Source organism: Oncorhynchus nerka, linkage group LG23, assembly GCF_034236695.1.
Source record: "Oncorhynchus nerka isolate Pitt River linkage group LG23, Oner_Uvic_2.0, whole genome shotgun sequence".
Classification (NCBI taxonomy): Eukaryota; Metazoa; Chordata; class Actinopteri; order Salmoniformes; family Salmonidae; genus Oncorhynchus; species Oncorhynchus nerka.
Window position 1 is genome coordinate 51,637,426 of NC_088418.1, and position 116,737 is coordinate 51,754,162.

At 45.0% G+C, this 116,737-nt stretch overlaps 3 protein-coding genes across 13 annotated transcripts; 1 reads left to right on the forward strand and 2 right to left on the reverse strand.

Annotated features, from left to right (window-relative positions):
* Positions 1-12,467: 12,467 nt before the first annotated feature.
* Positions 12,468-75,232, reverse strand: LOC115107015 (scm-like with four MBT domains protein 2). Of its 6 annotated transcripts, none has more exons than XM_029630337.2 (22): positions 75,129-75,232; positions 70,066-70,245; positions 66,950-67,044; positions 63,027-63,267; positions 51,999-52,019; positions 41,351-41,439; positions 37,607-37,850; positions 35,541-35,638; positions 33,835-33,936; positions 23,762-23,992; positions 22,850-22,976; positions 22,647-22,760; positions 22,516-22,558; positions 21,780-21,847; positions 18,981-19,120; positions 17,331-17,440; positions 17,024-17,199; positions 16,887-16,931; positions 16,583-16,743; positions 15,774-16,043; positions 15,446-15,574; positions 12,468-15,225 (listed from the first exon to the last, which is right to left on the reverse strand). In XM_029630337.2, exons 2-22 carry the CDS (start codon positions 70,154-70,156, stop codon positions 15,085-15,087), a joined length of 2,736 nt encoding a protein of 911 aa, XP_029486197.2. In that variant the 5' UTR covers positions 70,157-70,245; positions 75,129-75,232; the 3' UTR covers positions 12,468-15,084. The 6 variants fall into 6 exon arrangements, with proteins under 6 accessions (XP_029486197.2, XP_029486196.2, XP_029486198.2 ...); XM_029630336.2 differs by having other exon boundaries at positions 70,066-70,250; XM_029630338.2 differs by lacking the exon at positions 51,999-52,019 and having other exon boundaries at positions 70,066-70,250.
* Positions 75,233-78,963: 3,731 nt separating this feature from the next.
* Positions 78,964-96,217, forward strand: LOC115107018 (store-operated calcium entry regulator STIMATE-like). Of its 3 annotated transcripts, none has more exons than XM_029630346.2 (8): positions 78,964-79,424; positions 80,904-80,952; positions 81,150-81,245; positions 81,587-81,708; positions 82,734-82,846; positions 83,639-83,722; positions 89,582-89,704; positions 95,304-96,217. In XM_029630346.2, the coding sequence occupies exons 1-8, from the start codon at positions 79,247-79,249 to the stop codon at positions 95,418-95,420; spliced, it is 882 nt and encodes a 293-aa protein (XP_029486206.1). In that variant the 5' UTR covers positions 78,964-79,246; the 3' UTR covers positions 95,421-96,217. The 3 variants fall into 3 exon arrangements, with proteins under 3 accessions (XP_029486206.1, XP_064864293.1, XP_064864294.1); XM_065008221.1 differs by lacking the exon at positions 95,304-96,217 and adding an exon at positions 94,319-95,296; XM_065008222.1 differs by lacking the exons at positions 89,582-89,704; positions 95,304-96,217 and adding an exon at positions 84,381-84,672.
* Positions 89,811-111,000, reverse strand: LOC115107017 (inter-alpha-trypsin inhibitor heavy chain H5-like). Of its 4 annotated transcripts, XR_010460738.1 has the most exons (15): positions 110,631-111,000; positions 110,477-110,521; positions 109,712-109,875; positions 108,993-109,103; positions 107,684-107,958; positions 105,942-106,111; positions 105,422-105,538; positions 103,912-104,083; positions 103,302-103,614; positions 101,654-102,336; positions 101,450-101,503; positions 99,163-99,279; positions 98,668-99,045; positions 98,183-98,525; positions 89,811-91,284 (listed from the first exon to the last, which is right to left on the reverse strand). XR_010460738.1 is itself a non-coding variant. In XM_029630343.2 (14 exons), the coding sequence occupies exons 1-14, from the start codon at positions 110,751-110,753 to the stop codon at positions 98,245-98,247; spliced, it is 3,000 nt and encodes a 999-aa protein (XP_029486203.2). In that variant the 5' UTR covers positions 110,754-111,000; the 3' UTR covers positions 97,535-98,244. The 4 variants fall into 4 exon arrangements, 3 of the variants coding, with proteins under 3 accessions (XP_029486203.2, XP_029486202.2, XP_029486205.2); XM_029630343.2 differs by lacking the exon at positions 89,811-91,284 and having other exon boundaries at positions 97,535-98,525; positions 107,684-107,955; XM_029630342.2 differs by lacking the exon at positions 89,811-91,284 and having other exon boundaries at positions 97,535-98,525; positions 110,631-110,999.
* Positions 111,001-116,737: the final 5,737 nt, after the last annotated feature.

Here is a 116,737-nt window from a genome sequence, read left to right on the forward strand (position 1 = left end):
ACTTACTTTCAGTAAAAGTCAAAAGTTTTGACACACCTACTCATTAAAGGGGTTTTCTTTATTTGTACTATTTTCTACATTGTAGAATAATAGTGAAGACATCAAAACTATGAAATCACAAAGTAACCAAAAAAGTGTAATCAATATATATTTTGCCACCCTTTCCCTTGATGACAGCTTTGCACACTCTTGACATTCTCTCAACCAACTTCATGAGGAATGCTTTATCCAACAGTCTTAAAGGAGTTCTCACATATGCTGATCACTTGTTGGCTGCTTTTCCTTCACTCTGCGGTCCAACTCTTCCCAAACCATCTCAATTGGGTTGAGGTTGGGTGTTTGTGGAGGCCAGGTCATCTGAGGCAGCACTCCATCACTCTCCTTGGTAAAATAGCCCTTACACAGCCTGGAGGTGTGTTTTGGGTCATTGTACTGTTGAAAAACAAATGATAGTCCCACTAAGCACAAACCAGAAGGGATGGCAAATCGCTGCAGAATGCTGTGGTAGCCATGCTGGTTAACATCACACCTCCTCCTCTGTCCTTCACGGTGGGAACCACACATGCGGAGATTGTTCGTACCCTTATTCTACTCCTCCTATGTTCCTCTGGTGATGTAGAGGTGAATCCAGGCCCTGCAGTGCCTAGCTCCACTCCAATTCCCCAGGCGCTCTCTTTTGATGACTTCTGTAACCCGTAATAGCCTTGGTTTCATGCATGTTAACATTAGAAGCCTCCTCCCTAAGTTTGTTTTATTCACTGCTTTAGCACACTCTGCCAACCCGGATGTCCTAGCCGTGTCTGAATCCTGGCTTAGGAAGACCACCAAAACTCTTAAATCTCCATCCCTAACTACAACATTTTCAGACAAGATAGACCGGCCAAAGGGGGCGGTGTTGCAATCTACTGCAGAGATAGCCTGCAGAGTTTTGTCCTACTTTCCAGGTCTGTACCCAAACAATTTGAACTTCTACTTTTAAAAATCCACCTCTCTAAAAACAAGTCTCTCACCATTGCTATAGACCACCCTCTGCCCCCAGCTGCGCTCTGGACACCATATGTGAACTGATTGCACCCCATCTATCTTCAGAGCTCGTGCTGCTAGGTGACCTAAACTGGAACATGCTTAACTTCTCTAGGATAGGGGGCAACATTTGGAATTTTGGATGAAAAGCATGCCCAAATTCAACTGCCTGCTACCCAACCCCCGAGGATAATATATGCATACTATTAGTAGATGTGGATAGAAAACACTCTGAAGTTTCAAAAACTGTTTGAATCATGTCTGTGAGTATAACAGAACTTATGTAGTAGGCGAAACCCAGAGGACAAACCATTCAGATCTTTTTTTGAGGTCACTCTCTTTTCAATGAGCTTTCATTGGGAATTCAGATTTCTAAGGGACTTGCTTGTAGTTCCTACCGCTTCCACTGGATGCCACCAGTCTTTAGAAATTGGTTGAGGTTATTCCTTTGTGTAATGAAGAAGTACGGCCATCTTGAACGAGGGTCACTTCATGTGTACTGTTTGATAGAGCCGTGTGACCAGAAAGGTAGCGTCAGTTTGTTTTCTTCCTGTATTGAACACAGATCATCCCGTCTTCAATTTTATAAATTATTTACTTTAAAAAATACCTAAAGTTCTATTACAAAAGTAGTTTGAAATGTTTTGGCAAAGTTTACAGGTAACTTTTGAGATATTTTGTAGTCACGTTGCGTAAGTTGGAACCGGTGTTTTTCTGGATCAAACGCGCCAAATAAATGGACATTTTGGATATATATGGACGGAATTAATCGAACAAAGGGGCCATTTGTGATGTTTATGGGACATATTGGAGTGCCAACAGAAGAAGCTCGTCAAAGGTAAGGCATGATTTATATTTTTATTTCTGTGTTTTGTGTCGCGCCTGCAGGGTTGAAATATGTTTTCTCTCTTTTGTTTACTAAGATGCTATCCTCAGATAACGGCATCGTTTGCTTTCGCCGAAAAGCCTTTTTGAAATCTGACATGTTGGCTGGATTCACAACACGTGTAGCTTTAATTTGGTATCTTACATGTGTCATTTCATGAAAGTTTGATTTTTATAGGAATTTATTTGAATTTGGCACTCTGCATTTTCTCTGGCTTTTGGCCAAGTGGGACACTACCGTCCCACATATCCCAGAGAGGGTTAACACCCCAGCTATCCTCCAATCTAAGCCTGATGCCCTCAATCTCACACAAACTATCAATGAACCTACCAGGTGCCACCCCAAAGCCGTAAACACGGGCACCCTCATAGATATCATCCTAACCAACTTGCCCTCTAAATACACCTCTGCTGTTTTCAACCAAGATCTCAGCGATCACTGCCTCATTGCCTGCATCTGTAATGGGTCAGCAGTCAAGCGACCTCCACTCATCACTGTCAAACACTCCCTGAAACACTTCAGCGAGCAGGCCTTTCTAATCGACCTGGCCCGGGTATCCTGGAAGGATATTGACCTCATCCCGTCAGTAGAGGATGCCTGTTTATTTTTTTTCAATGCCTTCCTCACCATCTTAAATGAGCATGCCCCATTCAAGAAATTTAGAACCAGGAACAGATATAGCCCTTGGTTCTCTCCAGACCTGACTGCCCTTAACCAACACAAAAACATCATATGGCCTTCTGCATTAGCATCGAACAGCCCCTGTGATATGCAACTTTTCAGGGAAGTTAGAAATCAATATACACAGGCAGTTAGAAAAGCCAAGGCTAGTTTTTCAAGCAGAAATTTGCTTCCTGCAACACAAACTGAAAAAAGTTCTGGGACACCGTAATGTCCATGGAGAATAAGAACACCTCCTTCCAGCTGCGCACTGCACTGAGGATAGGAAACTCGGTCACCACCGATAAATCCACTATAATTGAGAAATTCAATAATCATTTTTCTATGGCTTGCCATGCTTTCCACCTGGCTACCCCTACCCCGGTCAACAGCACTATACCCCCCACAGCAACTCGCCCAAGCCTTCCACATTTCTCCTTCTCCCATCCAGTCAGCTGATGTTCTGAAAGAGCTGCAAAATCTGGACCCCTACAAATCAGCTGGGCTAGACAATCTGGACCCTTTCTTTCTAAAAAATGTCTGCCGAAATTGTTGCAACCCCGATTACTAGCCTGTTCAAACTCTCTTTCGTGTCATCTGAGATTCCCAAAGATTGGAAAGCAGCTGCGGTCATCCCCCTCTTCAAAGGGGGGGACACTCTTGACCCAAACTGCTACAGACCTATATCTACCCTACCCTGCCTTTCTAAGGTCTTCGAAAGCCAAGTCAACAAACAGATTACCGACCATTTCGAATCCCACTGCACCTTCTCCGCTATGCAATCTGGTTTCAGAGCTGGTCATGGGTGCACCTCAGCCACGCTCAAGGTCCTAAATGATATCTTAACCACCATTGATAAGAAACAATACTGTGCTGCCGTATTCATTGACCTGGCCAAGGCTTTCGACTCTGTCAATCACCACATCCTCATCGGTAGACTCGATAGCCTTGATTTCTCAAATGATTGCCTCGCCTGGTTCACCAACTACTTCTCTGATAGAGTTCAATGTGTCAAATCAGAGGGCCTGTTTTCCGGGCCTCTGGCAGTCCCTATGGGGGTGACACAGGGTTCAATTCTTGGGGCGACTCTCTTCTCTGTATACATCAATGATGTCGCTCTTGCTGCTGGTGAGTCTCTGATCCACCTCTACGCAGACGACAACATCCTGTATACTTCTGGCCCTTATTTGGACACTGTGTTAACAACCCTCCAGACGAGCTTCAATGCCATACAACTCTCCTTCCGTGGCCTCCAACTGCTCTTACATACAAGTAAAACCAAATGCATGCTCTTCAACCGATCGCTGCCTGCACCTGCCCGCCCATCCATCATCACTACTCTGGACGGTTCGGACTTAGAATATGTGGCCAACTACAAATACCTAGGTGTTTGGTTAGACTGTAAACTCTCCTTCCAGACTCACATCAAACATCTCCAATCCAAAGTTAAATCTTGAATTGGCTTCCTATTTCGCAACAAAGCATCCTTCACTCATGACAATCCTACCGATCCTCGACTTCGGCGATGTCATTTACAAAATAGCCTCCAATACCCTACTCAATAAATTGGATGCAGTCTATCACAGTGCCATCCGTTTTGTCACCAAAGCCCCATATACTACCCACCACTGTGACCTGTATGCTCTCGTTGGCTGGCCCTCGCTTCAAACTCGTCGCCAAACCCACTGGCTCCAGGTCATCTGCAAGACCCTGCTAGGTAAAGTCCCCCCTTATCTCAGCTCGCTGGTCACCATAGCAGCACCAACCTGTAGCACGCGCTCCAGCAGGTATATCTCTCTGGTCACCCCCAAAACCAATTCTTCCTTTGGCCGCCTCTCCTTCCAGTACTCTGCTGCCAATGACTGGAACAAACTACAAAAATATCTGAAACTGGAAACACGTATCTCCTTCACTAGCTTTAAGCACCAGCTGTCAGAGCAGCTTACAGATTAATGCACCTGTACATAGCCCATCTATAATTTAGCCCAAACAACTACCTCTTCCCCTACTGTATTTATTTATTTATTTTGCTCCTTTGCACCCCATTATTTCTACTTTGCACATTCTTCCACTGCAAATCTACCATTCCAGTGTTTTACTTGCTATATTGTATTTACTTCGCCACCATGGCCTTTTTTTGCCTTTACCTCCCTTATCTCACCTCATTTGCTCACATAGTATATAGACTTATTTTTCTATTGTATTATTGACCGTATGTTTGTTTTACTCAATCTGTAACTCTGTGTTGTATGTGTCGAACTGCTTTGCTTTATCTTGGCCAGGTCGCAATTGTAAAAGAGAACTTGTTCTCAACTTGCCTACCTGGTTAAAAAAGGTGAAATAAAAAATTGCTCGTGTTTCTTGCAAGTCTCTTCTTATTATTGGTGTCATTTAGTTGTGTTTTTTGTTGTTGCAGCAATTCAACCAAGGTCTGATTCACACAGTCTCCTATGAATAGTTGATGTTGAGATGTGTCTGTTACTTGACATCTGTGAAGCATTTATTTGGGCTGCAATCTGAGGTGCAGGTAACTCTAATGAACTTAACCTCTGCAGCAGAAGTAACTGATTTTTGCGACTGCACTTGAAGTAACAAAGTTGTTGGAATTTTCCGCATTGACTGACCTTCATGTCTTAGAGTAATGATGGACTGCCATTTCTCTTTGCTTTTACGAGCTGTTCTTACCATAATATGGATTTGGTCTTTTACCTTGTCATAACACAACTGATTGGCTCAAACGCATTAACTTCTTTGGGATAGGGGGCAGCATTTTCACTTTTGGATGAATAGCGTGCCCAGAGTGAACTGCCTCCTACTCAGTCCCAGATGCTAATATATGCATATTATTGTATTGGATAGAAAACCCTCTGAAGTTTCTAAAACTGTTTGAAGGATGTCTGTGAGTATAACAGATCTCATATGGCAGGCAAAAACCTGAGAAAAAATCCAAACAGGAAGTGGGAAATCTGAGGTTTGTAGTTTTTGAACTCAGCCCTATCGAATACACAGTGGGCTATGGGTCAAGATGCACTTGCTAAGGCTTCCACTGGATGTCAACCGTCTTTAGAAACTTGAATGAGGCTTCTATTGTGATTGGGACCGGATGAGAGCTCTTTGAGGCAGTGGTCTGGCACAGTGTCACAGCCTTATGACGCGCGGTCACGAGAGAGTTCGCTCTCGTTCCATGGCTTTTCTACAGACAATCGAATTCTCCGGTTGGAACATTATTGAACTTTTATGATAAAAACATCCTAAAGATTGATTCTATACTTAGTTTGTCAAGTTTCTTCGACCTGTAATATAACTTTTTGAACGTTTCGTCCGATTGGACGAGATCGCGCTTTTGGATTTGTTTACCAAACGCCCTAACAAAAGAAGCTACTGGACATACAGTAAATGAACATAAATGATGGACATTATCGAACAAAACAAGCATTTTTTGTGGAACTGTGATTCCTGGGAGTGCATCCTGATGAAGATCATCAAAGGTAAGTGAATATTTATAATGCTATTTATGAATAATGTTGACTACCCAACATGACGGATATTTCTCTGGCTGGTTTGGGCTCTGAGTGCCGTTCTCAGATTATGATTTTCCGTAAAGTGTTTTTGAAATCTGACACAGCGGTTGCATTAAGGAGAAGTGTATCTAAAGTTCCATGCAGGACACTAGAATTTTCATCAACATTTATAATGAGTATTTCTGTGAATTCATGTGGCCCTCTGCACAATCACCGCATGTTTTAGAACTACTGAACGTAACGCACCAATGTCAAATGAGATTTTTTTATATAAATATGCACTTTATCGAACATAACATACATGTATTGTGTAACATGAAGTCCTATGAGTGTCATCTGATGAAGATCATCAAAGGTTAGCGATTCATTTTATCTCTATTTGTGTTTTTTGTGACTCCTCTCTTTGGCTGGAAAATGGCTGGGTTTTTCTGCGAGTTGATGGTGACCTAACGTAATCGTTTGTGGAGCTTTCACTGTAAAGCATTTTTTAAATCAGACACTGTGGCTGGATTAACGACAATTTAATCTTTAAAATGGTGCCTAATACTTGTATGTTTGAGAAATTTGATGTATGAGATTTCTGTTGATCTGGATTTGGCGCCCTGCAATTTCATTGGCTGTTGGCAAGGGGTTCCGCTCGTGGAACCGGGTCCTAGGTTAAGAAGGAAATGAACTTTTAACAAGGCACACCTGTTAATTGAAATGCATTCCAGGTGACTACCTCATGAAGCTAGTTTATAGAACGCCAAGATTGTGCAAAGCTGTCATCAAGGCAAAGGGTGGCTACTTTGAAGAATCTCAAATATAAAATAGATTTTGATTTGTTTAACACTGGTGGCTACATGATTCCATATGTTATTTCATAGTTTTGATGTCTTCACTATTATTCTACAGTGTAGAAAATAGTCCAAATAAAGCAGAACTCTGGAATGTGTAGGTGTGTCCAAACCTTTGACTGGTACTGTATGTCCTGTACGTACGCACCGACACACACAGAAATGGAGCATGATAATTAGAACATGTCTTACGTTAACCATCTGGGTTGATCACTCCAATAAGATACAATACTGATCAGCATGAGAGGGAAATGGGTTCAAAATGGAGCATGGGAGAGGGGGATGAGAGTAGAGTAGAGGAAGAGAGGAGAAAAGAAGAGTAGACACTCTGTAATGTCCTGTCATCTCTCAGCCTTGCAGGATTTACATTTCACTGACGCAGCGTGAAGCCTTAGTGATCACCATGAACACTATGACCTTAGAGAGACGGACAAAAAAAACTTCAACAGACCCCCTCCATCTCACATTAGGCCAACTACTAACAGATAGTCCTCTTAGGGAGGTTTTAACAGACCAGACAATAACATCCCTTTACCAGAACAACAGGGAATAAATCCCACTCATAGATCTGAAATGGCACCCGTTTCCCCAATGTAGTGCACTACTTTATAATGCACTACCCATGGCTCCGGTAAAAAGTGGGGAATAGGGTGCCATTTCGGTGGCACCCATAGTCTTGAATTGGATCTCTGTGACAGGTAGTTAAAGAGAGTACCCAATAGCTGAAGCTGACCTCCAAGTGGAGCTGTAGTTTAGTTGTGTTCATTACTTGTAGCTTTAGCTAGCTGTCCTATATGTCGTGCAGATATAAGATCTGCTTACTCTTCCTGGTTCTGCCTGTATGAAGAGTTTGCCCTCCACTGTCCTTCTCCACTGGGTTCCATTGTACTGAGTTTGAAGCCTCCTTGACCTCTCTCTGTGTATGATTTGGTTCGAACTCACCTTCAGTCTTATTGTTAGAGCTGAGGAAAGATGTGTTTGATATTTATCATAATGGAGTGATGTATTTTTTGCCTCAAGAGGCTCACGACTCGTCTCTTTTTTTCTCTGCTTGCTTTGCTTGGCTGGTTGGCAGTCAGTGGCGCATTAATACATGATAAAGGAAATCAAAGGCTTACCGACAGCCTGATTGGATACAACATCTTGAAGAAACAGTACACGTAGACAGTGCATATCATTTGAGAATATTATTCTTTTAAAAATAATTTTCTACCATTTTAATGCATTCTATTTGGTATGAAAGCCTAAAGACAAGCAGTGAAATTCAAATCCAACTGATGGCTTTTTGCTATTTGCCTCCCCCCCCCACACCTACACACACACACACACACACACACACACACACACACACACACACACACACACACACACACACACACACACACACACCTCCCTCCCCTTCTAACACACTCCTGTTGTGTTTCACTGCTAATTATTTTTCAAAGGAGCAATTTATTTCCATTTTTTAAATTTTATCCATTCCCCCAAAGATAACATCAGTGAATTCATTATCTTTGAGAGAGAGATGAGGGGGTCCAGAAAAAGATTCATATTGTATCTCTCCATCTCTCTCTTTTCTCTGTCTGTTTTTCCCATTTCAGATGCATCCTTTGTAAAGGCATATGGAAATGGGAGAGGAGCAGATGGTGATATGGTCCCACGGGCAGTACAGATGACTTATGAATAATGAAGAATAGAGAGGAAATTGTTTGGCTGGTTACACAGAGGTGTGATGCTATAGATACACAGTCGTTCCACACAGATAAACCTTAATCAATAGTGAATCATTCCTGAATGATGATGCACCCACAGCGCCACTTCATATCTGTCTGCTTGAACTACTTGTTTATCAAATGGCTTCGTGGCAGACAATTAACGGAAGACAAGGTTCATTTGAATTACGCTGTTTTTGATCAACTACCGTAATGTACAAAGTATATTCCCTTTGGAAAAGTCCTTTACTTCAGCTCCTTTATTGGGAGTGTGTATTTTTACTAAATAATACGTTTTTCAATAAAACAAATTAAATTCTATTTGTTTATTATCATGCGCCGAATTCAACCGGTGTAGACTTTACTGTGAAATGCTTACTTACAAGCCCTTCCCAACGATGCAGAGTTTAGATGTTGGTACATTGCTTCGAGCACTTGCTTCTATTCAGCCACAAGAGCATTAGAGAGGTCGGGCACTGATGTTGGGCAATTACGCCTGGCTCGCAGTCGGCATTCCAATTCATCCCAAAGGCGTTAGATGGAGCTGAGGTCAAGGCACTGTGCAGGCCAGTCAAGTTCTTCCACACCAATCTCGACAAACCATTTCTGCATGGACCTCGCTTTGTGCATGGGGGCATTGTCATGCTAAAACAGGAAAGGGTCTTCCCCAAACTGTTGCCACAAAGTTGGAAGCACAGGATCATCTAGAATGTTATTGTATGATGTAGCGTTAAGATTTCCCTTCACTGGAACTAAGGGCCCTAGCCGAACCATAAAAAACAGCCCAGATCATTATTCCTCCTCCACCAAATTTTACAGCTGGAACTATGCATTGGGGCAGGTAGTGTTCTCTTGGCATCCGCCAAACCCAGATTCGTCCGTCGGATTGCCAGACGGTAAAGCGTGATTCATCCCTCCAGAGAACGCGTTTCCACTACTCCAGAGTTCAATGGTGGCGAGTTTTACACCATTCCAGCTGAAGCTTGGCATTGCGCATGGTGATCTTAAGCTTGTGTGAGGCTGCTTGGCCATGGAAACCCATTTCATGAAGCTCTCGACTAACATTGCTTGTGCTGACGTTGCTTCCAGAGGCAGATTGGAACTCTGTGGTGAGTGTTGCAACCAAGGACAGACGATTAGTAAGCGCCATGCGCTTCAGCACTCGGTGGTCCAGTTCTGTGTGCTTGTCTGGCCTAGTCTGGATCCTAGACGTTTCCACTTCACAATAACAGCACTTACAATAGACAGGGGCATCTTTAGCAGGGCAGAAATTCTACGGACTGACTTGTTGGAAAGATTGCATCTATGACAGTGCGACGTTGAAAGTCACTGAGCTCTTCAGTAACTTCCAATGTTTGTCTATGGAGATTGCATAACTGTTCTCGATCTTATACACCTGTCAACAACTGGTGTGACTGAAATATCTGAATCCACTCATTTAAAGGGGTATCCTGATACTTTGGTTTATATAGTGTATATACATAAAGGCAGGGTAAAGTGACCAGGCATCAGGATAGATAATAATAAGAGTAAAATAGAGAACAGAGTAGCAGCAGCAAATGATGTGTAAAACGGTGTGTGCGAGTGTGTAATGTGTATGTATGTACAGTTGAAGTCGGAAGTTTACATACACCTTAGCCAAATACATTTAAACTTAGTTTATCACAATTCCTGACATTTTATCCTAGTAAAAATTCCCTGTCTTAGGTCAGTTAGGATCAACAATTTATTTTAAGGATGTGAAATGTCAGAATAATACTAGAGAGAATGATTTATTTCAGCGTTTATTTCTTTCATCACATTCCCAGTGGGTCAGAAGTTTACATACAATTGTTTAACTTGGGTCAAACGTTTCGCGTAGCCTTCCACAAGCTTCCCACAATAAGTTGGGTGAATTTTAGCAGAGCTGGTGTAACTGAGTCAGGTTTGTAGGCCTCTTTGCTCGCACACACTTTTTCAGTTCTGCCCACAGATTTTCTGTGGGCTTTGTGATGGCCACTCTAAAACCTTGACTTTGTTGTCCTTAAGCCATTTTGCTACAACTTTGGAAGTATGCTTGGGGTCATTGTCCATTTGGAAGACCCATGTGTGACCAAGCTTTAACTTCCTGACTGATGTCTTGAGATGTTGCTTCAATATATCCACATAATTCTCTTTCCTCATGATGCCATCTATTTTGTGAAGTGCACCAGTCCCTCTTGCAGCAAAGCACCCCCACAACATGATGCTTCCACCCCCGTGCTTCACGGTTGGGATGGTGTTCTTCGACTTGCAAGCCTCCCACTTTTCCTCCAAACATAACGATTATGGCCAAACAGTTCTATTTATGTTTCATCAGACCAGAGGACATTTCTCCAAAAAGTACAATATTTGTCTCTGTTTAGTTGCAAATCGTGGTCTGGCTTGTTTATGGCGGTTTTGGAGCAGTGGCTTCTTCCTTGCTGATTGGCCTTTCAGGTGATGTCGATATAGGACTTGTTTTACTGTGGATATAGATACCTTTGTACCCGTTTCCTCCAGCATCTTCACAAGGTCCTTTGCTGTTGTTCTGGGATTGATTTGCACTTTTCGCACCAAAGTACGTTCATCTCTAGGAGACAGAATGTGTCTCCTTCCAGAGCGGTATGACGGCTGCGTGGTCCCTAGGTGTTTATACTTGCGTACTATTGTTTGTACAGATGAACGTGGTACCTTCAGGCTTTGGAAATTGCTCCCAAGGATGAACCAGACTTGTGGAGGTCTACAATTTTTTTCTGAGGTCTTGGCTGATTTCTTTTGATTTTCCCATGAAGTCAAGCAAAGAGGCACTGAGTTTGAAGGTAGGTCTTGAAATACATCAACAGGTACACCTGCAATTGACTTAAATGATGTCAATTAGCCTATCAGAAGCATCTAAAGCAATGACATAACTTTCTGGAAGGTTCCAAGCTGTTTAAAGGCACAGTCAACTTAGTCTGTAAACTTCTGACCCACTGGAATTGTGATACTGTGAATTATAAGTGAAATAATCTGTCTGTAAACAATTGTTGGAATAATTAATTGCGTCATGCACAAAGTAGATGTCCTAACTTACTTGCCAAAACTATAGTTTGTTAACAAGACATTTGTGGAGTGGTTGAAAAACAAATTTGAATGACTCCAACCAAATTGTGTGTAAACTTCCGACTTCAACTGTATGTATGTGTATTTGTATTGTGTCGGTCTGCACACGCGCGTGTGTGGTCGTTTATGTGTTTGGGTTTTGTGTGCGAGTGTCAATGTGGTGTATGTGAATATTAACCAAGACAATTACTGAAAACGGTATAGCCTAATCATTTTCTAACTTGATTGTCGTCTCTCTGTCCTTATCTTTCTCTCTGAACGACTAGACCAGTGCTGTCGTGACCCAGATATAGGCCTGCTGCAATGGGAGTGCTGTAGTGCGAGAGCACAGAGAGCTGGTTAACCACAAACACACATGGTTAACTCTTCTTCCTCTACGTGCTCTGTTTCCCAGGCCTGTACAGTCTATCATAGCGGAGTCCTGACACACAGTACTACTTCTCTATATGAATGGAGTTATGTAGGTCTTACCAGGATCCACTAATCTGGGATCATATCCAATCACAACCCTCCATCTTAAGTGACAGGCCTCTCAACACTTGCCCCCAAAAATGAAGGAAATACAAGACACGGTAAGCATTGAAGCCTTATAGACGATATGACAAAATATTGTAGTCGTCTGCGGTTGCCAGCTCTTACTCTTAATATTGGACTATTGTGTTAACAAAATATGTACTATTACATTCAATGTTTGAATACATTAAAAACATCGACTGACTTCAGAGGATTGTCTTGTACATGAGATATTTTTTTTATTAAACAGCTTTTAAAAAATGTTTAACCAGTTAAATGGTTGTTTACTCCTCGGCAATCAAAATGTATCCAGTTTGTTTTCAGATACAGCTGGGAAAAGGGAAAAAAAATCATGCAAAACAGAGGGTAGAAATTGTGTTGCCAAGCAACCATTTTAGGTAGCAGTTGATTAAAACACTTTTCAGACTGGCTCAATGGAAAGTGTCAGAGTTGGTGTATGTGCTATTAAATGAATTCAACTGTGCAGTAACAGAGAACTGGTGAAGCACGACCCGTCTTGCTGCTGTGAAACACTCTCATCTGAATATGTACTGTCTGTATTCAATTCAATGTATATTACATTAAGAACATGTTACAGTCTTGGAAATACAACAGGCTATTAGTCACTGCCTGCATGAAGAAACACAATGAAATCCAAATCGGTAATGGAATGGTTATGACTACCTACGTAGTTCATTCAGGCCTACCCGCCTGTGAGTTTATACGTGGTTTTAAAAAACACTTTGATGAATTCTTCATCTCTATAAAAACTAGAAAACAAAACGTCATTACAAAATCAGTAGAAATGTATTTTCTTATCAACACTTATCAAAAATATCTGCACCGGGTTTTGCATAGATGGATACAACGTATTTGACTGTTTACATGATTGTGAAAGCAACTTCTTAAAAAGTGAAAAGGGTAAAAAGCTAATTCAGGACTTTGGTCACATTGTAGATACTAGCAACAGACCATCTGTTGATAAGCAACTGACCGTCTGTTGATAAGCAACTGACCGTCTGTTGATAAGCAACAGGCCGTCTGTTGATAAGCAACAGGCCGTCTGTTGATAAGCAACAGGCCGTCTGTTGATAAGCAACAGACCGCCTGTTGATAAGCAACAGACCGCCTGTTGATAAGCAACAGACCGCCTGTTGATAAGCAACTGACCGTCTGTTGATAAGCAACTGACCGTCTGTTGATAAGCAACTGACCGTCTGTTGATAAGCAACTGACCGTCTGTTGATAAGCAACTGACCGTCTGTTGATAAGCAACTGACCGTCTGTTGATAAGCAACTGCTTGCTAAGGTTACGGTTAGGGTAAGGTTTAGAATAAGGGTTAGGTTACGGTTAGGGTAAGGTTTAGAATAAGGGTTAGGGTTAGGTTAGGGTAAGGTTTAGAATAAGGGTTAGGTTACGGTTAGGGTAAGGTTTAGAATAAGGGTTAGGTTACGGTTAGGGTACGGTTTAGAATAAGGGTTAGGTTATGGTTAGGGTAAGGTTTAGAATAAGGGTTAGGTTACGGTTAGGGTACGGTTTAGAATAAGGGTTAGGTTATGGTTAGGGTAAGGTTTAGAATAAGGGTTAGGTTACGGTTAGGGTAAGGTTTAGAATAAGGGTTAGGTTACGGTTAGGGTACGGTTTAGAATAAGGGTTAGGTTACGGTTTAGAATAAGTGTTAGGGTTAGGGTACGGTTTAGAATAAGGGTTAGGTTACGGTTAGGGTACGGTTTAGAATAAGGGTTAGGTTACGGTTTAGAATAAGTGTTAGGGTTAGGGTACGGTTTAGAATAAGGGTTAGGTTACGGTTAGGGTAAGGTTTAGAATAAGGGTTAGTAGTTAGTTGAAATGTTACTGATAGCCCGTAGAGCATCTACAGATGGACTATCCAAATAAAGTGTAACCAGGATTTTTTACAAACTTAATGAGAAAATGCAACGGACCTAATATTTCCCTATGCACACAAGAAAACACGGATGATTTAATAACAGGACTAAATTACTATTGACTGGAATAACTCATGAACTTCCTTAAATACATATTTGAACCCAAAGACTTGGACATGTCAATAGCCTATCAACTCTCTCTATATATATTTTTCTTACATCCAAATTAGATTTGACATCTATTCAATAAGGAATACAATAAATATTGCAAATATATTGTAGGTTACTAACCGATTTTCGTTAATTAAATATATTAAGCTAATTTACTTAAATATAACAGAGGGAAAACATTGAACAAATAATTAATAACATTTGTTCATAAGTTAAACGCTGCCAGAGCCATTAGTCTCAAACAGCATGTAAAAAAAAAAAAAACGATTTTCCGAGAAAATAATCCTCGATTTCAAAATGTTCCAAGAAAATAATCCTCAATTTCGATCAGTTTCTTCACAGATCTGTATTCCATATGGATTGACTCATATGTATCGTACTCAACCATTCACAGTTGACTGATCCTTCCACACAATACTATGGAAATCTGAACCTTCCAATCCATCTCTGCCTGTTGTCGCAGATGACGTCCTGAGCTCCGTACGTGGGAAGCTCCTCTTCTACTTCCTCTGAAGTCACTTCCTTCTCTATGTGACATCAGTAATCCACGGAAAAGTGGCTGGGTAATCCATGTCCAGAATTGAGGAATTCCTAAGCGACAGCATTACCAGTTTTCCCACTTTCCTCCCAGCCTTCCATACCAGGTAATCCCAGACTTGGCATTAAGCGAAATCATCTCTCCTCCTCTTCCTCGGATGAAGGTGTACTGGGCGTGGTGTCTCCAGACAGCCTGTGCTCTACAGGGTAAAAGGTGCCAGGTGAGATGCCCAGGATCAGTTGGCGTACTGGGCATAGAAGGCCACCTTGACCCTCTCTATCTGGTGACACAGCTTGATGGCTGGACCCAGCTTCAGCTCCATACACTCCTGGACGGTGGGCAGGGTCAGCAACAACAACGCCTGGCCATCTATGTCCTGCAGAGACAATAAGGACAGAGATACAGAGAATATGGTCAGAGAGACAGAGACAGAGAATCAGGACAGAGAGACAGAGATAGAGAATAAGGACAGAGAGACAGAGGAAAGGATGACGATGTCAATGATAATGTGAAGAGAGAGTCTGTACCTCAAACGAGAAAGTGTGTTGAATTGGGGACGTGTGTGTCTGCATGCATTTCAGAGTGTGTGTGTGTACCTGCTCCTGGAAGATGTTGGCGAGAGCAGCACAGTCGGTGGAGGTGATGAAGGTGACCACGTCTTCTACGGACCACTCCAGAGGGTTCCTCTCCAACACCAGCCGGCACTCCGCCTCACTACACTCCACCTGGAGGGCCACAGGACACAAAGATTCATCTCCATACAGGACCTTTATTGACTGGATATGACAGCCGGACGCCATTTACTGACCATATCTGGGCCACCCGGCCACCAGGGAGCCAAAGAACCTGTCAAATACTTAATCACATCTGCATTAATGTGGGTCTGTGTATGTGTGTGTCTCTGCGTGTAGCATTTGCTCTCACCTGCATCTCCTGTCTCTTGGGTGGGTGGTACTTGTTCCCCTGGTTATATGACAGGGACCGAGTGCTCCGCCTGCTTTCAGGACCCTCACGGCTGCCCGAAGCTATGCCGGTATGGGTGGCCCTGCGTAGCGTCACGGTGCGCCGCGGCCGGCTGTTAGCCACATCCTCTGTGGAGGTGGCTATGTGGTCCTCGCGTGGCTCAGAGCTGGTGCCTTCTTCACTGCCCGACTGCAACATAAGATCATCTTCATCCTCGTCTTCATCACTGTCCTGTAGGGAGTTATAGGGTCCATTTTAGTGCAGTGACAATCAAGTCCATTATATAATAGAGAAAGACACACGAAGAGAGAGAGAAAGAGACGAGAGAAGAGACACACGAAGAGAGAGAGAAAGAGAAAGAGACACACGGAGACACAGAGAGAGAGAGACAGAGAAAAAGAGACAGAGAGAAAGCGAGAAAGACACCGACAGAAAGAGAGAAAGCGAGAGAGACACACAGACAGAAAGAGAGACAGAGAGAAAGAGAGAAAGAGAGACAGAGAGAAAGAGAGACAAGACACGGAGAGAAAGAGAGAGACACACAAAGGGAGAGAGAAAGAGACAAAGCGAGAAAGAGAGACATGGAGAGAAAAAGACGGAGAGATAGAGACACGAAGAGAGAAAGAGACAACCACAGAGAGAGCGAGAAAGAAAGAAAGAAAACGAAAAAGAGAGGGGGACGGGAACACAGCCTTCACTCTTACACACAAGAGAAAGAGACACGGAGAGAGCAACAGACAGACCGACATAGATGGAGAGCTCTGTCAGACCTGTGGTGACCCTGCAGGAGTGTAGTCCACTGCAGACGAACGCCGTTTCTTCTGGACAAAGATGGCCTTCCTCTTCTTCCTGCGTCGTGTGGGTTTGGCCTCCAGACTCTCCTCTCCTCCAAACGGCTTAGACAGCTTCTTCTTCTTACCGTAGTAATACGCTGGGGACACAACACTCAACACAGTTCATATGGGCTCAATTCTGATGCAGGTTAGCTATTCATGTAAAAGGAGGTTTAATCAAACAAATGGCTGTGTGTATTTTCGTGTGTGTGTGTTTTTTGTGACAGACACACAAACTCACACTTGTAGAAAATTACTGTATTTGTTCGCGCACGCACACACCAACCTACAAACATATATGAAGTTGATCTTAGTTCCCATCAACAGAAACCCACACATGAACACACAAGTAGAGTAACCACACACACATACGCTCACTATATTTGGTCTTGGTCTGCATGGAGCAGCTCTCAGGACACTGGCCTGTGACTTGGACGGGGCTGAAGAGGTTGGGACAGCACTGCAGCTTCACACACACTCTACGACAGAAGTCTGGGATCTGCTCTGCCAGACGCACGATCCGCATGGACGATCGATACGTCTTCCCTTTGTATCTAAGGAGCGGAGAGAAACCGTGTCAGCTCGGGCCAATGGTATTGTTCATACCGGACCTTACACTCAGGATTTTCACCAGGAGTCTAATGGTCGCTCCAATCCTGGTCGAGCTCCTCCAGGTGGGACTCACTTGGCTTTGAGGGTCTCCTCGTGGCAGTCCCAGTGCTGCAAATCCACATCCTGTAGTTCCCTCAGGACACGCCCAGGCTTGTAGGCCGCATTGATTAGCATGCTAAGCACCTGCACGGGGACACACAGGAGAACACACTTTCTTCAAGACATGGTCATTTTTTTCTCCCTAGTTGTGAAGTGAACGTGACACAAAAACTAGAGAACTACTAAAACCAGTAGAACACAAACACACTCAAGTCAACACACATTCACACACTCACACTAGGGGTTATCTAGGGAAATTAAAGGCTGTTTTTGCTGAGTTTACTGTGTGTGTGTGTGTGTGTGTGTGTGTGTGTGTGTGTGTGTGTAAACAGAAATTACTGACAGTTCAAATTAAACCGAAGCTGAGAGACTGCAGGTGGTTAACAAGACATTCCCCCCCCCTCCCCCTTTAATCAGGCATATGCCGCTCTACCTCCTCCAGAGTCTGTTGTTAGTTTTCTGATCCCATAGGACTCTGGTCAACAGTAGTGGGAATAGATTTGGATGCAACCAGTATTTATTTTTATTTCACCTTTATTTAACCAGGTAGGCTAGTTGAGAACAAGTTCTCATTTGCAACTGCGACCTGGCCAAGATAAAGCATAGCAGTGTGAACAGACAACACAGAGTTACACATGGAGTAAACAATTAACAAGTCAATAACACAGTAGAAAAAAAGGGGGAGTCTATATACAATGTGTGCAAAAGGCATGAGGTGGTAAGCGAATAATTATAATTTTGCAGATTAACACTGGAGTGATAAATGATCAGATGGTCATGTACAGGTAGAGATATTGGTGTGCAAAAGAGCAGAAAAGTAAATAAATAAAAACAGTATGGGGATGAGGTAGGTGAAAATGGGTGGGCTATTTACCAATAGACTATGTACAGCTGCAGCGATCGGTTAGCTGCTCAGATAGCTGATGTTTGAAGTTGGTGAGGGAGATAAAAGTCTCCAACTTCAGCGATTTTTGCAATTCGTTCCAGTCACAGGCAGCAGAGTACTGGAACGAAAGGCGGCCAAATGAGGTGTTGGCTTTAGGGATGATCAGTGAGATACACCTGCTGGAGCGCGTGCTACGGGTGGGTGTTGCCATCGTGACCAGTGAACTGAGATAAGGCGGAGCTTTACCTAGCATGGACTTGTAGATGACTTGGAGCCAGTGGGTCTGGCGACGAATATGTAGCGAGGGCCAGCCGACTAGAGCATACAAGTCGCAGTGGTGGGTGGTATAAGGTGCTTTAGTGACAAAACGGATGGCACTGTGATAGACTGCATCCAGTTTGCTGAGTAGAGTGTTGGAAGCCATTTTGTAGATGACATCGCCGAAGTCGAGGATCGGTAGGATAGTCAGTTTTACTAGGGTAAGCTTGGCGGCGTGAGTGAAGGAGGCTTTGTTGCGGAATAGAAAGCCGACTCTTGATTTGATTTTCGATTGGAGATGTTTGATATGAGTCTGGAAGGAGAGTTTGCAGTCTAGCCAGACACCTAGGTACTTATAGATGTCCACATATTCAAGGTCGGAACCATCCAGGGTGGTGATGCTAGTCGGGCATGCGGGTGCAGGCAGCGATCGGTTGAAAAGCATGCATTTGGTATGTATGTTGATGTTCCTCTACCTACCTCTTTGAGGACCAGAGTGCATTTCCCCGGCCCTACAGCCTGTGGCAGCTCAGCGATGCGCCCCTTGTTCAGGTAAGGGCCAGAGAAACAGTGGTGGTTCACGTAGATCCTGGAACAACAGTATCTCCCATTGGCTGAGCCTGGGGAGGAGAGAGAGAAGCATCATGGGACATCAGACAATCATCCAATGACAGACAGGTATAAGAATTTCAGGCAGCCTATCAAGTTCAAACTGTTGATAGACTATATAGAAGTCCAATTAGTTTAGACAGGCAGCCCAATTGTGATATTTTTTCTTACTAATTTGCCTTTTGACCGATCAGATCAGCCCTGAAAAAGATCAGACAAATGAGTGGAAAAAACATCAGAATTGGGCTGCCTGTGTAAAAGTAGCCCAACACTTTTTATTTTATTTATTTATTTCACCTTTATTTAACCAGGTAAGCAAGTTGAGAACAAGTTCTCATTTACAATTGCGACCTGGCCAAGATAAAGCAAAGCAGTTCGACACATACAACGACACAGAGTTACACATGGAGTAAAACAAACATACAGTCAATAATACAGTAAAAAAAACAAGTCTATATACAATGTGAGCAAATTAGGTGAGAAGGGAGGTAAAGGCAAAAAAGGCCATGGTGGCAAAGTAAATACAATATAGCAAGTAAAACACTGGAATGGTAGTTTTGCAATGGAAGAATGTGCAAAGTAGAAATAAAAATAATGGGGTGCAAAGGAGCAAAATAAATAAATAAATTAAATACAGTTGGGAAAGAGGTAGTTGTTTGGGCTAAATTATAGGTGGGCTATGTACAGGTGCAGTAATCTGTAAGATGCTCTGACAGTTGGTGCTTAAAGCTAGTGAGGGAGATAAGTGTTTCCAATTTAAGAGATTTTTGTAGTTCGTTCCAGTCATTGGCAGCAGAGAACTGGAAGGAGAGGCGGCCAAAGAAAGAATTGGTTTTGGGGGTGACTAGAGAGATATACCTGCTGGAGCGTGTGCTACAGGTGGGAGATGCTATGGTGACCAGCGAGCTGAGATAAGGGGGACTTTACCTAGCAGGGTCTTGTAGATGACATGGAGCCAGTGGGTTTGGCGACGAGTATGAAGCGAGGGCCAGCCAACGAGAGCGTACAGGTCGCAATGGTGGGTAGTATATGGGGCTTTGGTGACAAAACGGATTGCACTGTGATAGACTGCATCCAATTTGTTGAGTAGGGTATTGGAGGCTATTTTGTAAATGACATCGCCAAAGTCGAGGATTGGTAGGATGGTCAATTTTACAAGGGTATGTTTGGCAGCATGAGTGAAGGATGCTTTGTTGCGAAATAGGAAGCCAATTCTAGATTTAACTTTGGATTGGAGATGTTTGATATGGGTCTGGAAGGAGAGTTTACAGTCTAACCAGACACCTAAGTATTTGTAGTTGTCCACGTATTCTAAGTCAGAGCCGTCCAGAGTAGTGATGTTGGACAGGCGGGTAGGTGCAGGTAGCGATCGGTTGAAGAGCATGCATTTAGTTTTACTTGTATTTAAGAGCAATTGGAGGCCACGGAAGGAGAGTTGTATGGCATTGAAGCTTGCCTGGAGGGTTGTTAACACAGTGTCCAAATAAGGGCCAGAAGTATACAGGATGTTGTCGTCTGCGTAGAGGTGGATCAGAGACTCACCAGCAGCAAGAGCGACCTCATTGATGTATACAGAGAAGAGAGTCGGTCCAAGAATTGAACCCTGTGGCACCCCCATAGAGACTGCCAGAGGTCCGGACAGCAGACCCTCCGATTTGACACACTGAACTCTATCAGAGAAGTAGTTGGTGAACCAGGCGAGGCAATCATTTGAGAAACCAAGGCTGTCGAGTCTGCCGATGAGGATGTGGTGGTTGACAGAGTCGAAAGCCTTGGCCAGATCAATGAATACGGCTGCACAGTAATGTTTCTTATCGATGGCGGTTAAGATATCGTTTAGGACCTTGAGCGTGGCTGAGGTGCACCCATGACCAGCTCTGAAACCAGATTGCATAGCAGAGAAGGTATGGTGAGATTCGAAATGGTCGGTAATCTGTTTGTTGACTTGGCTTTCGAAGACCTTAGAAAGGCATGGTAGGATAGATATAGGTCTGTAGCAGTTTGGGTCAAGAGTGTCCCCCCCTTTGAAGAGGGGGATGACCCAAACTGATGTGATGACCGCACTTACATTATGTATGACTTGTTCTAAAACTCCACTGGCTTGTTAACGAGGCTTGTATTCAAGGTGTGCTGTACATAATGTAGTGTGGTACCACGCCTCAGTTTACACTTTGTTACTCATACAACTGGAATTACACAGCTCCGGTTGAATAGTAATTAGACAAATTATAAATATGCATCAGCAAGTGACTTTTTTTACAGAACTTAGAAGGGCATGAGTCTCTCATGGACACAATACTGATGTACCTCCCCCCCGCACACACACACACACACTAAATAAACAGAACATTGGCTGTGTAAAATGTTGAGAGGAGTGCTAACAGAAGTGTAATATTGATTAATATGTAGAAGCTTGTTCGAACTCAACACTTTTCTGAGACAAGCTGTGAGGTACCAACCGTGATTGTGAAGAGCAACTGTTAGACAGACGAATGTTGTTTGTTCATAAATATGAATCTGCTTTGAAACAGGTGTGACACACACACACACACACTCTCTCTCTCTCTCTCTACAGGGCTTTTCCATGCTAATCATGATCATCATTAACTCTCATTTTCATTAATAGCTGTACATAAATCATCTCATATTTTAATTATGAATATTGTTTACCTGTGTCCATGGCAACGGGCTCGCAGAGGTCGAGAGGGATTGTCTCCACGGGTTGCGGCGGAGCCAACCTACAGACGGAATATCAATCAACCCATGAGCCAATCAATCAATCGAGTGAACAGCAAAGTCGTCCAATCAAAGACACAGCTATTTAAGACCCTGTCAGATTTAGCTGAGTGTGATATATGTCCTTCCCCTAACACAACTGAACAACAACGGAAAACAATGAGGGCTATTGATGAATGAGTCCCTTGGGTGAGAGATATGGTAAAAGAGGTTAGACGAGAGAGGTTGACAAAGTGTTACTGAAAGCCTCATATGTCGTCTCTGAACGACCACTACCCTGATCCTTCAGACCTGCGTTTCCCAGCCGCGACTGAAACATTTGTCAATAATAAATCTGTCCTCTGAAAATAAAATGGCAATTTCCAAGTGAACAGCTAGCTACTGTTCCGGGGAGGGGGATGTGGTTTGAGAGAGAGGGGCCTCGAGGCTTTTAAGGGTATGCACTTAAGTGTGTTCTCCATCTAGGAGGTTGTATTGTAAAGTATAGGCTATACATTTCTGTGGCTGCTGACATGGCTTGGCAATGCATTGATTTGTTTTTTGAGTGGAATAGCAATCTGTGTGATGGAACTGTTAAAGTGCTGGATGGGGCTTTTAAAAAAGGGAATGGAACAGTGAGGGTTTAAAATTGGAGTGGTTCTCTGTAGTTTTGGAGCATCAGCGAACTTACTGCTTCTCTGGCTGGACGACGGCTATCTTCTTCTGCTGCTGGCCTGCAATCAACACAAAATAATAGGGTTTTCACTGTGTGTGTGTGTGTGTGTGTGTGTGTGTGAGAGAGAAAGATACGGGGATACTTACAGACAGGCTTCAGTGGTGGAGTCAAGAGGTAAGCATTGGTCTCACACCATCCTACAGGAAATATGTCCATGGACTCCACATCCACAATACATTCAGGGACAGACTTAGGCAGGCCTGGAGAGGGACAAAAGAGCATGGGGTAAGAAAGCTGTCCACACACACACACACGCGCACACACACACACACACACACACAGGACTCACCTTCCAGTCTGAGCCACAGCAGGCGACCCCTGACCTGTGTGATCTGAGCCACACACACCTCTGTGGGCCTGACAGGGTTAACGGCCTCCAGCCACATGTCTTTAGCGAAGCCTCGGCTCTGCCACGCCTACACACACACAAAATGGGATAAACACACACACACACACAAAAATGGGATAAACACACACACACACACACAAAATGGGATAAACACACACACACACAAAATGGGATAAACACACACACACACACACACACACACACAAAATGGGATAAACACACACACACACACACACACACACACAATGGGATAAACAGTAGACATAACAATGGATCCTTCTGCACAAAAGACTTAAGCCACACACATTCTCCTTGGTCTCGTTTGGTTGAGAGGGAATGTCTGTTGTTTATGAATAATCGTTAATTTAAAGGTGCAATACACAGATATCGCTCCGCCATTTCATGGTTGCTAAAATTCTAATAGTTCACCTAATTTCATTTTGTGACAAAAACAAGCAGTCATAGTGTAGAGAATCATTGTACCATGTTAACTGCTGTGAAATATATTTTCCATCACCAAAAATATTGTATTTTTAGCTGTTTGAATTTTTAGCTGGTGTATTTAACACAAGTGCACATAGAACAGACCCACTGCTTCTTAGACTGGCTTTCAATGATAACGACAGATCTATGACTGACATTTCTATGTGAATTTGGTCGGGTCTCCCAAAAGATGACAGAATGTAACTTTAAGGGGGGTGGGCACAGGGATGACAAGAGGGAGGAAGAGAGGGGTGAGGAGAGGCATGGAGAGAAGGATGAGGACATTGGGGAGAAGAGGCATGGAGAGAGGGAAGGAGAGAGAAGGATGAGGCGAGGAATTGAAGGAGGAAGGAAGAGAAAGTATCTTACGTCAGGGAAGCATGCGTCGGGGGCGGCCTCAGTCCAACTCTGTTTCAGGTAGTCCGCCCAATCAAAGTCCTGGCTCTGGTAGCCCCTGGGCCGCTCTAGACCAATCCCGTTCTTCAGACACCACTGGACGGGGAGGATGCCCGGCGACTCAGAATGGCACACCAGGGACAGGGGTGTGGCCTCTGGAGTGAGGTCATCCACTGTGACCTGGAAGTAGTGCTCATTGTAGACCTACAGAGAGACAGAATGATGGGTGCGATATTACCATGGCTGCATTAACACATAGAAACACTTAAGGGTATGACTAGGTTTGATACTGTTTGGTGGGGTGGTGGGGTATGATACTGTTTGGTGGGGTTTGATACTGTTTGGTGGGGTGTGATACTGTTTGGTGGGGTTTGGCACTGTTTGGTGGGGTTTGGCACTGTTTGGTGGGGTGTGGTACTGTTTGGTGGGGTGTGGTACTGTTTGGTGGGGTGTGATACTGTTTGGTGGGGTGTGATACTGTTTGGTGGGGTGTGATACTGTTTGGTGGGGGTGATACTGTTTGGTGGGGTGTGATACTGTTTGGTGGGGTTTGGTACTGTTTGGTAGGGTGGTGGGGTGGTGGGGTGTGATACTGTTTGGTGGGGTGTGATACTGTTTGGTGGGGTGTGATACTGTTTGGTAGGGTGGTGGGGTGGTGGGGTGTGATACTGTTTGGTGGGGTGTGATACTGTTTGGTGGGGTGTGATACTGTTTGGTGGGGTGTGATACTGTTTGGTGGGGTGTGACTGTTTGGTAGGGTGGTGGGGTGGTGGGGTGTGATACTGTTTGGTGGGGTGTGATACTGTTTGGTGGGGTTTGGTACTGTTTGATAGGGTGGTGGGGTGGTGGGGTGTGATACTGTTTGGTGGGGTGTGATACTGTTTGGTGGGGTGGTGGGGTGGAATACTGTTTGGTGGGGTGTGATACTGTTTGGTGGGGTTTGGTACTGTTTGGTAGGGTGGTGGGGTGTGATACTGTTTGGTGGGGTGTGATGGTGGGGTGGGGTGGAATACTGTTTGGTGGGGTGTGATACTGTTTGGTGGGGTTTGGTACTGTTTGGTAGGGTGGGATACTGTTTGGTGGGGTTTGGTACTGTTTGGTAGGGTGGTGGGGTGTGATACTGTTTGGTGGGGTGGTGGGGTATGATACTGTTTGGTAGGGTGGTGGGGTTTGATACTGTTTGGTGGGGTGTGATACTGTTTGGTGGGGTTTGGTACTGTTTGGTGGGGTTTGGTACTGTTTGGTGGGGTTTGGTACTGTTTGGTAGGGTGGTGGGGTGGTGGGGTGTGATACTGTTTGGTGGGGTGTGATACTGTTTGGTGGGGTGGTGGGGTGTGATACTGTTTGGTGGGGTGTGATACTGTTTGGTGGGGTGTGATACTGTTTGGTGGGGTGTGATACTGTTTGGTAGGGTGGTGGGGTGGTGGGGTGTGATACTGTTTGGTGGGGTTTGGTACTGTTTGGTAGGTTGGTGGGGTGTGATACTGTTTGGTGGGGTGGTGGGGTGTGATACTGTTTGGTGGGGTTTGGTACTGTTTGGTAGGGTGGTGGGGTGTGATACTGTTTGGTGGGGTGTGATACTGTTTGGTGGGGTGGTGGGGTATGATACTGTTTGGTGGGGTGTGATACTGTTTGGTGTGGTGTGATACTGTTTGGTGGGGTGGTGGGGTGGAATACTGTTTGGTGGGGTGTGATACTGTTTGGTGGGGTTTGGTACTGTTTGGTAGGGTGGGATACTGTTTGGTGGGATGTGATACTGTTTGGTGGGGTGGTGGGGTATGATACTGTTTGGTAGGGTGGTGGGGTTTGATACTGTTTGGTGGGGTGTGATACTGTTTGGTGGGGTTTGGTACTGTTTGGTGGGGTTTGGTACTGTTTGGTAGGGTGGTGGGGTGGTGGGGTGTGATACTGTTTGGTGGGGTGTGATACTGTTTGGTGGGGTGGTGGGGTTTGGTACTGTTTGGTGGGGTTTGGTACTGTTTGGTGGGGTTTGGTACTGTTTGGTAGGGTGGTGGGGTGGTGGGGTGTGATACTGTTTGGTAGGGTGGTGGGGTGGTGTGGTGTGATACTGTTTGGTGGGGTGTGATACCGTTTGGTGGGGTGGTGGGGTGTGATACTGTTTGGTGGGGTGTGATACTGTTTGGTGGGGTGTGATACTGTTTGGTAGGGTGGTGGGGTGTGATACTGTTTGGTGGAGTGGTGGGGTGTGATACTGTTTGGTGGGGTTTGGTACTGTTTGGTAGGGTGGTGGGGTGGTGGGGTGTGATACTGTTTGGTGGGGTGGTGGGGTGTGATACTGTTTGGTGGGGTTTGGTACTGTTTGGTAGGGTGGTGGGGTGTGATACTGTTTGGTGGGGTGTGATACTGTTTGGTGGGGTGGTGGGGTATGATACTGTTTGGTGGGGTGTGATACTGTTTGGTGGGGTGTGATACTGTTTGGTGGGGTGTGATACTGTTTGGTGGGGTTTGATACTGTTTGGTGGGGTGTGATACTGTTTGGTGGGGTGTGATACTGTTTGGTGGGGTGTGATACTGTTTGGTGGGGTGTGATACTGTTTGGTGGGGTGTGATACTGTTTGGTAGGGTGGTGGGGTGGTGGGGTGTGATACTGTTTGGTGGGGTGTGATACTGTTTGGTGGGGTGTGATACTGTTTGGTAGGGTGGTGGGGTGTGATACTGTTTGGTGGGGTGTGATACTGTTTGGTGGGGTGTGATACTGTTTGGTGGGGTGTGATACTGTTTGGTGGGGTGTGATACTGTTTGGTAGGGTGGTGGGGTGGTGTGGTGTGATACTGTTTGGTGGGGTGTGATACCGTTTGGTGGTGGTGGTGGGGTGTGATACTGTTTGGTGGGGTGTGATACTGTTTGGTGGGGTGTGATACTGTTTGGTAGGGTGGTGGGGTGTGATACTGTTTGGTGGAGTGGTGGGGTGTGATACTGTTTGGTGGGGTTTGGTACTGTTTGGTAGGGTGGTGGGGTGGTGGGGTGTGATACTGTTTGGTGGGGTGGTGGGGTGTGATACTGTTTGGTGGGGTTTGGTACTGTTTGGTAGGGTGGTGGGGTGTGATACTGTTTGGTGGGGTGTGATACTGTTTGGTGGGGTGGTGGGGTGTGATACTGTTTGGTGGGGTGTGATACTGTTTGGTGGGGTGTGATACTGTTTGGTGGGGTGTGATACTGTTTGGTGGGGTTTGATACTGTTTGGTGGGGTGTGATACTGTTTGGTGGGGTGTGATACTGTTTGGTGGGGTGTGATACTGTTTGGTGGGGTGTGATACTGTTTGGTGGGGTGTGATACTGTTTGGTAGGGTGGTGGGGTGGTGGGGTGATACTGTTTGGTGGGGTGTGATACTGTTTGGTGGGGTTTGGTACTGTTTGGTGGGGTTTGGTACTGTTTGGTAGGGTGGTGGGGTGTGATACTGTTTGGTGGGGTGTGATACTGTTTGGTGGGGTGGTGGGGTGGAATACTGTTTGGTGGGGTGTGATACTGTTTGGTGGGGTTTGGTACTGTTTGGTGGGGTGGTGGGGTGTGATACTGTTTGGTGGGGTGGTGGGGTGGAATACTGTTTGGTGGGGTGTGATACTGTTTGGTGGGGTTTGGTACTGTTTGGTAGGGTGGGATACTGTTTGGTGGGGTGGGATACTGTTTGGTGGGGTGGTGGGGTATGATACTGTTTGGTAGGGTGGTGGGGTTTGATACTGTTTGGTGGGGTGTGATACTGTTTGGTGGGGTTTGGTACTGTTTGGTGGGGTTTGGTACTGTTTGGTGGGGTGGTGGGGTGTGATACTGTTTGGTGGGGTGTGATACTGTTTGGTGGGGTTTGGTACTGTTTGGTAGGGTGGTAGGGTGGTGGGGTGGTGGGGTGTGATACTGTTTGGTGGAGTGGTGGGGTGTGATACTGTTTGGTGGGGTTTGGTACTGTTTGGTAGGGTGGTGGGGTGGTGGGGTGTGATACTGTTTGGTGGGGTGGTGGGGTGTGATACTGTTTGGTGGGGTGTGATACTGTTTGGTGGGGTGTGATACTGTTTGGTGGGGTGTGATACTGTTTGGTAGGGTGGTGGGGTGTGATACTGTTTGGTGGGGTGTGATACTGTTTGGTGGGGTGTGATACTGTTTGGTGGGGTGTGATACTGTTTGGTGGGGTGTGATACTGTTTGGTAGGGTGGTGGGGTGGTGGGGTGTGATACTGTTTGGTGGGGTGTGATACTGTTTGGTGGGGTTTGGTACTGTTTGATAGGGTGGTGGGGTGGTGGGGTGTGATACTGTTTGGTGGGGTGTGATACTGTTTGGTGGGGTGGTGGGGTGGAATACTGTTTGGTGGGGTGTGATACTGTTTGGTGGGGTTTGGTACTGTTTGGTAGGGTGGTGGGGTGTGATACTGTTTGGTGGGGTGTGATACTGTTTGGTGGGGTGGTGGGGTGGAATACTGTTTGGTGGGGTGTGATACTGTTTGGTGGGGTTTGGTACTGTTTGGTAGGGTGGGATACTGTTTGGTGGGGTTTGGTACTGTTTGGTAGGGTGGTGGGGTGTGATACTGTTTGGTGGGGTGGTGGGGTATGATACTGTTTGGTAGGGTGGTGGGGTTTGATACTGTTTGGTGGGGTGTGATACTGTTTGGTGGGGTTTGGTACTGTTTGGTGGGGTTTGGTACTGTTTGGTAGGGTGGTGGGGTTTGTGATACTGTTTGGTGGGGTGTGATGTTTGGTGGGGTGGTGGGGTGTGATACTGTTTGGTGGGGTGTGATACTGTTTGGTGGGGTGGTGATACTGTTTGGTGGGGTGTGATACTGTTTGGTAGGGTGTGATGGGGTTTGGTGGGGTGTGATACTGTTTGGTGGGGTTTGTGATACTGTTTGGTGGGGTTTGGTACTGTTTGGTAGGGTGGTGGGGTGTGATACTGTTTGGTGGGGTGGTGGGGTGATACTGTTTGGTGGGGTTTGGTACTGTTTGGTAGGGTGGAATACTGTTTGGTGGGGTGTGATACTGTTTGGTGGGGTTTGGGGTACTGTTTGGTGGGGTGTGATGTTTGGTGTGGTGATACTGTTTGGTGGGGTGGTGGGGTGGAATACTGTTTGGTGGGGTGTGATACTGTTTGGTGGGGTTTGGTACTGTTTGGTAGGGTGGGATACTGTTTGGTGGGGTGGGATACTGTTTGGTGGGGTGGTGGGGTATGATACTGTTTGGTAGGGTGGTGGGGTTTGATACTGTTTGGTGGGGTGTGATACTGTTTGGTGGGGTTTGGGGTTTGGTGGGGTTTGGTACTGTTTGGTGGGGGTGGGGTGGTGGGGTGTGATACTGTTTGGTGGGGTGTGATACTGTTTGGGGGTGGTGGGGTTTGGTTTGGTGGGGTTTGGTACTGTTTGGTGGGGTTTGGTACTGTTTGGTAGGGTGGTGGGGTGGTGGGGTGTGATACTGTTTGGTGGGTGGTGGGGTGGTGTGGTGTGATACTGTTTGGTGGGGTTGATACTGTTTGGTGGGTGGTGGGGTGGGGTTTGGTGGGGTGTGATACTGTTTGGTGGGGTGTGACTGTTTGGTAGGGTGGTGGGGTGTGATACTGTTTGGTGGGGTGTGATACTGTTTGGTGGGGTTTGGTACTGTGTGATTGTTTGGGGTGGTGGGGTGTGATACTGTTTGGTGGGGTGGTGGGGTGTGATACTGTTTGGTGGGGTTGATACTGTTTGGTAGGGGTGGGGTGTGATACTGTTTGGTGGGGTGTGATACTGTTTGGTGGGGTGTGATGATACTGTTTGGTAGGGTGATACTGTTTGGTGGGGTGTGGTGGGGGGTGATACTGTTTGGTGGGGTGTGATACTGTTTGGTGGGGTGTGATACTGTTTGGTGGGGTGTGATACTGTTTGGTGGGGTGTGATACTGTTTGGTGGGGTGTGATACTGTTTGGTGGGGGTGGTGGGGGGTGGAATACTGTTTGGTGGGGTGTGATACTGTTTGGTGGGGTTTTGGTACTGTTTGGTAGGGTGGTGGGGTGTGATACTGTTTGGTGGGGTGTGATACTGTTTGGTGGGGTGGTGGGGTGGAATACTGTTTGGTGGGGTGTGATACTGTTTGGTGGGGTTTGGTACTGTTTGGTGGGGTGGGATACTGTTTGGTGGGGTGGTGGGGTGGAATACTGTTTGGTTTGATACTGTTTGGTGGGGTTGGTAGTTTGGTAGGGTGGGATACTGTTTGGTGGGGTGTGATACTGTTTGGTGGGGTGGTGGGGTATGATACTGTTTGGTAGGGTGGTGGGGTTTGATACTGTTTGGTGGGGTGTGATACTGTTTGGTGGGGTTTGGTACTGTTTGGTGGGGTTTGGTACTGTTTGGTGGGGTTTGGTACTGTTTGGTGGGGTGTGGTTTGGTGGGGTTTGGTACTGTTTGGTAGGGTGGTAGGGTGGTGGGGTGGTGGGGTGTGATACTGTTTGGTGGGGGTGGGGTGTGATACTGTTTGGTGGGGTTTGGTACTGTTTGGTAGGGTGGTGGGGTGGGTGGGGTGTGATACTGTTTGGTGGGGTGTGATACTGTTTGGTGGGGTGGTGGGGTGTGATACTGTTTGGTGGGGTTTGGTACTGTTTGGTAGGGTGGTGGGGTGTGATACTGTTTGGTGGGGTGGTGGGGTGTGATACTGTTTGGTGGGGTTTGATACTGTTTGGTAGGGTATGATACTGTTTGGTGGGGTGTGATACTGTTTTGGTGGGGTGTGATACTGTTTGGTGGGGTTTGATACTGTTTGGTGGGGATACTGTTTGTGGGGTATGATACTGTTTGGTGGGGTGTGATACTGTTTGGTGGGGTGATACTGTTTGGTGGGGTATGATACTGTTTGGTGGGGTGTGATACTGTTTGGTGGGGTGGATACTGTTTGGTGGGGTATGATACTGTTTGGTGGGGTGATACTGTGGTGGGGTATGATACTGTTTGGTGGGGTGTGACTGTTTGGTGGGGTGTGATACTGTTTGGTGGGGTTTGATACTGTTTGGTGAGGTGTGATACTGTTTGGTGGGGTGTGATACTGTTTGGTGGGGTGTGATACTGTTTGGTGGGGTGTGATACTGTTTGGTGGGATGTGATACTGTTTGGTGGGGTGGTGGGGTGTGATACTGTTTGGTAGGGTGGTGGGGTTTGATACTGTTTGGTGGGGTGTGATACTGTTTGGTGGGGTTTGATACTGTTTGGTAGGGTTTGTGGTGGGGTGGTTTGGGGTGTGATACTGTTTGGTGGGGTGTGATACTGTTTGGTGGGGTGGTGGGGTTTGGTACTGTTTGGTGGGGTTTGTTTGTACTGTTTGTTTGGTGGGGTTTGATACTGTTTGGTAGGGTGGTGGGGTGGTGGGGTGTGATACTGTTTGGTAGGGTGGTGGGGGGTGGTGTTTGGTGTTTGATACTGTTTGGTGGGGTGTGATACTGTTTGGTGGGGGTGGTGGGGTGTGATACTGTTTGGTGGGGTGTGATACTGTTTGGTGGGGTGGTGGGGTGTGATACTGTTTGGTGGGGTGGTGGGGTGTGATACTGTTTGGTGGGGTTTGGTACTGTTTGGTAGGGTGGTGGGGTGGTGGGGTGTGATACTGTTTGGTGGGGTGGTGGGGTGTGATACTGTTTGGTGGGGTTTGGTGGGGGTGGTGATACTGTTTGGTGGGGTTTGGTACTGTTTGGTAGGGTTTGGTACTGTGGTGGGTGTGATACTGTTTGGTGGGGTGTGATACTGTTTGGTGGGGTGGTGGGGTATGATACTGTTTGGTGGGGTGTGATACTGTTTGGTGTGGTGTGATACTGTTTGGTGGGGTGGTGGGGTGGAATACTGTTTGGTGGGGTGTGATACTGTTTGGTGGGGTTTGGTACTGTTTGGTAGGGTATACTGTTTGGTGGGAATACTGTTTGGTGGGATGTGATACTGTTTGGTGGGGTGGTGGGGTATGATACTGTTTGGTAGGGTGGTGGGGTTTGATACTGTTTGGTGGGGTGTGATACTGTTTGGTGGGGTTTGGTACTGTTTGGTGGGGTTTGGTACTGTTTGGTGGTGGTGGGGTGGTGGGGTGTGATACTGTTTGGTGGGGTGTGATACTGTTTGGTGGGGTGGTGGGGTTTGGTACTGTTTGGTGGGGTTTGGTACTGTTTGGTGGGGTTTGGTACTGTTTGGTAGGGTGGTGGGGTGGTGGGGTGTGATACTGTTTGGTAGGGTGGTGGGGTGGTGTGGTGTGATACTGTTTGGTGGGGTGTGATACTGTTTGGTGGGGTGGTGGGGTGTGATACTGTTTGGTGGGGTGTGATACTGTTTGGTAGGGTAGGTGGTGGGGTGTGATACTGTTTGGTGGAGTGGTGGGGTGTGATACTGTTTGGTGGGGTTTGGTACTGTTTGGTAGGGTGGTGGGGTGGTGGGGTGTGATACTGTTTGGTGGGGTGGTGGGGTGTGATACTGTTTGGTGGGGTTTGGTACTGTTTGGTAGGGTGGTGGGGTGTGATACTGTTTGGTGGGGTGTGATACTGTTTGGTGGGGTGGTGGGGTATGATACTGTTTGGTGGGGTGTGATACTGTTTGGTGGGGTGTGATACTGTTTGGTGGGGTTTGATACTGTTTGGTGGGGTGTGATACTGTTTGGTGGGGTGTGATACTGTTTGGTGGGGTGTGATACTGTTTGGTGGGGTGTGATACTGTTTGGTGGGGTGTGATACTGTTTGGTAGGGTGGTGGGGTGGTGGGGTGTGATACTGTTTGGTGGGGTGTGATACTGTTTGGTGGGGTTTGGTACTGTTTGGTGGGGTTTGGTACTGTTTGGTAGGGTGGTGGGGTGTGATACTGTTTGGTGGGGTGTGATACTGTTTGGTGGGGTGGTGGGGTGGAATACTGTTTGGTGGGGTGTGATACTGTTTGGTGGGGTTTGGTACTGTTTGGTGGGGTGGTGGGGTGTGATACTGTTTGGTGGGGTGGTGGGGTGGAATACTGTTTGGTGGGGTGTGATACTGTTTGGTGGGGTTTGGTACTGTTTGGTAGGGTGGGATACTGTTTGGTGGGGTGGGATACTGTTTGGTGGGGTGGTGGGGTATGATACTGTTTGGTAGGGTGGTGGGGTTTGATACTGTTTGGTGGGGTGTGATACTGTTTGGTGGGGTTTGGTACTGTTTGGTGGGGTTTGGTACTGTTTGGTGGGGTGGTGGGGTGGTGGGGTGTGATACTGTTTGGTGGGGTGTGATACTGTTTGGTGGGGTTTGGTACTGTTTGGTAGGGTGGTAGGGTGGTGGGGTGGTGGGGTGTGATACTGTTTGGTGGAGTGGTGGGGTGTGATACTGTTTGGTGGGGTTTGGTACTGTTTGGTAGGGTGGTGGGGTGGTGGGGTGTGATACTGTTTGGTGGGGTGTGATACTGTTTGGTGGGGTGGTGGGGTGTGATACTGTTTGGTGGGGTTTGGTACTGTTTGGTAGGGTGGTGGGGTGTGATACTGTTTGGTGGGGTGTGATACTGTTTGGTGGGGTATGATACTGTTTGGTGGGGTGTGATACTGTTTTGGTGGGGTGTGATACTGTTTGGTGGGGTTTGATACTGTTTGGTGAGGTGTGATACTGTTTGGTGGGGTGTGATACTGTTTGGTGGGGTGTGATACTGTTTGGTGGGGTGTGATACTGTTTGGTGTGGTGTGATACTGTTTGGTGGGGTTTGATACTGTTTGGTGGGGTTTGATACTGTTTGGTGGGGTGTGATACTGTTTGGTGGGGTTTGATACTGTTTGGTGGGGTGTGATACTGTTTGGTGGGGTGTGATACTGTTTGGTGGGGTTTGATACTGTTTGGTGGGGTTTGATACTGTTTGGTGGGGTTTGATACTGTTTGGTGGGGTGTGATACTGTTTGGTGGGGTGTGATACTGTTTGGTGGGGTGTGATACTGTTTGGTGGGGTGTGATACTGTTTGGTGGGGTGTGATACTGTTTGGTGGGGTGTGATACTGTTTGGTGGGGTTTGATACTGTTTGGTGGGGTGTGATACTGTTTGGTGGGGTGTGATACTGTTTGGTGGGGTTAGATAGAGTTGGCTAACGTTTGAAATGGCCAGGTAGGCCCACCTGTGTGACAGATACAGGGCAGATGTGGAACGGTTCCGACGGCGACACCATCTCCAGCTTCATCCCCGTCCTGAAGGAGTGCTTGGTCAAGTCTGCATGGTCCTGAAATAACCGGGTCACCGTGGAAAACACACACGTTTTTTAATGGTCACTGCAAACAGGCTTTGTTAACAAACACTAAGCAGTGGGACTAGGCTATACAATTAAAATGTTATTACTTTGATATTACTGACTCGTCTGCTCAACCGCCCAAATATGCTCGGAGTTAGAACAAATAATAGCTATGTGAGTCTGACTAATTGTCTGTGACAGGTGTGTTTGACCTATAGGGACAGATAGAGCTAGCTAGCGTGGCCCTTTGAAACCCAATGACACCGAGGCCATCAGACAGGTCCCGTCAGATCACTGTCGTCTGTACGACAGGTACACACCCAGACTTAGGGGCGTGGGAAAGACAGCAGCTTATCACTACACACACACACACACCATAAACCCACACACAATAAACGCACCCACACACAGGTAGGAGCGGAGGTGTCGGAGCTACGTAACGTAATCATTTTACGTTGACATTTTAGTGATTTAGCAGACACTCTTGTCTGGAGTGACTTGGTACATCCATCTGAAGATAGCTCTGAGACAACCACATACCACTCTTGTCCGTAGTGACTTGGTACATCCATCTGAAGATAGCTCTGAGACAACCACATATCACTCTTGTCCGTAGTGACTTGGTACATCCATCTGAAGATAGCTCTGAGACAACCACATACCACTCTTGTCCGTAGTGACTTGGTACATCCATCTGAAGATAGCTCTGAGACAACCACATATCACTCTTGTCCGTAGTGACTTGGTACATCCATCTGAAGATAGCTCTGAGACAACCACATACCACTCTTGTCCGTAGTGACTTGGTACATCCATCTGAAGATAGCTCTGAGACAACCACATACCACTCTTGTCCGTAGTGACTTGGTACATCCATCTGAAGATAGCTCTGAGACAACCACATATCACTCTTGTCCGTAGTGACTTGGTACATCCATCTGAAGATAGCTCTGAGACAACCACATACCACTCTTGTCCGTAGTGACTTGGTACATCCATCTGAAGATAGCTCTGAGACAACCACATACCACTCTTGTCCGTAGTGACTTGGTACATCCATCTGAAGATAGCTCTGAGACAACCACATTACCACTCTTGTCCGTAGTGACTTGGTACATCCATCTGAAGATAGCTCGGTGAGACAACCACATATCACAATCGTAGCAAGTACATTTTCCCTCGACAAAGTAGCTATTCACAAAGTCAGTGCTTTTGTTTACAAAGGGATTTTATACATGATACTCTTTAGTATCATACATTTTTTTGTTCTTGATTTTTTTCGAGAAGATTGGCGAAGTCTTGACATTAGTGGGAAGCTTGTCCTACCATTGGGTATCCAGGACAGAGAAGAGTGGGTGGAGTGGAATCTTATGACATGATTCTGTTAAATGACTGATCGGAACTTGACTACATTGATTAAGTGAGTATTTGATTCGTATAACAGTTACACCATCTGCCCCACATGGCCTGATAAGCACACGCAGTAAGAATGGTCACGGGAACTGACAAACCTGCACAAGAGTACACATTAAGATGGTTGCGTGTAGAAGCACTTCCTGTGTCACAGGGCTACTTCCTGTGTGGCTGACCCTCACCTTAAACACCTCCAGGGGCAGTGGGTTCTGCTGGGCCTCGCTCCGCACCGCCTCCAGGGCCTCCTGCCACTCGAGGGCGCTCTTCAGGCCGCGCAACTCTGAGACGAGAGAGGGAGACGACAGTCAGAATATGACTGAAACTCAGCATCAAATGAAAGACCTTACAAATCTCTCTCAACTGTTTATTTAAAGGGAAATATTCAGCAATGTCTCACAAAACTAGCTTTAAACTTCCTTCAAACTGCATGCAGACATAAACATGGTGCCCATGGGATCATCTGACTGGGTTAGTAGAGAGGGCTTCAGCAAAACTCTCCCAGTGTTTTCCAAATGTTTTTAAGTTGTTTTAAAAAAAAATCAGATGTCATTTAAATGAATACATCTTACAACAACATGACCCTCCCCTTCCCTTCTTTCTCTACAAACTGGCTCACCTGGAACTACATCTGAGACTGGAGACAATCATGTGGATTTCTATCGATCATTTGGAGAGGAGATTTGTAAAGTTTTGTGGAGTTGTACATTTTCTATGTTATAACAGTGGACCAGTGTATGTATGTCTGAAGGAACATGTTTCTATGTGTCATTGCAAGTGTGAGTGTGTTGCTATGATTGTGACATTGTGTGTGTTATGTTCTGTGGAAAGGTGTTTTTAGTCATCAGTTCTGTAGAAGTTGAAACTGAAAGATCTACATCTTGAATATGAACTGAAGCCAGCATGTTGAGTCATTCAGAGAGAGACACATAGAAAGAGGCAGGGACACAGAGACAGACACAGAGACACAGAGAGAGACAAAGAGACACAGAGAGAGACAAAGAGACACAGAGAGAGACAAAGAGACACAGAGCGAGAGCGAGAGAGAGAGAGAGAGGACACAGAGAGGGACAGAGAGACACAGACAGACACAGAGAGAGACACAGACACAGAGAGAGAGACACAGAGAGAGGGAGAGACACAGAGAGACACAGGGAGCCAGAGAGAGACACGGGGAGACAGAGAGAGACACGGGGAGACAGAGAGAGACACAAGGAGACAGAGAGAGACACAAGGAGACAGAGAGAGACACGGGAGACAGAGAGAGACAGACAGACACGGGAGACAGAGAGAGACACAGGAGACAGAGAGAGAGAGACAGACAGACACTGGAGACAGAGAGAGACACGGGAGACAGAGAGAGACAGAGAGACACAGGAGACAGAGAGAGACACAGGAGACAGAGAGAGACACAGACAGACAGACAGACACAGAGAGACAGAGAGAGACAGACAGACAGACAGACAGACAGACAGACAGACAGGGAGACAGAGAGAGACAGACAGACAGACAGACAGACAGACAGACAGACACGGGAGACACGGGAGACAGAGAGAGACAAGGGAGACAGACACAGGGAGAGAGAGAGAGAGAGAGAGGAGAGAGACACAGAGAGAGAGACATGGAGACAGACAGACAGAGAGAGACAGAAACAGAGAGACAGAAACAGAGAGACAGAAACAGAAAGACAGAAAGACAGATACACAGACAGACGGCAGACATACAGAGACAGAAACAGATAGACAGACAGAGAGAGGGAGAGAGACAGTCAAAGAGACAGACAAAGACAGAGACAGACAAAGACAGAGAGAGAGAGACACGGAAACAGAGAGAGACACAGAGAGAGACAAAGAGAGACAGACAGTGAAAGATAGAGACAGACAGAGAGAGACAGACAGAGACAGACAGAGAGACTTGATAAGGTGGTTTATGATATTGAACAGAGAGAAGGGAAACTCCCAGCTGCTCTGAATGGTGTAAAACAGTCATAAAAACGTTGACACACGATAGATGATTATGTGTGGGTGTAACATTGATCCTCACGACATCAAGGTTACCATTTGATCCTAATCTATGTCTCTCATTGGATATGATTCATAACTAACCCGTAATAATCCGTAAATCCAATAGAGTTGGAGAGTCCTTGAAAGTTGCAGGTTTTTGTTTCACCCCACCACTAAAACTACCACTACCACTACCGCAGCTGAATGTGACCCAGAGCCCCTCCCTTCATGTAGCTATGACCCCTTACCTGCTGGGGGTTCCAGTGACAGGCGGTTCTCCTGAGCCCAGCCCAGTGGGCGGAGCCTCACGTCGAGGTAGAACAGCCAGGTGTCGTGGGCGTCGTCTTGGAGACCTACATGGCGTAGGCGGAGCCTCCCACCAATGTTATGGGCGACGCGGGCAGCCCAGTAGAGGTAGGGGTCAGTGAGGTCCCGTACCTCCATCACCGAACCCTCCACAATCAGATCCACTGTGTTCTTCCCCCTCAGAGCCTGAAGAGAAGGATGGGAAGAGGGAGAGGAAGAGGAGAGAGATGGAGAGGGAGGGAAAAAGGGAATTGATGGAAAGTATTCAAATCTGTGTGTACAGTGCCTTCAGAAACCCCTTGACTTCATCTACATTTTATTATGTTGTAGCCTAAATTTAAAATGGATGGTGTCCCCCAGGGCTCAGTTCTAGGCCCACCCTCTTCTTTCTATACACCAAGGCACTGGGCTCTGAAATATCCTCACATGGTCTCTCTTATCACGGCTATGCAGATGACACTCAGCTACTTTTCACCTTCCCCTCTTCTGACACTCAGATGGCGACACCTATCTCTGCGTGCCTGGCAGATATCTTAGCTTGGATGTCGGCCCAACACCTCAAGCTCAACAAGACGGAGCTGCTCTTCCTACCGGGAAAGGCCTGCCGGTTGAAAGACGTCTCCATCACGGTTTACAACTCCACAGTGTCGCCCTCCCAGAGTGCAAAGAACCTTGCCGTGACCCTGGACAATACCCTGTCGTTCTCTGCAAACATCAAAACAATGACCCGCTCCTGCAGGTTCATGCTCTACAACATAGAGTACGACCCTACCACACGCAGGGAGCTGTGCAGGTCCTAATCCAGGCACTTGTCATCTCCCGTCTGGTTAACTGCAACTTCCCAAGCTCTCCCATGTCATCCCGTTCCTTCACACACTCCACAGGCTTCAGGTCGAAGCTAGCGTCGACTACAAGACCATGGTGGTTACCTACGGAGCAGCAAGAGGAACTACCCCTCCCTACCTTCAGGCTATGCTCAAATCCTACACCCCAACCAGAGCACTCTGTTCTGCCACCTCTGGTCTCTTGGCAGTCCCACCCATACGGGAGGGTAGCTCCCACTCAACCCAGTCCAAGCTCTTCCAGAGCCAGCATCCCCCTAAATTTAGGACAGCAGAATCCCTGCCCATATCCAAAAGCACCTGAAAGCCTACCTCTTCAAAGAGCATGTTAATCGGCTTCATCAATAAGTGCATCGATGACGTCATTCCCACATTGACTGTACATACATATCCCAACCAGAAACCATGGATTACAGGCAACATCCGCATCGAGCTAAAGGCTCGAGTGGAAGACAAATCCGGACCCTTATAAGAAATCGACGCTATGCCCTCAGATGAACCATCAAAGAAGCAAAGCGTCAATATAGGATTAAGATTGAATCCTACTATACCGGCTCTGACGCTCGTTGGATGTGGCAGGGCTTGAAAACTATTACGGACTACAAAGGGAAACCCGGACGTGTCCAGTGACGCTAGCCTGCCAGATGAGCTAAATGCCTTTTGTGCTCACTTCAGGGCAAGCAACACTGACGTATGCACGAGAGCACCATCTGTTCTGGATGACTGTGTGATAATGCTCTCGGTAGCTGATGTGAACAAAACCTTTAAACAGGTCCAATTCGGAGATCCACAGATGACGCAATATCAGTCGCACTCCACTATCTCACCTGAACAAAGGGAACACCAATGTGAGAATGATGTTCATTGACACCAGCTCAGTGTTCAACACCATAGTGCCCATGAAGCTCATCACTAAGCTAAGGACTCTGGGACGAAACACCTCCCTCTGCAACTGGATCCTGATGGGCCGCCCCCAGGTGGTAAGGGTAGGTAATGACACATCCGCCACACTGATCCTCAACACTGAGGCCACAGTCCCCTCATGTAGTCCCTGTTCACTCATGACTGCACGGCCAGGCACGACTCCAACACCATCATTAAGTTTGCTGATGACACAACAATGGTAGGCCTGATCACCGACAACGACGAGACGGCCTATAGGGAGGATATCAGAGAGCTGGCAAGGTGGTGCCAGGACAACAACCTCTCCCTCAATGTGAGCAAGACTAATAAGCTGATCGTGGACTACAGGAAAAGGCGGGCCGAAAAGGCCCCCATTAACATCGACAAGGCTGTAGTGGAGCAGGTCGAGAGTTTCAAGTTCCTTGGTGTCCACTTCACCAACAAACTATCATGGTCCAAACATACCAAGACAGTCGTGAAGAGAGCATGACAAAACCTTTTCCCCTTCAGGAGACTGAAAAGATTTGGCATGGTTCCCAGATAATCAAAAGGTTCAACAGCTGCACCATCGAGAGCATCCTGACCGGTTGCATCACCGCCTGCTCGGGATCTGACCGTAAGTCATTACAGAGGGTAGTGCGAACGGCCCAGTACATCACCGGGGCCAAACTTCCTGCCATCCAGGACCTATTTAATAGGTGGTGTCAGAGGAAAGCTCATAATTGTCAGAGACTCTAGTCACAGCTTCTACCCCCAAGCCATAAGACTGCTGAACAATTCATAAAATCGCCACCGGACAATTTACATTGACACCCCCCCCCCCCCCTTTTGTACACTGCTGCTACTCACTGTTTATTATCTGTGCACTTCAACCCACCTACATGTACAGATTACCTCAACTAGTACCCCTGCACACTAACTTGGTACCGGTGCCCCCTGTATATAGCCTCGTTATTGTTATTCTTATTGTGTTTCTTTTTATTATTCTTTTTTTACTTTAGTCTACTTAGTAAATATTTTCTTAACTCTTCTTGAACTGCACTGTAGGTTAAGGGCTTGTAAGTAAGCACTTCACGGTAAAGTCTACACTTGTTGTATTCAACGCATGTGGCAAATAAAGTTTGGTTTGATTTTTAAAATCCACCATCTTTTAGGATAAAAATAAATGGAACAGAGCTAAGCACAGGCCAAATCCTAGAGGGAAACCTGGTTCAGTCTGCTTTCCCACAGACACTGGAGACAAACTCACCTTTCAGCAGGACAAAAAATTAAAACACTAGGTCAAATATACACCGGAGTGTCTTACCAAGACGGCATTGAATGTTCCTGAGTTGCCTAGTTACAGTTTTGTCTTAAATATGCTTGAAAATCTATGGCAAGACTTGAAAGTGGCTGTCTAGCAATGATCAACAACCAACTTGACAGAGCTTGAAGAATTTTGAAAAGAATAATGTGCAAATTTGGTCAAATCCAGGTGTGCAAAGCTCTTAGAGATTTACCCACTCACAGTGGTAATCGCTGCCAAAGGTGATTCTAACATGTATTGACTCGTGTGAATACTTATGTGAATGAGATATTTCTGTATTTCATTTTCAATACATTTGCTAACATTTCTGAAATCCTATTTTCCCTTCGTCATTGTGGGGGTATCGTGTGTAGATGGTTGAGAACAAATATAAATGTAATCCATTTTTGAATTCAGGCTGTAAGGCAACACAAAACGGAATAAGTCAAGAGGTGTTAATTCTTTGACGGCACGGAACTGGTATTATCTGGGGTGAAACTTCAGCTTGACATACAGAGCTCAACAGATTAGCTAAAGCTCTAAATGGGTTGATGGTTAATACACGGGTGTCACCTACGCATACACAGTCTCATTATCTCTCTCCCTCAATCTCTCCGTCTCGTTCTCCGTCACACACCCACCGAGACAGTACTCACCCCTTCCAGTAGGTTTGCTGGTGCGGTCCGTGAGCCAGTCAAGTCCTGGATGAGAAAATCTGTCCAGTCACTGTACTTCTCCTTGATGGCTACGAGACAGAACAGAGGGAGAGATAGACGGTCAAAAATACTGTACTGAGCAAGCGAAACCATACATGACAATGCATTTACATATATTTGCACCAGGCTAAGCAGTGAACAACAGTGGAAATCAGTTAGATACAGAGCACTACAGTATAGAGCAGTCCACATACGCAGGTGTTTAGAGAGATACAATGGGAGCATGGTAGAAAAAGGCAGGCATGAATGAACACACACACACACACACACACATATCACCCTTTCCAGAGCCATTTAAACGGTTAGTTCCTGCTCATTTGCATAGGACATGTTTGTTTACTCCACTTTCTGTTTCCCACAGTGCAACAGTAGTGATGTTTAATTCATGGTGCATTGTGGGTCTTGATTTTACTTTGACTCCACACTGACTAGTGACTTCCCAAAGACAGGCAGAAACTGCTTCTCCGATAGAAATCCCCGAACACACTTGTAGGCGATGTCATGGTGACACTGGCTAGCTAAGATCACGCATAGAAACACTCCATCAGGTTTAACAGTCGTCTCGCACCGAACTGAGCATGTGCGGGCCGTCAAATCAAAAGACACTCCTTTGATATAAAGTTGATATTGACACAAATGTTCAATGTTTCAGTTTGTCACTTTCACACGGTAATATGTTCAACTACTTAAGAAATTGGCTCGAATCGAGGTTGTGCCTTTAGATTTCAAGAAAATGAACAACTAAGGCGGGGGTGTCAAACTCAAACAGCGCAAAGGGCCATACTGAAAAAAAACTGCTTGACTTGTAGTGCAAGTATACAGTTGGTATGGAAGCGGGCCAAAATTAATTTACATTCCAAGTCATTACGCAGGTGTTTGACACACAATTTTTCAATTCTCCCATTGACTTATCAAACCCCAAAAACCGGCCTGGTCTGCTTGGTCGGTTTCGCAATTGTTTCCGGAAGTTTTGTGATGTTTAGAAGCTCTGTGGTTTAGAAACTCTGTGGTTCTAGTAAGTCACACACACACACACACACACACACACACCTCTCACTCAAAACTAGAGTAATCTATTTTTAAGTGATGAGTTATCCACCCCTCTCCAAAGACATCTAATGCTCTAGGTTTACAGTCACCAATTGGACGCAAAGATTCGGAGAATATCTGACTAATCGCGGAAAGGTGACACGAGTCACAGTAGAACGACTAGTGGCCAGTAGCCCAGATCATGGAGTATTACGCCGCTAGATGTTAATAAGCCACGCCACATTTAGAAAACAAATAGAATCATTCATTCCTATGGGAGAGAACAGAGGTATTTTCCCCTCATTTTATATTCTCTCATTGGCATATTCTTCTGAAGCCAGATTTAGAGAAACAGTCAATTCATTTTCCTACAAACAAATCACTGTCTCGGGACATGACCGATCCTTTTTCCATACATGGTGCAAATAATGTCCTTCTGCCCCAGTGCATCTCTCCGCACCACCCCTGGTTAATAATAGTGTTTTTTCCACACACACACACTGCTCCTGTTGATCTCCGGTGTGCAGAAATAGATCAACTATTTTTACAGATCCTGCTAGATTAGTCATCAAGCCATTTAGAATAGGCCACAGTGCAGAATGCAGGCTGCTGCTTCGGCATCTGAACTTCTGCCCATCCCCCTCTCTCTCTCTCCCTCTCTTTTCTACCTCCTCGGCCCCCTCCGGTCCAGAATGTAGTTACAGTACTAGTTTGCATGTAAATTATATATTTTTTCCTTTGTCTTGCCCATCCTCCAGGCGATAGACACGGAGGCAAATTCTGACTTCCACAAAACAATAACTGCATAATTTACTTAGAAAAGGGGAGAGGGGGTTCTCTTCAACCTCTCCTCTCCTCTCCTCTCCTCTCCTCTCCTCTCCTCTCCTCTCCTCTCCTCTCTGCTACACTGGGAGACATCCAAACAAATATCCAACATACCAAAAAAATATCTGATTTGCATATCCAACAACAAGCCATTGTGTAAACAGACAGTGAAGGCTAATTCAAAAGCGTATTTAAGATAATCAAAGCGATTACTAAAAGAACAAGTCTGGCCTGTATCATGGCAGGGAGGGATGTTTTCATCTGTGATCACAGCAGTACAGCAGATTCTAATCAGGGCTAATGGGACCAAATTAGACGATTTATTCTCAGTCTCACACAGTGAATAATATCTAGTGAGTAGTATTACAGTGGCATAGTAAACCACACAGATACAATACCTATCTACCAAGTCTTCTGGGGGTTAGACTGAATTAATAGTATAACCACAGACCCTAGATCAGGATGTAATATATACCAGTAACAATCTAGTAATCTACTGCTAGTAAATACCCCATTGTTTAACCAGGTGGGTTGGCGACAACAAACTACCTTTTAGAAAAATGATCAAAATACTCAAAGTAGAAAGACAAAAATCAACAGCAGAGATACAGGTGAACATTATTTATAGTCAGAACTGTAGCTCAATAGTCACTGAATGACAGCCAACAGGATAGACAGACACCTCTCTGTTGTGATAGGCTAAATCACGTGTAGGCGTTTTACGACGAGGGAGACGCGCTAGCTAGTTAATGTAAAGCCATGTTGATGAGAAGTCAGGAGTGAATAAGAGACCGCCATGGAATATGAATGAACTCAGATGTGTTTACAGTAAGTGCGGTGAATTTACTTCCCCAGGACGTAAGGTGTTAAGAGTGTGTGTGAGAAGTGTGTGTAGGTGGGGGGGGGTTTGTAAATGGCAGCAATAATGACATGCATGGCTAAACTTAATATCACCTGGGCTAGGTAGAGAACAAGACTGGCCCACACTAAATACATACAGCACTAGTTACATAATCATTATGAAAAGGAACTCAAGCAAATGAGATTGGAGATGGGACTACACCCATCCACACTACACTACACACCAGGTAAATACAAAGCGGTTGCAAATCAGGTGGTGGAGATGGGGAGGATGGGTCATTTGGCTATCAAATCAGTCCTGGGCTGCTCTTTCTGACTGCCTAGTGTTAGTTAGTTGGCTTGTCTTTGACCAGGGTGATGCGTGTGTAGTCCTTCCTGCCAACTAAGGATTCATTCCTGCACTATTAAGGACAGAGGCAGGTCAAGAGTGTTCACACACACACACACACACAGAGAGAGAGAGCTGTGAAGTAGGCCTGAGCCCCATCTCAGCGCCTCCTCTCTAGCAGGTCCTGGCAGGAAGGAGTGAGTGTGGTGAATGCATTATGCAAATGACCTCTGTGGGGTTCTGAGAGCAGCGCTGTTATCACATGACTAAACTTGTGATTCCTTCAAAGCTCCTGACACACACAAACTTTGTGCGAATTTTGAAAAAATGTCAAGCGTAACAATATTTTGTTGGAACCACTACTCTGTTTATAATCTATGCATAGTTACTTTAATTCTACCTACATGTACATATTACTTCAATTAGCTCGACTAATGTGCACATTGACTCTGTACCGGTACCCCCTGTATATAGCCTCACTATTGTTATTTTTTTACTGCTGCTCTTTAACTATTTGTTACATTTATTTTTTACTTATCTGTTTTACTTAACACTTATTTTTATTAAAACTGCATTGTTGGTTAAGGGCTTGTAAGTAAGTATTTCACTGTAAGGTCTACACCTGTTGTATTCGGGGCATGTGACAAATCAAATTCGATTTGATATGAAACAAGACCGGCTGAAGCCCCACCCTGTCACTCAACAGTGAGGCAGCACACGGACAGTTTCTCCACGCTGTGACTGTTTCCTTCAGCATGTCACTCAACAGTGAGGCAGCACACGGACAGTTTCTCCACGCTGTGACTGTTTCCCTCAGCATGTCACTCAACAGGGAGGCAGCACACGGACAGTTTCTCCACACTGTGACTGTTTCCCTCAGCATGTCACTCAACAGGGAAGCAGCACACGGACAGTTTCTCCACGCTGTGACTGTTTCCCTCAGCATGTCACTCAACAGTGAGGCAGCACACGGACAGTTTCTCCACGCTGTGACTGTTTCCTTCAGCATGTCACTCAACAGTGAGGCAGCACACGGACAGTTTCTCCACGCTGTGACTGTTTCCCTCAGCATGTCACTCAACAGGGAGGCAGCACACGGACAGTTTCTCCACGCTGTGACTGTTTCCCTCAGCATGTCACTCAACAGGGAAGCAGCACACGGACAGTTTCTCCACACTGTGACTGTTTCCCTCAGCATGTCACTCAACAGGGAAGCAGCACACGGACAGTTTCTCCACACTGTGACTGTTTCCCTCAGCATGTCACTCAACAGTGAGGCAGCACACGGACAGTTTCTCCACGCTGTGACTGTTTCCCTCAGCATGTCACTCAACAGGGAGGCAGCACACGGACAGTTTCTCCACGCTGTGACTGTTTCCCTCAGCATGTCACTCAACAGGGAAGCAGCACACGGACAGTTTCTCCACACTGTGACTGTTTCCCTCAGCATGTCACTCAACAGTGAGGCAGCACACGGACAGTTTCTCCACACTGACTGTTTCCTTCAGCATGTCACTCAACAGTGAGGCAGCACACGGACAGTTTCTCCACGCTGTGACTGTTTCCCTCAGCATGTCACTCAACAGGGAAGCAGCACACGGACAGTTTCTCCACACTGTGACTGTTTCCCTCAGCATGTCACTCAACAGTGAGGCAGCACACGGACAGTTTCTCCACACTGTGACTGTTTCCCTCAGCATGTCACTCAACAGGGAAGCAGCACACGGACAGTTTCTCCACACTGTGACTGTTTCCCTCAGCATGTCACTCAACAGTGAGGCAGCACACGGACAGTTTCTCCACGCTGTGACTGTTTCCCTCAGCATGTCACTCAACAGGGAGGCAGCACACGGACAGTTTCTCCACGCTGTGACTGTTTCCCTCAGCATGTCACTCAACAGGGAAGCAGCACACGGACAGTTTCTCCACACTGTGACTGTTTCCCTCAGCATGTCACTCAACAGTGAGGCAGCACACGGACAGTTTCTCCACACTGACTGTTTCCTTCAGCATGTCACTCAACAGTGAGGCAGCACACGGACAGTTTCTCCACGCTGTGACTGTTTCCCTCAGCATGTCACTCAACAGGGAAGCAGCACACGGACAGTTTCTCCACACTGTGACTGTTTCCCTCAGCATGTCACTCAACAGTGAGGCAGCACACGGACAGTTTCTCCACACTGTGACTGTTTCCTTCAGCATGTCACTCAACAGTGAGGCAGCACACGGACAGTTTCTCCACGCTGTGACTGTTTCCTTCAGCATGTCACTCAACAGTGAGGCAGCACACGGACAGTTTCTCCACACTGTGACTGTTTCCTTCAGCATGTCACTCAACAGTGAGGCAGCACACGGACAGTTTCTCCACACTGTGACTGTTTCCCTCAGCATGTCACTCAACAGGGAGGCAGCACACGGACAGTTTCTCCACGCTGTGACTGTTTCCTTCAGCATGTCACTCAACAGGGAGGCAGCACACGGACAGTTTCTCCACACTGTGACTGTTTCCCTCAGCATGTCACTCAACAGGGAGGCAGCACACGGACAGTTTCTCCACGCTGTGACTGTTTCCCTCAGCATGTCACTCAACAGGGAGGCAGCACACGGACAGTTTCTCCACACTGTGACTGTTTCCCTCAGCATGTCACTCAACAGGGAGGCAGCACACGGACAGTTTCTCCACACTGTGACTGTTTCCCTCACCCTGTCACTCAACAGTGAGGCAGCACACGGACAGTTTCTCCACGCTGTGACTGTTTCCCTCAGCATGTCACTCAACAGGGAGGCAGCACACGGACAGTTTCTCCACACTGTGACTGTTTCCCTCAGCATGTCACTCAACAGTGAGGCAGCACACGGACAGTTTCTCCACACTGTGACTGTTTCCTTCAGCATGTCACTCAACAGGGAGGCAGCACACGGACAGTTTCTCCACACTGTGACTGTTTCCCTCACCCTGTCACTCAACAGTGAGGCAGCACACGGACAGTTTCTCCACGCTGTGACTGTTTCCCTCAGCATGTCACTCAACAGGGAGGCAGCACACGGACAGTTTCTCCACACTGTGACTGTTTCCTTCAGCATGTCACTCAACAGATTTTTCCAAAACAACAACGATGCCGCTTTCCACATAGCTTCTAAATATGAATCCCCATGTCGTTTTCTCTATTGTCGTAATAGTTTGTGAATCTTGCTCTTTGCAAAACGCCAGTTAGTCTGAAGGAAACTCATCGCTAATGTTACCTTTACTTAGAATGCACTAGCTAGGGCAAAGCAAACACATGCTGAAACATGAGGTGAAGGAGGAGGATGAATGGCACGACAACAAGACTCAGGATCTCGTCACGGTATCTCTGTGCATTCAAATTGCCATAATGCCATCGATAAAATGTCCGCAGCTTCTGCATTCCTATACCATAATACTATATACCATAATACTATATACCACAACCATACCGCCCCCATGGTGCACTGTGTTCACAACGTTGACATCAGCAAACCGCTCGCCCAGTTGAAACCAGTGGCCATCAAAGGTGAGCATTTGCCGACTGAAGTAGGTTACGACACCAAACTGCAGTCAGGTCAAGACCCTGGTGTGGAGGACGAGCACGCAGATTAGCTTCCCGAGACAGTTTCTGACCGTTTGTGCAGAAATTCTTTGGTTTGCGCAAACCCACAGTTTCATCAGCTGTCTGGGTGGCTGGTCTTAGACAATCCGGCAGGTGAAGAAGCCGGATGGGGAGGTCCTGGGCTGGCATGGTTATACCTGGTCTGCGGTTGTGAGACCGGTTGGACGCGCTGCCAATTTCTGCAAAATGAAGGTGGAGTCGGCTCATAGTAGAGAAATGAACATTAGATTCTCTGGCAACAGCTCTGGTGGAAATTATTGCAATCAGCATGCCAAATGCACACTCCCTCAACTTGAGACATCTGTGACATTGTGTTGTGTGCAAATTTAAGAGTAGTGCTTCTAACTTTAAGTTAGGCGCACCAGTGCTACCAATTAAAAATATAAATGTAGAGCCCCGCATGCACACACACACACACACACACACACGTAATTCTGGTGAATTCTGAGAATGTGTTGTAGAATGTGCCGAGCAGGCAGAGTGTCAGCCGTGTCTAGACAAGCTAAGATCCTAGGCTGAGACACCTGCTGTCTAGTGGAAGACTGTCAGAGAGTTTAATTCTGGTAATACACACTAGTGGAAATGGAAGGTGATAGGCACATCCTGAACTTGAGAATACCGGTGCTAGGATAAAAAACAATAATGGGTCATTCTTGAATTGTGGTAGTAAATGCTGTTGCTTGAGTTTGGCACCATTTAAAATTGATTTAACATGACAAATACACGTTTTATTTAACTGCTATTTATTAAGAAAACACATTCAGTAGCCACTCCATTCACAAAAATGGTTCGCTCCTACAGACAGTGAGTCACGTGGATGTGGCTTGCTATATAAAGCAGGCAGACAGGCATCCATTTACTGTTGGATTGAACGTTAGAATGGGAATAACTAGTGACCTAAGCGACTGAGCGTGGTATGATCATCTGTACCAGAAGCACTGGTTCTAGGTTCTCAGAAACAGCCGGCCTCCTGGGCTTTTCACGCACGACTTTGGTGTGACAAACCAAAAACATCCAGCAGTCCTGTGGGCATCAGCTCGCTGATGAGAGAGGTCGATGGAGAACAGCAAGAATGGTGCAAGCTAACAGGTGGGCCACAAACAGGCTTTAATAGAAAATGACTCAAGTAAAAGTGAAAGTCATCCAGTAAAATCCTACTTGAGTAAAAGTCTAAGTATTTGGTTTTAATTATACTTATGTTTCAAAAGTAAATGTAATTGCAAAATATATACTAGGTAAAAGTAGAAATTATTTCAAATTCCTTGTATTAAGCAAACCAGACAGCACCATTTTCTTTTTTCTTTTACAGATGACACTCAGACATCATTTACAAACGAAGCATGTATAGGGAGTCCGCCAGATAAGAGGCAGTAGGGATGACCAAGGATGTGCTCTTGAATTAGACCAATTTTCATGTCCTGCTAAGCATTCAAAAGTACTTTTGGGTGTCAGGGAAAATGTATTGAGAAAAAAGTACATCATTTTCTTTAGAAATGTAGTAATGGAAAAGTTGTCAAAAATATAAATAAAGTACATATACTAAAAAAGTAGTACTTTAAAGTATTTTTACTTAAGTACTTTACACCACTGACACACACACATACACACGTTCCAAAGTTATATTCTGAACTCTGCCCCACTCCCCAGTTAAAACAGAGCCTATAAACAACAGCGAGACTGACAACCACAGAATGTGTGTACATAGGTCCTTTATACTGAAACACATCTATTTGTATGCATTGTAGATACTACTGGGGGCTAGCAAATTCACTTGTCCCACTGGTGATGTGCAGAGGTGTAGAGACATGGTTTGGAGATAGATAGATAAGCCTATTATTTTGAACAATGAACAAATGTATTAAATATATTGTGTAGATCAACAAATACAAAGAAGGCCATTAAAATACCTTATTTTTTAAAACTAGTATAATGTATGTCCATCAGTTTAATGTCATTGGTGTTACCACCTTTAAAATCATTGATTACAAGGACCTTGAGCATTCTCTCCAGTGGCAACCTGTTATCGGGGACGGGTCTATATATTTTTTTAGGTATTAGCATATCACCCCCTGTTAGAATGTCATACATTTGAGGATTCCATTAATATGCCATACAACTCTCCTTCCGTGGCCTCCAACTGCTCTTAAATACAAGTAAAACTAAATGCATGCTCTTCAACCGATCGCTGCCTGCACCTGCCTGCCCATCTAGCATCACTACTCTGGACGGTTCTGACTTAGAATATGTGGACAACTACAAATACCTAGGTGTCTGGTTAAGACTGTAAACTCTCCTTCCAGACTCACATCAAACATCTCCAATCCAAAGTTAAATCTTCCTATTTCGCAAGAAAGCATCCTTCAATCATGCTGCCAAACATACCCTCGTAAAACTGACCGATCCTCGACTTCGGTGATGTCATTTACAAAATAGCCTCCAATACCCTACTCAATAAATTGGATGCAGTCTATTACAGTGCCATCCGTTTTGTCACCAAAGCCCCATATACTACCCACCACTGCGACCTGTACACTCTCGTTGGCTGGCCCTCGCTTCATACTCGTCGCCAAACCCACTGGCTCCAGGTCATCTACAAGACCCTGATATGTAAAGTCCCCCCTTATCTCAGCTCGCTGGTCACCATAACAGCACCCACCTGTAGCACACGCTCCAGCAGGTATATCTCTCTGGTCACCCCCAAAACCAATTCTTCCTTTGGCCGCCTCTCCTTCCAGTTCTCTGCTGCCAATGACTGGAACGGACTACGAAAATCTCTGAAACTGGAAACACTCATCTCCCTCACTAGCTTTAAGCACCAGCTGTCAGAGCAGCTCACAGATTAATGCACCTGTACATAGCCCATCTATAATTGACCCCAAACAACTACCTCTTCCCCTACTGTATTTATTGATTTATTTTGCTCCTTTGCACCCCATTATTTTTATTTCTACTTTGCACATTCTTCCACTGCAAATCTACCATTCCAGTGTTTTACTTGCTATATTGTATTCACTTCGCCACCATGGCCTTTTTTTGCCTTCACCTCCCTTATCTCACCTCATTTGCTCGCATCGTATATAGACTTATTTCTACTGTATTATTGACTGTATGTTTGTTTTACTCCATGTGTAACTCTGTGTTGTTGTATGTGTCAAACTGCTTTGCTTTATCTTGGCCAGGTCACAATTGTAAATGAGAACTTGTTCTCAACTAGCCTACCTGGATAAATAAAGGTGAAATACATTTTTTACAAAAATAATAATTTGGTGTGTCTAAATACAGTGTCACTTGATGTTAGTCAATGTATGTGAAAGGAAATAACATGAGTAAAATGATTAATCACTGTAAAGTATTTTTAAAGTATTGGCGACCTTAGATTTGAGAATTTGCGGACTCCATTTCCTAATGGACCTAAAAGTTATATTTGATGTTACCAAAATGCCATGCCCAAATGCCACTGTAATTCAAGAACCCCCCTAGTACAGATAGAAGTGTGCTGGCCTCACTTCTATCATCTATCCCTCCAAAATAATAGGTGGGGGAGAGGTGAGAAATGGGGAAATACAGGGGGGCATGCAGAAAGACGGGGGTGGGGGGAATAACAATCAAACAAACTCTGAGGCAACTTCCTGTAAGCTGACAAGGAGGAGGAAAAGGAAGCACACATGCAATGCTGAGAAGGTTAGTGATATGCAGAATCCTTGGGACGTCCCAACCCTAAACCCAACCCCTAACCTACCCTGAACCTAACCATAACCAAAACCCTAGCTAACCCCAACAACTGTTTTAAACGTCAACTTCAATGGGGTGACGTCAGAGTTGGATGCCCCAAGGATCCCATTTAGACTTTTCCTTGCTGAGAAGAACTAGCAGGCAGGCAGGCGAGATCGTCAGGAAGACTGATAGGGCTGCTTACCTTTTCTTAGGTAAACGTTATCTGAGAAACAAAAAGAAATAAAGGCAACTGTAAAATAGAAACACACACACACACGTTGCTTGGCGTGATGCAAGAGGCTTGATGACAAAAAACAATGAAGGGGAGAATCACTGTTATTTGATCAATTATCATATCAAGCAGAAAATATTTGATTTGATTTATTTTACCTTTATTTAACTAGGCAAGTCAGTTAAGAACAAATTCTTATTTTCAATGACGGCCTAGGAACAGTGGGTTAACTGCATGTTCAGGTGCAGAAGAACGGATTTGTACCTTGTCAGCTCTGGGATTTGAACATGCAACCTTTCGTTTAGTAGTCCAACACTCTAACCACTAGGCTACCCTGCCGCCCCATGAAGAGAAAAGGTTGCCTTCCACTCCCCCCTGTTCCTGTTCTGCAAATACATGAGGTCTACCAGCCCTATTCACTGAGCCGCATACAGTAGCTAGTAAACACACACACTCACACCAATAGTCTGTCCACCTCTCATGCAAACCCTTATTATAGACAAGTGTTATTATATAACCCATAAACGTAAAATCTCTTTGAGTCAAATCGAAACGAGAGTGTGTGCGTCCCATGGTGTGTGTCAACTACCCAGTCCCTTGGGTGTCATCTAGCACACTAAACACGCATGGTTATTTCATTGCCATTCAGTCCCCTCAACCCATCAGCTCTCTGCCAACACGGAGACCCCCTATGTGTCTCTTGTGGCCACTCACGCTCCAGTGTGTGTGTTAAAAGGTCAATTAAAGCTACAGAAAAATCACATTATATCTCCCACTGCTGCAGTTTCTATAGGTCTATTATATATATTTTTATACTGTCCTATTTTTACCCCACAGTGAGATTTGCCACCGGGTAAAGATTGCGGTGTGAAAAAAGGTCAGGTAGAAGCAAATTCAGCATAAATAAATCAAAACTCTGTTATGGAGGGTGAGTCATGTGGATGAGATGATCCGGTGTGAACGGCCTATAAAAGGAGGATCGGATGATAAATAATATGCAGGATTTCTTTTTGACAAGCTTTGGAAATGGGTGAAACAGAAGGATCAGGGGGTGGAAGGGAGAACGTCAGGTTAGCTAGAGCACTAGAGGTGGAGAAAGGGTGACTTTCAGTGTTTACCGTGGCTAATATCACATGAGGTTCTATTGAGTGTCTGTGTGTGTGTTTGCGTGTGTTGAACAAACTAAACAAGCTAAATAAACAATCACTTTATGAGCAAACATCGTGTTCATCCGAGTCCACCTTGAATTAAAGTTGCTAAATGTATTTGGGTGTCAGTTGTCTGTTTGACTAAACAGAGCAGTCAAGAGTTGTGTGTTCGCTGACAACGCAGAATGAGCTCACACTCTTATTGACTCACATGGGCTGGCCCAGGGCAGGGTAGAGTGTCATAACAGGCTGAGACTGTGTGTGTGTGTCTTGGGATAGGGTGCACTGTGTCTGTGTGATCAGGTTTAATTGGGGTATCTAAAAGCTACAGGTGTTGTATTATACTGTAAGGTCAGGTACAGTCCAGCTACAGGTGTTGCATTATACCAGAAGGTCAGGTAAAGTCCACTACAGGTGTTGTATTATACTAGGAGGCCAGGTAAAGTCAAGCTACAGGTGTTGCATTATACTAGGAGGCCAGGTAAAGTCAAGCTACAGGTGTTGTATTAAACTAGGAGGTCAGGTAAAGTCCAACTACAGGTGTTGTATTAAACTAGGAGTTCAGGTAAAGTCCAGCTACAGGTGTTGTATTATACAAGGAGGTCAGGTAAAGTCCAGCTACAGGTGTTGCATTATACTAGGAGGTCAGGTAAAGTCCAGCTACAGATGTTGTATTATACTAGGAGGTCAGGTAAAGTCCACTACAGGTGTTGTATTATACTAGGAGGTCAGGTAAAGTCCACTACAGGTGTTATATTATACTAGGAGGTCAGGTAAAGTCCAGCTACAGGTGTTTTATTATACTAGGAGGTCAGGTAAAGTCCAGCTACAGGTGTTTTATTATACTAGGAGGTCAGGTAAAGTCCACTACAGGTGTTGTATTATACTAGGAGGTCAGGTAAAGTCCACTACAGGTGTTGTATTATACTAGGAGGTCAGGTAAAGTACAGCTACAGGTGTTGTATTATACTAGGAGGTCAGGTAAAGTCCACTACAGGTGTTGTATTATACTAGGAGGCCATGTAGAGTCCTCTACAGGTGTTGTATTATACTAGGAGGTCAGGTAAAGTCCAGCGACAGGTGTTGTATTATACTAGGAGGTCAGGTAAAGTCCACTACAGGTGTTGTATTATACTAGGAGGCCAGGTAAAGTCCAGCTACAGATGTTGTATTATACTAGGAGGCCATGTAGAGTCCTCTACAGGTGTTGTATTATACTAGGAGGCCAGGTAAAGTCCACTACAGGTGTTGTATTATACTAGGAGGTCAGGTAAAGTCCACTACAGGTGTTGCATTATACCAGAAGGTCAGGTAAAGTCCACTACAGGCGTTGTATTATACTAGAAGGCCAGGTATAGTCAAGCTACAGGTGTTGTATTATACTAGGAGGTCAGGTAAAGTCCAGCTACAGGTGTTGTATTATACTAGGAGGCCAGGTAAAGTCCAGCTACAGGTGTTTTATTATACTAGGAGGTCAGGTAAAGTCCAGCTACAGGTGTTTTATTATACTAGGAGGTCAGGTAAAGTCCACTACAGGTGTTGTATTATACTAGGAGGTCAGGTAAAGTCCACTACAGGTGTTGTATTATACTAGGAGGTCAGGTAAAGAACAGCTACAGGTGTTGCAATATACTAGGAGGCCAGGTAAAGTCCACTAAAGGTGTTGTATTATACTAGGAGGTCAGGTAAAGTCCACTACAGGTGTTGTATTATACTAGGAGGTCAGGTAAAGTCCACTACAGGTGTTGTATTATACTAGGAGGCCATGTAGAGTCCTCTACAGGTGTTGTATTATACTAGGAGGTCAGGTAAAGTCCAGCGACAGGTGTTGTATTATACTAGGAGGTCAGGTAAAGTCCACTACAGGTGTTATATTATACTAGGAGGTCAGGTAAAGTCCAGCGACAAGTGCTGCATTATACTAGGTCAGGTAAAGTACAGCTACAGGTGTTGCATTATACTAGGAGGCCAGGTAAAGTCCACCACAGGTGTTGTATTATACTAGGAGGCCATGTAGAGTCCTCTACAGGTGTTGTATTATACTAGGAGGCCAGGTAAAGTCCACTACAGGTGTTGTATTATACTAGGAGGTCAGGTAAAGTCCACTACAGGTGTTGCATTATACCAGAAGGTCAGGTAAAGTCCACTACAGGTGTTGTATTATACTAGGAGGTCAGGTAAAGTCCACTACAGGTGTTGTATTATACTAGGAGGTCAGGTAAAGTACAGCTACAGGTGTTGCAATATACTAGGAGGCCAGGTAAAGTCCACTACAGGTGTTGTATTATACTAGGAGGTCAGGTAAAGTCCACTACAGGTGTTGTATTATACTAGGAGGCCATGTAGAGTCCTCTACAGGTGTTGTATTATACTAGGAGGTCAGGTAAAGTCCAGCTACAGATCTTGTATTATACTAGGAGGCCATGTAGAGTCCTCTACAGGTGTTGTATTATACTAGGAGGCCATGTAGAGTCCTCTACAGGTGTTGTATTATACAAGGAGGCCAGGCAAAGTCCACTACATGTATTGTATTATACTAGGAGGTCAGGTAAAGTCCACTACAGGTGTTATATTATACTAGGAGGTCAGGTAAAGTCCAGCGACAAGTGCTACATTATACTAGGTCAGGTAAAGTACAGCTACAGGTGTTGCATTATACTAGGAGGCCAGGTAAAGTCCACCACAGGTGTTGTATTATACTAGGAGGTCAGGTAAAGTCCAGCTACAGGTGTTGTATTACACTGGGAGGTCAGGTAAAGTCCACCACAGGTGTTGTATTATACTAGGAGGTCAGGTAAAGTCCAGCTGCAGGTGTTGCATTATACTAGGAGGTCAAGTAAAGTCCACCACAGGTGTTGTATTATACTAGGAGGTCAGGTAAAGTCCAGCTACAGATGTTGTATTATACTAGGAGGTCAAGTAAAGTCCACCACAGGTGTTGTATTATACTAGGAGGTCAGGTAAAGTCCACTACAGGTGTTGTATTATACAAGGAGGCCAGGCAAAGTCCACTACATGTGTTGTATTATACTAGGAGGCCAGGTACAGTCCACTACATGTGTTGTATTATACTAGTAGGCCAGGTAAAGTCCACTACAGGTGTTGTAATATACTAGGAGTTCAGGTAGAGTCCAGCTACAGGTGTTGTATTATACTAGGAGGCCAGATAAAGTCCAGCTACAGGTGTCGTATTAGACTAGGAGGCCAGGAAAATTCCAGCTACAGGTGTTGTATTATACTAGAAGGTCAGCTACAGGTGTTGCATTATTCTAGGAAGCCAGGTACTAGCAACCGGAAGGTTGCAAGCTCAAACCCCTGACAAGGTACAAATCTGTCGTTCTGCCCTTGAACAGGCAGTTAACCCACTGTTCCTAGGCCGTCATTGAAAATAAGAATTTGTTCTTATCTGACTTGCCTAGATAAATAAAGGTGAAAAAAATACTAGGAGGTCAGGTAAAGTCCAGCTACAGGTGTTGTATTATACTAGGAGGTCAGGTAAAGTCCAGCTACAGGTGTTGTATTATACTAGGAGGTCAGGTAAAGTCCAGCGACAAGTGTTGTATTATACTAGGAGGTCAGGTAAAGTCCAGCGACAAGTGTTGTATTATACTAGGAGGTCAGGTAAAGTCCAGCGACAAGTGTTGTATTATACTAGGTCAGGTAAAGTACAGCTACAGTTGTTGTATTATACTAGGAGGTCAGGTAAAGTCCAGCTACAGGTGATGCATTACACTAGGTCAGGTAAAGTCCAGTTTTGGGTGTTGTATTATACTAGGAGGCCAGGTAAAGTCCAGTTTTGGGTGTTGTATTATACTAGGAGGCCAGGTAAAGTCCAGCTATGGGTGTTGTATTATACTAGCAGGTCAGGTAAAGTCCACTACAGGTGTTGTATTATACTAGGAGGTCAGGTAAAGTCCAGCTACAGGTGATGCATTACACTAGGAGGTCAGGTAAAGTCCAGTTTTGGGTGTTGTATTATACTAGGAGGCCAGGTAAAGTCCAGCTATGGGTGTTGTATTATACTAGCAGGTCAGGTAAAGTCCACTACAGGTGTTGTATTATACTAGGAGGTCAGGTAAAGTCCACTACAGGTGTTATATTATACTAGGAGGCCAGGTAAAGTCCAGCAACAGGTGTTGTATTAAACTAGGAGGTCATGTAAAGTCCAGCTACAGGAGTTGTATTATACTAGGAGGTCAGGTAAAGTCCAGCTACAGGTGTTGCATTATACTAGGAGGTCAGGTAAAGTCCAGCGACAAGTGTTGTATTATACTAGGTCAGGTAAAGTACAGCTACAGTTGTTGTATTATACTAGGAGGTCAGGTAAAGTCCACTACAGGTGTTGTATTATACTAGGAGGTCAAGTAAAGTCCATCTACAGGTGTTGCATTATACAAGAAGGTCAGGTAAAGTCCAGCGACAGATGTTGTATTATACTAGGAGTTCAGGTAAAGTCCAGCGACAGGTGTTGTATTATACTAGGAGGTCAGGTAAAGTCCAGCTACAGGTGTTTTATTATACTAGGAGGTCAGGTAAAGTACAGCTACAGGTGTTGCATTATACTAGGAAGCCAGTTATAGTCAAGCTACAGGTGTTGTATTATACTAGGAGGTCAGGTAAAGTCCAGCTACAGGTGTTGTATTATACTAGGAGGTCAGGTAAAGTCCACTACAGGTGTTGTTTTATACTAGGAGGTCAGGTAAAGTCCAGCTACAGGTGTTGTATTATACTAGGAGGTCAGGTAAAGTCCAGCTACAGGTGTTTTATTATACTAGGAGGTCAGGTAAAGTCCACTACAGGTGTTGTATTATACTAGGAGGTCAGGTAAAGTCCACTATAGGTGTTGTATTATACTAGGAGGTCAGGTAAATTCCAGCGACAGGTGTTTTATTACACTGGGAGGTCAGGTAAAGTCCAGCGAGAGGTGTTGTATTATACTAGGAGGTCAGGTAAAGTCCAGCGACAGGTGTTGTATTATACTAGGAGGTCAGGTAAAGTCCAGCTACAGGTGTTGCATTATAAAAGGAGGCCAGGTAAAGTCCAGCTACAGGTGTTGTATTATACTAGGAGGTCAGGTAAAGTCCACTACAGGTGTTGTATTATACTAGAAGGTCAGGTAAAGTCCACTACAGGTGTTGTATTATACTAGGAGGTCAGGTAAAGTCCACCACAGGTGTTGTATTGTACTAAGAGGTCAGGTAAAGTCCAGCTACAGGTGTTGTATTATACTAGGAGGTCAGGTAAAGTCCAGCGACAGGTGTTGTATTAAACTAGGAGGTCAGGTAAAGTACAGCTACAGGTGTTGTATTATACTTAGAGGTCAGATAAAGTCCAGCTACGGGTGTTGTATTACACTGGGAGGTCAGGTAAAGTCCAGCGACAGGTGTTGTATTATACTAGGAGGTCAGGTAAAGTCCACTACAGTTGTTGTATTATACTAGGAGGTCAGGTAAAGTAAAGCTACAGTTGTTGTATTATACTAGGAGGCCAGGTAAAGTCCAGCTACAGGTGTTGCATTATACTAGGAGGTCAGCTAAAGTCCAGCGACAGGTGTTGTATTAAACCAGGAGGTCAGGTAAAGCCCACTACAGGTGTTGTATTAAACCAGGAGGTCAGGTAAAGTCCACTACAGGTGTTGTATTATACTAGGAGGTCAGGTAAAGTACAGCTACAGATGTTGTATTAAACTAGGAGGTCAGGTAAAGTCCTCTACAGGTGTTGTATTATACTAGGAGGTCAAGTAAAGTCCAGCGACAGGTGTTGTATTAAACTAGGAGGTCAGGTAAAGTCCAGCTACGGGTGTTGTATTATACTAGGAGGTCAGGTAAAGTCCAGCTACAGGTGTTGTATTATACTAGGAGGTCAGGTAAAGTCCAGCGACAAGTGTTGTATTATACTAGGAGGTCAGGTAAAGTCCAGCGACAAGTGTTGTATTATACTAGGTCAGGTAAAGTACAGCTACAGTTGTTGTATTATACTAGGAGGTCAGGTAAAGTCCAGCTACAGGTGATGCATTACACTAGGAGGTCAGGTAAAGTCCAGTTTTGGGTGTTGTATTATACTAGGAGGCCAGGTAAAGTCCAGCTATGGGTGTTGTATTATACTAGCAGGTCAGGTAAAGTCCACTACAGGTGTTGTATTATACTAGGAGGTCAGGTAAAGTCCACTACAGTTGTTGTATTATACTAGGAGGTCAGGTAAAGTAAAGCTACAGTTGTTGTATTATACTAGGAGGCCAGGTAAAGTCCAGCGACAGGTGTTGTATTATACTAGGAGGTCAGGTAAAGTCCAGCGACAGGTGTTGTATTATACTAGGAGGTCAGGTAAAGTCCAGCTACAGGTGTTGCATTATAAAAGGAGGCCAGGTAAAGTCCAGCTACAGGTGTTGTATTATACTAGGAGGTCAGGTAAAGTCCACTACAGGTGTTGTATTATACTAGAAGGTCAGGTAAAGTCCACTACAGGTGTTGTATTATACTAGGAGGTCAGGTAAAGTCCACCACAGGTGTTGTATTGTACTAAGAGGTCAGGTAAAGTCCAGCTACAGGTGTTGTATTATACTAGGAGGTCAGGTAAAGTCCAGCGACAGGTGTTGTATTAAACTAGGAGGTCAGGTAAAGTACAGCTACAGGTGTTGTATTATACTTAGAGGTCAGATAAAGTCCAGCTACGGGTGTTGTATTACACTGGGAGGTCAGGTAAAGTCCAGCGACAGGTGTTGTATTATACTAGGAGGTCAGGTAAAGTCCACTACAGTTGTTGTATTATACTAGGAGGTCAGGTAAAGTAAAGCTACAGTTGTTGTATTATACTAGGAGGCCAGGTAAAGTCCAGCTACAGGTGTTGCATTATACTAGGAGGTCAGCTAAAGTCCAGCGACAGGTGTTGTATTAAACCAGGAGGTCAGGTAAAGCCCACTACAGGTGTTGTATTAAACCAGGAGGTCAGGTAAAGTCCACTACAGGTGTTGTATTATACTAGGAGGTCAGGTAAAGTACAGCTACAGATGTTGTATTAAACTAGGAGGTCAGGTAAAGTCCTCTACAGGTGTTGTATTATACTAGGAGGTCAAGTAAAGTCCAGCGACAGGTGTTGTATTAAACTAGGAGGTCAGGTAAAGTCCAGCTACGGGTGTTGTATTATACTAGGAGGTCAGGTAAAGTCCAGCTACAGGTGTTGTATTATACTAGGAGGTCAGGTAAAGTCCAGCGACAAGTGTTGTATTATACTAGGAGGTCAGGTAAAGTCCAGCGACAAGTGTTGTATTATACTAGGTCAGGTAAAGTACAGCTACAGTTGTTGTATTATACTAGGAGGTCAGGTAAAGTCCAGCTACAGGTGATGCATTACACTAGGAGGTCAGGTAAAGTCCAGTTTTGGGTGTTGTATTATACTAGGAGGCCAGGTAAAGTCCAGCTATGGGTGTTGTATTATACTAGCAGGTCAGGTAAAGTCCAGCTACAGGTGTTGCATTATAAAAGGAGGCCAGGTAAAGTCCAGCTACAGGTGTTGTATTATACTAGGAGGTCAGGTAAAGTCCACTACAGGTGTTGTATTATACTAGAAGGTCAGGTAAAGTCCACTACAGGTGTTGTATTATACTAGGAGGTCAGGTAAAGTCCACCACAGGTGTTGTATTATACTAGTAGGTAAAGTCCAGCTAAGATTATACTAGGTCAGGTAAAGTCCAGCTACAGGTGTTGTATTATACTAGGAGGTCAGGTAAAGTCCAGCGACAGGTGTTGTATTAAACTAGGAGGTCAGGTAAAGTACAGCTACAGGTGTTGTATTATACTTAGAGGTCAGATAAAGTCCAGCTACGGGTGTTGTATTATACTAGAAGGTCAGGTAAAGTCCACTACAGGTGTTGTATTATACTAGGAGGTCAGGTAAAGTCCAGTTTTGGGTGTTGTATTATACTAGGAGGCCAGGTAAAGTCCAGCTATGGGTGTTGTATTATACTAGCAGGTCAGGTAAAGTCCACTACAGGTGTTGTATTATACTAGGAGGTCAGGTAAAGTCCACTACAGTTGTTGTATTATACTAGGAGGTCAGGTAAAGTAAAGCTACAGTTGTTGTATTATACTAGGAGGCCAGGTAAAGTCCAGCGACAGGTGTTGTATTATACTAGGAGGTCAGGTAAAGTCCAGCGACAGGTGTTGTATTATACTAGGAGGTCAGGTAAAGTCCAGCTACAGGTGTTGCATTATAAAAGGAGGCCAGGTAAAGTCCAGCTACAGGTGTTGTATTATACTAGGAGGTCAGGTAAAGTCCACTACAGGTGTTGTATTATACTAGAAGGTCAGGTAAAGTCCACTACAGGTGTTGTATTATACTAGGAGGTCAGGTAAAGTCCACCACAGGTGTTGTATTGTACTAAGAGGTCAGGTAAAGTCCAGCTACAGGTGTTGTATTATACTAGGAGGTCAGGTAAAGTCCAGCGACAGGTGTTGTATTAAACTAGGAGGTCAGGTAAAGTACAGCTACAGGTGTTGTATTATACTTAGAGGTCAGATAAAGTCCAGCTACGGGTGTTGTATTACACTGGGAGGTCAGGTAAAGTCCAGCGACAGGTGTTGTATTATACTAGGAGGTCAGGTAAAGTCCACTACAGTTGTTGTATTATACTAGGAGGTCAGGTAAAGTAAAGCTACAGTTGTTGTATTATACTAGGAGGCCAGGTAAAGTCCAGCTACAGGTGTTGCATTATACTAGGAGGTCAGCTAAAGTCCAGCGACAGGTGTTGTATTAAACCAGGAGGTCAGGTAAAGCCCACTACAGGTGTTGTATTAAACCAGGAGGTCAGGTAAAGTCCACTACAGGTGTTGTATTATACTAGGAGGTCAGGTAAAGTACAGCTACAGATGTTGTATTAAACTAGGAGGTCAGGTAAAGTCCTCTACAGGTGTTGTATTATACTAGGAGGTCAAGTAAAGTCCAGCGACAGGTGTTGTATTAAACTAGGAGGTCAGGTAAAGTCCAGCTACGGGTGTTGTATTATACTAGGAGGTCAGGTAAAGTCCAGCTACAGGTGTTGTATTATACTAGGAGGTCAGGTAAAGTCCAGCGACAAGTGTTGTATTATACTAGGAGGTCAGGTAAAGTCCAGCGACAAGTGTTGTATTATACTAGGTCAGGTAAAGTACAGCTACAGTTGTTGTATTATACTAGGAGGTCAGGTAAAGTCCAGCTACAGGTGATGCATTACACTAGGAGGTCAGGTAAAGTCCAGTTTTGGGTGTTGTATTATACTAGGAGGCCAGGTAAAGTCCAGCTATGGGTGTTGTATTATACTAGCAGGTCAGGTAAAGTCCACTACAGGTGTTGTATTATACTAGGAGGTCAGGTAAAGTCCACTACAGTTGTTGTATTATACTAGGAGGTCAGGTAAAGTAAAGCTACAGTTGTTGTATTATACTAGGAGGCCAGGTAAAGTCCAGCGACAGGTGTTGTATTATACTAGGAGGTCAGCTAACGTCCACTACAGGTGTTGTATTATACTAGGAGGTCAAGTCAAGTCCAGCTACAGTTGTTGTATTATACTAGGATGTCAGGTAAAGTCCACTACAGGTGTTGCATTATACTAGGAGGTCAGGTAAAGTCCAGCTACAGGTGTTGTATTATACTAAGAGGTCAGGTAAAGTCCAGCTACAGGTGTGTGTTCAGTATGATATGATTTATAAAGCAGCAGATGAAGAGGGTGTTTTTTCACTATAGGCTAAGATGTGTATTCAAGTGTAAAACGCAAATATAAAATTCCCAGCCCTGTGTGTGTGTGTGTGTGTGTGTGTGTGTGTGTGTGTGTGTGTGTGTGTGTGTGTACGTGCGTGTTCCCAGGTGCTGCCCCTACCTTCAGGGGGTTGGAGGGTCTTGTTGTTCTGGGTGCACCAGCCTACTGGGTGGAGTTCGGCTGTCATGACATCACACCAGAAGTCGGCCTTGCGGTCATCTCCGTAGCCACTGAAGCGCAGCAGCAGCAGCTGGCTGCAGGTGGTGACGATGGTGGCCACCCAGTAAGTGTCTGGCCTGCTCTTATTGGCCACCTCCAGCTTCATCCCCGGCTGGAAGCTGCTCTGTAGGCTGATGTCCACCTGTGAACGCCAATCAGAGAGCACCATGTCACACAAGAGGCAGCCCTTACTGACAGTGATAGGTGAGCTTGATTCTAAATGGGCTTGCACTTAAGAGGTAAATCAAGTGCATTGGGTGAGATAAAGCACATCTATACATTGACGTTCTAAAGTGAATGACACCACAGGTCTCCATGCAAAATGAGGGACGTCTGACTGGCTTGTTGAGCCATGATTGACAGAGTAAAACACAGGTGGGCCACAGGTAATGAACAGGTCATTTCTAAAAACTCCCCATCCACACTATCTGTTTATGAATCTGTTTGTTCACAAGGGTCAAGGGTTCTTTAACGTTCCACTGATCTTTCAACCACTTACGGACAGTGACTCACAGAGAGAACATGAGGACGAGAGAGAGAGAGAGAGAGAGAGAGAGAGAGAGAACATGAGGACGAGAGAGAGAGAACATATCTATGGGCTAGTACCAGGAAATGGATAATGTAATGTGTTTCAACCATAGCCACAGGCTCCCACTCACACATATCTAAAAACCAATTATATAAAAACACAACACACAAACGCACACACACTGCCTGTGTTACTGGAAAAAAGCCAACATCTTAGAACTAAAAACAATGCAAATGGCTTCATGACTTCCTGATAAAAACAAAGCAAATATGCTGTATCACACTGGATGGCTTATGTAAGAGAGGCAGAGGCAGAGAGAGAGAGACAGAGACAAAGACAGAAGACAGAGAGAGAGAGACAAAGACAGAGAGAGAGAGAGAGAGACAAAGACAGAAGACAAAGAGAGAGAGAGAGAGACAAAGAGAGAGAGAGACAAAGAGAGAGAGAGACAAAGAGAGAGAGAGACAGAGAGAGAGAGAGACAAAGAGAGAGAGAGAGAAAAAGAGAGAGAGAGAGAAAGAGAGAGAGAGAGAAAGAGAGAGAGAGAGAAAGAGAGAGAGAGAGACAAAGAGAGAGAGAGACAAAGAGAGAGAGAGACAAAGAGAGAGAGAGACAGAGAGTGAGACAGAAAGACCCCACAATTAATCACTTTTTCAATTGGCACTAGGTCTGTTGAGAGCATGAGAGATATTTCACCATTTCACATTTTCAGGGGAAATCATGCTCTTTTCCTGTGACTCAGTCCACTTACCAACAACACTCCCATTCAAATATTCAAACACTCCCATTCCGGGCAATCCCGGGCAATCACAAAATACAAAAACAGGCAATCACATCAGCGCACCCCTCACAGACTTCACACACAGAGCTTGAGCTTAAACTGGCATCTATGAAATCAGTCAACGTCATTAAACACACTGTCTACTTTCATACTGTACGCTCCTTTCTTTCCGCTACATTATGTAGGACTACTTATGCATTCCCTTTTCCCATCGTCCCCTGCATCTGTGTTGAGGGCCTCCTGAAGATAAGCCTGATAGACATCTGTTCTCACTACTACTACTGGCAGTCTAACACTACACCAGGCAAGACTGGGGAGTACTGTAACATATAAGGCAGGGAGGGGGTATTCAACTCTTACCCTACGAGGTCCGGAGCCTGCTGGTTTTCTGTTCTATCTGATAATGAATTGCACCCACCTGGTATCCCAGGTCTAAATCAGTCCCTTAGAGGGGAACAATGAAAAATGTCAGTGGCACTGGCTTTGAGGTCCAGAGTTGAGTTTGACGGATATAAGATATACATGCCGTTTTCCATCTTTTTCCAACTTCCATGGAGCCTGAGTCATAATCTCTGAGTAATTGTGTGGGTTGTGTTCAGGCTGGCTGGTTTGGTGTGGGTTGGATTAAATGGAATCAATGCTAAATGTCACACAGGAATGTACATGTGTATGACGCCAAAATAGACATACACTGTGTACAGCACATTGGCGAAAGTATTCAGACCCCTTCCCCTTTTCCACATTCTGTTAGGCTACAGCCTTATTCTAAAATGGATCAAATAAATAAAAATCCTCATCAATCTACATACCCCCATAATGACAGAGCGAAAACATGTTTTTAGACATTGTTGCAAATATATACAAAATATTTAAAAAACATAAATACATTATTTACATAAGTATTCAGACCCTTTGCTATGAGACTCGAAATTGAGCTCAGGTGCATCCTGTTTCCATTGATCATCCTTGAGATGTTTCTACAACTTGATTGGAGGCCATCTGTGTTAAATTCAATTGAGTGGACATAATTTGGAATGGCACACGACTGTCCACAGTTGACAGTGCATGTCAGAGCAAAAAAACAAGCCATGAGGTAGAAGGAATTTTCCGTAGAGCTCCGAGATAGGATTGTGTCGAGGCACAGATCTGGGGAAGGGTACCGAAAAATGTCTGCAGCATTGAGGGTCCCCAAGAACACAGTGGCCTCCAGCCTTCTTAAATGAAAGAAGTTTAGAACCGCCAAGACTCTTCCTAGAGCTGGCCAAACTGAGCAATTGGGTGAGAAGGGCCTTGGTCAGGGAGGTGACCAAGAACCCGATGGTCACTCTGACAGAGCTCCAGAGTTTCTCTGTGGAGATGGAAGAACCTTCCAGAAGGACAATCATCTCTGCAGCACTCCACTAATCAGGCCTTTGTGGTAGAGTGGCTGGACGGAAGCCACTCATCAGTAAAAGGCACCACAGCCCACTTGGAGTTTGCCAAAAGGCACCTAGAGGATATTCAGACCATAAGAAACAAGATTCTCTGGTCTGATGAAACCAAGATTGAACTCTTTGGCCTGAATGCGTCACGTCTGGAGGAAACCTGGCACCATCCCTCGGTGAAGCATGGTGGTGGCAGCATCATGCTGTGGGGATGTTTTTCAGCAGCAGGGACTGGGAGACTAGTCAGGATGAAGGGAAAGATGAACAGAGCAAAGTATAGAGAGCTCCTTGATTTAAACTTGCTGCAGAGCACTCAGGACCTCAGACTGAGGCAAAGGTTCACCTTCCAACAGGACAACGACCCTAAGCACACAGCCAAAACAATGCAGGAGTGGCTTCGGGACAAGTCTCTGAAAGTCCTTGAGTGGCCCAGCCAGAGCAACACTTGAACCAGATCGAACATCTCTGTAGAGACCCGAAAATAGCTGTGCAGTGACGCTCCCCATCCAACCTGACAGAGCTTGAGTGGATCTGTGGAGAATGGGAGAAACTCCCCAAATACAGGTGTGCCAAGCTTGTAGCTTCATATCCATGAAGACTTGAGGCTGTAATCGCTGCCAAAGGTGCTTTAACAAAGTACTGAGTAAAGGGTCTGAATACTAATGTAAATGTGGTATTTCCATTTTTTCTTTGTCATTATGGGGTATAGATTGATGAGAGAAAAAAACGATTTAATCGATTTTAGAATAAGGCTGTAACGTAACAAAATGTGGAACAAGTCAAGGGGTCTGAATACTTTCCGAATGCACAGATGCAAAAATGACGATTCAGGGTATGTCATCTCTGGTATTTGAGTCTCAGTCAACAGCAGTGACTCTGAATATGTGACTGTGTTTGAGTGTGGTCTTCAGCAAGTAAGTCATGACTGAGCCTATGAGCCTAACTACACTGTGTTTAACATCATTAACTAAAGTACATTCTCTCTCAAACACATGTTTAAAGGGATTTGCGTGATTGCCACTCATTCAACAACAGTGTTTACAAGATGTTGTGGGGGTTATGGAAATGTAAACGTGTGTTTCTCACTCACATGTTTGAAAGCTGTGTGGGGTGCAGCGGTCGCCCCCGTCTCCTCTAGGTACTCCTCCCAATTAAAGTCGGCCTCTTCCTCCATGGAGTCTGCGTCTGATAGGAAGAAAGTGCCGTCAATCATTTTGACTGCCACCAACCCAGTCACAAAACATTAAAGATCACCATAAAAACAACCATCACAGCATCACACTCAATAATGACATGTTTCATTTCATTAACTAGCAGAAACAAAATCATTCTGTCGACATTCATACCGGTTACAGACTAGGGTGATATCGTCTATATGAATGCGGCTGCCACTGTATTGAAGCCCTTGGACACAGTTATTATTTATTGCAGGCGATAGGTTCAATACACATCCCTGCATTCTGTATAAAAGTGGACCAGTATGGGTGGAAAAAGTATGAACACGTATGCACTCAAATGTATGTAAGTTGCCCTGGATGTGCTAAATCAATACATGTCAAATGTACAGGCCTACGTCTCTTCACTAAATCTGAGCTGGAATCTATTTTTTCAGTCTATTCCGTTCAAACAACTTGAGCCTATGCGCACGTTGTAATCAAAATTAAAATCTTAATTGGCTCATTTCAAACTGTCCTTTGGTGAGGCGCAGCTGGGAGCTAGTTCTGTACGATGGTGAGTGGTGGGGGTCGATAAACCAGAAATGGGGGATCTCTTCCATCATCATTTAAATCTCCAGTTTGGGAACATTTTGGCTTCCTCGTAGATTACAACACAGATGGACAGAGAGTTGTGGATAAAACATTAGCAGTATGTCGCCACTGCTCATCGAGAATGGCCTACGCATCTGCCAACACCTCAAATATGTTGACACATACGCTGACATCACCCCAGTATACTGGAGCAAGACAGAAGAGCAAAGAAACATAACATCGTCTCACCTCTGCATTCAAGCATTCCTTGGCAGCTGATTCTCACTGGGCCAAAGAAATTACAGGAGTGATAGGTGGACTATGTTTATATTTATTTAGTCTTTGGTTTAGAGCCGCAGGTATGCACCCATTCTCGTGGTTGAGAACAGAGGGTTTCAGCACCTCGTGAAATAGCTAGAGCCACGTTACAAACGTCCCTCTTGCATTCATTTCAGCAAACAGGTAGTATCTGCTCTATATATGCAAGCCAAAGCTGTCAATTAATTGGCCAGTGCACACTGTGAAGTCACTTAACAGGTACAGCCCATTACATTAACCCGGAATGGTTGATGTCCCATGCTACAGACAAGCCCTCTTCATCAGAGTCACAACTGTGCATCTGGCACTTAAAGAGGCAGTGTCATGGTGCGTTCGTAATCAAGTGGGAACATATCACATATGAGTGGAAACAATCCACTTGAACAGCCCTCCAACTGTTAATTACTAGTGGGAAACGCGTGTATCATCCCGAGCACCCACTTCTCTGACATGGTGATCTCTGACGTCACCTACTAAGGAAGTGGCCTTTATAACAATATTATCTGCAGTTAAAATAAATCCATTATTGTGATTTTTGAACTCTAATTTCTTGGATATGTAGTTTAATGTGTATAGTGTATTTGTATGTGTATTCCTGTGCTAAACAGGGCTCATCTAGAAAAGAGACCTTGGTCTTAGCATCGACTCCCTGTCAAAATAAAGGTGAAATCAAATTAAAATAAAATACAATGCAGTGGAGAAAAAGCAATGAAACAAGAATAATGTTGTAAGTAAAACAGAATATTTCCTCAGTCCCGAGCGAAAGAGTCAAGTTGAATACAGTTTGTGTGGAGTGGGGGAAAAAATGTGTACGCCTTCATTCTGCAACGATCAAAGTCACTGTGTAAACTGATACGTCGTAATAAGCATAACATACAGATTTAACGAGACAAGCAGGGTGAGATCTGATCACACACACCAATGTCATTTCTCTAAATCTACGGGGAAGGAACTTTATACAGAACACAGCAGGAACTGGCTGAAATGCAATTCAGTCACTTTTCAACCATCCAAATGAGGTCACTTGAAATTGTATCTGATCTTTAGTGAGTTTTATGTGTGTGTGTGTTCCAGGTCCTACATCATTCAACTAATATTTCTCCTCAAGGTGAGAACTGTTTCATTTGCCGGTGGGAGACTGTTACTTGGACAAGGTATAATGTGTCTTCTGTGTGTGTGTGTCTTCTGTGTGTGTGTGTGTGTGTGTGTGTGTGTGTGTGTGGTTTCTCCCCTCTAGGCTGTGTCTCATGGGACTTTGTGTGTGGGACTTAACCTGCAGTAATGAGAGGGAAGAAACGACCAGTTGATGCAGTCGGGGGTTTTCTGAAAAGAATCTGCTAGGCTTGCACTTCTCCTTTACACATAGTAGTGTGTGTTTGTGTGTTCACACTCCACATCCCCAGACCTTTACAAAGGCTATAACATCATACCTTCCACTATCCATCTCCACCTGATTCAAAGGGGTCACGTTACGAACGCTGCTTTTAACAAAAAGCAATCTTGTATTTGGAAGTCAGAAAAGCACTTTTTCCTTAAAAATATGTTTATAATTAAGAAGATGTTAGATCAACCGTAGTGTTGAGAAAATGTTCCTAGGTGAGTTGCATTTCCTCTTTCCTGTCCGCCTGACAAAACATTCCTGTTTTCTATTTCTTTTCATCCGAGTTCCACTTTTCCAGTCTGTTCATCTGATAAGAAGCACCTTGTCGGGCTGAACATTACAGAACAAGGAAGTGAACACAGGAAAACAATGACAGAGAGACTAACTATGACTCTACAGCCAGCTCATACATCCCCACACCACTGACCAGGTAAACTGGACCAGATTCTCTCACAGTTTGACACAGTGGCTGCTGCAGATTCCTGCTGAACAATCAAAACAAAAAAATAGCCCTGCACTACACGCATTCTGAGAACTCGATGAAGGTCAATAATGGTGTGGCATGTCAAAAGGAATGGGAAAAATTGGAAAATGGCTGCTTTTCAATGCAACCACTGAGCATTTTGAAACCACAACCCCCTGTTGTGATTGTGATACAATGGAGATAAACGGTTGTGCGCTTCACGTGTCATCAAACAATGGCAGACAAAAAAATGAGGAAGGGATCGAAGAGTAAAAAGTGTAGGTAAAATCCCTCACCTGAGTACACCTGTTCTTCTCTCCCATTGGTCGGGCTGTGGGATTTCCCCGCGGAGAGGGCCAACGGCCTGTCCTGTGGGCGGGACTGCATCCTGCTCTCTCTTCCTGGTGACCTTTACCCTTTTACCCTTTGTCCGTCTGTCTTCAGACTCCCCAGTCTTCACTGCATCTCCCTCATTCCTACACTGTGTCACACAAAGGAGGAGTTAAGTAGGAATGGAGCATTAAAATCCATACCATGTCCATCTAAACTGTAATGAAAGACAATATGGGCAATTATTTCAGACCATACAGATGAGGAAAAAGAAGAAACCCGCACACTGCTCTTGCTAGCGTCACCGCTCTTTAATAAGCTTTACGGGTTTGCCTCAAGGCCTTCGTCAGAGCTTTTGAAAATGTATTAGCACCCTTATGTAGACATAGCTCCACCCACATCCGTTCCATGCATCGAGTGGGGTTGGAGTCGAGGGAAAATAAGTAAGTGTTACCAAATATAACAATGCATTTCATACATTTTAGAATAAAGTGTGTACCACAAACCACAATGAGGACTCACCAAGCAAGTTTTCATAAATCATTGGGTACAGCAAGAAAAACATCAGAGTAGTCTGAAATGGGGGCATTAATTAATGTTCACATTTACAACATAACATTCATTAGGCATTTCATCATTAAGAACTTGGGAAATAATGTCTGGGGGGGGTGACAATCCCAAAACATTCTCTTTTGCTCAGAGTATTATTTTTTATCTCCTCCCCTGTCTGATATCTTAACTTTCTCTATGCCACAAAATCTAAAGGCAGAGATGTCGTTTCTCCTGATTGAACTTTAATGGTCACGAATACTCTGTATGAGAGAACGAGCGGTTTTGCCTACACAACAGCTCACTGCACAGAAGGAATAGCATCTGTTCTACTAATGGTATATGTACAGCATAGAATACCTGCTCAGCACAGTGTATTTCGATGTCTCTGCTTGGTATAGTCTGCGAGAGCAATGTGCAGTTTCTGCTGTCGTGGATTTGCATACCTCAGCACAGCTCTTCAGTCACAAGAGATAACCAATCACAGTTGAAATAAGGTAGACGAACAGGACCGACACACGCCACAAAGATCAGCGTTACATAAACCATTACGAAAGAAGAGGTATTTCAAATGACTTAAATCGCTCATACAGGAATTATAACGCTTAGTCATAATTTACTCAGAATTGTGTTTTATCGCAAAGATCTTAGAGAAAAACAAACAAAATATTTTCCTATTGTTTTCCCACTCTGTCTCTTTGCCAGATCACATGGTCACAATTGTGATATTTTGGGATGACTGCCATTTCACTCAGCCTCCGCAATGACTCACTCGAACTGCACGCACTTCCATCAAATGTTCAATTAACACTGATTCATAGAGCAGATTCATACCAATTCCCTTCAATCAAACTAATACACAAAAACAACTCTCTGCAGACTTCGCAAATTTGCCTAAGCATTCAAATCCCCATTCAAACGAGCAATAGGCAATGCTCTGTGCTTGTCATCATGCGTTTTTATAGCATGAGGAACATCATTAGAAATGCATTTAAATCACCTCGATGCTTAATTGCATAGCTGTGTCCTTTCACAACATGTAATCCTTCTGAATGTGTCCTCTGTCACGCAGGGATCCAAACACACATATATCCATAGCGTAAACAACAAGATGGTCTAATTGGACTCACATGACGCTGCCCCCTGTCCCTCTCCACTCAGCCTGATAGTCCACGTTCTCCGGAACGCAAACATATGATCCATCTACTGACTTCAGTCCAGAAACTATCAGAGATCACAGTCCACAGGGTCCATTAAATAACTCAAATGTAGTTTAAACCACAATGTCTCGGACACAATCAGAGAAAATCACAGATTTACATGTAGGCTTACAGGATAAAGAGAACCGGGCAACGTATCTCACAGACAGAGGGTCACTTATCCCATAAATGTTCTCACTGATTTAAATCGAAAAGGTTCACTATTATAGCATTCAGTCAGGAGGATCTAAGGCTGCGTTTACACAGGCAGTCCAATTCTGGTATATTTTCTTCACTAATTGTTGTTTAAAAACAAAAAACAAAAGCAGCCTAACTAAATCACTAAATTGAAACATATTGGTCCATACTGGTCCCCAGCATCCCAGTGAGCAGCCCAGATTGGATCCTGGGGATTAGCTTGATCTGTGTGTTAATCTGAGACGCAGGTCTTTCCTGGTTAAAGCCTCATCAGATTGAGATGGTGGGGGGGTGTTATGGGTTGGCCCTGATGAGTCCAGTAGACACCACACGCCGTCCCTTAGCTGCCTTTCTCTAAAACCCCAACCAGGACAATAGAAAGATTTAATGGGGGAATTAACAGATGAACTAACACTAATTGGGCTGGGTGTGTCCTTCCTTTATCTCCCGTCATGTTTTTGTTGGTAGGTATCAACATTTGACACAATTTATCCTGTTAAGAGTAATGACCTCTCAACGACTTCTACACTTCTGTTTTATCACTCACTATGTCATCTACAATATTACATCCAAAGAGAGATTTCGTGATTTGTCAGTATCTATGATGTATTAGTATAATATATCAGTCGAATATCGTGTCTTGTCTCTATGGCTCATCTAGCCTGGTGTGTTCCTTAAACAGCCTGTGATGCTGTGTGAGATCAGCTGACTGAGATATTTAAAAGACTGAAGTGCAAACAACTGCCCCGGGCAGACAGACAGACAGGCCACAATGCACAGAGGTAATGAGAAAACATACCAATGGGCAGCCTACTGCCTACAGCAGCAGTCTTCAGGAAACTTCTCCAGCATCAAGCCATTGTTTGAGTAACATCACACCAGAAGGTCTATGTGATTACTTTTTCCATAAACTCAAAAATAATCAAAAATAGATGGAAATGGATGTAGTTTGATCTTATTCCAAATGTCGTGTTGTTTAATAAGATGTCTTTATCTTCTTTGAAGACAAAACATCCGATTGTAGGCCAATCATTGGACAGCCTTTCTGCGCAGAGCACCGTGTGTCTGTTATGTTGACTCTTGTGCCACGTGATTCTCATTATCTCTCCTCCAGACATAGAGTCGCTCATGATCGTGTCAAAAGAAGAAAATATATATATTTTTTAAACTCCTGTGAATCATTCATCCACACACCTCACTGAAGACTCTTAGTGGAGAAAACGAAATTTGATTTCTTTACATTGCAATTAATCTCGTCAACCAGACACTTCCCATGAGCAATTAGCCCGGGGATGTGGTTACCTTTTGCCATTATTTCACCTAAAACTACAGCAGACACTTCTGAACTGACGATGTCAAGTCACAGCCTTGATCTAATGACTTAATACATCCGTTTTCCATATCATTGTGTTATGTAAATCACTGTGAAAGATGTGTTCGTAATGTAAGTTGTTCTTGGCTAATACAATTCCCTGTCTTCACCCACAGAGCCAATCCATCAATGTTTCATCTGTTCTTCCTTTAGAACCTTACCAGGGACATTTACATACAATGGCATCTGCTACCAAAAGATCGATTATGAACGGCGCTGAGGAGGACATGAATAAAACCATCAATAACCATGCATCCTTGGTCATCTTTACCCCTATACCAGATCCCTGGACACTTCATAGGGTATTACTGTAAAGAGGCGAGATCTTCTCCGTGATGTTGCTTACTTCCATTCCATCTAGGCTACACCAGTACCAAGGCAAAACGATCTCACATGACAGCCGCGGAAGGTAGGTATGTTTTAGGGTTTTATGGCAATACGCAGCCTGAATATGCATGAGTGCGCACATGCACATCACTGTTCATTCGGAAGCGTGGCTTATTTTTATATTCATTATGGAGCCGAATGTAATTCCGAAGAGGGATCATCAGAATAATGTGCAGCTAAACTCCGGTTTTGCTGACCGCCCGCAATAAAAAAAATAATAATTAAATGGATATATGCGCGGTTTAACCCAAGTAGAAACTTCATCATAGAAATTTGACATAACGTCGGATTGGGAGAATTACCTCGTTGCAAATTTACAATCATCAAGATTGGATGTTAAAACCTTGATGGATGATTAAAAAGACAAATGGAACCGTTCATCAGACCATTATTCTATATCTACTAAATAACGATAAAAAAATAGATTGTAACTGCTAATGCTGATAAAGTGAAACAGGAAATGTAGCTATGCGTACTGTGCATTCGTGGGATACCGGTGTCGTCGAAGTCCTCTCGGTGCGTTACACAGTCATTTGTATTTCGCACTTCGCAAATGTACTTTGCTCACAAAGTATTGCAGCGGAAAAAAACTCTAACGTTATTGCTAAGCGTCCACTTCTAATTTAATTCATTAGAGCTTGTTAATGTGCATCAAAAGAAACTAAAACTGGACGATTAACTGCAGTAATTAATTTTTTTCCTCATTCAAAGATTTTACATGCAGTTTTTTACACACCAAAACCCGCCATGTTGAAAGTGGTTTGACATATTGGCAATGTCCGGTATTTTCCGATGCCTTTGCGCACCTATGTGTGGAAAAAGCATGACACACCTACACGTTTAAACTGTAAATATTAACATTTAAAACGAAGTCAGTGGTGTGAACTTATGAGCATTTCACTATTTTATCGTTTTCAGTAGAAAGCAGACCGTTAGATGGGAATTCATTTATCAGGCTTATTGAAATGTGTTTTTCCTACGCACGGCAAGCATTAAAATAAATGTTTATGTAACCAATTTATTTTGCATCAAGGTTTACATTAAATAAAGAAAAACAATCATACTAACTAAATTTAAAGTGCCACGAAGCGACGTTCTCGCCGCGTGTGAAAGCTATAATTACGCACGTAAAAACACTTTGAACAACTTGGCTCCTGAATACGCCAGTATTTCTGTTTCTAGAGAAACAGCCTCGGGTAGGAATGGTTAAAGGTTTTAGCCAGGAAAAACCATTCACGGTAGATATTTCGTCGAGAAAACGACGGCTCTCGATTAGTAACCTACATGAATATTTAAAGAAGCGTCAACCTGTCACCTGTCTTACCTTAATTATGTTTTTTTCGAATCAAATTTGCGAGCCTTTTTCGTTCGGTGGAAGCCAGCGAGCGACGTCTTCCAACTGCACAGCACAGAGCTCGTTCCAATATGGCATCTCACATCTGCGCATGTCCAAAAAATCTTCAGATTATTTTCAAACCAACTCCTTCAATGACCTTTAGTGCAGTTACGAAATTTGTTCAGCCAATTATAAATAGAATGTGGAAGTAGGCTACCCACCCCCATATTTTAACCCCTCGGTCTTTCATAGCTGAAATACACAACACATAGTTATTGTTACCAGTGTGTTTACACAATGATGAAGCCACCACTTGTACAATTCTGAACCAAGTTTTATATCTATATTTAACTAGGCAAGTCAGTTAAGAACACATTGTTATTTACAATGACGGCCTACCCCGGTCAAACCCTAACACGGACGACGCAGGGCAGATTGTGCCCGGCCCTATGGGACCCCCAATCACGGCCGGTTGTGATACAGCCTGGAATCGAACCAGGGTCTGTAGTGCCGCCTCTAGCACTGAGATGCAGTGCCTTAGACCACTGCGCCACTCGGGAGACCAATTCATGATAGATGTAATGATATTTCCGAATAGGTTTTTTATTTTTATTGTCGAGACTAATTGTTTTCATTGTTTAAAAATGGGAATATAGTTAATATCTTCTATTAAGGGTGTTTTTACATGTGAAATATAAGTGTCCAATACACAAATCCCAACAGAAGCCAATAGGCATACTGTATAGTCAAAGATAAAAACCTGTTTAAGCCTGGAGCCAAAAATGCTTGTCTGACAACTATTTGACTTTCAAATAAATGAACCAACGTATAGGCCTATGCATGTGCTACCCCCTTCTATGACAATTACATTGGCACTGTTTCTGACTGTTACAGTCGTGTCTTGACATACTAACCTTTTCTTTCGGTTAATTGTGTGTTTTTCTTAAGAATTATGCTCTTCACCATATAATGAAACATAACTCAATGTTCAGTGTGCACGAGAGACAGAATGTCTTACTGATTACAAGGGAATTCAGTGTAACATACTGCACAGAAGTCGTATTCATTTAAAAGACAAGTTAAAATGATATCGGTTTTTAACAGCTCAATTTGTGTTGTTCTTGTAATGTTAGTGCATAATGTCAAAACTGTTTCCACTTGACTGAAAACTGAAAACGTTTATGCACTTTATTAAAACACTTAGAGCAGCCTACATGCATTGATAAAAGCGAGTACGCTCATGATCATTCATTCTGTCTGTCAACCAAGCCTTTGTATTCATGGGGTCCAGAAGCAAATGGGGGTATACGCGCCTCATATGGTCCCAGTTCGGCCCATGTCTCCAAAGTCCCAAACTGAAGGCGACTCAGCAAGGAATGAACGTTTTAAGTTTCCATAAATTGAATTGTATTATCAACTATAATATGATCAGGGTATCTTCATGACAATGTGACAAAAGCATCGCATTCAATGGATATTGCATTAGAAGCAGCCCTTACTGTCCTGTCACATTTTTGGAATGCCTCATGTACTAAAGTGGCTGTCATCATTTTATTGTTCTCACTAAATGACACATATTTAACATGCCTACTCCATATGGAAGATTGTCCATTTCATCAAATAATTGTTATAGCGTTCAAGCATTACTGTAACATTTAAAGGTATTGCATACCAAAGTCAATGCTATCCTCTAGTGGCAGAGCGTGTGTAGGCCCACTCGACAACTGAATGGGAACAGTCAGACATGATGCGTGTATGAAATATCACATTTTAAACTGTCTTGAACTGGGTATCATATCTTATGAGGATATTATTTTGACTAAATAAATGTACATTAAAAATATGCATGATTGTTTGAAAACTATAGTTACAACAGTGTATTGTGGAGGTTTTAGGTGTGTAAAATGTCAGGCTATACTATTTGGTATAGACTGTGAGTAAATCAATTGTTTTAAATTGCGGCACAATAATGCAAAATCTAAATTGCGCAATATAGACCTACTTGTTGGATAATGATTTTGGTAAATCCTGCAACCTCCTTCGGCTGTCACCATCCCATAACAGTGCTATTAGGAATGAGCATCATCTTCCACTTGCAACTCAAACAAAAAAAGCAGTCCCTTAAATAGGCCTACCGAATAGTCTGAGTTGCCTAGCCACCACCGGCCTCATCCGCACCCCTTTGGTGACGCGAATGCCTCTCCGCGGCTTCGCCACTCGCGGTCCATCCCGGCGGAGGGAAGTGTGCGTGTGCACGTGGTGGTGAGGTGCTGGTAACAGATGGTTGGTAAGAAACGCGCGGTTTGATCTGCCATAGAAGAGGCTTTAACAAGTGCGCGGGGGAACGGATTATCCCCCACGTGCGACGCATGCATTGCACGGGCCACTGCCCTTTGTCTGTGTGCCAGTCAGAAGAAAAGTGATGGTTTGTCTCTACAACTCAATAACTCCCAAATGCATCTAGCCTGCCTTGACAATGACCATGGAGTAGGCCTATCATAAACCTTTGGATTTAATAAAATGCCATAGGCCTATTGCAAACCCATAGGCTATGGATATAGATTGACTACGTTATTAATCAGTAATTAATTAGATTCCAACTTCCTCATTATTCCATAACTGGACAATAGTGGCTTGATGACGAGGCCCTAATGCACACAGCCCCTTAATCTCCAACTAAAGGCCATTCAAAGTCGTTTTGGTTTATTAACACTTGAAAGGCCGTGAGGGATCCCACTTTGAGCCAATGAGCAGTTATTCTGACTGCAAAATAACAGTCTTATAAATATATTTCATATACTATTGCAAAAATAATCATTTGGTTGTGTGTTATGAAGGCTTGGGTAACATTAGAATATGTTACCCAATAAAACAAATCAAAGATCATTTTCATTGGTTTATGTTAGTGTAGGATATCTGTGTTGCACATGGAACAGTTATTATTGGAAAAGGTGATATTTTGAAATAGAGCTCATCTCTTCCATTTTTAGAGTTATTCGGCAAAGGTAAACGCTTTGGAAACCTCAGAATCGACTCTTTCTGATACTATATAGAAGTCAGAAGGTCTTACCTGCATACAACTCTGTAGGAGCCTCAGAGGATTTGAAAAAGTCATTTTCTGGTGCTCTGTTTCCCTGCCTCTGTGTCAATTCCAACTGAACTGCATAAACTGCAGTGTCTCTTCATATTCAATTTGACAATTGACAATATGTTTACCCATCAGACTATTGTCAATTTAATATTGTCTTTAGGCTAAATCTGTTATTGTATTTGGGAAATTATTTTCAATATAGTTTAGGTGTAGTTAAGATGGGCCATCATCACCTAAGCAGGCTGACTGCTAGTGAATGACTGGCGGTGAATGACTGGCGGTGAATGAGCAGAAGAAAGAAATACATGTCCTTTTAAAACTGGATATAACACAAATTCTGTTTCTGAAATCGAAATTCTAAACACAAATGTATGCGATAAATATACTTACTTAGGCATTAGTTTAAAAATGGATGAAACATTTAAATGTAATCAATATGAAGTCAAAATGACTGCCTCAAGGCTTAGTGTTAAAGCCACTATTGTTATCTCTCATCATGTGTAGGACACATCATCTGACTGCTGTATTATAGAAAATTCATATAACAAAGGTCGTCCATTTAGATGAAATTATAGGCTAAACTCTATACATGTGATTAGAACGTGGTAACTATTAAAGAGCATTTCAAATGGCGCTCGGGACATTGATGGCCTCCTACTGCGGAGACCGGAGCGCGTGACCGCAATTAACAAAAGGAACAAAGACCGCCTGCGCTCGCAGAGATCCAAGGAATTCAACAGCAGGAGGTGACGTCAGAATCCCGTATTTTGCAGTTGATATATGGAGTAGAATATTTAACCATGTTCCTGACTTTAGTTTTCGCATTTTCGGTGCCACCCCCCCCCCCGCAAAATACTTTTGTTTTAACTTTGCGAGAGAGGCATTGAGCAGTGATAGCATGACAAATTCGTTTTGTTTTTCTTGAGATTGGAAGGCTCCTAGATCTCTCCTCGCAAACAACAGGGGAAGTGCCCCCTGTCCTTTGTCTGCTTCGGGTGTTTTTAAAGTATTCGACATGGGCATTTACGGATACAATGGTGTTTTTCTGGTCAAAAGACCGTTTAATGCAGTTTTTGAAATTTCGAATATTACGAAGGCGAACCCTCAGGGATGCGATAACCGGGCTTTGACAAACAGATTCGGAGTCTTGATTCAAGGGTTTCTGGCCATAGTTGCCTTCAGCACATTGATGGGTGAGTATCTTTCAGAAGAGAACGTAACAATGTGCTGAGCAGTATAATTCTATAGGATAACTTATTGTTTCGAAATAGCAGATCATGTTTAAAATAAAATACTTAGAAATCACCTTTAAAGGGAAAATCAAGGGTCTACTCAGCCAAGCACTCTGGTATCCACTGCAGAGCTCCTCTCCATCTGTGAGCACGTGGCAGTTTGTTTGTTTATGCTATTTGACGTTTCATTCCGATAGGCTGCTGTTGCACTTTATAAGGCTGATAATAAATAGAGAATAAATAAATATAGAATTATATTATAATTCCATTTAAATAGCCTATTATAAGAATGTTTCCCATATCCTTTTATGTGCTAAGTTTTAAATATTCAGCGCCACGCGTAGCCACGCGTAGCCATATGTCAACCGTGGCCCATCAACACAAATGTAAACGATCTCGAATGTATCCTATAACTATCCTATAACAATTAGACTATTGTATATTTATAAACTATCCCTAAACGATAAACTACTGGTAAACGATCTATAAACTCATTTAATTTATATTATTCTTATTATTGAAAATCCTCTTCAAGACCGGGGTGAACGTTTATGGTCTATGACGGAGCAAACTACTTTGAGGGTGGTCATAAAATCCTACAGAATACATAAATTCCTTTTTGATTATGGAGGCTCTGTCTATATCTCTATCTACAGTGAGATGACATTTTGTAGTCATGTACTTTACAACAGAGTGATTTATGACAGAAAGGGGTCAGACTCTAAAGGTGAGTGGAGGATCAATTAGCTTTGACCTCCTCACAGTTACTTATTAGTAAGAATATCAATATTTAGCTGTGTGCGTGTGTGTGTGTGTACTGCGTCAGCCAGAGTACCCAAGTATGTTAATATACTGCTGAAAATCAAGGGTCTACTCAGCCAAGCGCTGCACTGGTATGCACGGCAGAGCTACACTGTCCATCTCAATGCCTCTCCTCTGCCTGCCAAGATGCATCCATCTTTGTTTAGAGTCCTCTTCCTCTTGGCTATTTTGGTGACTTCCTCCCATTGACAGACCACTGGCCACACCTTTTGCGTGCCAGAGTTCTTAGATACAGTTGCTATCATTTTATGCCAGGCACCAATTCTGGCTTTGCATTCTAACCTTCAGATAGTTTTGGGGTGATAATGAGTCAAACTGCAGCCACAACATGATGATTGGTATGTGAACAGTCACACACTCAGACCTTGTGTTAGCTGGGGAGAGAGGAACAGTGGGTTCCTGTTAGACACGTGGCCCTGAGCTACCAGTGTCCTGATGGGGATGGGTGGACTGAGGGAGCATGTGGTTCTGACTTGTTCCATTCTTTATCCATCTCTCCTGGACCCACAGAGGACATGTACACTCACAGAGATAGCCATAGAAGAGTGAAAAATTCCTGTCTCTCTCTCTCTCTCTCTCTCCCTGCGTCTCTCCTGTCTCTCTCCTCTCTATCTACAGTGAAGAGGTTCCGTGAACCCGTAGGGATCAGAAGACCGTGGAGGATCTGGTGAGAGACCAGTGTTTTTTATCAGAGACTGTATCAAACCCCTAGGGAAGAACAGGAGACCGTCGGTTGATCACATGGCTGAGGATCAAAGATTCTATTAGATTTAGAGATGTTAATGTTTGTTGCTTGACTTATATATTTGGCTATTACAAGTCACCATGGTGATGACCATCCTACATTTCACCCCATCTCTACAGGTTTTACGACACGTCCAAGCAGGCCATTGGCGCTCTCTTCATCCACTTCGCCAATGTGTTCCTCTCCAACCTCACAGAACTGGACCCCTGTTCCCTGTGAGTCCATAGCTGTGATTGGACAGGTTTGCAGAAACCACCTTCCAATCTAAAGCCTCAACCAATCATTATGATAAATAAATAAGATGTTCTATTGTGACATACAGCAGACAGGTGCAGTGAAATGTGTTATTTTACACGGTCGTCCATAGTGGTATGGTAGCCCTAGTGCAAATTAGGTGATAAGTCCCTTGCACAAGGACACATTGACAGATTCTGCACCTTGTCGGCTCGTGTATTCCAACCACTGGCCTTTCAGTTATTGGCCCAACACTCTAACCGCTAGGCTACCTGCTGCCCCATGTCAAATCACCGACTCACTTCCTGGTGGCTTTCCACAGGTATTTGATCAATTTCCTGCTCGATGCCACGCTAGGCATGTTGGTCATCTGGGCGGGGGTCAAGGTTGTCTCCAGGATCGTGGAGTACAAGCAGTTCGCACTGCTCACCTTTGGAGAATACGGTGAGTCTCCTAGACATCTGTTTATGCTGTGTCAAATGTTTGGAGGTTGACCAAAGTTCAGACATCTACTGTTCTGTGTCGTTGGAGAGGGTTGTGCCAGTTAATTTTCAGAATATTTCAGGGAGGTTGACACTTCTTCCTTTCACCACTGGAGGCCGCTGTAGGCTCATGAGAATATTGCATGAAAAACATCCTCCGATGGGTGATGATGACTTGTGGGATTAAGTTCTAGCCAATTGCTGCACTCGCTCTGTCCATAAGTCTTAATGGGGGGAAAAAGAACCAAAATAAGATTTCAAATGTCAGTCTGTTAATATACTGTATTCCACAAAGTCATATTCTACTGTATCTGCGCTTGGTTCTGTTTCATGTATTTTCCCCCATTGATTATTATGATCCACCGGATTGTAAATGCAGCTGTGCCATGACAACTGGCCAAATGTTTTAATGGGCTTTAGTTTCCATCCGATCTGTTTCACTCTCTCTGTGTGGGGACCTTTCCCCCCAAAGCCTGCTACAAATACTGTCCCTCTGTCATAACTATTGGTCCTGAAAACTAAACAAATAGTAAAACCTTTAGCCGTTTGTGTAGAGTTAGTTGTAAATCCTCTCTGTCCCTCTTAAAGAGCTGAACAACAACATCCAGTTTCTCTCTTATACCTTTCTCTCCGCTGTCTCACTTCTCTCTATGTCTCTGTGTCTCTCGTCTGTCTCTCTCTTGTCTTTCTCTCTGCTGTGTTCCCAGGTGCAGAGTGTTTGTTAATGACAGAGACATGTTCCTGTCTGTGTACACTGAGATGACCGAGAGATGCAAATAGTATTTAGACGTGTTTAGACCAGCGCACTGAGTTTGTGGGTGCTTGTCTGTGTGTATGAATGCCGCTATGGGGTCAATGTGCAGTCTGCTGTCGTCCTCTCTATGGCTGATCTTCCCTAGGTGACGATCTGAGTCCGTTAGTCAGTGCATGTGGCTTCAGTGTGGTCACTGTGTGGTCATTAAGTAATGGTCTGTTCTGTCTGACCAGGTGACCCTCCCCAGGCCGCAGCGTGGCTCGGTCAGTGTGGTGTCTACCTTCTCATCATGGTCCTGGAGAAGAGTTTAGTCAGCTTGGTGCTGCTCATTCCAGGATGGACCAACGTGAGTAGGCCTACAGTACCCACAACCACCTGCTCCAGGGACATGGGCTAACCCAGATCCTGAGAGAACTGAGAGACTCTACCCACTCGAGAGAGAGCGAGAGCGGAGGTGTCAATCATGTTCTTTCTTCTCGGTTCTGTGTTTGAAATCTCTGGGGACAATTTAAAGTCAACAGAAAGTCAAGGCTGAAAAAGAAAGGGAGGATGAAAGGTTTTGGAGAGAACAAAGAGAAAGAGTTGTCCTTTGAACAGAATGGGAACATTGACCTTCAGCCAAATGAATGTCATCTGGCCCCTGGGACTAGGGTCTGTAGACAATTTGTTTGGTTGGTTATTTGACTGAGGCTGTGGATCTCCTGCTCAAACCTTCTTTGTGTTTTAGGGTCGTTGTTGCTCTGTTCACTGCTCCTCTCTTGAAGAGGGTAATTTAGTTTTTTTCAGTACACATTGCTTTGGGACACTGTGGCTTTTTCTCAGGGAGGGGGGGGGGGGGGGCAGGCAGGCAAACTGTCATTAACATACCGTAGTTCATTCCAGACAAACCGAATACTTTGAGATTTTTTTCTCTCTCTCTGACATGGTGAATACCACATAATCCTCACATTAGCTCCAATCTTCAATCATGTTCCACAGCAGAGAGCCAAAGAGATACTCACTCTATTATAGTGCAAAATATTGACGATCTAAATGTCATTGGATGACAGTCTTTTGTGTAACGCGCCTGTTATTTTGCCCTGCCCAAATTGATAGTGTGTGTTGTGACGCTGTGTTTCTCTGCACGCTACTGTTCCAGCTGCAGTCTGTGTTGCTGGACTACATCCCTAACCCTCAGGTGGACCTTGTGTTGGTCATGCTCATCGTGCCCGTCATTGTCAACGTGAGTCTCAACCAGCCTGCAATAACACTCTACATAATGTTGTGTATATGTCAGAGGAGGCCGCTGAGGGGAGGATGGCTCATAATAATGGCTGGAATGGAAACCATGTGTTTGAGTCTGATACTGTCCTATTCATTCCATTCCAGCCATTACTATGAGCCGTCCTCCTCAATTAAGGTACCACCAACCTCCTGTGGTATATGTAAACTCAGCAAAAAAAGAAACGTCCTCTCACTGCCAACTGTGTCTATTTTCAGCAAACTTAACATGTGTAAATATTTGCATAAATGTGAGATTCAACAACTGAGACATAAACTGAACAAGTTCCACAGACATGTGACCAACAGAAATGGAATAATGTGTCCCTGAACAAAGGGGGGGTCAAAATCAAAAGTAACAGTCAGTATCTGGTGTGGCCACCAGCTGCATTAAGTACTGCAGTGCAACTCCTCCTCATGGACTGCACCAGATTTGCCAGTTCTTGCTGTGAGATGTTACCCCACTCTTCCACCAAGTCACCTGCATATTCTCTGACATTTCTGGGGGGAATGGCCCTAGTCCTCACCCTCTGATCCAACAGGTTCCAGACGTGCTCAATGGGATTGAGATCCGGGCTCTTCGGTGGCCATGGCAGAACACTGACATTCCTGTCTTGCAGGAAATCATGCACAGAACGAGCAGTATGGCTGGTGGCATTGTCATGCTGGAGGGCCATGTCAGGATGAGCCTGCAGGAAGGGTACCACATGAGGTAGGAGGATGTCTTCCCTGTAACGCACAGCGTTGAGATTGCCTGCAATGACAACAAGCTCAGTCCGATGATGCTGTGACACACCGCCCCAGACCATGACAGACCCGCCACCTCCAAATCGATCCTGCTCGAGAGTACAGGCCTCGGTGTAACTCTCATTCCTTCAACGATAACCGCGAATCCGAGCGCTTCGGTCTGCAGGTAGTATAACTTTTCATTACATTTCATTATAGGACAACGGTTTGATTTGTCTAATCTTAGCAATTTCTTCTTAGCTAGCTACATAGCCGTCTTTGTATCAAAGATAATTGCGTAATTATCGTATTTCGTCGTCCTAACGTAGTCTACACTGCTATCTGCCCAGCAGCTAGCCAGCTAGCCAGCTAGCAAACATCCACCGTCTTCCGAATAGCAGCACGGTAAAAACTATTACACTCAACTGAACGACTTGATTAGTGTAGTGTTAGCTAGCTACATAGTTGTCTTTGCTGTCTTCGTATCCAAGATAATTGTGTAGTTTAGAGTGTGTAGTCTTAGAGTGATTATCTTAATTTACCGAGGTTAGCTAGCCAGCTATTTGTCGTCCTTAACGTAGGAGACACTGCTAGCTAGCCAACAGCTAGCCAACGTCTACCGAATAGAACTTCCTCACTCAACAACCCGGTCGCATTCGCTCCACAGGTAGTATCACATTTTCATTTCATTTCATTACAGTACAACGGTTTGATTTGTTTGATCGTAGCTAGCTACATAGCTAGCTACATAGCCGTCTCTGTATCAAAGATAATTGTGTAGTCTAGAGCGATTTTCTAGGTTAGCTAGCCAGCTATTGTCGTTCTTTTAACGCAACGTAACGTAATCATGACTGCTAGCTAGCCAGCTAGCCCCCGAATAGCACCACTGTAGAAACTATCACACTCAACGGAACGACTTGATTAGTGTAGTGCCAACAACGCAGCCACTGCCAGCTAGCCTACAAAGTCAACAACGCAGCCACTGCCAGCTAGCCTACCTCAGCAGTACTGTATCATTTTAATCATTTTAGTCAATTAGATTCTTGCTACGTAAGCTTAACCTTCTGAACATTCGAGACGTGTAGTCCACTTGTCATTCCAATCTCCTTTGCATTAGCGTAGCCTCTTCTCTAGCCTGTCAACTATGTGTCTGTCTATCCCTGTTCTCTCCTCTCTGCACAGACCATACAAACGCTCCACACCGCGTGGCCGCAGCCACCCTAATCTGGTGGTCCCAGCGCGCACGACCCACGTGGAGTTCCAGGTCTTCGGTAGCCTCTGGAACTGCCGATCTGCGGCCAACAAGGCAGAGTTCATCTCAGCCTATGCCTCCCTCCAGTCCCTCGACTTCTTGGCACTGACGGAAACATGGATCACCACAGACAACACCGCTACTCCTACTGCTCTCTCTTCGTCCGCCCACGTATTCTCGCACACCCCGAGAGCTTCTGGTCAGCGGGGTGGTGGCACCGGGATCCTCATCTCTCCCAAGTGGTCATTCTCTCTTTCTCCCCTTTACCCATCTGTCTATCGCCTCCTTTGAATTCCATGCTGTCACAGTTACCAGCCCTTTCAAGCTTAACATCCTTATCATTTATCGCCCTCCAGGTTCCCTCGGAGAGTTCATCAATGAGCTTGATGCCTTGATAAGCTCCTTTCCTGAGGACGGCTCACCTCTCACAGTTCTGGGCGACTTTAACCTCCCCACGTCTACCTTTGACTCATTCCTCTCTGCCTCCTTCTTTCCACTCCTCTCCTCTTTGACCTCACCCTCTCACCTTCCCCCTACTCACAAGGCAGGCAATACGCTCGACCTCATCTTTACTAGATGCTGTTCTTCCACTAACCTCATTGCAACTCCCCTCCAAGTCTCCGACCACTACCTTGTATCCTTTTCCCTCTCGCTCTCATCCAACACTTCCCACACTGCCCCTACTCGGATGGTATCGCGCCGTCCCAACCTTCGCTCTCTCTCCCCCGCTACTCTCTCCTCTTCCATCCTATCATCTCTTCCCTCTGCTCAAACCTTCTCCAACCTATCTCCCGATTCTGCCTCCTCAACCCTCCTCTCCTCCCTTTCTGCATCCTTTGACTCTCTATGTCCCCTATCCTCCAGGCCGGCTCTGTCCTCCCCTCCCGCTCCGTGGCTCGACGACTCATTGCGAGCTCACAGAACAGGGCTCCGGGCAGCCGAGCGGAAATGGAGGAAAACTCGCCTCCCTGCGGACCTGGCATCCTTTCACTCCCTCCTCTCTACATTTTCCTCTTCTGTCTCTGCTGCTAAAGCCACTTTCTACCACTCTAAATTCCAAGCATCTGCCTCTAACCCTAGGAAGAAGCTCTTTGCCACCTTCTCCTCCCTCCTGAATCCTCCTCCCCCCTCCCTCCCTCTCTGCACATGACTTCGTCAACCATTTTGAAAAGAAGGTCGACGACATCCGATCCTCGTTTGCTAAGTCAAACGACACCGCTGGTTCTGCTCACACTGCCCTACCCTGTGCTCTGACCTCTTTCTCCCCTCTCTCTCTCCAGATGAAATCTCGCGTCTTGTGACGGCCGGCCGCCCAACAACCTGCCCGCTTGACCCTATCCCCTCCTCTCTTCTCCAGACCATTTCCGGAGACCTTCTCCCTTACCTCACCTCGCTCATCAACTCATCCCTGACCGCTGGCTACGTCCCTTCCGTCTTCAAGAGAGCGAGAGTTGCACCCCTTCTGAAAAAACCTACACTCGATCCCTCCGATGTCAACAACTACAGACCAGTATCCCTTCTTTCTTTTCTCTCCAAAACTCTTGAACGTGCCGTCCTTGGCCAGCTCTCCCGCTATCTCTCTCAGAATGACCTTCTTGATCCAAATCAGTCAGGTTTCAAGACTAGTCATTCAACTGAGACTGCTCTTCTCTGTATCACGGAGGCGCTCCGCACTGCTAAAGCTAACTCTCTCTCCTCTGCTCTCATCCTTCTAGACCTATCGGCTGCCTTCGATACTGTGAACCATCAGATCCTCCTCTCCACCCTCTCCGAGTTGGGCATCTCCGGCGCGGCCTACGCTTGGATTGCGTCCTACCTGACAGGTCGCTCCTACCAGGTGGCGTGGCGAGAATCTGTCTCCTCACCACGCGCTCTCACCACTGGCGTCCCCAGGGCTCTGTTCTAGGCCCTCTCCTATTCTCGCTATACACCAAGTCACTTGGCTCTGTCATAACCTCACATGGTCTCTCCTATCATTGCTATGCAGACGACACACAATTAATCTTCTCCTTTCCCCTTCTGATGACCAGGTGGCGAATCGCATCTCTGCATGTCTGGCAGACATATCAGTGTGGATGACGGATCACCACCTCAAGCTGAACCTCGGCAAGACGGAGCTGCTCTTCCTCCCGGGAAGGACTGCCCGTTCCATGATCTCGCCATCACGGTTGACAACTCCATTGTGTCCTCCTCCCAGAGCGCTAAGAACCTTGGCGTGATCCTGGACAACAAACACCCTGTCGTTCTCAACTAACATCAAGGCGGTGGCCCGTTCCTGTAGGTTCATGCTCTACAACATCCGCAGAGTACGACCCTGCCTCACACAGGAAGCGGCGCAGGTCCTAATCCAGGCACTTGTCATCTCCCGTCTGGATTACTGCAACTCGCTGTTGGCTGGGCTCCCTGCCTGTGCCATTAAACCCCTACAACTCATCCAGAACGCCGCAGCCCGTCTGGTGTTCAACCTTCCCAAGTTCTCTCACGTCACCCCGCTCCTCCGCTCTCTCCACTGGCTTCCAGTTGAAGCTCGCATCCGCTACAAGACCATGGTGCTTGCCTACGGAGCTGTGAGGGGAACGGCACCTCAGTACCTCCAGGCTCTGATCAGGCCCTACACCCAAACAAGGGCACTGCGTTCATCCACCTCTAGCCTGCTCGCCTCCCTACCACTGAGGAAGTACAGTTCCCGCGCAGCCCAGTCAAAACTGTTCGCTGCTCTGGCCCCCCAATGGTGGAACAAACTCCCTCACGACGCCAGGACAGCGGAGTCAATCACCACCTTCCGGAGACACCTGAAACCCCACCTCTTTCAGGAATACCTAGGATAGGATAAAGTAATCCTTCTCACCCCCCCTTACTAGATTTAGATGCACTATTGTAAAGTGGCTGTTCCACTGGATGTCTTAAGGTGAACGCACCAATTTGTAAGTCGCTCTGGATAAGAGCGTCTGCTAAATGACTTAAATGTAAATGTAATGTAAATGAATCTGACAATCACCCCTGGTGAGACAAAACCGCGACTCGTCAGTGAAGAGCACTTTTTGCCAGTCTTGTCTGGTCCAGCTGTTGCCGGTGATGTCTGGTGAGGACCTGCCTTACAACAGGCCTATAAGCCCTCAATCCAGCCTCTCTCAGCCTATTGCGGACAGTCTGAGCAGTGATGGAGGGATTGTGCGTTCCTGGTGTAACTCAGGCAGTTATTGTTGCCATCCTGTACCTGTTCCGCAGGGGTGATGTTCGGATGTTCTGATCCTGTGCGATGACGATCAGCTGTCCGTCCTGTCTCCCTGTAGCGCTGTCTTAGGCGTCTCACAATACTGACATTGCAATTTATTGCCCTGGCCACATCTGCAGTCCTCATGCCTCCTTGCAGCGTGCCTAAGGCATGTTCACGCAGATGAGCAGGAACCCTGGGCATCTTTCTTTTGGTGTTTTTCAGAGTCAGTAGAAAGGCCTTTTTTAGTTCGTTTTTAGTAAGTTTTCATAACTGTGACCTTAATTGCCTATCGTCTGTAAGCTGTTGGTGTCTTAACGGCCGTTCTACAGGTTGCATGTTCATGAATTGTTTATGGTTCATTGAACAAGCATGGGAAACGGTGTTTAAACCCTTTACAATGAAGATCTGTGTTTTTTTACAAATGATCTTTGAAAGACTGTTTCTTTTTTTGCTGAGTTTTGTATCCCAGACAGTGCATTACGCTTTTATTTTTGGATAGAAACCGTGCATGAAGTTTACAGAATGTAGGCTTACTAGGCTACACTGATTGTACATTACATGGGCATTCTGCACCACTGTGCACCAGTTGTACTGACTGAGTTTGTTCTCTGTGTGACCCACTGTAGTCCATCATGTTCTGGGTGGTGGACAGTCTGATGATGAGGAAGTACAAGAGCCTGGACGACTCCTGTGACCCCTCGACCAAGGTCGTCTCCACGGTGCCGTGGGTTACTGGCAACGAGTCACAGGTGAGTGTCGGTTAACTAGAGATGTCCCCGACAAAAAAAAAACTAAAGGCGTCTGTTCTTTCGACCAATCATTGGTCAAATTTAAAACATATTTTTCTATATATATATATATATATATATATATATATATGATGCTTTAAGCTCACCGTTTGATGAAATAAGGCACAAATGACTGAAGAGGGAGACAGAGATCAAGATAACCAGAAGAAAAAGTTCACCTCCTCCCGCTCCTAATGGTTTTTCCAGATTCTGCCGTTACTCTCCTGAAGTCGCCGGTAATAGCCTACACTAGGAGTCGGCAACATTTCTCATGTGGAATGACCATTTATCTTACCATTTCTACCGATCTGCGTGCCAGTTATAGTTTTCATATGCACATTTTCGTGGAACAGTTTCATTTATAATAACATCTTCGTACCTCAATCATTGTCATGTGGTTAATCAAAATTATATTCAAATCTAAATGAAAATAATACAAACCTAAAAATTAACTTATATTGCCATTTCCAACAATAGAAAAATAGCCTATAAAGCCAACAAATAAAAACATTGCTGCCTGCAGGTAGAAAATGTCCTGATAAAAGTAAAAGTATATCCAATAAAACACATTGGCTACGCATGGCCTGCCTGCAGCGAACATTGAAACATTGTATCAACTATTTACTTGGGTCTGGCCTGAAACTCCTTGCAACATTGTATAAAATATCTTGGGCCCTCAAAGTTGTCCATGCTAATGAGCTCGGGACAAACACAGCTGTAGGCTATTTGCTTAAGGGATAAGAAGTAATCAGTTTGGCCTATTTCATGTTTCCACTGGATCAGAGCATACCATTTTCCCTTTCACGCTGAGTGGTTATTGAAAGGGAGAGAGCTGGAAAGATTTTTTTTAAATACATTGAGGAATTGTCATTTTCAATGGATGTGAAAACCTACTTTGTTTGAGGTGAAGAAAACATTACTTTGAGAAGCTCTACAGCTCATTAGTGATCGTGCATTAAGCCAATCAGAAATACTACCATATCCCCAAATGGGCACATTTATATGCCTACATTTGCACTCGGGCCAGATAGCCTATAGACCTACTTCTATGCATAATCAGGTGCATGTCCTTACTCAACATCGACAGGAACGCTCCAAACAAAAGACAGACTAAATGAACAAAACTCATAAATGGAATGAAATAAACCAAAACTTGTTTAGCATAGGTGTAGCATAGGTTATGCGCTCTGCAACAACGTGTCCCCTCCAACAATAAGAACGGTAAAAATCTGAAAAAATATATTTAATGCATTAAAAGACATTACCGTAACCAACCAAACTTTTGTAGATTAGATATTATAGGAATGAACTGTAAATGTACTACTGGTGATAAACGTATGTAATGGGAAATTGATATAAACTAACAGTCAAATGCAAACAATTCACACAATGAATTTATGAAACAATGAATGTACACAAATTGGCAGGAAGGAGCCCATTCTGGAGGGAGACGTGCAGCCACACTCCTCTTCTTCTTGGACTGTGCCACCCCCACGGCCTCCGCAATGGATTAGTCTCGGCCTCCGCAATGGATTAGTTCACTGAGATGGGCGCAAATAAGATGGGTGTCTTGTGTGCGATTTAAAAAAACAAAAAAAACATATACAAAGTATGTGGACACCCCTTCAAATGAGTGGATTTGGCTATTTCGGCCACACCTGTTGCTGACCATTGTATAAAATCAAGCACACAGCCATGCAATCTTCATAGACAAACATTGGCAGTTGAATGGCCCATAACGTAAAGCTCAGTGACTTTCAACGTGGCGCCGTCATAGGATGCCACCTTTCCAACAAGTCAGTTTGTAAAATTTCTGCCCTGCTAGAGCTGCCCTGGTCAACTGTAAGTGCTGTTATTGTGAAGTGGAAACGTCTAGGAGCCACAACAGCTCAGCCGCAAAGTGGTAGGCCACCCAAGCTCACAGAACGGGGACCGCCAAGTGCAGAGCGAATAGCACATAAAAATCATCTGTCCTCTGTTGCAACACTGACTACCAAGTTCAAAACAGCCTTTGGAAGCAATGTCAGCATAAGAACTGTTAGTCGGGAGCTTCATGAAATGGGTTTCCATGGCAGAGCAGCCGCACACAAGCCTGGAATCACGTTGCACAATGCCCAGCGTCGGCTGGAGTGGTGTAAAGCTCGCTGCCATTGGACTCCATCTTGCAGTCTGACGGATGAATCTGGGTTTGGCGGATGCAAGGAGAAATCTACCTGCCCCAATGCATAGTGCCAAATGTAAAGTTTGGAGGAGGAATAATGGTCTGGGGCTGTTTTTCATGGTTCAGACTAGGCTCCTTAGTTCCAGTGAAGGGAAATCTTAGCTCTACAACATACAATGATATTCTAGACGATTCTGTGCTTCCAACTTTCCAACAATTCTGTGCTTCCAACAAAGTGAGGTCCATACAGAAATGGTTTATCGAGATCGGGGTGGAAGAACTTGACTGGCCTGCACAGAGCGCTGGCCTCAACTACCTTTGGGATGATTTGGAAGGCTGGCTGCGAGCCAGGCCTAATTGCCCAACATCAGTGCCCGACCTCACTAAATGCTCTTTTGGCTGAATGGAAGCAAGTCCCCGCAGCAATGTTCCAACAGCTAGTGGAAAGCCTTCCCAGAAGAGTGGAGGCTGTTATAGCAGCTACTGCTCTGTGGCATCATGAAGGGACATCGTTTGATGATACAACATTAAGGCCCATGGGTACAAAGAGACTTTCCCACCAAACATCACCGTGACACTACATATCCCAGTAGGACACTGGCTAAAGGCGTGTGTTTGTTGAGAAAGACAAGAACCGAGATGGCTGTGAGAGTTATGATCGATGTTGGCACAGTGATTTAGCCTGTCTGCACCTGTTTTATGTGGGCTCCCCCCCCCCCCCCCCTACACACACACCTACACACACACCTACACACACACTGCTCTCTGGGGTGGTCTAAAGGGCAACTGGCCCACAGTTACTGTCAAGGAAAGACTTAAGTCAGGGAAAATCCCCCTTTCTCTCCATTTTTGTTTCTCTCTCTGTTTTCGCCCGTCTATTTGTCGTGTTGTTTCTCTGGGTCAGTTACCCGAGTTGGATTGTGCCGTGTGGAATTGAATCAATGTCTTACTTGTCCCGGCTGTTCTGGAAAATATGAGTGTCATAGCAATGTTATTGACATTCCTTGTTTGGTAAGACACGAGTGATGGATGGATGGCGCTAGATCGGCCTGCCAGTTGTCACGTCGTTGAGTCAAGTGTCTTCTGTGTTTCATGTTGTAGAGTTGCTCCTAATCTGTTGAGATTGTAGTCCACCGTAAGTGTGTGATCACCTTGTTTCAATGGATCCATTGTGAGAATTGTATTTGGTGAGAGAACAGTATGTGGTGAATAGTGATGTCATTATAATATTAGTTAACTGTCTCCAGTGGGTGTATAGTGTTGGTCTATTTGAGTAGGAAATCATGTACGGTATATTGGAGTAGTGAGACTGTCGACAGAAGCTTCCTGTGTTGGGGAATCGGAGAGAATTGACCTCCTACACAGCAGTAAATGTGTTACTGTACACTCTCCTCTCTCTCACTCTGTCCTCTCTCTCTTTCTCACCCTCTCTCTGGAGTCACAATGATTATGACAGACTGGCAGTGTTGCTCTCTCTCCCTCTCTCCCTCCTCGTCCCTGGTACTCTGCCAAGCAGCAACAAATCATCCCTTCATCCCGGGAATAAGTGACATTTGGAATTAATTTCCATTCAGTGATGTTATGGAAAGTGGAGTGGAGGAGGAGAAAAAAGAGGGAGAGAACTATGTCCATGGGAGAGAGGAGGGCATTGATTAGGGAGAGCTGTTGGAGTTTGGTTGGTCAATAGTCTGTGTGCAATGAGTTTGAGTTCAGTTCCCGACACGGTCTGTAGGATAGTGTTGGGGAATGGTTTCACCCATGGTCAGCTGTGGCCGTATGGTGTTCAGAGAAGGCTGTTTACTTTTATCATAAACAGCCAAACATTTAGTTATTCTAGAGCTGTTAGTTATGGCCTTTCTGGTGTATGCTGTCAAACGGACTAGTTAAATGCCCTAACATCTCCAACCTGTTTCCTTATGGGATGAAACACAGACATAACATCGATAGACATCTTGGTCTGAGTGTACAGTATCTGAATGAAGATTATTTATTTGGGATTGGCCTCATATCGGTGAGAGAGGAAGGCTGGGAAAGCCCCCTTTCTGCTTCTTTCATTACCATAATATCATCCAAGATGTCTGCATTGCGTGCATGCACACACTACCATAATCTCATCCAAGATGTCCGAAAAGTTTTTGGATAGCTTGACTTTTTCCACATTTTGTTGAATTTACAGCCTTATTCTAAAATTGATGATCAATCTACACACAATACCCCATAATGACAAAGCAAAGAAGTTTAGAATTTTTTTGCAAATGTATTAAAAATAAAATAACAGAAATATTCAGACTATTTACTCTGTACTTTTTTTTGAAGCAACTTGGATGTGATTACAGCCTCAAGTCTTCTTGTGTATGACGCTACAAGCATGGCAAACCTGTATTTAGGAAGTTTCTCCCATTTCTCCTCCACAGATCCTCTCAAGCTCTGTCAGGTTGGATGAGGAGCGTGGATGAGGATCCTTTCATCAAGGATCTCTCTGTACTTTGCTCCGTTCATCTTTCCCTCCATCCTGAATAGTCTCCCAATCCCTGCTGCTGAAAAACATCCCACAGCATGATGCTGCCACCACCATGCTTCACCGTAGGGATGGTGCCAGGTTTCCTCCAGACGTGACGCTTGGCATTCAGGCCAAAGAGTTCAATCTTGGATTCATCAGAGAATCTTGTTTCTCATGGTCTGAGAGTCCTTTAGTGGCCTTTTGGCAAACTCCAAGCTGGCTGTCGTGCCTTTTACTGAGGAGTGGTTTCCGTCTGGCCACTCTACCATAAAGGCCTGATTAGTGGAGTGCTGCAGAGATGGTTGTCCTTTTGGAAGGTTCTCCTACCTCAACAGAGGAACTATGGAGCTATGTCAGAGTGACCATCGGGTTCTTGGTCACCTCCCTGACCGAGGCCCTTCTCCCCCGATTGCTCAGTTTGGCCGAGCAGCCTGCTCTAGGAAGAGTCTTGATGGTTCCAAACTACTTACATTTTTAAGAATGACAGCGGCAACCCTGTTCTTGGGGACCTTCAATGCTGCAGACATTTTTTGATATTGTGTGTAGATTGATTTGGTATTTTTTAAATGTAATCCATTTTTAGAATAAGGCTGTAACATAACAAAATGTGTAAAAAGTCAAGGGGTCTGAATACTTTCTGAATGTAATATGGTGGTTTATTATGCCATAAAAGGCTTTCCATAAAGCGTGTGAGGTTCTGGAATTCCGCTATGTTGTGATTATATATGGTGGAGCAGTGGTCTGGGAATAAAGTGGAATTTTATAGCCTTGGGTTGGAAATAACAGCACACCAGACCTGGACACATCACCTCATCCTGGCCGACAGCTGCTCACGTGTTTGTGTGACGGTGTCTCTATGTTTGTGTATCTGTTCTCTGACGTGTTTCTCCCTCATCCAGGTCCTGTTGGCCGTCGACACAGACGCTGAGGAGGAGGATAGTTCAACAATGGTCCGAGGAGGGTCCCACTCTAGCCTCCCAGTTGTGGGCATAATACCTAGCTGGGTGGAGGTGTAGCTCTGGTATCCTTCTCTAAAAGACCCTGACACACACGCTGACTCGCACCACACACAAACAAATCACACGCATTTGCTTTTTTTCATTGTACACATCCCAATGATGTCTTTGATGATGACTTGGGCTGTTAGAGGATGTTGAATGTTATATTAACTATGCTTTATGATGGAGGGGGCTATAAGCTTGGTGGGGGCTATAAAGTGTCTCGTAATGGAGATGATTAGAGAGCACAGTGATGATGAAAGAGTAAATCTGTCCTCTCTCACGGGGGGATTTTGTGAAAAGGGTGTTTGTTGATCTCCAAAGAGCTCCTTGACATACCGTATCAACTTCTAAAGAGTAGCGGTAAGGTGTCTGTTTTCCTTCATCATACAGATAACTGCTTAGTTCAAACCTCGACATGCATCATCTAATGATCTGTAATTAAATACGTTTTGGACCTGTAGTATTCAGTAGAATCCACTACTAGTGTCCTTGTCTCCTTTCCTCCTTCGCCACTAACAAGTGGAAGGGCTGGGTAGTTTCAATCATATGGATTTCAATGTCCACTCCTATCAGTTGTCAGACTATTGTAACTCAGCCCGAGAAGTTGGACCTTAAAGTTGGAAATGTTTTATCTGAGTTGGACTGTAGTGGTCTGGAACAGTTCTTCACACTTCTCCAGAGGATGTTTAACAAGGTGGAAAATGGACCAGATCATTTTATATTTCTCATGGATGTCCATTTGGGATTGATTTGGATTTATCCAAATATTTGCAATGTTTCTGATATGAAGTAAAGAGCTTTGTGATTTTGAATGTTCTGATGTATTTTCTTACCTCTTTTGTGTATTTGACATATTTTACTGGATTTCTTATTACTTGTGGTTAAACCTGTGGCAATGGGAGATTTCTAAATGGTATCCCAGAAATGATCACGGTCAACTCGAGATACCAAAATAGTGTTCCGTTTACAATTGTATGTTCATTCTTATAGATCACATTTCTCAATCATTGAGCTGTTAACTCTAACATGAAAATACAGTACTGCCATTTTTGTTTTCATTGAATGATGTTCCTGGAACCATTTTAATGTCTTAGTGATATGAAAGATTCTGATTGTGAGACTGTCATTTCACATGACCTCAAATGTTTGGAACAGCTACTGTGAGGACCTGCGCCACTACACTGTTTGCATTTATGCTAATTATTCACTGTTTAAAAAAATATATATTTTATTTAGCGTTGCTCCAGTCCATCATGTATGTGTTTGTGGAAACATCATTTTTAATTGTGACTGAAATAGTTTGAATGTTTAATGGATATCCACTTGAAAGTGCCATGTTGCCATAATATATTCATTTATGATACGAGAAAAATGTCTGTTATTTGTCTTAACTGTTGTCACTTTTTGTATTATAATTTAAAGTGAAATTGTATAATAACAAACACGGGTGTTGAATTCCTTTGGTGGCTTAGGTCAGCCCGGTGGCTTAGGTCAACCCGGTGGCCCCTGAGCTCGATGACAGACACCTAGTAGTAGAGTAGTACACCTCTGTGACCCCAAACTGTGACCCCAAACTGATGACAGGAGGGATGAGGGGGGTGGTTAGAGAGGGAGCTAGTCATTGGGACAGGTAGAGGAGAGGGTTAGTTAGGGGGTGTCTGGTGTGACCAGGTGTGATCCTAAGCAGTGTCGCCACATGATCGGGTTCACCTGTTTGCTTTCCCAGTTAGCACCTAAACCTAGCATGTAAAGAGCCTGCCTTCCTGCAATGACTAAGGCCTGGGTTCAGTCCTAATACGAGTTGTAGACAATGCGGCTGTTAAACGCAATTTCCGATTGAGCAGCGTTTACTGTGAATGTGAGCCCTGTGAACATGAGGACATTGTCTTTAAAGCCCTTGATGGGATTGACTCGGTAGGATGGAGCACAGTACTAGTTTTGGGTGTGATTCCTGCTTGGGTCACATACAGCACATACTTTATACTGAATGTTTGTGTTAACTGTTAGTTACTTTCATAGAACTGTTTACGTTGTTAGTATTATGTTTCAAGTGTTCTTACAATCTAGAGCTGTTCAGAAAAAAAGTTGATCTTTACCAATAAATCTTGTTTTTACACACAAAAAGTTAATCAGGTTCAGTAAGGGTTATATTTACAAGTATAAAATGATACAAGTCAAACAATGTCCTTATTAGAGCGTCTGCTAAATGACTTAAATGTAAATGTAAATGTATTACATTTATATTAAAAATAGTAAAAAAATATATTGAAGAATATGATGGTTGGTTATTCAGAGCAGGTGCACCTGAGGATAAAAGTGAAGAACAACAGGAAGCAGGCAATACGAAGTGGGTTGAAAGAAATGGTTGGAGGGGGATGGGTGGCTGGGGTAGTAGCATAGAGAATGATAGAGGCCTCTAGTGGCCAAAAGGCCGTATTAGCATGGGCTGTGCTATTGAGGGCTTCAACCATTTTAATGTAGTCAACTGGGTGGGACTTCCAACTGGTGACCCAGTTGGAATCATGTCTTACTAGGTCATCAGGAGGGATCAGCCAGTTGTGAAGAAGAAAATTGACTACTTTAAAATGGAGATAACCTCAATGACACTGCCCACGATGTCACAGACGCTATATGGCACAGTTACAAAGATGAGTCCTCTAACTCTATGGGTAATAGAGTAGTGTTTGGAGTGTGAGTATGTGGGGCAAAAAGAAAGATGATTTAGAGGTTTAGTGTCAGAGGATATGAGAAGAGCCTGTTGGCTACTATAACTGTACCTGGGTTATTGTTCCAGTGTGGGTGGGACATGTACATTGCTGGCTCCTTATTGGCTCCTGTTTCAGGCTCCGTTACTTCCGTGGGGCCAATCGCCCGTGTCAAACAGGTGAGACACCACATAGTCCTCATACTGTCCGTCGATCAGCTTGGCTGCGTTGTTCCTGGCGAACCAGCAGTCCACGCTCTGACGTCCGCTGTAAATACGCCGGGTCTTCTGGACCACCGGCACTGAACGCCCTTTGACCTTCAGGATGGGTGACCGTGAAGACGTGCTGTGGTCTCCTGTTGCTGTAGCATTGCCAGAAAGCTCTGCGAGTCCCACTTCCTCATACAGGAACTGACCTGGAAGTAGAATCAGAGAGGGTCAGAATGGAACAGAACCACAGAGCTATAGGTGAAACAATGGTAATCCTCACTAGGGCCTAATTCCATTTCGGCTCAAGCCCCCTTCCCTGACATCCCACTAGTAGTTTCTGATACCTACCCAGTAGTCCATGACAGTCATGTGACAGCCCTTTGCTGTTGGAGATGTAAAATCCCAGGTGGTTTCTCTGATAAGGAGCAGGGTTCTTGTACTGATGCACCAGTATGACGAAACAAATGGTTCCTCCTATGGTTACGGTCACGGTGGACTTTCCCACTATCGTCACCACAAGCCCGCCACTCTCCACGGAGACTGTGGTGTCGCAGGACAGGACCAGGCGGTCCTGTCCATCCAGGATGACCTTCTTGGGGGTGACCTCGATGTAGGAACGTTTGGGTCGGTTCACCACGATGGTAATGGTGCTGAAGTATGTCCTCTGCTGTTTGTGGCTGCCCGCTGGCGCCGGGGCGCCTATCAGCTTACCGTTTACTGTCACACCTAGACTCACATACACACACGCACGGTTGCACACACAAATAGACCACACGAATCATATGAAAACACTTAACCAAACATCAAACATAAAGTCAGAATCTCTTGAGAGGACAGTCTTACCAGAGTGCTTGTGGTCAGATACCATTCTGAGAATGTGTCCTGGCTCTCCGTTGATGTTGAAACACACAGTCAGTTTACTGAGGGGGAACTCAACCACAAAGTGGGGATCGCCGTCCGCTGTGGCAAGGGGTTGGTGTGAGAGAGACGGGTTGGAGAGACACTGGTATTGAATATGAGGGAATAGTACATCTATGCATACCTGGATTCAAATACATGTGTATTGAAGTATTTGTTATTGAAATATATATATATTTTTTTTAAATACTCAAATACACAGCCAAAACAAGTACTTTTATTTGAGTATCTGAATAGTTATTAAAGCCAAATAGTCGACCAAATTGTATTTGAAAGTTTTTTTTTTTTTGGAAAGTATTTTAAAATACTGATTTAAATGCTATTTTGAAATACCTGGGTTAAATGCATAGGAGTATGTTTGAGTCAGTGTATTTGAGTATCTGAATACTTGTTTGGAAATGTATTGAAAAGTATATGAAATATATGAAATAGTATTTGAACCCAGGTCTGTTAAATACAAGTTTCTGTATATTTCTGTGAATGTGAAGCACAAACGACTACACTGTATGTATGTATAATCAGATATCACCAGATACCAGTGTAGGCAGTTAGTTGTAAGCAGTTAGTTATCGGCAGTTAGCTGTTGGCAGTCTGGACAAGAGGAATACCTATGTAAGAATGCTGTTCATCGATTACAGCTCAGCATTTAACACCATAGTACCCTCATTAAGCTCGAGACCCTGGGTCTCGACCCCGCCCTGTGCAACTGGGTCCTGGACTTTCTGACGGGCCGTCCCCAGGTGGTGAGGGTAAGAAACAACATCTCCACCCCACTGATCCTCAACACTGGGGCCCCACAAGTGTGTGTTCTCAGCCCTCTCCTGTACTCCCTGTTCACCCATAACTGCGTGGCCATGTACGCCTCCAACTCAATCATCAATTTTGTAGACGATACAACAGTGGTAGGCTTGTTTACCAACAACGATGAGACGGCCTACAGGGAGGAGGTGAGGGCCCTCGGAGTGTGGTGTCAGGAAAACAACCTCACTCAACATCAACAAAACAAAGGAGATGATCGTGGAGTTCAAGAAACAGCAGAGGGAGCACCGACACATCGACAGGACAGTAGTGGAGAAGTTGGAAAGTTAAGTTCCTCGGCGTACACATCACGGACAAACTGAAACGGTCCACCCACACAGACAGCGTGGTGAAGAAGGTGCAGCAGCGCCTCTTCAACCTCAGGAGGCTGAAGAAATTTTGCTTGTCAGCAAAAACACTCAAACTTTTACAGATGCACAATCGAGAGCATCCTGTCGGGCTGTATCACCGCCTCGTACGGCAACTGCTCCACCCACAACCGTAAGGCTCTCCAGAGGGTAGTGAGGTCTGCACAACGCATCACCGGGGGCAAACTACCTGCCCTCCAGGACACCTACACCACCCGATGTCACAGGAAGCCCAAAAAGATCATCAAGGACAACAACCACCCGAGCCACTGCCTGTTCACCCCGCTATCATCCAGAAGGTGAGGTCAGTACAGGTGCATCAAAGCTGAGACTGAGAGACAGAAAAACAACTTCAATCTCAAGGCCATCAGACTGTTAAACAGCCATCACTAACATTGAGTGGCTGCTGCTAACATACTGACTCAACTCTAGCCACTTTAATAATTAAAAATTGGATGTAATAAATGTATCACTAGTCAGTTTAAACAATGCCACTTTATATAATGTTTACGAAGCCTACGTTACTCATCTCATATGTATATACCGTACTCTATACCATCTATTGCATCTCTCCTATACCGTTCTGCCATCCATATATTTTTATGTACATATTCTTATTAATTCCTTTACACTTGTGTGTATAAGGTAGTTGTTGTGAAATTGTTAGATTACTTGTTATATATTACTGCATGGTCGGAACTAGAAGCACAAGCATTTCACTACACTCGCATTAACATCTGCTAACCATGTGTATGTGACCAATAAAATTTGATTTGAATTGAGTTAGTTGTAGGCAGTTAGTTATTGCCAGTTAGTTATCGCAGTTAGTTGTTTCCTGCTTTGAGTGGGCCTGTGAGAGCTGAGCTAAGTAAAGATTCAGGAGATGAGAAAGCAGCAGCAATGACAGGTTCATTGATGTCATCTCACGTTTCTTCTTTAGTCTACTGACCTCTCTCTCAGTCTCAGTCTCAGTGTGTGTGTGTCTACGTGTCTACAGTACCTTACTCCAGTCCCCGTCCCTCTAACAGAGCCTCAGAACCACTAACCTGATGTTTTGGAGATGGTTATAGATTTTTGGACTGGCCTCTTCACAACTTTACCTATAGACAAAACAGACTTCGATTTTTACGGGTTTTCAGTAGTCCAATACTTCTTCTCATTTTCTATTTGTTGGTGTTGGCATCGATAACAGGAAGCATTTGATCAAACGGATTAAGTCAGAAACAAAAGCCTCAATCAAGCCTGCTAACCCGTTGTCTTGGTAATTCTGGAACTCTGTCCGCCCGGCTGGTCTTTCTTCAAGTGCAGGCTCTGGGCCGTGTCTTCCTCCCCTTCCGTCTCATCCGACAGCTCATTGGCTGAAGCAGCCTTCTTATTTGTCTCTGTGGTTACAGGGGTGGGGGTGGGTGTGTCCTCGGCCATGGTTCCATCGGCCAGCACTTGAGGTTTTTCCACCACGAGGGAGGTGAGGGGCGTGAGGAAGTGATAGGTCAGGGAGAGGTCAGTTGCCTGCTGGGTATGTCCCTCTCTCTCCCTGCTGGTCTGGCTCTTCAGCCTGGACCTCAGCCCCTCCTTCACACTCAGGAAACCCCATACGCGCTCCACGAAATCATCCGCCACTGACCCTGTCGTGCCCGCCCCTGTGTCCCCTGACCCCACCCCGGCCGCCGCCTCCTTCACGTGCCTCTCCGTCTCCACCTCCCTTTGCCGTAACGCCACGTCTGTCTCCAGGACGATGCTCTTGTCGCTGTTGCTGGCGGTGACCTGGACGTGCAGGGAGTCTGCACTTTGATTGGTCAATTTGCCGGCGATGACGATCTCTGAGCCGTTGAAATAGTTGGTGAAGAGGTGCTGGGTGACGTACTGGACCGAGTCCTCTGTGTAATTTACCCTGATGTCAGAGAGCAGTGGAGTGCCTATCTCATCATAAAACCTAGAGGAAGAGAGAGGGAGGGAGGGACATGGAGGGAGGGAGAGAGAGAGATGTGAAAGAGGGAAAGGGTTACCATGTTATAACATGTTTTTAATCTAGCACCCAGTAGAGGTCTATACCTCAGCTACTTCACTGTATCATGGACACAAGAATCAAGACATTGTGTGTACTACTCTCTGATACGCTCTAGGGGCCTCAAATGTCTGCGTGACTGTGTATACCCCCCCCAGAGATCCGGTTAGGGATGGTGATGTATTACGGAGAGTATGCTTGCGTCCCAAATGTCAACCTGTGGTTCCTGGTCAAACGGAGTGCACTATGTAGGGATTAGGGAATGGGGTGCCATTTTGGACACAACCTGTGTGTGTTTGTCATGTGTTGGTTTTCCAGCCAGGCCTTGAACCGTAGCACAGTCAACCTCACCTCTTTAACTGTGTGCTGAGTCAGCTAGGTCTCTCCTCTGTTATTATCTCAGGAGGCTATTAATTAAGCCCTCAGACATACCCAGACGGCCCTTTCACAACACACAGTCACACACATTCCTCCCCTCACTCCTAAACTAACACTTCAGAAAAGTGGCCGGTAAGACTGTCGCCGAATGTGTGTGTGTTTGGTTTGGTTTGAAAGATTGCAGTTCAAGACTCTGAAGAGCCTTCTCTCAGTATGTGTATCATTTGTTATTATTTCACTAGTTCCTATTCCTTTATCTCACCCCCTGACGTTCTCTATACCATTTGATTATAATTAATTATAATGAATAAAGTCTAACCACTTCTGCCTTATCCTCTGTACTAGCTGTCTACTGAACACTTCTCACACACACACACGCACGCACACACACACACACACACACACACACACACACACACACACACACACACACACACACACACACACACACACACACACACACACACACACACACACACACACACACACACACGCACACACACACACACACACACCCTTTGAGCATGGTGCTAGCGTCTGAATCCTCATGTATCCTCCTCATCATCCCACAGTTTTCCAGGGCCATGCGTTCCAGAAGCCTGTAGTCCACATCGTTCCCCATCCCAATGGTGAACACGCAGAACTGCTCCTTCACCGCCGTCCGCGCGTTGCTGAGGATGCTGGGAGACTGCAGCTCTCCCACCGTGGGCCGCCCGTCTGTCAGGAAGATGATGAGAGACACACTGTGGTGGTTGGCGTCCGGGTCGGCGTTCAGATAGCCGCTTAGCAATGAGGAGCCCGTCTGTATTCCACCGTTGATGTCGGTGCCTGGTAGAGGAGGGATGGAGAGTGAGATTGATCTTGGGAAATAGTGATTAGTAACAAAGATATATGTAACTATGCCTTTGAGCAAGGCATTTAATGGTGACCCTGACCGTGACCCCACTCCCTAGGGCTGTCACAGGGGGAGTTGGAAACGCAAGAAACACCTTTCCATTACACCCTTGTAGAAGTGTGTAACAGGACAAATATAAGCACCCTTAAATGATTCTGATTAGGCCTATCAGTGATATAACTCATCTTCCTCTATCCCAGAATGCACTGCTGTGTTTCTATCTCTCTCACCTCCAGTGGGTTGGAGCATATAGATGAACTTCTTGGCGTCTCGGATATTGAGAGGCGTGACGGGGACCAGGCGGTTGGGCTGCCACACCTTGATACGGTTGGAGAAGCTGACAAAGTTAAACCGGTCGCCTGGACGCAGGTCCCTCAGGATAGTGAACAGGGCATCCTTAGTCTGAGAGAGAGGGAGGGAGAGGGGCGAGAGACAGAGAGAGAGCATTTTTGTTTTGCTTTTATCAATCAATCAAATGATATCATTGTAATACCTTTGTCTTCGTGTAAAATCATTCTATTCAGTTGTGTTCACACGAGCGAACCAAACAGGCCTGGAAAACTTTGCCCGAACAGGAAGAGACACCTTGTCACACAAAAGGCTATAATAACACCCATGGTCATGGTTTCTGTTAGCACCAATACTGTGGTAATCACCAAGATGTAATGTTTTAGTCATGGTTTTTGGGAGCAGTATTGTTGCCTTGCTAACTCTGTAATGGTTGGACTTAACCTGACGCTGCCAGTCAAAGACCCGGCCCTTTGGAACAGCTGTGAGATTCCATTTCCTTGGTCCAGAAACTCTGTTTCTCTCACCCTCTCACACACACACACACATGCACGTAAACACACACACCACAACTATTTACCGTATCCATGCTACAGCTTGTTTCTCGACTGTACTGGGGTTTAGAAGTTGCACAGAACGAAAAGCCTACTAAATGAATATGAAATCTGGAGTCGAGTGGGTATGATAGAGTTAGAGGGGTTACCAGATGCCTATAGACTGTAGGGGGCAAGGGTCAGAGCCATAGACAGACTGAGTGCTCTATTGTAGGGAGAGATCAAAGCCCACTTGTTCACTACAGAGTGGTCCACTGGGGGTGGAGAGGAACGGGGGAGGGATGATGCTGCCATCTGGAGTGTTTACATTGCGCCAGAGACCATGACGTCTCTCCTCCATAGCATTCAATTCAATACGACTGCAATAGTGAACTTTGAGCATGTTTCCAGCATTTCAGAGTATCCATCAATCAGTTTCTCTTTTCTGTTTTTGCCACTCTAAGTCTTTGGGTTTCTGGATCTGCAGTGGAGCAGCTGCTCAGATGAAGTATCAGATGATACCAGAGGGATTATAACGCAATCTCCCAGAAGGAAGGATCTGATTTTGATATTACCAGACCAGTGTGGGAGTATTGCGCCAGAGACCGGAGAGGGGGCGGACTGGGGGTAGTATTCATCATCCGCTGCTACACTAACTCAGGATCTCTCAGGATCTTAACGGCTTGATCCCAGAAATGTGAAGGACTAAAGTCAAACTAAAGTTGACTCCACCTGGAATTTATTAAAACTCACAGATTCCCCATAAGCTATACAGTATATATTTTTCATCATTGTATTCAGAAGGAAACCATGTTTAATGACAACAACAACAAAAGGAGAATGAGAGAACACGATGTCTTGACCCTATCTAAGCATTGGACACTGGTGTGATGAGAAGGGTTTGACCGTAACCGGCTACCTGTCTGATCTTGATGCCCAGCATAGAGGCGCTGGTGTCGATCACGAACACCACGTTCTTGGGCACCACCGGCAGATCCTTTGGGGCGAAGTAGTGCACAAAATGGCCGTTCAGAACCTGAGAGAGAACCAGAGAAATGTTAGACAGTTCTCGGTAGCCATGAGCAGTTAAACAGAGCCCACCAACACAGTGTCCACAGGGCTGCTGGACTGACGGTGTGGTTGTAGAGTGACCCGGGAGGGGGTGGATATGGTGCTGGAAAATGAATGTGTTGACGGTGGATGAAGGCTATGGGACCCGGATGTGTGAGAGTGTGTGTGAGAATGAGAGAGATGTGTATTTGTCCTGTTTGATCCTTGATTAATACATGCAGTTTTCATGTATACTGTGAAGCGGAGATACATAGTTTAACATGTTTATATCTACCATGTCTGGACAGGCCTGGTCACGGCATGACACATTTACACTAATCGCGGGACCGTTGGATGTGTTTGTGTGTTTTTGGTGTGTGAAATCTGACCTGTATGTCTCCTATCCCCAGCTCTCTCTCCACGTCATAGTGCACCACAAACTCTCCCAGCATGCCACTGGTGGTGATCTTAGCCTGCTGAACGATGTTGGGGCTGAAGGTGATCCTACAGAACGTCTTATTTTGTTTGATCACCGTGGAAACGGGAAGAGCAGGCTTGGCTGGTGGTAGGGAAACATTAAGTGTGTGTGAGAAAAAGCTGGGAAGTGTGTGTGTGTGTGTGTGTGTGTGTGTGTGTGTGTGTGTGTGTGTGTGTGTGTGTGTGTGTGGGGGAAGGGTGTGCTGAACTAGAGATGCTCAACATTGCTCATAGGAAGGTTAAATAGATTGCAATCTGTTGGAATCTGAAAATTTGAGCATTGGCCAGGCATTTTCACCAATATCACTGCAGAACTATTTCTAATGTTAGATAAAGTGCAAAGTATTCAGACCCCTTGACTTTTTCCACATTTTGTTACATTACAGCCTTATTCTAACATTTATTAAATAGTTTTTTCCCTCATCAATCTGCACACAATACCCCATAATGACCCCATAAAGCAAAAACAGTTTTTTAGAAATGTTTGTAAAGTTATAAAAAATATAAAGCTGAAATATCACCTTTACATACGTATTCAGACCCTTTACTCAGTACTTTGTTGAAGCACCTTTGGCAGCGATTGCAGCCTCGAGTCTTCTTGGGTATGACGCTAAAAGCTTGGCACACATGTATTTAGGGAGTTTCTCCCATTGTTCTCTGCAGATCCTCTCAAGCTTTGTCAGGTTGGATGGGGAGCGTCGCTGGACCACTCTTTTCAGGTCCCTCTAGAGATGTTTGACCGGGTTCAAGTCCAGCCTCTGGATGGGCCACTCAAGGACATTCAGAGACTTGTCCCAAAGCCACTCCTGCTTTATCTTAGCTGTGTGCTTAAGGTCATATTCCTGTTGGAAGGTGAACCTTTGCCCCAGTCTGAGGTCCTGAGAGTTCTGGAGCAGGTTTTCATCAAGAATTCTCTGTACTTTGCTCCGTTCATCTTCCCTCGATCCTGACTAGCCTCCCAGTCCCTCCCTCTGAAAACATCTCACACCATGATGCTGCCACCATCATGCTTCACTGTAGGGATGGTGCCAGGTTTCCTCCAGACGTGACACTTTGCTTTCAGGCCAAAGAGTTCAATCTTGGATTCATCAAACCAGAAAATCTAGTTTCTAATGGTCTGAGAGTCCTTTAGGTGCCTTTTGGCAAAGTCCGTTATGCTGCAGAGATGGTTGTCCTTTTGGAATATTCTCCCATCTCCACAGAGGAACTCCTGAGCTCCTCTTGGTTTTTGCTCTGACATGTACTGTCAACTGTGGGACCTTATATAGACAGGTGTGTGCCTTTCCAAATCATGTCCAATCAATAGAATTCACCACATGTGGACTCCAATCGAGTTGTAGAAACATCTCAAGGATGATCAATGGAAACAGAATGCACCTGAGCTCCGCTTCATAGCAAACGGTCTGAATACATATGTAAATAAGGTATTTGTAAAAACCCGCAAACATAAAAAAAAAAACGTTTTGGCTTTGTCATTATGGGGTATTGTGTGTAGATTGAGGAGGGAAAATATGTATTTAATACATTTTAGAATTAAAGCTGTAACAAAATGTGGGGAAAACAAAGGGTTCTGAATACTTTCCGAATGCACTGTATATTACACACCTAGTATGGACAAAGCACAGACTCAACACATCCCACACTCAAACTGTACCAGGTGTCTTCGCTGCACTGGCACCACTGGCTACGGCCGTGTTGCTCTTGCCGTTGCGCAGTGGCAGCACCTCCAGGTGGGTGATGGTGGAGTGATCCACAATGGTGACGTCCACACTGAGACGGCTGACCAGCTGTAGGGGTCTCAGGCTGGTCACATGCTCATACCTCCCCAGCCTCCGCTGGAGCAGCTCCTCATAGGTCAGCATGAACATGGCCCGGTTACGACCTGGGATACTGGCCCCCATCCTGAACACCTCCACCTCTGGTTCGCTACTGAGGGAGAAGAGAGAGTTGGGGAGGGGAGAGGGGAGGAATGGAGGAAGAAATAAGAAGAATATAGAGGGAAAAAAAGGGAGAGAAATAGTTGGGGAAAGAGGAGGAGTAGGGAATGAGTCATTCCAAGTAGTGACATCATCAGTGTGGAAGGGCAGTGACTGCCAGGAGCACTCCTCACTGGACTCAGCACTGGACTCAGCACTGGACTCAGCACTGGACTCAGCACTGGACTAACCAATAAGCATTTCCATTCCTCTATCTATCTATATCTCTCTCTCCATCTTTATTTTCTCCCTCCCATTCTCCCTTATGCTTTCTATCACTCTCCTTCTCTCACCTCTCTGTGAAAATGTAATACCCTCTATGTAAATCTGATTTCATTTTACAAGTGGGATTTTATGGACTGGCAAGTAGAAGCACGATGTAATTTCTTCCTGTCAGAGACTGGTCACAGATTTATGTGACAATAGTTCTTCATTTCCAGTCTCTGGAGCTATGATCGAGCCCTGCTGCTCAACTCCAGGCAGGTCAGAAACACATATTCTGTGGTCAGGTTGGTGTTTGAAGTCGCACTCCAGTCTCCTTTTCACCTCGTTTAACACCTGATTTACTTAACAAAAGGCACAGAAGCCTTTCCTCTTTGGTTCTCCATTGCTCCTCTATTGTTCCCCAAAACAAGGTGGAGGCCAGAGGGCATCATCAGATCAACTCATTGAATGGCCTTTTACTCCATTAAGTTTTCACTTGTGACAAAAAAAAAACGATTTTCTTTTACCATAAGTGTGTGTAGATTACTGTATTTATATGTGGAGTTTTGTATTTCAACAATGAAAAGTTCAAAAATAGCCGGGGTGCGTCTTTAAAATAGGCTTTTATATGGGATATGAACCTGTTTCTTCTGGCAGAGTAGTAGCTAGTGACTCCAGAGGACTCTAGAGGTTGTACTGGCAGACAAGGTTAGACACTGGTGATTGGCCACACACACACACACACAAGAACACACTCACACACACAAGCACACACACTTTTACCTCTGTTCACCTTTCTCCTTGTTCTTGGGTTTGGCCTCACCCCCCTTCCCCTGGTTGACCTTCTTCTCCTTGGGCCTGACCTCACTGGGGTAGACACGCCCCCCAATGATCCTGTGTTTAGGGTAGAGGTCAGGGGTTAAGAGTGGAGATGATGATAAGGATCACCCTAGTAAGTAAACCTTACAGTTCAAAATTCCGTCTAAGAATCATTGGGGAAATCCTAATGTCATTGTGTTAGGCCTATATTACTGTGATACATAAAAGTAAACAGGCAAGCCTTTCACAGGCTTCTTCCGAGGCTTCTGGACTATGTCTCTCATGGTCCAGTGAACAATCTAGTAAATGGAGATGAATGAAGGCTTGTGACCACAACATAGTAAATTACCTTTGCACCACTGAACAGTCACAGGCCCCACACTAACCTCTCCCATAGCAACAGAGCCCTCATAAACCCATACAATGATTGACTGGCCACAATGGCATGCCATGGGAAGAGGGAGAATACGACAAGAGGGGTAGTAATCACACAACAATAAAGTGAGAAAATAAATGAAAAATCTAAATAAATTGAGGGGGAAAGATATATTGTAGTTCACTTGCAACACGTGTACACAATCTGAACCATATTAGACTCAGACTGACATGATCTATTACCCAGAAGCATCTATCTAGGCTACAAGTTTTTTTTTAAATACAATTTGTTGCGTTTTGGCGCTTACATGGTAAAGTTCGAGACATAGGCGTTCTTGGGAATCAGAAACTGGAAGACGCCCTCCGCGGCGGCGGAGTGCCGGTTGAGCATGGTGCACGACACCGCGGTGAAGGCGTATCGGGAGATAATGGTGGTCTTCACCGACAGCTCCTGGATATGTGGTTTGGTCTCCTACGCGGTTGGACATCAACATGTTAGGTTCATGTTTATTGATGATACCTTAGGTTTGACTGGTTTGTAATACATTTGGTTAATTTAAATCTGGCAGTGATTTATGTTTTTCATGTATCGTCGATGGGACAGCACAGCACTGCGTTCACGCACACACACATGCTGCGCACTGGCCACTGTTCCATTCCGTTCATTTCCAGTGGCATATCGTTCCAAACTCCTTATCACCACGTTGGCGTGATATATTTTATATGTTTGATTGTATTTCTGGATAGGATGTCCAGCGATTTCCACGTATCTGCAGTACAGCCCGGTGCGCTTGGCAGGTCTCTGCGTATCACACCCAATGAGAGTTTTCGAGGATGACAAACTGCAGTGCTGAACTACCCATCCCTCTACTCTGCTTTCACGAAATACTTTTTCTGACATATTCTTCAATTGTTATCAATGAACAACAGTATGCAACATGCAGATCTCTTTGAGAATTAATGCGGGTGATATTTAGTCTACAGTAGCCTAGTCAACACACACAATGACACACAAGAGCGCAAAAGATGCATACGGGCAGAAATGTCAAGACATTCAACTCTGTAATCTTTACCTTAGTAAGCATGGATTTCACCTGGCGAGGCACTCTACGCGGAGACTGAAATGGGAAACAAAGTAGATTGGTTAAATCGGGTTCCAATGAAGCTCTCAAAAAATATATATCAATGTTGCCAAATTAAATAGTTCAGAGTTGAAATGACACTCACAATATCCAAATCAAAGTCGGGAGAAAGATCCTCCTCAATATTAATATCCTCAAACAGTCCAAAAACATACGGATTGTAACACATCAGTAACGTCAAAAACAGCATGTTTACGTCCATATCCATTTACAGTATTAACGAACAAGAGCCTGCGGGTCGTTCGGATCAGAGTGACCGAATTGTGAGACGATGGATGACTGAGGACACTTGACTTGCAGCTGCACGCCCACCCGCGGAGTCTTCGACCTCGACTGGATTTGTCGCGTCGGGGCTCGGGGGCCGGGGCTGAGGGAAAAAGCGCCTGACCCGAGTCACACACACAGGCACACAACTATTACAATGTGTAAGCCACTCCAAAGCCCATCAATTACCTCTATAGTCTTCATTCACTATTCGCCTTGAAGTTGACCCCACTTTCACTTCCACCCCAACAAATCACTTAGACTTCAAGGGCAATGTGGTTCATTTAGCCATGTGTCACTGTCACGTTGGAACTCTCAAGAAGGTTCATAGTTTTGCTTATTAACTGCATTTATAAATGCAAATGGCGTACACTTATGCAGTATGACACAAAGGCAAAATGATTTAACCTTAAAAGGAAAAAGGGTAAATTGAGCAAAACCTCATAATTTCGAAACCTGTTTTGTTGTCCTTCTGAAATTGTATGACTTTGTCAAGCAACTATTTAAAGACAAAAAACACAATTTACTATTATTTCGGTGTTAATATGGAGGGATGGAGGAATGTACAGTCATGACCAAAAGTTTTGAGAATGACACAAATATTAATTTCCACAAAGTTTGCTGCTTCAGTGTCTTTAGATATTCTTGTCAGATGTTACTATTGGATACTGAAGTATAATTACAAGCATTTCATAAGTGTCAAAGGCTTTTATTCACAATTACATGAAGTTGATGCGAAGAGTCAATATTTGCAGTGTTGCCCTTTCTTTTTCAAGATCTCTGCAATCCGCCCTGGCATGCTGTCAATTAACTTCTGGGCCACATCCTGACTGATGGCAGCCATTCTTGCATAATCAATGCTTGGAGTTTGTCAGGATTTTTTTTGTTTTTTGTCCACCCGCCTCTTGAGGATTGACAACAAGTCCTCAATGGGATTAAGGTCTGGGGAGTTTCCTGGCCATGGACCCAAAATATCGATGTTTTGTTCCCCGAGCCACTTAGACATCACTTTTGCCTTATGGCAAGGTACTCCATCATGCTGGAAAAGGCATTGTTCGTCACCAAACTGTTCCTGGATGGTTGGCAGAAGTTACTCTCGGAGGATGTGTTGGTACCATTCTTCATTCATGGCTGTGTTCTTAGGCAAAATTGTGAGTGAGCCCACTAGCTTGGCTGAGAAGTAACCCCACACATGAATGGTCTCAGGAAGCTTTACTGTTGGCATGACACAGGACTGATGGTAGTGCTCACCTTGTCTTCTCCGAACAAGATTTTTTCCGGATGCCCTCAAACAATCGGAAAGGGGATTCATCAGAGAAAATGACTTTACCCCAGTCCTCAGCAGTCCAATCCCTGTACCTTTTGCAGAATATCAGTCTGTCCCTGATGTTTTTCCTGGAGAGAAGTGGCTTCTTTGCTGCCCTTCTTGACACCAAGCCATCCTCCAAAAGTCTTCGCCTCACTGTGCATGCAGATGCATTCACACCTGCCTGCTGCCATTCCTGAGCAAGCTCTGTACTGGCGGTGCCCCGATCCTGCAGCTGAATCAACTTTAGGAGACGGTTCTGGCACTTGCTGGACTTTCTTGGGCGCCCTGAAGCCTTCTTCACAAAAATTGAACAGCTCTCCTTGAAGTTCTTGATGATCCGATAAATGGTTGATTTTGGTGCAATCTTACTGGCAGCAATATCCTTGCCTGTGAAGCCCTTTTGTGCAAAGCAATGATGACGGCACGTGTTTCCTTGCAGGTAACTGTCACGCCTTGGTCTTAGTATTTTGTGTTTTCTTTAGTTATTTGGTCAGGCCAGGGTGTGACATGGGTTTATTGTGTTGTCGTATTGGGGTTTTAGTAGGCATTGGGATTGTGGCTGAGTAGGGGTGTCTAGCATAGGCTATGGCTGCCTGAGGCGGTTCTCAATCAGAGTCAGGTGATTCTCGTTGTCTCTGATTGGGAACCATATTTAGGTAGCCTGGGTTTCACTGTGTGTTTTGTGGGTGATTGTTCCTGTCTCAGTGTGTTTGTATTTCACCAGATAGGCTGTATAGGTTTTCACGTTCCGTTTCTTGTTTTTTGTATTTTTCGTGTTTATTCTTTCATTAAACATGTATCGAACTAACCACGCTGCATTTTGGTCCGACTCTCCTTCGACGGAAGAAAGCTGTTACAGAATCACCCACCACACCCGGACCAAGTGGCGTGGTGACAGGCAGCGACAGCAGAAGCAGCGAAAGGAGGAATGGACATGGGAAGACGTTTTGGATGGCAAAGGTTGTTACACTTGGGAGGAGATACTGGCCGGAAGAGATCGCCTCCCATGGGAACAGGTGGAGGCACTTAGGAGAGCAGAGGCAGCCGGAGAGAGGAGCCGACGATACGAGGGAACACGGTTGGCAAGGAAGCCCGAAAGTCAGCCCCAAAAATGTCTTGGGGGGGGGGGTGGCTCAGGGAGAGTGCAGCAGAGTCAGGGTTCAGACCTGAGCCAACTCCCCCTGTTTATTGTGAGGAGCAGCGATCACAGGACTTCTGGACTTGGGAGGAGATATTGGACGGAAAAGGACCCTGGGCACAGCCTGGTGAATATCGACGCCCCAAAGAAGAACTGGAGGCGGCGAAAGCGGAGAGGCGCTGGTATGAGGAGGCAGCACGGCGACGCGGATGGAAGCCTGAGAGTCAGCCCCAAAAATATATTGGGGGGAGGCTCACAGGGAGTATGGCTATGCCAGGTAGGAGACCTGCGCAAACTCCCTGTGCTTCCCGGGGCTAGAGAGACCGGGCAGGCACCGTGTTATGCTATGGAGCGCACGGTGTCTCCAGTGCGGGTGCATAGCCCGGTGCGGTACATACCAGCTCTTCGTATTGGCCGGGCTAGAGTGGGCATCGAGCCAGGTAAGGTTGGGCAGGCTCGGTGCTCAAGAGCTCCAGTGCGCCTGCACGGTCCGGTCTATCCAGAGCCACCTCCACACACCAGTCCTCCGGTGGCAGCTCCCCGCACCAGGCTTCCTGTGCGTGTCCTCGGTCCAGTACTACCAGTGCCAGCACCACGCACCAGGCCTTCAGTGCGCCTCGCCTGTCTAGCGCTATCAGAACCTTCCTCCTCTCCAGCGCTGCCGGAGCCTCCCGCATGTTCAGCGCAGCCAGAGCCTTTCTTCTCTCCAGTGCTGCCGGAGTCTCCCGCTTGTTCAGCGCAGCCAGAGCCTTCCTCCTCTACAGCGCTGCTGGAGTCTCCCGCCTGTTTAGCGCATCCAGAGCCTTTCTCCTCTCCTGCGCTGCCGGAGCCTCCCGCCTGTTCAGCGCTGCCAGAGCCTTCCTCCTCTACAGCGCTGCTGGAGTCTCCTGCCTGTTCAGCGCAGCCAGAGCTGTCAGCCTGCATGGAGCAGCCAGAGCTGCCAGTCTGCATAGAGCTGCCAGGTTGCATGGAGCAGCCAGAGCTGCCAGTCTGCATAGAGCTGCCAGTCTGCATAGAGCAGCCAGAGCTGTCAGTCTGCATGGAGCAGCCAGAGCTGCCAGTTTGCATGGAGCAGCCAGAGCAGCCAGATCTGCCAGTCAGCCAGACTCTTCCAGATCTGCCAGTCAGCCAGACTCTTCCAGATCTGCCAGTCAACCAGACTCTTCCAGATCTGCCACTCAACCAGACTCTTCCAGATCTGCCAGTCAACCAGACTCTTCCAGATCCGCCAGTCAACCAGACTCTTCCAGATCCGCCAGCCAGCCAGGATCTGCCGGCGCCAACTACCTGCCTGAGCTTCCTCTCAGTGCTGAGCTTCCTCTCAGTGCTGAGCTTCCTCTCAGTGCTGGGCTTCCCCTTAGTGCTGGGCTTCCCCTTAGTGTTGAGCTTCCCCTCAGTGTTGAGCTTCCCCTCAGTGTTGAGCTTCCTCTCAGTGCTGAGCTTCCCCTCAGTCCCGAGCCTCCCCTCAGTCCCGAGCTTCCCCTCAGTCCCGAGCTTCCCCTCAGTCCCGAACTACCCCTCAGTCCCGAGCTGCCCCTCAGTCCCGAGCTGCCCCTCAGTCCCGAGCTGCTCCTCAGTCCCGAGCTGCCCCTCAGTCCAGTGGGGTTCTGGGTGAGGACTACTAGGCCATGGTCGGCGGCGAGGGTGGACTATCCCAGGACGCGAGGGGGAGGAACTAAGACATTAATGGAGTGGGGTCCACATCCCGAGCCGGAGCCGCCACCATGGACAGACGCCCACCCGGACCCTCCCTATGGTTTTGATGTGCGTCTGGGAGTCCGCACCTTAGGGGGGGGGGGGGGGGTTCTGTCACGCCTTGGTCTTAGTATTTTGTGTTTTCTTTAGTTATTTGGTCAGGCCAGGGTGTGACATGGGTTTATTGTGTTGTCGTATTGGGGTTTTAGTAGGCATTGGGATTGTGGCTGAGTAGGGGTGTCTAGCATAGGTTATGGCTGCATGAGGCGGTTCTCAATCAGAGTCAGGTGATTCTCGTTGTCTCTGATTGGGAACTATATTTAGGTAGCCTGGGTTTCACTGTGTGTTTTGTGGGTGATTGTTCCTGTCTCAGTGTGTTTGTATTTCACCAGATAAGCTGTATAGGTTTTCACGTTCCGTTTCTTGTTTTTTGTATTTTGTATTTTTCGTGTTTATTCTTTCATTAAACATGTATCGAACTAACCACGCTGCATTTTGGTCCGGCTCTCCTTCGACGGAAGAAAGCCGTTACAGTAACCATGGTTGACAGAGGAAGAACAATTAAAAGCACCACCTTCCTTTTGAAGCTTCCAGTCTGTTATTCGAACTCAATCAGTATGACAGAGTGATCTCCAGCCTTGTCCTCGTCAACACTCACACCTGTGTTAACGAGAGAATCACTGACATGATGTCAGCTGGTCCTTTTGTGGCAGGGCTGAAATGCAGTGGAAATGTTTTTTGGGGATTCAGTTAATTTGCATGGCGAAGAGGGACATTGCAATTAATTGCAATTCATCTGATCACTCTTCATAACATTCTGGAGTATATGCAAATTGCCATCACTGTATACTGGTGGTGTGGCTAAGATGACAATGTAGACTCAATTGGGCACTTTGTGATAGAAGCAACAATTTTGGCACATAGGTAAATGAATGTACCCTGGAAGATAAAGATATGCAGCCGCCCCAGATTTTGCCCCTGGGGACCTAACAGCAACTTAAATAAAAAGTAACTCCAAAATATAGGCTAGTAGTCTACCCACAACAGTGCCGGTGCCAGAACGAATCAGTTGGAGAGGCATTTGATTTCTATAGGCGGGCCTGTTTTTTTCGCGGGACTTCCTGTGTGCACACGCTTGTGCTTGCACAAATTTGACTAATGGGTGTTATAATAAAGACCATAGGCAGCTTGTGAGTTCAAAGTTTGGGGAAGCTTACAGTTTCTCCAATTTATCCTACCATTTCTACCAATCTGTGTGCCAGATTTGATTATTTTAACATGCATATTTTCAAGGAACAGTTTAATTTCAATAATAATGTTTTTGTATTTTCAAAATGATTGTCATGTAGTTACTCTTAAAAATCTTGAATTAAAAACATACAAATCTAAAAGGTAAATGACATTTATGCAAAGAGCAGCAGAAGTTAGCACATGGAACTCAGAGATAGCCTATCGGCCAATGCAGTAGTAGGCCTGTAGGCCATCATCAACTAAGTCAAATACATAGGCCTAAGGCCAAAACTCCTAGATGATTCAGATCAACTTTATTATCCCACCAGGGGAAAATTCATTTGGTCATGTGCTTAAAAAGACAGTACATAAAACATGAAAACACAGAAACTACACAATAGAATTCATTCAAAGTGCTAAAGCCACACATTGAAAGTGAAAGTGCAACATACTGTATACTTGACTGTCTATTATACGACCTAATGGCTGTTGGAATAAAAGAGTCCCCATATCTATCTGTTTTCATTCTCTTTCCCCTTGTCCTGCTGCTGTGACT

Bases quoted from the DNA above. Each gene is read 5' to 3' on its own strand.
- LOC115107017 (XM_029630342.2), bottom strand. From the start codon at position 110,753: ATGGATATGGACGTAAACATGCTGTTTTTGACGTTACTGATGTGTTAC. The intron at 107,959-108,992 runs GTAAAAGTGTGT...CTTCTCCCTCAG, and splicing joins AAGGAGAAAGGTGAACAGAG to TAGCGAACCAGAGGTGGAGG. The intron at 105,539-105,941 runs GTCAGATTTCAC...GTTCTCTCTCAG, and splicing joins TGGGGATAGGAGACATACAG to GTTCTGAACGGCCATTTTGT.
- LOC115107015 (XM_029630337.2), bottom strand. From the start codon at position 70,156: ATGCAGTCCCGCCCACAGGACAGGCCGTTGGCCCTCTCCGCGGGGAAA. The intron at 22,559-22,646 runs GTAAGTATCCCC...TGTTGATTGCAG, and splicing joins TCCACCACTGAAGCCTGTCT to GCCAGCAGCAGAAGAAGATA. The intron at 16,744-16,886 runs GTGAGTTTGTGT...TTGTGTCCCCAG, and splicing joins TACAGTAATTTTCTACAAGT to CGTATTACTACGGTAAGAAG.
- LOC115107018 (XM_029630346.2), top strand. From the start codon at position 79,247: ATGGGCATTTACGGATACAATGGTGTTTTTCTGGTCAAAAGACCGTTT. The intron at 79,425-80,903 runs GTGAGTATCTTT...CTCTATCTACAG, and splicing joins TGCCTTCAGCACATTGATGG to TGAAGAGGTTCCGTGAACCC. The intron at 89,705-95,303 runs GTGAGTGTCGGT...TCCCTCATCCAG, and splicing joins TTACTGGCAACGAGTCACAG to GTCCTGTTGGCCGTCGACAC.